This window comes from Calliphora vicina, chromosome 1, assembly GCF_958450345.1.
Source record: "Calliphora vicina chromosome 1, idCalVici1.1, whole genome shotgun sequence".
Lineage (NCBI taxonomy): Eukaryota > Metazoa > Arthropoda > Insecta > Diptera > Calliphoridae > Calliphora > Calliphora vicina.
Window position 1 is genome coordinate 79,932,948 of NC_088780.1, and position 144,179 is coordinate 80,077,126.

Here is a 144,179-nt window from a genome sequence, read left to right on the forward strand (position 1 = left end):
TGTTCTGATAACACTACCTTATAATTAATATACCTTGCCTAGAACCTTATTATTGTTTTTGAAATGTTATCTGGCATCACTGGTACATAGTTGTTTGTAGGGTTCTATAAGTCGATTGTTCGATGATTCGAATAATCGACTATTTCCTGAAAAAAGTCCAAAAGTCGAAATCGACTTTTTGGTCGGAAAAAAGTCGAACAATCGATTATGATATCTCAAAAGTCGATAAAAGTCGAAAATAGTCGATAAAAGTCGAATAGTCGATAAAAGTCGACTTTTTAGATTGTTTAAAAAAAATATTGCACTGGCATTTTTTGTAGTGTATGCTAATATATGTAAATAATAAATAAATGTTTATAAAATAAAGCTTTTTTCTACACAAAATTCTTACAACATTATTCTAAAGCGCACCATACACTATCAAAATACTCATCAAGCACTATGGTAGTATTAGTGAAAATGTGTTTGTATGTGTGACACCGACAACGCTTGATGGAAAATCAAAAACATTTTGATTTTTAGCATGCTTGATGTCACTTTTTGATAGTGTATGGTGTTTTCTCATCAATCACGAAGTCATTTACAAAAATATTTCAAGGCGTGAGGTTGATGAGCGTGTCGGATGAAGAGAATAATTTTTTATATTACATATTTCACTTATTATTTTTGATTTTTTTCTTTATTCTCAACATGTTCTCGTTATTGCAATTAAAGTTACATCCGATATCGACATTTTTAAATACATTTTAGTGCAAATTAAAATTAAATATAATTCCCGCTATTGGTGTTAACACCACAAAATCAAAAATAAAATGCAGATTGACGAGTCATCAATCAAGTGTACATCAAAGCATCAAATTACACGTACACGAAAGTGACATCAAGCATTTTGATAGTGTATGGTGCCCTTAACTATTATCGCCTTGATAAATTTAATTTTTATTGCTAAACATTACAAAAGGCGCATCAATAAATATTGAAACCATGTATTTTTTACAAGAAATGGTAAAAAGTTGAAAATAGTCGGAAAGTCGAAAAATGTCGATTAACTAAAAAGTAGAAAGTTCGAAAAGTCGACTTTTTAAAAAACGGAAAAAGTCGAAAGGTCGACTTTTTGTTTCAGCTATAGAACCGTACAAGGCGTATTTAACAAGGTGACAACAGTGGCGAATTGAAATAAATACAGGCGAATTCACTTTTTTTTATATATAGAGTTTGACATACGGACGTACGGGCGAATATTTTTTATATATGCAGTTTGACATTTGTGCGAGCTATTTCTATAATCAGCTGTGCTGCCGATGGCACCTTATTAAATGCACCTTGGAACCGTAGTTGCAAGGCGTATTTATTAGATTCGCCTTGCCTAGTTGTTTGGCACTTAAAATGAATTCGCCTTGACTAAAAAAAATTTTAGTTAATTGATAATAGAATTTTTGAAATGCAAGTAATTTTTGGTTACCATTCAAACCATTTGTGCAAAATAGATTGATTTTTATAAATATGAGTCGCAGTCATCTTGTTTAGAAAGTTAAAATGAGCACTAACTTATCATCAATAAATGTACGAATACTTTTTTTTGCGAAAACACGTGAACTGTCTGGACTAAACGAAGTTAATTATCATTTAAGTACTCCAAAAATTGTTGCATTCGATTTATTGCGTGAAATTTGTAGAGACTTCAACTTAGAAGTGATAAGAGACACTTTAATTTTAGCTATTAACGAAAACTACTGTGACGACTTGCAGTCAGAACTGCAATTAAAAGAAGGTGACGAAATTGCTATCATACCTCCGATAAGTGGTGGGTAATATATTTATAACTAAGAAGTGAAGTGATTGTAATAGGCTGTCGACATGAATCATTTAATACTTACTCGAGATGCTTTAAATGTTGGCGACATAAGCAACACAGTATCCGCAGAATCTTGTGGAGCGATATCATTGTTTGTTGGCACGACACGTGATTGTTTTGAGGGAAAGAGGGTAGGAAAACGCTTTATTTTTTTAAATGATTTAACATTTTTACTCAATACGTGCACTGCTTACAGGTGTTGTCTTTAGATTATGAAGCCTATGAACCAATGGCAATGAAACAAATTGAACTTATTTGTGAAGAGCTAAGACGTCGATGGCCAGACATTGTTAATATTGCTATTTGTCATCGTTTGGGTTTAGTAGGTGTTCGAGAAGCCAGTGTCGTGATTGCTATTTCATCGCCACATCGTAAAACATCATTGGACGCAGTCGAAGTTGCAATCGATGAACTTAAGAAACGTGTACCGATATGGAAGAAGGAAATTTACATTGGAGATGAGTCTACATGGAAAGAGAACAAGGAATGTCAGTGGCTAAGAAAAGATTCTACCGAATAGTAGAACAAGTCTTTAAATATTTATCATTAGCTATGTAAATATTACTTTGTTAAGTTTGAATACATTTATATACATACAAACATATATATGTATGTACATATACTACATATTAGTTGTTTACTTGTTATTCATTGAATAATATTCAAGCCCAAATTACCTATAACTTAAAGCCCATGTAGTTTTCTTAGCGAAAGCTATGCTCATATTGTACTCATTAATACGTAATAATTGTAGCCTATATTTTTAGGAAGAAATGAAATCGGCATAAATCAAGATCAGCGAAACCGCTTACATTTTTATAATTTTGTTGGGGTTGATTGATAGCTCTCATAATTAGAAGCGCAAAAATGTTAACATTTTTGCCTGCTCTCTCTTAGTTTAAGAGTTATAGGAATTTAAAGTCAATACATATAATAGACATTTCTCATATATTTGGAAAATAATCTGATCGTTATGGGTATCATTAAATAGTGGCTTCATATGATATATAATATGGTACAGTTCAGGATGCACTAAGTAAGGTGAAAACAACAACACAGCTGATTTTTATTTATCTATTTTCAAAGTGCTTGGGTTTTGTCAAACTGAATTTATTTTGAAAAAATAATAAATTTTATTTTCAAAGAAAAAAAATTTTAAATCAAAAAACATAAATGAAAATGGGAATAAAAATATTTCATATAATGAAATTTCGATAAAGCACTGTTAAACCGTTGTTCTTTTTCAAATATAATTTAAATTTAACGGCCGTTTTTTAGTTAATGTGCAAACATAAAAGCTTTGTGTTTACATTGGTAACGGTTTTGTCTAAGATTATTTATTATTGCTAGATCATTAAAATTCACTTCATTTTTCCTCCAATTAATTGCACTTTCTGATTTAGTACATGATACAATAATTGTAGAAGGTAGAATCACTAGGGAGAGTTTTCAATATTTAGCCCTATAACGTCAAATTTATATTTTTTTCGTATTTTTTTATATTTTCTTTTGTTTGATGTTACAAGAATTGTATAATTGAGAATTTATTTTCTACTGAGTGTACCTTATATTGTTGTATCATGATTTAGTACAAATCTGCCGGATAATATTTCTCTTTTTAAATAGCTTAAGAAAATTTTTTGAAAATTCCTGTTAATAAATGAAATAGGTAATTTATTTATGAAAATAATATTGAATTATCTAAAAGATGCCAAATTAAAATTTGTTTATTTTTTATTTGACAAATTCAATTTTGACAAAACCTATGCATTTGTCAGCAAGAAACATTGTGTTTGTTGTCGAAACGCTCTCACCTTGCTCATTACATCATGTATTTATTAATACATTATAATAGTAACAACAGTTTAATTTCATTTTCTGGAACTAATTAAAAAAACAAAATTAACTCTATGTATTAATGTTCGAAACTTAAGCAAAACATTAATTAAAACATTAATTAAAACATTTCGACAAAAAAAATTAAATTTTGGTTGTTTCTGCACATTTGGTACCAATTATTTAGAAGTGCAGCTATGGCCCGTACACGTTTACGCTTTCGAGCTAAAAATTATTGAACTTTTTAATAATGGAAAATCCCAAATTCTTATACATAGCTAACAAATTGGGTATTAATATATCAATAGTTTCGCGATTAATTAAAAAGTATAAAGCTACTGGAACAATAAAGGAACACAATACCGACGGTCGTCATAGGAAAACTTCACTGCGAACATATATGAAAATATTCCGTTTAATTAAATAAAAACCTCAATATTAGTTCCAGCACTGTGAGAAAACGATCATTGAAAAATAACTTGAGAATATTCATGCCGTCTAAGAAACCCATACTGACGAAGAAACATTTAAAAAAATAGGTTTGTCTAAATGATTGCAACATATTCGTTCATTTTCATTACTTTTATGAAATTTTATATTGGATTTTGCAAAAGCTTACATAAATTGGACTGTGGCAATATGGAAAACAGTTTTATTTAGTGACGAGTTTAACTTTAACTTGTTAAATTCAGATGGAGTAAGCCACGTCCGTATACCGAAGGGAAAGCGATTACATCCACGTTATTGCAATGACACAATAAAGCAGGGTGGTGAAAATGTAATGGTGTGGACCTGCATGTCGGGGAGTGGATTTAGCTATTGTCGAAATATAAATAAAAATGGATCGTTTTGTTTACAGGGACATTTTAGCCAACCACATTCTTCAATAAGTCGAATTGAAAATGCCACATCGATGGGTTTTTCAGCATGATAATGACCCCAAACACTTAAAGTTGGTCAAATGGGATTAAAGTTTTGGATTGGACAGCTCAATCTCCAGGCTTGAATCCATACGAGAACCTTTTCGGCATTTTAGTAATACGATGGACCGGATGAATGGCTTAAAATAAGAGTGAGAATCAATACCATCCACAATACAAACAAATCTTATAGAATTTTCGCTAAAACGATGTTCGGAGGTCATAAGAAACGAAGTCCTGAAAGTTGCTTAAGTTTCGAACAGTAATATATTCATGGCTATTCCTGTTCTCACTTTCACCATTCACCATAGCATAATACAACAATATTTATATTAAATAAAGTTTATAAAATTATATAATTAAGGTTAGAACAATCACGTCTAAACATTTATAATTAGAAATGCTGAAGAAATTACATAATATTGTTGTAATTATGCTTCCAAAAATACGGTGAATGGTGAAAGTGAGAACAGGAATAGCCATGATTGAGTTAATTTTGTTTTTGTCTTATTATTGCTTTTCATGAAATCGAATTAAACTTTTGTCCTTCTTATTAAGGCCGTATTCATAAACAAATTTAAAATTTAAACAACGTTTTAAAATCAATTTTTGTATGGAAATTTTGCTTTAAACATTGTTTAAATTTAAAATATTTTCAAGGAGTTAGTGTAAATTAGTTTTAGAATCCGTGTGGCTTATCATGACTTTCAGGAATCTCTTAATTTACTTTTTCACATATTGATATAATATGATTTTAGCTGGAGGTGGTTGCAGTGACAAATTAAATCTGTTTGACGAAAGAATGTGCGATATTGAAGATTCTCATCCCCTACCAAGTCAGTTGCTTCAAATTTCTGCTTGCGAAGATGAAATAAAAAGACGAATCCAATGTTTTGTAGAAAAGAAACGCGATGAAATTGATTTGTGTAATATTATGGATTTTACTGATGTCAAACGACAAAGTCAAGTTAATTCCCATCAAGATAAGATAACAACTCTACAAGAGCTGGTGAATGATAATCACGAGAATGAAACAACGACTTGTGCTAGAGTAAATAGCTCTGTCGTTAAGCAGGAATATTCGAAATGCCATTTGAAAGGTAATTCTATACAATACTTTTTATTTATTACATTATTTTTTTTTGTTTATTACATAATTTTTTTTATTTTTATTTATTTATTTTCAACAACCTATCCTATTGGCCATAACCATAAATTTATACTAAAAATAGTTTACATAAAACATATGTGTAAATATGTATCAAATAAATTATTTATGAAATAATTATTTATATTATTATAAATAAAACATTAATAGAAAATGATCCAAATTGATATCAGCAACTTGATAAGAAAAACTAGTAGTATATCGTCGCTCGGGAGTTTATGTCCTCCATATGCCATTTTGACAATTTTGAGTTGAGGATGCCACCTAAGGATTTCGACACCAATTTTTTGAAACCTACAATCCGTTTTCGGCTATCTCTTCTCGTTTTTGAGGTAAATCGTGGCCATTTTGCTCTATATCTTCCAAAACAGAACTTTTTTGTGCCACATTTTGCTCTATACGTCATTCAATGGCGTATAGAGCAAAATTACAGTACAAAATCATAAAATTGATTACTGCTGGACATTTTGCTCTACGTGCAATTAATATTCAGCCCAATTATGAAAAAAATCCCCGGGAGATTTTGCCCTTTTCTCATTTCTCCTATTCAAATTCTATGTTAATAAAACTGTTAAAAATAACAAATTTTAATTTTTTATACAAAACAATATTAAATCTTTATTGAATGAATAATTTTATTTAAAATATGACAGGCAAATGTTTCAAAGAGAAATTACAATTAGTATTAATTGTTTTTAAAACAGGTAGATATATTTATAACATTCCCTCACACCTATTTAGTTCTACTCTAGATTTTTTTCTAATTCTTTCTGAACGTTTAAGAGTAAATTGTTGTTGGCGTTTTTCAGATCGGCTTCTTACAAACATCTGTTGACGATCAATAGTTTCCTGAACATTTGTTTTTTTTTTTCTTGGACCAGCACTCATGGGATGACCCCTACTCATACAAAGCACTGTGTTGGAACTAGGAAAATAGGTTATATGAGGGAGGATAGAGGGAGTAGTGTTTGTGGACATTTGATTTGAATTTTCCTATATTCAAAGTGACAGGAAAGACTTCAGGAGGAAGCTTGTTCCACATACGGACAGTACGGCTAAAGAACGAATTTTCCCTGTAATGTGTTGTGCGATCCACTGTCCAGTCGAATTGATGTGCCCTTTCCGAAGAACGTGTGTTGCGTAAAAAACTACGGGTTTCGAGAACAAGTTCCCTAATTTCAGCAGAGTACATACCATTGTAGTATCGGTAGAACAGTGAAACACAACCCACATTCCGACGATGTTCCATTGAGTCAATAGAGCTGGATACCCTACTGTCACTGATAAGCATCTTCGCCCTCTCCTGTACGCGGTCGAGTAACTCCAAAAAAAAATCTTCGAAGCACCGGCCCACACATGAGAGTTGTATTCCATTTTAGGTCGGATATAAGTGGTGTAAATAGAGATCAGATGGAGTGAAGTATTTCTTACACCGTTTTAGAAAACCAAGGCACTTGAATGCTTCTTTCGACACTCGAAAAATGTGTTTTGTCCAGCGGACATCGCACTGAATACTCATGCCTAGAACATCAAGAGCTTCTGATTCCTTAATATTTACACCACCCATAAAAACAGATGGAGCAACATGATCTGTTGTGCGTTTGTGAGTTAACATACAACATTGAGTCTGGTAGGAATCTGTATATTTCCTGTTAAATTATAAGGTTGTACAGTGAGATGTTCATTTCCTGAATTGTTGGGACTATTAGCTGATTCATTATTTGGAATTTGTAAATTATTTTTTGGACGTCTTTGTTCTTGTTGCGTCAACTGGTTATTTGGAATTATTATGTCTAAATCGATGTTTCTGGTCCTTGGAAAAGTAAATTGATTCGAATTTTGATCATCGTTCGATTGTTGATTGTGGTTTGTTACATCCAGTCTATTTTCATTTGATTTCGATGTCTTTTTATTACTCCTTGTAATGTGTCTATTAAATACATGAAATTTCCAATATTATCTTTTACCTCACCCTGTACTCAACATTTATTTCCTGAAAAATTTCTTACGTATTCTTTTTGACCAATATTGAATTTTGAACTTGTATTAATATTATTATGTTTATCTGGAAACATTGCTGTTAAAATTGTTCGTGGTTGACGACCGAGCAATAACTCTGCCGGTGATGTGCCTGAAGTCGGATTTGGAGTTGCTCTGTATGTTGTGAGATATTTATATAAAGCCTGTTCTTGTTTCGGTTCTTCTTGACATATTTTATAAAATGACGATTTAAAATTTGGAACAAAACGCTCTGCTAATCCATTCGAGGCTGGGTGAAACGGTGCAGTTGTTAAATGCTCTATTGAGTTCAGTGTTGTAGCTGAAGATACTTGTTTCACATATGGAAATTTGGAATATGAATCCACAACGGAATATAAGCCACATCTTGTTGAAGAAATGACCAGCAAAATCTATGTGTACTCTTTCCCATGGTTGTGTAGCTTTTGGCCACGATGAAAATTCTTGTTTAGGACTTGAACTATTTTCTTGAGATACAGAACATGACTTTGATATTTTTTCGATGTCTTCATCTATTTTTGGAAACCATATATACCTTCTAGCTAGTTGTTTCATTCTGGTTGCACCCCAGAGACCTTCATGTAACATATTTAAAACTTTGGAGCGGAGTGCCATTGGTATAATGTTAATTAAACAACTAAGTTGTTAATTAAACAACTAAGTCAGTGTTGTAGCTGAAGATACTTGTTTCACATATGGAAATTTGGAATATGAATCCACAACGATAAGCCACATCTTGTTGAAGAAATGACCAGCAAAATCTATGTGTACTCTTTCCCATGGTTGTGTAGCTTCTGGCCACGATGAAAATTCTTGTTTAGGACTTGAACTATTTTCTTGAGATACAGAACATGACTTTGATATTTTTTCGATGTCTTCATCTATTTTTGGAAACCATATATACCTTCTAGCTAGTTGTTTCATTCTGGTTGCACCCCAGAGACCTTCATGTAACATATTTAAAACTTTGGAGCGGAGTGCCATTGGAATAATGTTAATTAAACAACTAAGTTGTTTGGTTGGTTTTTAAAAACTGACTTTATTTTTAAATCTTAAAAATAACTTAAAGCTAGGAATTGCAGCTAATCTGCAATTCAGCATAATCTTATGTCTACATTATTATATGTATATGAATGTGTATGTAGAGCATTCCCACAGCACTGATATTGCGACTATCCACAATAACAAAACTATCATGTTGCTCTGACATACAAACAAATAACAAAGTGTATGGTTGTATGTATACAACCAGACAGTCTGTATATTTGGTTATATGTAACTCCTCTACCCTTTGTTAAAAAATTCGCCTGAATTTAATTTTTTATTCTTCTATTTCATATTTTTTTTAAATTTCTTTTATTTTAGGAGAGGGTTCATTTATATTAATTTTTACTTGATTCTTCTTTCGAATTAAGAAATCAAGTAAATTAATTTAATTACTTGATTCTTCTTTCTTTTGATTATCATTGAAAAACTTATTCCATAGCTTATATTTTTATGTAACTTCAATTCTTTTATTTCTTTTAAGTTGTGGAAACTATTTTTTTTTAATCTCTTAAAGTTTAAAAATGTGTCTTCAGTAAAATTGTATGTATCATTATTATCGTATATAAACTTATCAGATAGATTTTTATTTTTGTTTATAAATACATTAGTTGTGTTCGCGTACTTGATAATTTGTAATAATTTGTACAAATTATCACTGGAAGTTACGGGATTCCGTTCGTTTACTTTTAAAAACTTGTAACGAGAGAGCAAGAGAGTGTTAAAAGTGACAGTTAGTAGATAGAGAACATGATATTTTTTACTGCAAATTTTTTGTCCAGTAAAAAATATCAACATAAAAAATATGTTTAAAAGAAATTGTTGCAAATGTAAACAAAACAAAAAATTGAAAATTAACACAATTTACAAGTCTTGCAAAGAAAAGAAGTAAAATAACACAAAACAAAAGTTTTAAATTGATTTATAATAAAATACAACTTATTTTTACAAATTGTTGTTCGCGTACTTTTTGGATATTTTTTTAGAGTGAGAGTAAATGTATTTTTACGCTCTAAATTAAAGTTACTGGATAATTTTTACTGGAAAGTACGCGAACACACTTATTATAATTTATTTCAATATGTCAATCATAAAAAGACAGTAAATAATTATCATTCAACACGATTTCCCTGTCATAACAATTTTGAATAATTTTTTTATTTACCGCGTTTTTCACAACAACGGTTTCTTCATCAACGACTACAATGCCAATCATTATGTCTCAGTTTGCAATTTAAATATAGAGTACAGCTTGAGCTCCTCTCTAGATATTTTAATGATTTATTTTCCTCGTATTTATATGAGACATTATCAATAATTACAAAATATTCTCTATTTGAATCTATTTATAAAAATTTTGAGTTAGGCATACAGTTTGTCAAAAATATCTTTTCACAGTAAACAAATTTTTAAAATTTTATTTTCATTTAAGAATTCCAAGAATAAATTCATTACATTTTTGTTTTTTTCACACACTCCGTTATTGGACCTCTTACGACTATCTGACTCCACCAACATATTTAAAATTGACAAACGCGTTACAACACCAACAACAAAAATATATGTTTTTTCAATATGAATGGTGTCAAAAAAAATCTTTGCATATTGAGTGAAGAAAACAAAAAATTGGTTAACTACAAGTGACTTTATATTTAAATAAAAATAATGGCAGGAAATCGCATTTCGAAAAAGATTATACTTTTTGTATTTTAATTATTATAAAGGAAAATCTGCAAGTGGAAAATGATTATGGGCTAAGAGTATCACATGAAACACTCCGAAATGTGCTACTAAATCACAAATATTCTTCTGGAATGGCTAGGAAAAAACCCCTGCTCTAAATCAAAAATATTGAGAAACGATTAAGATTTTCTATAGAGCACATTTCACTCCCTCCAGAGTGCTGGGACGACTAAATTTTTTCTGATGAGATAAAAATAATGTTGTACTGTCATGATGGAATCCAAAAAGTTTGGCGAAAACCTCTGACAGCTCTAGAAAACAAAAATTTAATTCCTACAGTTAAGTTTGGAAAGCTTTCAGTTATGGTATGGGGCTGTATATCCAGTAAGGGAGTAGGGGTAATCAGGATTTTGGATAAAATATTGACGAAATAAATTTATCTTTATGTTTTAAAAACCGATTTAACCGCTATCATTCTGAAATTCGGTTTTGTTGACCCGGTAAATTCAAACAAGTTTTAATACAAATATTACTAGACAATGATCCCAAACTAACTAACTATAACTGTACAAAAGTTATTGATACCCCTGCCCGAAGTCCTGATATTAACCATATCGAAAATTTGTGGGTACTTTTGAAGAAAAAAGTGAAGAAAAATATCGCCAAAGAATCAAAACGAATAAATTAAAGAAGAGTGGGACAAAATACCCTTGGAATATGATATCCCTAAGCTAATTAACTCAATGGGCAGCCGTAATTGATGCTCAAGTTGGACACACAATATATTAGCAGCTAAAACCCTGGAAATGTATCACAAACTTAATATATTATCGAATGTGCAAACATTTATTTGACAGTATAAAAATTGATTTTTTTGTCCTTTTTTATTATAAATATGAATGGTTTTATTGAAATTGATTTTTTTTGTTATCTATCTTCTATCTATATATATATATGTATATATATAAAAATGGATGTTTGTATGTGGGTTCCACCGATTTTGATGAAATTTTTAGGGAATCTTCAGAATAGCCTGGCGGGTAACACTGTAAAGTCAGATTTTTGATTTTCTGTCTGTGGGCGGAGGGGCGTGGCATTATCAAGTTTCTACGTTATACCGCTAATACCATCTATATATATAAAAAAATTCTGGACCGATTTTGATGAAATTTTCAGGGAATCTTCAAAATAACCCAGCGGGTAACACTGTAAAGTCAGACTTTTGATATTCGGTCTGTGGGCGGAGAGGTGTGTAAAAATCTAATTTTTACATTATACCGTTAATGCCATTATATATAAAAACAGATGTGTGTATGTATGTTCCATATGGACTCAAAAACGGCTGGACCGATTTTGATAAAATTTTCACGGAATCTTCAGAAAAGCATAGCGGGTAACACTGTAAAGTCATATACATAAATACTTTCTTTTTATTTTCAACGTTCAAACAATGACAATTTTCATTCTAAAAATTAATGATTTGGTGTAAGCGAAAAAGGAATACATTCCAACACATCCAACACAACATGTCCGGTAGTATAGAAGTTCTATTATATTATCAATCGATGATAAACAATTTAGTTTACTCTTGCAAATTAGGTGCATGATTAAAAAATTTCCATATGAAATCTGTTAAAAAAATAATATTTAATAAAAAAATAACGGTTAATAAAAAAATAACGGTTTTATTCAAATAAAATTTGTTTTCGAAAGGGCATCTACGTCTAGAGTAGCAGAAACGGGAAGAGAACGAGAATCACGGCTTCAGCAAATGCGTCGCAGTGCATCTTCATAGAGTGCTGCAGAAACACCTCAACAGCATATAGTTGTTCGCTCCCGAATGGCTCGATCAAGAGAAAGAATCGATTTAAAGTTGCCCAGATTTTATTACAATAAGTATGATGACTACAGGAATCACAAGGATGTACTAATTGGCGCAATGAACAAACATTACTTACATTGCAGCATTTTGAAGTTCCCTAAGGAATCCCCGGGAATGTGCTGTTCGAACGGTAAAGCTATTCTGCCATCAGTTATTGAGCCGTCTGAGCTGCTACTAAGTTACATTTCCGGCGCCAATCCTATTTCCAAACACTTCCTTCAAAATATCCAAAAGTACAACACATGCTTTCAGATGACGTCGGCTTCATGCCCACCTTTAAAGTTCAAGGCCAAATGCACCACAGATTTGGATCATTGCCCACGCTTCCCAATGACGATAGGAAAAATTCCAATTGATCCCTCCACAAATGAGATTTCATTTCCGGACTTCTGCCAAATGCAAATGAATATTCAAGACGTTGTCGACAAAGTATTCCCAAGTCTTACAACGAACTAGAACAATTCGGATTGTCTGTGAGAACATGCAATTTTGGCACCAACAAATTATGATGTTAACAAGATCAATAAGCAAATGCAATTGAAACTGCCTGGCAAAACAATAAAATACAAATAGATTGACACAGTAATAAACGAAGAACAAGCCTTTGATTATCCTACTGAATTTTTGAATTCATTGGATCACCGACTTTGTCCGAAACTGTATATTAAAATCGAGATGCAATATAAAACATATGTTTTCTAAGGGCCAACAACGCGGACCGGGTCCGCGTCTAATTTTGTTAATTGAAGTTTATGGAAATCGATAATTTCGTCTGATGTCAATATACTAGGGTGTAGTATGTGATTTTTTGCGGAGGCAATACTATCTTGAATCTGATTCACTCTGTCTTGAACAAATTTAAATTTGAATAGTATGTCAGAATAAAATAGTTGTCTTGCAATTTTACTGTTTTGCGTTTTCAACTCCTGAAAAGCAATTTTAGTCACATTTCTGTCCGATAGAATAGTAGCTTTTAGTAAATTAATGCTGTCCTGAAAATGTTCGTTTATTACAATTTGTTTGTTTAAAACTTCGATAGCATTGTGACCATATGCCGTTATTGTCTCTAGATTATTAAGAATGTCAACTTTATCTTCACTGTCCATTGTCCCAAATAGCCATTTTTGTGCAGAACCCACAATATTTAGTAAACCTCTTTTCTTTCTAAAATTTTTATTAGAAGGAATTATTGATTTAATTCGTGATTTTAGTATTTGGATTTGTTTTTCCATTAAACCGTTCGGGGGAATTTGCATTGTTCTCATATTTGACTCAATATCCGTTATAATATTGGTGAAATCGTTAGGGTTTATCATATGAAGTACGGTTATAGTTTGGTTCGCAATTCTAACAGGTCTTATTTTCATATTAATGAACCCGGTTTCTCTAGTTATTGGGTTCGATAATAGCAGGCTCTCGGCTGGGAATTTTTGTGATATGATCATCAATATTGTTATGAGAATCTGCAAATTTAAAAGGACGTTTGATGTTATTAGTGTGGACATTATTTAGATTTCTTTTTATAAATTTTGGTTGTTCTTTATGCCGAACACTCCCGTAATTTTTAATGTATCCCTCTTGTCTATGTTCTATATAATTTTCGCGGTTCTTATTTTGCTTTTCCAATGACCTATTGATTGAAACTGGACGTTTTTTATTTTTACTCCGAGTTAATTCGTTATTTTAACGTATCTATCGGAAAATAAATATAAATATCACCTGTTTATTATTTACGCGAAAGAACGCTTTTATTTTAATATTATTAAATAAAAAAAAATCAAAACAACAACTAAAAGACAAATAGTAAAGAAAATTCTTTATATTTTGTTGTGCATTGACTATTGAATAAAGATCAAGAGTGTTAACGAAAGTAATTACAAATACTCTTTAATAAGTCTCTTTAACAAAAACAGTGAGCGAAGGTTAAGTGTAAACGGCAGAAATGCATACGTTACAGTTAATGTAGATGAAAAAAATATAAACAAAACAAACAGAAGAATATATGACAACTTGTTTTTAACCGACAAGCCTGTTAACCGTTGACAACAACTAATGATTGTCAAACGAAAGAAAATTCAACAGCTGTTATAGGAGAGTTACCAGAAAATAAAAATATTTTATCTATGCCTGAAAGTATGCTAGCTTCAGATACGAAATCCACCACACTGACTACAAATAAAATTAACCCATTAAGCGGCGCTATACCCAAGATTAGTCAACCATTAAATAAAGATAATAAATCCCAAATACAGGTTGGAATGGACCGGTATATTACAGTATTAAAACGGACACGAAGTTCCAAGTCCTCGAAAGCGGCACCCTTGGCTAAATTATATAAGGATAGTGAACCTGATAGACTAAACAATGAAAATCGTTTTTCTATTCTGGAATGTGAAATAGATGAACCAGTAAATAAAATCCACTCTACAAAACCACCCCCCATTTACTTGAGAGAAAATAATTCGAATCCACTGGTTCAGAGCCTGATCTCATTAATAGGAGATAACTCTTTTTACGTAATCCCAATCAAGAAAGGCACGATTCACGAAACTAAAATACAGGTCAATAGTGAAAACGATTATAGAAAGGTTGTAACATATTTTGAAACTCAAAAGAAAAGTTTTTGAACTTATCAGCTGAAAGGAAGCAAGGGTCTACAAGTTGTAATAAAGGGTATTGACTGTAATGTTGAACCACTCGAAATAAAGCAAAGCTTAGAAGATAAAGGCTTTAAGACAAAAAATGTGATAAATATTAGAAATCGCGAAAAAAAACCCAACCACTCTTCCGTGTTGAATTTGAACCCGGTGACATAAACCTGAAAAAAAAGAAACTCATCCCATATATAAGCTGAAGTACTTATTGCATCGTAAAATTACGGTAGAAGAACGACACAAACGATTTGGCCCCGTCCAATGTATGAATTGCCAAGAATATGGACACACCAAGGCATATTGCAAATTGCCACCAGTATGTGTTATTTGCGGGGAGTTGCATAACACATCCCAATGTAACAAATCCAAAGATGGTCCTAAAATAAAAAAATGCAGCAATTGCGGAGGTAACCACACAGCAAACTACAGGGGTTGTCCTGTCTACTCAATTGTTAAAAAATCACAAAGCCAGAAACCAAAGATTTTCCCCGCTCAGCCATTAAATAACATCAATTTGATGTTATGACATATGACAACAAAGTAACATGTGCAAATGTACTTAGAAACAACCAAACTTAGACGCAAGTCAAGTCAACTCCAAAACGAAAATATGAACCAAGAGGTAAGAGAACAAACGCCAATTTTCAATTTTACCCGACTAGAATCTACAATAGAAACTCTTGTGCAATCGGTAAATAACTTTACAAACTAAATGATTAACATGATGCAAGAAATGCTTAAGATGCAATCAATGTTATTGCAGGCTGTGCTTACCAGACCATGAACTGCATAAGAATATGTTTTTGAAATGAAAACGGCATATGCCTACACAAAACCGAACTCGAATATTTTTTAAGAAACCAACAAATTGATGTAATGCTGGTTTCTGAAACTCATTTGACGTCCAGAAGTTCATTTCGAATAAATGGATATGTAATATATGACACCAAAGATCCCAGAGGTAGAGCATGCGGAGGCTCGGCAATTTTAATAAAAGCTCGAATCAAACACTACTTAATGTGTGATTTTTGCGAAGATTATCTTCAAGTTAATACAATTTGTCTTGAAGATTACTCACCCCCTAGATTTTCAATTACAGAAAGTCAATATAATAGATTTTTTAAATCACTAGGCCCCCGTTACCTGGCTGCTGGCGATTATAATGCTAAGCACACATTCTGGGGATCACGACTGATTACCCCTAAAGGTCGTGTTTTGTTCAATACAATTTCTAAAATGGATTTGAATGTGCTTTCTAGCGGCCAACCTACTTACTGGCCTACTGACCCACGAAAAATAACGGATGTTATTGATTTTAGCGTGATAAAAAATATCCCTAGAGAAATGATTCAAATTGAATCCTCGCTGGAACTATCTTCAGATCACTCACCCACTATTGTTACTTTATTGAGCCCCGACTTGTAATTTAGCGATGGCAGGCACAAGAATAAATTGGCTCAAATATAAAAAATACCTCAGTACACATTGCTCGGAAAGCATACCGCTAAGAACACCAGAAAACATCGATCACTCTCTTATCAATTTCGATAAAAATCTCAAACTGGCTGCTCAACATGCTACCCAAACACCCCGACAAATCAGATATAATAGAATTAATTCTGCAGATGTCGAACGGCTCTTAAATGAAAAAAGAAGATTTCGAAGAGAGTGGCAATTGCACAGATCCGCCAACTAAAATCGAAGCTTAAAGATTGTATAAAAAGACTTTAAAAGCTCTTGGAATTTCGAAAAATGGAATCATTGAATAAATATTTAGAAAGCCTGGACGCAACACCGCAATCGGATTACTCATTATGGCGAGCAACAAAAAGTCTTAAAAGACCCGTCATATGTAAGTCCCCCTTGCGAAATTCAAGTGGTGGTTGGGCAAGAAATGATACTGAAAAAGGGAATCTGTGTGTTAATCATTTAAAGAAAGTATTTACACTGGAGCAGCCGTACCCCTATATTTTGAGATTCGAGAAATCGAAAATGCTATTGTTGATTTAAATCCCAAGAAAGCGCCTGGTATGGACAAGATACCCGGATAGCAATAAAAATAATTCTTTTATTTTTAATGCTATATTACGACTTGAATATTATCCTCCAGAATGGAAGGTTTCACTGGTTACCATGATACCCAAGCCGGAAAAAGATCACACAAAAGTAGAATCATACAGACCCATCAGCCTATTGTCTAATATATCAAAGCTATTTGAGAAGATACTTATGAACAAGTTGTACCCGATGTTAACTGAAAACAATTGTATTCCGAATCAACAATTTGGATTTAGAAGAAAACACAGTACTATCGAACAAACCCATAGACTTGTAAATATGGTGAGAAAAGCGTTTGAAGAAAAGAAATACTGTTCTGCACTCTTCATCGACATCTCTCAAGCGTTTGATAAGGTATGGCATGCTGGATTAATATACAAATTGAGTCAAAATTTACCGGCAAACACACATAAGCTGTTGGAAAGCTATTTAACTGGTCGAACATTTAAGGTTAAAGAGGGAAACTTTTTAAGTACTGCACACCCCATTGAAGCTGGAGTCCCCCAAGGCAGTATCCTGGGACCTTTTTATATTTGATGTATTCGTCAGATATGCCAACTAACAATCGCAGTCATACATCAACATTTGCTGATGATACTGCTATTCTAAGCATTCATGAAAACCCTCAAGAAGCGTCTCGTTACTTACAAAACCACATATTTGAATTAGAAAAATGGTTAAAACAATGGAAAATTAAAGTCAACGAGCAAAAATGTACACACATTACATTTACATTGCGTAGAGAATCATGCCCCCCTATTCATATCAATAACCAAACAATAATTCAACAATCGGAAGTGAAATACCTCGGAATACATCTCGATCGTCGCCTTGCATGGAAAAGTCATATAGTTGACTCAAATGAAATTGAAATCAATTCAAATTAATTGGCTTATTGGCAGAAACTCCACGCTTAGTTTAGATTGTAAACTTCTACTTTATAACATGATCATAAAACCGATATGGTGTTATGGCATACAGTTATGGGGCACGACCTCAGCGTCAAATGTAGAAAAGATCCAAAGACGCCAAAACAAGTTTCTAAGAATGAAATTGTAAAAACTGAAATCTCGAAAAATGTACAAAAATATTTAAAAAAAACTTGAAGTTCACCCAAACCCGCTGGCCCGCAACATATTAGATAACCGTGGCCACACTCGATTAAGAAGGAGGGACACAGCAGACCTAATCTAGAAGGAAGAATGCCAATTTAACCAAAACAACCATGAACACAAAATTTTTTCGTCCGGCACTGGCTGGACTAATTAAATAATAATATTAGATATAAGATTTGAACCACTTATTGTTAGTTCATTAAATAATGAAGTTACAATAAATAAATGATAAAAAAAACAAGTAAGAGAGCTATATTCGGCTGTGCCGAATCTTATATACCCTTATATACCCTTCTGAAAACTGATTTCAACAGACAGACGGACATGGCTTAATCGACTCCGCTATCTATAAGGATCCAGAATATATATACTTTATAGGGTCGGAAATGAAAAATGTAGTAATTACAAACGGAATGATAAACTTATATATACCCTTCTCACGAAGGTGAAGGGTATAAAAAAAAAATTACCTACATTTCATAGCTTCAATTCGCTTTTTTATAGTATTGTGATCAACATGATGTTGTTCAACTTCGAAAGGAGTACATTTAATTGTAGAATGGAAAGTATTGTTGTAAAATTTAATGGCTTTAGCCATTTGGGTAATTATTGGCACTTTTTCTTCGAGGTTTAAGACTTTAATTTTTTCTGAAATTGTATTGTTCAATCTTTCAATATCCGAGTTGCCCGTATGGCTATTGGGCTTTGTGGCATGAAACTCTATGTTTTCTTCATTTAAAAATCTGCGAACATTTACGGTATTAAATTCATTATCAAAAACAAACTTATCTATTTTTCCTTTGATTGCTAAAAATTCTCTTAATTTCTGAATAACAGTTTGATTATTTCTATCAGGAAGGTGAAAGTGTATCGCATACTTGGAGAATTTATCTATAAAGATTACGAACGATTGTCGACTATTAACATATGTATGTATCTACATGAATTATCTTATTTGTAGAAGATGGAGTTTCAGTATAATGAAATTTGGGTTTAATCGGATTTCTGTCATATTTTGCAGATGAACAAAAATCACAATTATTTACAATCCTATGAATTGCCGTTTTTAACTCAGGATTGTAAATTTTGTATTTGATTCCTTCATAAGTCGGAACAATTCCTGAATGACCTGTTTCGTTTTTATGATATAAAGCTATTTGTCTATTCAATTCCTCCTGATCCACTATATCCTTCGCAAAAAGAGAGAATTTTACAAACTTCAAATCAGGCCGGTTTTGAAAAGTTTCCATGATTGCATTATGGAACTGATAATAAGTTCTTTCGTCAACCTCCGAGAAGATTGCTACACTACCCCTTATTGAGTGATTATACAGTATATTACCGATATTTCGAGAATTTAAATCTGCCCTATCTGTATATATTCAGTTTTTACCGAACAATTGTACCGCTTTCCCGAGTCTTATTGTCTGTTATTATTATCTGTGTTTTTTAAATCTATTAACAACTGTGTTCAAAATAGAGAAGTCATCACCCAAGTCCTCCTCTTGAGAGTGTCTTTTCTCTACCGCCAATGAAGAAGAGTCATCATCATGTGACAGATCTTCCCCTGCATAAACGCTTTCGGCGTCCCCAAAATTGTTTTCTTTTCCATTAACATCTATACGACTCAAAAAATCTGCGATATGATTTTCCTTGCCCTTAATGTATTCGATTTTAGCGTCATAATCCATTAAATGGACCAACCAACGCTGTAATCTTGGGCTAATATATTTTCCATTATTCTTAGCTTGTAACCACTTAAGTGGTTGGTGATCTGTATTAAGATCAAATTCTATACCATAAAGGTAGGGTCTAAAGTATTTTACACCCCAGACTATAGCTAATAGTTCCTTTTCTATTTTTCTCATGAATGTTGAGTGTCCTTGAGGCGTAACATATGGGATGTCCATCCTGTGTCATGTGTATTGGGAAGTTTGAGGTTTTGGATAATTTCCACCTTTTTTGGATTGGGTTTGATACCCTCAGGTGTAAGAATGTGACCTAAAAAGTCGGTTTGTCTCTGTAAAAAGTTACATTTATTATTTAGATATCGTCCAGATAAACGATACAAATCTTATTTATGTATTCCTTTAATATTAAATTCATAAGTCTTTGGAATGTAGAGGGGGCATTTTTTAAGCCAAAGGGCATTCGAATGAATTCGTAATGCCCAAATGGGGTTGAAAAGGCCGTTTTCTCCCCGTCCTCTTCTTTTACCAAAATTTTATGAAATCCCTTTGCGAGGTCAAGGGTTGAAAAATATTGGGCTTTTCCCAGTTTATCCAAAATTCCTTCCATATTAGGAATTGGAAATTTATCAGCTCTAGTGAATTCATTAAGCTTCCTATAATCCACATTTTTTAATACCAGAATTATCTATTTTTTCGGTACAATCCAGAGGACACTATTATATGGAGAGTTACTCTCCTGAATTATGTTCTGTTCAAGCATTTCGCTTATTTGTCTTTGTATTTCTTTTTGGTGAACTCGTGGATAACGATATATTTTCGAATATAATGGTCTATTGATAGATGTTGGAATTTCATTCTGTACTTCCCTGGTGGATGTTAATTCATCGCCGTCCTTAAAAAAAACAGGTCTTGAAATTCTTTTAGAATTATTCTCAATCTTAAATCCTCATGGCGGTTTAAGTGATTTAAGTCAAATTGATTTATTTCTACGAATTCAGTATCCTGAATAGTTTGCATTGTATTAATATGATAATGGGACTCTTCTTCGAAAATAATTTTTCTTACGAATATGTCCAAAAACCTATTTCCTAAATCTATCTTTGCTTTAAGCGGAACCAAAAAGTTTTGGCCAATAATAGCGTCGTAGTTGCGTCCCACGATACCAATAACCTTCCAGAAAAGTGTGCCCTGTATATTAAATTAATTGGGTATTGGTGTAATTATGCCCGTTTTTGTTGTATTTGTACCATTTAAAGTACGGAATCTAAAAGGTTTATTTAATACCGTTTCAAAAAATTCGCCTTCAAAAAGGTTAGGCCTTATTATACTAGTTTCCGCCCCGGTATCAATGAGACATTTTACTACTTTGCTCCCTATAGTTATTGCTATTAGGGGTAATCGCGACATGTAGGAGCCCTGAGAAAATTTACTTCCTCATGTTCCGATTCCTTCTCCAAATTTCCAATATCCATAGGAACGGTTGTATCTTTAGACTGTGTTCTTGGGACATATTTAGTTTGAGCACTATTTGTGGAAAATTTATTAAAATTTTGTTTGTTGTTAAAATTGCATGAATTCGGTTTATTGGTAAAATTATTTTGGCTTTCAACACTTTCGTTTCGTTTCCCATTCAATTTTTTATTAGTTTGTATTTTGTTGGTCTTCTTTCTGTGTATAAAGTCTATTACTACGTTTATACGCACGTCTTATTCGCAAATAAAAATATTGCAATTAGACAAATTTGCCGCATAAACAGTGAATTATTTTTTTATTTGCGTATAGCTAACTCACGAAAACAATTCCTGATTAACGACACTATTTGCAAATAACATTTTAGACATTGCCATATGTTTTAATGTTTTTAGTTTATTAAGACGTTTTTTAAATATTTCATTGAATTTTTATATTAATTTTATTACAAGACAAACAAGAAATTTAGATTATTTCATTTTCGCATTTAAAAGAATTAAAAATTTATCATATTTTTACCAATAACTACCAAATTATTGAAGTTTACCATCCGGCATCTCATAAAAACAAGAATTTTCCGTAACCAAAGTGACTTATAAACAGTGAGTTAGTTAATTACAAATAATTTTTATTGGCGAATAGGTTACGTATAAACGTAGTATATTGCTCTGGTGTCATCTAGTAGTTTCAATTGTAAAAATTTATTAAACAATGATTCAATATTAGGAGTTTGTTCCGTGATACAAGTTCTAAATTGTCCGCCGATTTTTGTAATTAGTATTTCAGTTAGATCCCTATCAACATTGTTTGGTGAGTATAATCGGGTTTTTGTTAGTCATTTAATTTCAAATTTAGATTCAATAAATACATTAAAAAGTTCTCTAAGATTACTTATTTTTACATTTCAGCAATTATTAAATACCTCGGGGTAGAATTTTCGTGGAGAGAAGTCCTTCTTGAGTTGTTGTTTTATCTCCGCCCAGCTACTATCATCTGGTAACATAGAGATTGATCTTGCTGCCTTTTCGATTAACTTCTCATTTTTAACTATTGTTATTCCATATTTAATGAGGTCTTGATTTTGGCCGCATAGGCCTAATGCATTTTCCACTGATTTGATAAAGTATGGATAATTGATGGAACTGGTTGAGGACTTGATGTGGGCTTAGTCCTAAAGCATATTGCTGGTTTTGCTCTTGTTGAACCAGTTGCTGAATTTGCTGTTGTGGTTGATATTGATGCTGTTGTTGTTGTATAACTTGTTGGGATCTTTCTTGGATTTGTGACATTTCGGTTTGGAGCAGCTACTGTTGTTGTTGTTGGTCCTGCTCGATACTGTGCTGAATTTGCTCTGGATTCATATTTTTATTTAGGCTCGGTTCACAATATATCTTAAGACATATTGTCCAGTGACTGCGCCAGTAATGTTAATTAAACAACTGAGTTGTTTGGTTGGTTTTTAAAAACTGACTTTATTTTTAAATCTTAAAAATAACTTAAAGCTAAGAATTGCAGCTAATCTGCAATTCAGCATAATCTTATGTCTACATTATTATATGTATACGAATGTGTATATTACGACTATCCACAATAACAAAACTATCAGTACCGCAATTCTGTAACTTTTTATACTTTCCTACCGATGTCGTTAAGTAACGAAAACTATCGGTTGCTTTAACGAATTTAATATTCACTATTTGAAGTTATCGATATCTCTCGGTAATGAATTTTAACGACGAATATAGTTAAAAATATAAATGTCAATATTTTTAAAATTAAAAAATCATAAAAATATTTACTATTTTTTCGTGTTTGCAGATAAATTCGTAGTCGTGTGAATAAATAATCGCATTTTTATATAAAAATCAAGCATCAGCTCACCCAAATATGTTCGCGAAACCTACTGAAAACAAATGAACAAGAGTTTTTTTCTAAAAATAAAAGTAACCTAGTGTAATACATATGTCTATGCCACCACAAGTGATCATTAATTCAGAATTTAGATATGTGTTTATAATCGTATCACATCGCCAAAAATGGAAATTGAATATAGGGATAAACCTATATTCAAATAAAAGTTGCTCTTAAAATTCGAATATTATTTTCTAAAATTAATATAATTGGTCAATTCAGAACGTATCTTATCATGTCATATTGTCCTAATATTTCACAGTGGTTTGTATTGCTTTTCAAAATAAATATAATTGGTCAATTCACAAGGTCTCATAATGTCCTAATATTTCACTGTGGTTTTTATTGCTTTTCAAGCTAAAAAAGTCCTAAAATAATACTACTATGTATGCTATGTTTATTGTGTTATCGTAACCAGCCAGCAGAGACCTGCGCCGAATGCCTAAGAGTCGGTTAAGCCGAGCCACCGAGACGAGATATGTTAGGACATTATGACAATATGACTGATAAGAGACCTTGTGAATTGACCAAATATATGTCCAAATTTATCTTAAAAAGATAATTAAAGCATGTTAATTTTTATATTAAAAACCCAAATCAGTCGGTATCTAACAAACACAAAAAAGTTGACCAACCGTACTTTCAAAAAACAACTTATTTCGAATATTTATGTTACAAAACTAACTCCTAAACAATTATCGTTATGGCTTAACTAGAACATTTTATTTGTCGTTAACCTACCGACAAATTTCGTTATCTATCGACTATTTTTAACGAAAATAATCGGTAAAATTTAATTCGGAATATCTCTTAACGATAAATATTGTTAACTAACGAATTTTGATTACTTAACGACAAAATTTTGTCGTTAAAAAGTTACAGAATTGCGGTACAGGTTGCTCTGACATACAAACAAATAAAGTGTATGGTTGTATATATACAACCAGACTAGAGTTGGGTTTATTAGCTCTGTGAAGTGACCGCTCTTTTCAGCTCAGCTCACTGAAATGAACTAGGTCGCTCTTTTAGCTCATTAGCTCAGTATGTTGTATAATGACCATTTCATTTTGAGAATTGCTTGTAGTGAATTAAATCAATTATTTCTGTTGTTAGTTGTAAAAACACACAGTCTTTTGACAATTAGAGATTTATGCGTGAAATAATTGATTAAAATTTTAAAAATTCAAATTGTATTTTATTTAAACTAATATTTTTGCGGAAAAAAGAGTTAATTTTTTATTATTTCTCATTTCCGATGGTAAGCAAATGTTTAGACAATATTTGTTAAGCAGAACATTCACTAACTATAAGGTATTATTTTACCACAAAATAATAAAATTAACAAAAAACTTAAGATATTAACTGGAATTTGAACAAGTAAGAGTGCTATATTCGGCTGTGCCGAATCTTATATACCCTTCACCAAATTATACTTCAAAATTTTAAATATTTTTAGGTAAACAAAATTTAATTTTTTTTCCAGTTTTTTAAATTTTTTGGAAAAAAAATGTTTTCGATTGTTATTTTAATTTTTTTTTTTTAAATTTAAATTTTTTTTTTTTAAATTTTAAAATTTTTTTTTTAAATTTTAAATTTTTTTTTTTTAAATTTTAAAAATTTTTTTTTTAAAAAAAAAATTCGGGTTAAAATTTTTTTCCCGATTTTGACCCATTGTAGGTCCAACTTACTATGGTCTTATATACGTCGTTGCAAATGTCTTTGAAATATCTATTATTAGATATCCATATTGTCTATATTAATGTCTTAGTAATCCAGATATAGGTAAAAAAAATAGGTAAAAAATCGAGGTTGTCTTGGTTTTTTCCTCATATCTAAGCCATTTGTGGACCGATTTTGCTGATTTTAAATAGCAAAATTCTCGAAAGCATGTCTGACAGAATTATTGAAGATTTGGATCCCGAAGATATCTGGGGTCTTCAGAAAACTGATTTCAACAGACAGACAGACAGAAGGACATGGCTTAATCGACTCCGCTATCTGTAAGGATCCAGAATATATATACTTTATAGGGTCGGAAATGAAAAATGTAGAAATTACAAACGGAATGACAAACTTATATATACCTTCTCACGAAGCTGAAGGGTATAAAAAGGAAAAATATTTTTGATGATCTGATAATTCTGATCCAAAATAAAAATGTGACAATAACTAAACCAAAATTAATATTGTTGCAATTTTTTGGGGGTTTTCCCATTTACATAATGTTAGTTATCAATTGGCAAAATATATATTTTTTACCTGACTTTTACAACTTATATATATGATCAACAAAATTTCTACTAAAAATACGAAAGAAAAATTGTTTTGTATAAAAATATTTTCAACATTAACTTAATTATTTTATGATATAACAATATATATATAAATAGAATTTCTGAATTTAAGGAATAAGATTTTATTGTTTTATGAAATAAAAAATAACGTAAAACTGTCATTCCAAAAAACAGCGAGAAACCCACGATAGGTCGCTCATGGCAGCTGACAAATGTTCTGTTGATGTAGCAGTATAGTAAAAAAGTGCATAAGATATATGTTTTCTAAAAAAAGTGATTGAAATAATATTGCTAATTTAATTAAGAATATCAGTACTTTGTATTTTTTTAATTATGTTTTTTGGTAGATATAATCCCACTAATGTATTTTTGGAATAGTATTTTTTTTTACTAATTATATAATTACAATTATTATTTTAACAATAACAATTATGTATTTCCCTTTTTCATTATTATTTTATGATATATACTTACAAACTGTAGCAATACTCTCTCTTTATTTCATTCTACATCACCATACCATAAATAAATTCACACTCATTCAATAGCACACATATAAAAATTCCTTCATGAAAACAAAAACAATTTGAATAACTCTAATAATTCTTGAAACAATTCATACAAACGTTGTATCATATCAAAGCAAAAATATATTCGCGGCAGCATACGATCATATACATACATAACAAACCTACATTCGAATGATCGTTTTATTCATGGCGTAATGATTATAAGGTGTATGCCATGGCGTAATGATTATAAGGTGTATGCGTTACGGCAACAAATACAACAATACAAAAACAAATAACTTTTATAGTGTCAAAAACAACTGACATAATGTATACAAACTACAGCAAAAAAAAATTTTGACAAGATTGAAGTTGTAAACAAACTCGAGCAAAAAAATAATCAGCTGTTTGATTAATGTCACCTTGTATATCATTACACCATGGTTTTATTTTTATAGGACACAATACTCACTCACTTTTCAATGTCAGTGAGCGAAAGAATGTTACAGAATTGACGAGTAAAGTGAAACATGTGAAACAAGGCGAATTTATACAAGGTGGAGTCAGTCAAACAGCTGATAATTTTTTTTTCGCTTTTTGGTTCTAACAACAGTCAAAGCTTGTTTTTATGTTTAATTATCTACATATTTTAAGCTTATTAACAAAATATTTATTGTTTACATAAATAAGTAAAGTCCTCACTATTCAATTATCTACACTATATTAAGTTTAAATACTTATTTGTTAAATTTTTCATTTTGGTTTTTTGACATTTGTTAAGACCAATCGCTGTTTTTGTAGAACTGACACCACCTTTTATGAATTCGCCTTGATGTGAAACATTCAAGATGACAAATGAATGTGCTTGTGCAGCTCTTTCATGAGAAACATAAGCATAAAACGCTCAGTGCTCAGTTGAAAACGCTCAGTGCTGAGCTGAAAACGCTCAGTATGATGAATGATTCACTTCGCTCAGTTGAGTGAATCATTCAATTGAACTAGGTCATTCATGAGCTACACAACTCTAAACCAGACAGTCTGTATATTTGGTTATATGAAACTCGCGAGAACTATCATTGTGAAGAAGAAGTACACCATTTCATCATTTATTTATTGTATCTTCATTATTTAATGAACTAACAATAAGTGGTTCAAATCTTATATCTAATATTATTATTTAATTAGTCCAGCCAGTGCCGGACGCGTTTTTGATATACCAGGGGGCAACTGTGATCATTCTTAGAAACTTGTTTTGGCGTCTTTGGATCTTTTCTACATTTGACGCTGAGGCCGTGCCCCATAACTGTATGCCATAACACCATATCGGTTTTATGATCATGTTATAAAGTAGAAGTTTACAATCTAAACTAAGCGTGGAGTTTCTGCCAATAAGCCAATTAATTTGAATTGATTTCAATTTCATTTGAGTCAACTTTGCATCTATATGACTTTTCCATGTAAGGCGACGACCGAGATGTATTTCGAGGTATTTCACTTCCGATTGTTGAATTATTGTTTGGTTATTGATATGAATAGGGGGGCATGATTCTCTACGCAATGTAAATGTAATGTGTGTACGTTTTTGCTCGTTGACTTTAATTTTCCATTGTTTTAACCATTTTTCTAATTCAAATATGTGGTTTTGTAAGTAACGAGACGCTTCTTGAGGGTTTTCATGAATGCTTAGAATAGCAGTATCATCAGCAAATGTTGATGTATGAGTGCGATTGTTAGTTGGCATATCAGACGAATACATCAAATATAAAAAGGTCCCAGGATACTGCCTTGGGGGACTCCAGCTTCAATGGGGTGTGCAGTACTTAAAAAGTTTCCCTCTTTAACCTTAAATGTTCGACCAGTTAAATAGCTTTCCAACAGCTTATGTGTGTTTGCCGGTAAATTTTGACTCAATTTGTATATTAATCCAGCATGCCATACCTTATCAAACGCTTGAGAGATGTCGATGAAGAGTGCAGAACAGTATTTCTTTTCTTCAAACGCTTTTCTCACCATATTTACAAGTCTATGGGTTTGTTCGATAGTACTGTATTTTCTTCTAAATCCAAATTGATGATTCGGAATACAATTGTTTTCAGTTAACATCGGCTACAACTTGTTCATAAGTATCTTCTCAAATAGCTTTGATATATTAGACAATAGGCTGATGGGTCTGTATGATTCTACTTTTGTGTGATCTTTTCCCGGCTTGGGTATCATGGTACCCAGTGAAACCTTCCATTCTGGAGGATAATATTCAAGTCGTAATATAGCATTAAAAATAAAAAGAATTATTTTTATTGCTATCCGGGGTAGCTCCATAAGCATCTTGTTGCTGATCTTGTCCATACCAGGCGCTTTCTTGGGATTTAAATCAACAATAGCATTTTCGATCTCTCGAATCTCAAAACGTAGGGGTACGGATGCTCCAAAATGGGGTGCAACAGGTGGCAACTCAATTGCTTCGTTTGATGTGTTCGGTGTAAATACTTTTTTTAAATGATTAACACACAGATTCCCTTTTTCAGTATCATTTCTTGCCCAACCACCACTTGAATTTCGCAAGGGGGACTTACATATAACGGGTCTTTTAAGACTTTTTGTTGCTCGCCATAATGAGTAATCCGATTGCGGGGTTGCGTCCAGGCTTTCTAAATATTTATTCAATGATTCCATTTTTCGAAATTCCAAGAGCTTTTTAAGTCTTTTTATACAATCTTTAAGCTTCGATTTTAGTTGGGGGATCTGTGCAATTGCCACTCTCTTCGAAATCTTCTTTTTTCATTTAAGAGCCGTTCGACATCTGCAGAATTAATTCTATTATATCTGAATTGTCGGGGGGTTTGGGTAGCATGTTGAGCAGCCAGTTTGAGATTTTTATCGAAATTGATAAGAGAGTAATCGATGTTTTCTGTTGTTCTTAGCTGTATGTTTTCCGAGCAATGTGTACTGAGGTATTTTTTATATTTGAGCCAATTTATTCTTGTGCCTGCCATCGCTAAATTACCAGCCGGGGATACAATTTCTAGGGGGCTCAATAAAGTAATAATAGTGGGTGAGTGATCTGAAGATAGTTCCAGCGAGGATTCAATTTGAATCATTTCTCTAGCGATATTTTTCATCACGCTAAAATCAATAACATCCGGTATTTTTCGTGGGTCAGTAGGCCAGTAAGTAGGTTGGCCGCTCGAAAGCACATGCAAACCCATTTTAGAAATTGAGTGGAACCAAACACGACTTTTAGGGGTAATCAGTCGTGATCCCCAGAATGTGTGCTTAGCATTATAATCGCCAGCAGCCAGGAAACGGGGGCCTAGTGATTTAAAAAATCTATTATATTGACGTTCTGTAATTGAGAATCTTGGGGGTGAGTATATCGATGAAATCCCTAAGTTTCGATGAAAATCTTCAAGACAGATTGTAGTAGCTTGAAGATAATCTTCGCAAAAATCACACATTAAGTAGTGTTTTATTTAAGCTTTTATTTAAATTGCCGAGCCTCCGCATGCTCTACCTCTGGGATCTTTGGTGTCATATATTACATATCCATTTATTCGAAAGGAACTTCTGGAAGTCAAATGAGTTTCAGAAACGAGCATTACATCAATTTGTTGGTTTCTTAAAAAATATTCGAGTTCGTTTTTGTGTTGGCGTATGCCGTTTGCATTCCAAAAACATATTCTTAGGCAGTTCATGGTCTGTTAAGCGCAGCCTGCAATAACATTGATTGCATCTTAAGCATTTCTTGCATCATGTTACTCATTGAGTTTGTAAAGTTATTTACCGATTGCACAAGAGTTTCTATTGTAGATTCTAGTAGGGTAAAATTGAAAATTGGCGTTTGCTCTCTTACCTCTGGGTTCATATTTTCGTTTTGGAGTTGACGGACTTGCGGCAGAGTTTTGTTGTTTCTAAGTACATTTGCATATGTTACTTTGTTGTCATATGTCTGTTGCAACGGGGGGTAGTTCAAATTGATGTTATTTAATGGCTGAGCGGGGAAAATCTTTGGTTTCTGGCTTTGTGATTTTTTAACAATTGAGTAGACAGGACAACCCCTGTAGTTTGCTGTGTGGTTACCTCCGCAATTGCTGCATTTTTTTTATTTTAGGATCATCTTTGGATTTGTTACATTGGGATGTGTTATGCAACTCCCCGCAAATAACACATACTGGTGGCAATTTGCAATATGCCTTGGTGTGTCCATATTCTTGGCAATTCATACATTGGACGGGGCCAAATCGTTTGTGTCGTTATTCTACCGTAATTTTACGATGCAATAAGTACTTCAGGTTATATATGGGACGTGTTTCATTTTTTCAGGTTTATGTCACATATGGAAATTGAATGATTTCTAACAAAATATGGATTTATAACATTATCGGATTTGATATGTTCTGGCCAACCATTCATTACGTAATTAGAAACAATTTTTAAAACCTCATCTTCTTTAGAGTATTTGGATATGATACTTGCATCAATGGGACTGTTTGGCATCAATCCAAGTTTTCCAAAATTGTTATAAAAATAAAACAAACAAATTTCAAGTTCTTCTCTTTTTATTGTAAATAAATATTACCTCGTAGAAGGAATATATTTCGGTTTTTTAGTATGATGCCCATAGTGCTTATGTCGAAGACAATTTGACAAGTGTTTTTTAATGCTAAAATAACAATGAAATACTTGTCGAGTTTGCGTAACATTAGTAGAAGTAGAAGGTTGTTGATAAGTCGGTGTCGAGTTAGTGGGTCGAAGAACCTCAGCAGAACTCTGACCGGAAGAAGTCGTAGGCCATTCCACGTTTGAATTTTCTATTGGCTCTTGATGAAGCATAGTATGGTGTCGATTATCGCAAATTAAACAATTATTATTGCTTTTACAATTGTTGACATGATGTGTCCTTGAAAGACAATTAGAACAACAGTTATTTTCGTTCACAGCTAAAATTCGGTCAGTTATTGGAAGACTCTTAAATCGTCGACAAGAGCGTAAAAAGTGAGTTTGGTTAGGACATGAAATACAAGAAATATTCGAAGAAGTAACATCGTCAGAAGGTACAGAATATTTCACGTGATTTGACTTTGATTCCAAAACGTTACCCTTATGATTGTTAAGACAGTCCAATGTCAAAAAATTATTTGATTTTATAATAAAAGGAAAACGTTAAAAATGTAAACCTTTTAACTAAGGATATAAATTACTTATATGCCCATAAGATGAGTTGGCACATTTTTCAAAAAAATTGTTAGTAAGATTATTTATTTTGTCCTTAACTAGTGGGATATTAGATAATGAGTGAAGACGAAGAGTTGAAAAATAGAATGGTAAAAAAAAAGATAATTTTCAGTAATTTATTCTGACAAGTCGCTTAATGTGACAGTCAGAGGTATCGTGCCAGGCAGGTGCAGCGTAGAATAGTATTGCATGAAATATTACTTTCAATATTAAAATTTTATTATTTATACTCAGGTATGATTTTCGATTAATAAAGGGATATAATACTTTAGTCGTGATATTTATCCTGTTAATAATATATCCGATATGATCATTAAATAGCATTTTTTTTATCTAAAATGACGCCTAAGTATTTTACGTTAGTCTTCCAAGGGATTTCTACATTATCAACCTTAATATTATATTGTGGTAAATATCTTTGATTTCTTTTTCTTGTAAAGAAGATAGCTTGGGTTTTACTTGAATTTAATAATATTTTCCATTTTTTTGAAAAAATTTTTAACTGTATCAAGGATCTTTGAAGATTTCTCAAAATGTCATTAGATAATATATTTGAACTTAAAATGGCCGTATCATCGGCAAAAATAGAAGATTCACAACCTGACAGAATGGGAAAGTCTGAGGTGAAAATATTATAGAGAATCGGGGAGAGACAGGATCCTTGTGGACAACCTGCGGGGATATTATATTCCTCGGAAAATTGTTTTCCAATATGTACCCTGAATTTTCGATCCGTAAGGTAACTTTTAATAAGTTTTATCAGGTTCCGATTTAAACCTATATTTATAAGTTTATGTATAAGAGCATCGTGCCAAACCGAATCAAAAGCTGATTTTATATCCAGTAGTACCATGGCAGTGGACTTACCCTGTTCAAAATTGCTTTTAACTATTTTTTTTATTCTCACTAGGGGCTGAGTGGTATTGTGTTCAGTACGGAAACCATATTGTTGAGCTGGAAGTATATTATTATCTTCAATATAATTAACAATTTTATCCTTAACTATTTTCTCTAAAACTTTGCTCATGGTGTTTAATAAGCTAGTTGGTCTATAAGAATTAAGACTAGAACAGTCCTTACCAGATTTGGGAATTGAAATAATTTTAGATTTTTTTCACGATACTGGAAAATTACATAAGTTAATACAGGCATTGAAAAGATGCGTAAGAACCTTGAAACCCTGAGCTGGAAGAGCCTTTAAACATTTGTTTGAAATACCATCCAAACCTGGACTACTTTTATTTTTTAGATTTTTAATAATGTGTTGTATTGCTGTTGTGGTTACGTGGACCTTTGATTTGTAAACTTAAGGACCTTATAGAGTCAGAAACAGTTTGTATAGTAGCGGAATCACTCATGCTTGAAGAAAAATTATGGTTCAAAAGAAATTTTTGAGCTAATATTTCCGACTTCTCGAAATTTGTTGTGTACAAATTGCAATTATGCTTAAACGTTGGAATACATTTCGATTTCTTCCTGATAATTTTGGCTATGTTCCAAAATTTCGGAGAAGACTTATGTAGATTTTATTCCAATTTGTGTTTCTAAACTCTGAAATACTCTTCTGAATCTTATCATTTAAAATTTTTGTTTGATACTTAAATAGCGGAAGTCTGTACCTTATCCACCCTAGAGAAATTTCTTAATTTAATTAATCTTAGAATGTGAGTAGGTAATCGGCTTACATATAAATTAGAGAAGATCCTCTTTGGAACACTCGAATCGATCGCGTTTTGTAATAGTGCAGTAAAGTTTTCAAATAAATGATCAATGTCATTGACATTGTTTAATGGGGATTCCAATAAATTATTCACATTATTGTTAATAATTCTTCTAAATAAGTTCCAGTTGGCAAGTTTATAATCGTATCTCCAGTGTTCCGTATTTATTTTTTTTCAGTATTTTTATCTTTATTGAATCTTTCTTATTAGAAATTTAGAAATAAGTATTCAAATCTTAACATAAACTAAAACTAAAGTTGTTATTGCCGCTGCAATGTCCAACATGAGTGCTCGTTAAATGATTATCTGACCAGATCCAGTGTTTCCAATCGCCTCAGTCGTCTATGACGAGGGGGTTTGGATATCGGTTTTATAATTGTTTTGTACAAAAGCACTTTGTATTCCAAGTCTAGAGCAGACCGTGGGCCAATTAACCAGTACAGTTGGACTGAATCATAGTTGGGGGTAGTGCACTAAATGTTGATTGAAATCAGCATTGCACTATCACTCACTAAAATTGCAAAAAATTTAGTTTGCACTAATTTTTATCAGCTTTAGTGATAGTGCTTATTTCTTAACTAGCACTAAAAAAAATAGTGATAGTGATAATTTTTTAACTATAACTAACCGAAGATTTAGTGCAAAAATCTGCACTACAATTAATTAGTGCAAAATTTTAACCTGCAATCAAAAAAGGCTGCATTAAACATACTTGTTGAATCCAAACTCGAAAAATAAAAATTTTAAATATTTATTGTTATTTTTAATGAAATATTAGTCTTAAGTTTTAAAATAGTGTACAGGAATAAACTTAAACCATTTTGAACTTAAAAATTTAGTGCACAATTTGAAGTTGCACTCAAATTAGTGCATACAAAAAAGTTGCAATAAACTGATGATTGCATTTTTTTAAATCAACTAATTTTATTTTGAGTGCAAAATTTTTTAACTCACTATCACTAATGCTTAGTGAGGCTGCTAATTTTCAACTCATCACTAAATGTGAACAAAATGATTGCACTAATTTTGCACTATCACTAAGTATTAGTACAAACTGCAAAAATAGTGCACTACCCCCATCTATGGACTGAATTTAATTTTATTTGCGTAACATTGGCTTCAATAAACGGCGATCAAGATGGATACCGAGATATCGCACATGGCTCTGTTCTGGGATTTTGATATTATTTATCTGTATGGAAGGGCAACTTTCTCGTCTTAAAGTAAATGTAACGTGAATACATTTTGTGGCATTGACCTTAATTTTCCATTTGTCCAGCCATTTTTCCAAATCGCCGATGTGAGACTGGAGTTGTTCAGAAGCTATTACGGGGTTTTCATGTGCACTTAAAAAAGCGGTATCATCCGCAAATGTAGATGTGTGAGTCAGTGCGCTCGTAGGCATATCTGCAGTATATAAAATATATAGGAACGGCCCTAGAATACTTCCCTGTGGTACACCAGCAGATACGTGTTGAGATCACATCCTTTGATCTGATTTGGAAAGATCTTTCTTGTATGTAGTTTTTAAGCAGTTTATGTACGTTCGCAGGTAGTAATCTAGTAATTTTGTGTCTTAGTCCATCGTGCCAGACTTTATCGAAGGCTTGAGATATGTCAATAAATAATTCGGAACAATACTGCTTGCTCTCGAAGGTTTTCCGAATAAGTGTTGTTATCCGATGTACCTGTTCGATAGTACTATGTTTCCTTCTGAAACCAAATTGATGGTCAGGAATAAGGCAATTTTCGTCAAGGTGCACTATAAGTCTCTCAAGTAACAACTTTTCAAAAAGTTTTGAGAATATTGACAATAGGCTAATGGGACGGTATGATGACACTTGAGTGACATCTTTTCCCGGTTTCGGTATCATAACTATATCAGATATTTTCCACGAGGATGGGAAGTATCCAATACGTAGTATTGAGTTAAATATGAACAAAATAATTCTCAGTGCTGAGTTGGGCAGATTACTTATCATCGTGGTAGTAATTTTATCTATACCAGGTGATTTTCCAGCCTTAAGACCTTTGACCGTCGTCCTCACGGCAGAGAACCGGAATTTTAGTGGGGCTGGCACCACATTATTTATGACATTATCTCTAATATATGAATTTGTATCATTTGGGGTAAATACATTCTCCAAGTGATTGGCAAATGCTTCGATTTTTTCTGAAGTATTTTTTTGCCCATTCTCCGTTCTGAAGGCGTATGGGCGACTCATATACAATAGGGCATTGCTTATTTTTCACAGCTTTCCAGAGACTATATTCTGTGTTCTTAGTAGGGTCTAAGTTTCTAAGATAATTTCTCAGGTTAGATTCTTTATTAATCTTTAAGGCGACGTGAAGTCTTCTTTGGCACTGATTAAGTTTAGCCTTTACGTTCGGAGATCGCGATTGTTGCCATTGACGTCTGAGTTCTTTGATAAGAGACTCAATGTTTTTAGGACATTTTGAATGTCTGTAATTCCCCAGGGTGTTTGTTAAAATGTTTGTAAATATATCGACAGCGGATTGTATCTCATATTCATTTTTCAATGAGATGTTTTGTGGCAAGTGTGAGCTAACATACATTTTATACTTTAACCAGTTCGTTTTCTTGTTAGGGAAACAAGAGTAAGAGTTTTCCAATTTACTTGGAACTGCTAATAACGTTACAACTGTAGGCGAGTGTTCTGACGAGAGGTCCAGCGAAGGGATCACTGAAATAAATTCTCGTTTTATATTCTTGATTACAGCGAAGTCAATTAGATCGGGAATCTTATTGAGGTCTGTAGGTCAATAAGTAGGTTGGCCACTAGATATGGCATCTAGTCTGTTAGACGATATTGCCTCCCTCTAGAAGTAATAAGGCGAGAGCCCCAAAATGTATGTTTTGCATTGTAATCACCAGCTGCTATAAATCTTGGACCTATAGTCCTAAAATATTCGAGAAACTGCTCTCGATTAATATTATACCTAGGAGGACAATATATTGAAGATATTGTAACTCTACCATCAGGTATATTTATAGATGTGTCTTGGATGTGATCCGTTCTATATTCTGGCATTGGGAAATGCCAAATATCCTTTCTCACGAATATAGCTGTTCCACCACAAGCTCTACCACTTGAATGTTTTGTATCATAAGTATAGTATCCGTTAATTCTGAAACAGTTCTTTATGGTAAAGTGTGTTTCAGAAACGAGTAGTACATCAATTTCCTGAAGGTGGAGAAATTGTTGTACTTCATTCTTATGTTGGCTAAGGCCGTTAGCATTCCAAAAACAAATTCTTAGAGAATTCATTTTTTATTTAGCAGGATCTGCATGAGCATGCTTTGATTCTGCATCAATTGTTGAAACATATTTTGCATGTTCGCCATGACACTGTTCATGGTTTGAATTAGATTCTCAATAGAGCTTTGAGAGTTAGTGTCGGGTACTGGTACTCTTTTAATGCATGTGCATATGAAAATAATGGGATATTATTTCCATTGCTTCTTTTCATTTGGGTAACTGAACCCTCATTTTTCGTATTGGCATACGATTTGTTTTGATAATTATCATTTATGATGCCTCTATATTGAGCACTAGAAGCACCAGTGTTTGTTTTCATTTGGGTAACTGAACCCTCATTTGTCGTATGGACATACGATTTGTTTTGATTATTGTTTTTTATGATACTTCTATATTGAGCACTAGAAGCATCAAAATCACACGGTAGTTTGCTGTGTGATTTTGACCACAGTTACTACATTTTCTATATTATCTGTTTTTGAGTGGGGACATTCTTGACTTTTATGAATATCTCCACATCTTACACATACAGAAGGTAATTTGCAGAATGTTTGGGTGTGACCGAACTCTTGGCAATTAAGGCACTGGACCTTTGCGCTTAATTGGTTCTTCTACAATTATTTTACGATTAAGAAGATATCTTAAACCGTATATTGGATGAGTGTACCCTTTTTCTTTAATTGAGAAGAGTTGAAAGTGATTTCAACTCTAAAAATTGGTTGAGGAATTTTATTCTTATTTATTATGTTGTGAATGGACTTCACTTCAAAGCCTTCATACTCTAGCGCCTTTTTAATATCATCAGTTGGCTCAGAACTATCTATACCTTTGATGACTACTGTCAAACCTTTTGCACTTTTCAGTATAAAAAAAATACGACCTGTATTTTTTTTTTTACTTTTTTTTATGATTGACGCCACTGTGAGGTGACTGCTTTACTGACCGGACGGTTACCCTGAGTTCGGAGGATCGATGTGCTACTGGGGTAGCCAACAGAGGACAGAATACACTTGGTTGACACTGACGACAATCACAATAGTGTCCTCCGAGTCTCTTAAAAAGGCGAAAAATATGGACATAAACCGGAGGTCCATGACCATGTAAATTGCGATTAGAGACTAAAAGGACACTAGATGGTTGAAATCAAGAGATCTGGTGACTTTGACTTCAGGGGAATAGTTCTTGATGCGCAAACATACCTGAAACATCCAGAAGTATGAAGCTATAATTAATGCTAAAGTTGTAGAGTTGGTTTGATCAAGTTCAAATAAACCAATCTGTCAAATGAACAGTGTGAAGTGGTTCAGTCTTCTTGTTCTTTATACATAGTTCTTTTATACACTTAATTATTTTTGTTCTCTTGACAATACTGTAGGTATTTGAATATTTTGATAGCATTTTTAAGTGGACAAAAATCTTATTACTATAGTGACTTTGCCAATGTTCATTGTTACTATTACAATTTTCAGAGCGTAGTCTGTAAATGTTTTTTTTACTGATATTTAACAAAAATAAAACAAAAATGTATATTGTTTGGCATTGTAATAAAACCAATTTTGCTAACGCCCCTCTTTGAATTTCTTAAATATCATGGACCTTTTAGTTTGATTTTTTTACTACCATTTGTTCTCCCGTTTGTGGTTTTATTCAGGCACAAGTCTTCTCAATTCCGTTTAATCATCTTGCAAAATATACATAAAATACAAATGCGAAGCATATTCATAAGTCTGCAAATAGCTTGAAGCTATTTTTGTTTTCCTTCTCTTAATATTTTTGGGGTAATTAATTTCATTTGTTTTGCGTTATCCAGGTGGTACCGGTCAGTGGCTTTGTTGGCTTGGTATTATTAGTTGGTTCCCCAAAGAAGAAGTATATTTACAGCAACATAATTAAGATGTTTCAATTAAGTGGAGTCGTGTCTTTTGTGGTTTGGTTTCTGTTTTTTTCTGTTCTTGCTCTTGAGAAAGGGGTTCGCCAAATATTTTTACGCAGATATGTTTTTAAATTTCAACAAACAGAAGTCAAAAGTTCATTTATTGACTTTATTTTTGGTTTCACTTTATTGAGTACAAAAATTGTTTATTTTTTTTAATAGTCGTAAGTTTTTTTTATGAGTTTTTATAATTATGTATTTTTTTATTTGTTTGTTTGTTTCGAAATAATAGGGAAATTCTATATGATGTTTCTTATCCAATTCTAATTGATTTTACTTTTCAATTAAAAAGTAAATAAAATTGTCATACTGCCAATTTTTGTTGTCGCCTGATTTTTTTGTTTTGTTGCAAATGCATAATATGCTTGAGCAGGGATCGGAAAACGAAAATTTAACTAAGTGTTAAAAACATTACGAAAGTATGAAATTGGAATATTCCCAAGGCTAAATGGCGAATTGTTGTCATAAAGTTCAAGTATTTTATGGCTCATTACAAATTTCATGAGCTTTCTTTTGTGTAATATGTTTCAGATATAAACATCATCCACTATTCATCAGTTTTGGAATATAAAATAATCATAGTCATAATCATCTTTTTTACTTTGTTGAGTTAAATCGAAATATTCGAGCTTATTATTATTACTTGTTTTTTTAGAATTATTTTGAGTAGATATGCAATATTTTATTTTTGTATGAAAATTTGTTTGCTTGAATTTCGAGGAGAGCGAGACGGATTGTTGAGACAATTGATATAATAGTTCAGCTTTAAAAATTTAATATTATTAATTATTTAGGCTCAAGTTCATTAAATTTATTTCCTTCGAAATACAATTTATTTTATTAAATTTTCATAATTCTAAAGAATACTAAAAAAGTTCTATTTAGACACACGGCAGATTGAAATGCATTTTCGGTTTTTGAACCCGTCATATCTTGTAAGAAAAATAATTCTGAAAAAATACAATTTTCCCTTGTAAACTAATTTCCATAATTTAGAGCCGATTCGACACGGGATAACATAATCAGATTTTACTAAAATTTTCAGAGTTGAACTAATATATCAAGTGTCAAAACAACCCATATCGCTCTTCCGAATTAAAAGAGTGTCGATTAGTGTCTCTCCCTTGCATGAACAGGCTGATATATTTCTCATAAATAATTTTTCCAAATCCTAACCCTGACTCTTGAAATAAAAATTTAAAAAATCAAATTGGCGCTAAAAAAAAAAACGAAACGTATGCTCATGTCGTCCGTCTACCTTCTACATATTATATACATAGATATATAGACAGATCACCTACATATGTAAGATATTTTTCATTTAGTTAAAAGTGTCAAAGCAATTTGCCATTAATTGATGTCCGTCTAAATGCTGACAATCTAAATCAAACCAAAAGTGCAACCTCTTCATAATATTGAAAATCACACAAAATTCTATAATTCTTTGTATAAACATACATACATATGTATGTATGTATCTCTAAACGAAAAAAACACCCAATAGACAATCTAAATATATTTATGCAGTAGGTATATCAATGCAATCAGATTTTACTTTTAGAATTTCGAAATACTATAAAAATACAGTATAATAGTTTCTTTTCTCGGAATCGAAATTATCAACAATCATTCTGAAATTTTTTTCCGAATAAGTTTGTACCTTTGTCTCTTGAATATTTTCTTCGCCTGTTTTGGATTTGGTTCCAATTTTGATGTCCTAGGACTGGACTTGCGTTTAGTTATAGTGATGTAACGGTCCATTCCTGTTAGGATTTTTCCCGTATTTTTCACTATACTTCGAGTATTTTTTGGTATGGCACCAGTATTTTTTAATGTAGAACTCGATTGATGTTGCTTATCATCACCGGTTTTTATAGAGTTAATATTTTCATTACTACTATTTGTGACATTGGTCACAGTAGCATTACTATTTTCAGCAACCATTTGAGTTGTTGTTTGTTTTTCTATAATTTCTTTTATATTGTCTTCTACACAATTGTTTTGTTTTGGCGCACTAGAGAGTGGAGATCTCTCGTTTGTTGTTGTTCTTACACTTAAATAATTTTTGTGATCTTTTGGATCATATGTATTATTATTGTTGTATGGAGAGCCCACAACAATGTATGCATTATTTCCATTGCTGCTGAGCCTCCTTTCACTTGTTGGAGAGTAAGAGAAACTCATACACAAACACACAAACACTACACTCTTTATTTAGGGCTTTATTTATTTATGTTGTTGTTTTTTTTTTCTGATTGTTAATATTTGCATTAACAAACTGTTTTTTTTATTTTTTTAGCTGTTTAAATCAATATTTAAATATATTTATAAGTATTTAATAAGCGTCCATTCGCTGTTACTTATCGTTGTATATATATATTTTTTTTTGTATTTATCTTCACAATTATTTTATTTATTTATTTGTGAGCTATGTAAAACACGTCTATCCACTGTAAACGGCAGAGAAACTTTAATAAACTTTCGTTATAGTTGGTGTAAACAGGTAAATGGTCTGAACTTAATCTATTAACCGCAACTGCCGCCGAAAGTTTATTGGGAATATTTGTAATAAAGAAATCAATTACTGATGGATTTGCTCTACTAATGCTCGGGATAAAAGTAGGTTCTGATGGATATATAATATCAAAGTTATTTGTAGTTATCAAATCATGAAGTATGTTACCCCAACAATTTGCACGTAGGCACCCCCAGCTCTGGTTTCTGGAGTTGAAATCACCTCCCAAAATATAGTTTTCTCTTAATCTCGAAAATTTTCTAAGATCAGATTTAAATTGTGTTTTTTTGATGCCATTAGGGTCAGAAGAACCACCAGGAAAATAACAACTAAATATGCTAATCTTCAAATCATCTTTTAACTTTACAGTAACTCCTACATTTTCTATCAATTCCGTATTTATAACTGGTAAAAGTTCATGACTAATATTCCTGCGCAATACAATAGCTACACCGCCTCCTCTTGATTGTTCACGATCCTTACGATAACATAAATAATTTGGGTGATACATTGAAATCTTACTGTTCAAACCTGTTTCACTCACTAATCCTATATCAACGTTTTCCCGTATTAAGAAATCGAAAAATTCAATGGTTTTATTACGAATTCCTCTAGCATTCCATACTAAAAGTTTTAAATTATTATTCATGGCAGAAATTTGAAAGCTAACTCTGTAATAACATTAAATTTATCAGATTTAGATTTACAATTTTTTAAATTCTTAATTAATTATAAAGTTAGGGTTTTAAGTTCATCTAAAGAAATTAAATCACACGAAGTATTATTTGCTGGAGAACGGTCGACTCGTATAACATTGGCAAAAGTATTGCAGTTTAGTGCTTTGTTGTGACGTGTTTCTGTATATTTTAATCCACCTACTGGATGATAATTAGTAGGGTATTCATTCGACTAATGATCGTTCGATTAATCGAATAATTTCTTACGAATAATTATTCGAACAATTTAAAAATGGCCATATTCGAATAACGAATAATTCGAACAATTTTATGAAGAATAATCGAATAAAACGATTAAATTTATTAAATTGCTTTAAATTTTTCATAATTTCAATTTAAATAAGTAATAATGACTCACAAAGATTGTATTGTTTCTGAAATTCGACAAATAACTAAAGACAAAGGGACTTTCGATCACTGTAGATGAGTGTTCCGATAGCTCGTTCTAAAAATATTTAAATATTACTGCAAGAAGTTACAATTCTAAAAACAAATCTTTCAAAATTTTAAAAGAATCGCAATTAATAATCAAAATATTAACTTAGATTAAAGTGGAGTTGAATGTGATGGAGAATGTGATTTTGAAACGGTCGTCGAAAGTGATATTGAGGATGACATTTATAATGATTACATTGAAATAGATGAAGGCAATGATCTTAAAATATATGCATATAAGTGATGTTATTAACCGCGTACGTAAGTGTTGCAAAATATTTAATAAATCGAATGATAAACACAAATATTGCAAACTATAGGTTTTGTTGCAAGAAAAACATGGAGTTCGTCTTATACATGATTTTGAAAATCGTTGAACATCTTTGTCTAACATGGTAATAAACTTTTTGCGTATTTGTAAAGGCGTCAATCATGAACTGCCTGACTTCAAATTAGCCACGTTCACTAACATGATATCAAACATTGGACAGATTCCCTTTATTGTGTAATTCCCCAAGACCACTTTATTAAGCAAAGACTCGGCATTGATAGAGCTTGATGTATAATACAATTTGTTATAAATAATTTAGAAATAGTGAATAATAATTAATTTACTAAAGAATTAGTTACTCAATTTAAAACCCGAATTAATGAACGACATAAAAACGTTTATATTGTATTTGAATTCAGGATCATGTCCAACTAGCTCAAATTTTTTAAAGCATATCTCCAAAACTGAAACTCAAGGGTTTGCTAGTCAATTGTTTTGTAGATTGTTCGGGAGTTAATCTGATCAGAATATATCTGTTGAAAATTTAATGATGGAATTTGTTTTCAAATGCGCTTGAATTGTTAACTTTAACGTATTTTTTTTTGTTTTTCTTTAACAATATAATATTAAAAAACCGACATCAAAACTTCATTCTTTACTTTTTTAAACAAATTTAAATTATTCGAATAATTCGATTAATTTTAAACGTGTGATCGAATTATTCGAACAAGTTAAAATCTCTTATTCGAATTATTCGTTTTATTCGAACAAGAGAAAAATCGAATAATTCGAATACCCTAATAATTAGGCTTAGAAAAACGCTTTCTCAAGCCAATAAACGAAGCTCTACTGGGACACATATTATCTGTAGATTTGTGTTCTCCATTGCAGTTTGCACATTGTGGCAGTGCATTCTGACGTTTTGTGTGATCCGGCACATTTAGCACAGAATGTTTTAATATAACAATTATTTGATCCATGGCCAAACATTTGGCAATTGTGGCATTGTGTTACTTTATTAGGCTGCTTAGTTTGGTAGCCCCATTTAACGCGAATATAATTTATGCTATTATGTTTGTTTCTTAAATCCATTAAGCTTATTGAGCCCTTTTTGAGATAAACAACATAAAGAATAATTTCCCGATAATTGTCTGCTTTACGGAACACAGACTTAACATCTAAGCACTGCAAACCCATCTTACCATGCTCCAGTTTTAGCTTAGCGGGATAAATTTTGTCAAGGCCGGATAGAATTACTTTATACGGTCTATTGTGGTAAAATATTCAACTTTGTGGGTTTGGAAATATTTTATAATTGTATCGAAGTCAAATTGCAATTCGCAATACAATTTATTAACTATAGATATTTTTCTAATATACTATTTTAATATGCGATTTTCTTTACAGTATACTTTCTTCTTCTTTTTCATTATCGTTTAATGCCTGAAGTGGATGGCAACATCATTATCAGCTGGTCTTTTCCGATTCGAACTCATATTCGAAAGAGAGAGAAATTTGTGTTATAATTTCTCACCGTGTTGAGTCTCCCAAAACAGCGTAAAACAGAACACAAAAAACAAATAATAACACAGTCTGCTTTAAATAAAGCTATTTATATTGTTGATAAAGACAACAATAATAACAATTTACCGATATTTTATTTAATGTGTAAGTGCGTAATCTTGTCTTGTATTGGCAAACAATCAAGAGAGACTGATATATAAAAATTGATTACAAAAATATAAAAAATTTAACACAAATATATCCCGAAACTATGTTGTAGTCAAACTGACCGACCGTAGGGTGACCAATACAATGTAAGAAGAATATATTATTGTTATTGTAATTTACAGATGTAAATCTCTGTTTATCACTAAGTACGTGGATGACTTGTTTGCGATTATAAGGAAATCGGACGAAGAGAAGATATTGAAGACAATGAACGTTTATCACAATAAAATACAATTTACAATAGAACACGAGAAGAATATGTCAATACCGTATCTGGACATCAATATCATTAAGGATAATGGAAAAATAAGCACAAATTGGTACACAAAACTCACATCTTCAGGTAGAATGGTTAACTTCAACTCTACACAAAAATTGTAAATGAAGATAAATACAGCGACGAACTTCATAAAGAAAGTATTACAAATAAGTGATGTTAACTACAAGAAGACCAATATTACTAGAATAAGGAAAATACTTGCAAAGAATAGTTACCCAACATATATGACGAACAATTTAATCAACAAAGTACTAAAATATGAAAAACAACGGAAAAAACAAAACACGGAGGAGGAAAAAGTTTTTTTACAGTGTACCATATATTCCCAAACTAACAGAGACAAAAACAATGAAGAGAATGATCACGGAAAAAACGGCAACAATAGCTTACAAATCAAATATGACACTGAGGCATCTATTTACGAACAACAAAACAAAAATTGTCAAACTTAAGAATGATAATGTGGTCTATGAGATAAAATGTGACGGTAATGAAAGGGAGAGTTGTAACTTGGTTTACATTGCACTATAGGTCAAATGACCACTTTTTCTGTGCTAAATTAATAACGACTACAAAATCATGTTATTCAAACCAAAACCTGTAAGAATTTCATAAGTAAGAATAATTCTATTAAAAAAATGGAATTTAACCCACTAACGACCAAAAATTAACCCTTTTGCAACCATTAATGCAAACACAATACATTGTATTCAATCATTTATTTTAATTATACTAAAACATTTAGTAATTGCTTAAATCTAATTCATTTTGTAAATTTAAATCAAAGAGGTCCTCTTCACTTTCATTAATTTCATCGTATTGGTGGCTAAGGTGAAATTTTTCCATAGGTTCACTGCAACATAATAATTCAATTACTTCAGGTGGAAGTGTGGAACGTTTCCGCTTTTGTAAGCGCAAATTTAAAAATGATATGGAAATTAATGGATCTGAAGTATCAACAGCTTTATATTAAGTCGGAAAATTCGTCTTATCCGCTTCCATTGCATCTCAACAATTCTTTCAGCAATATGCAGTAAAATAGATTGCATTGTAAAATGCATATTTAAGAATCAACAAAACTTATAAGAATTAAATTCATAAAAAAATTCAATTCCGCATGTAGGCAAAAGTTTGCGTACATAAAAAAAAATATTACTGATTTTTATAAATTAAACTGTATTTTAATAATTATTTGGATAACCCCGACGACCAAGAACATCATGAAGGCGTTTTGTCATTGATGAAACCAGTTTTCGGTGTATTTGGAACTAATATTTCTCCTTTCCTCAGTTAATTCTGTTTGAAGTATTTCCTTTAATGTTATTACATGGTTTCGTATTTTTCACTCCAGCAAATCCCATAAATGTTCTATGGGATTTAGTTTCAATTGTTTTCAATTGTTTTTGTTTTATTAAACAACTACAAAAGCCTTGTGTTGTGTGAAGTATGCTTTGGGTCGTTGTCTTGTAGGAATATATAATCATCTTTAATGCCCAATTTGCTAACACTTTCGGTAAGATTTTTCATTAGAATGTCTAAATAGACCTTATGATCCATTGTCGATGGAATAAATTCTAAATTTCCCACACCTTCACTTGTCATGTACCCCCGTACCATCACTGCACCACCACCATGCTTAACTGATGATTTTAAATTTTTGGGACTAAGCACTGTACAAGGCTTTCTCCAAACAAACTGACGGTCTTTTATACCAAAGATGCAGTACTTGCATTTATCCGTGACCAGAACATTTTTCCAGAACTCTGGGTGCATATTTATGTGTTCTTTAGTGAATGCAATTCGTTTTTGTCTATTAACTATCAAAACTGGCAGCTTTTTCCGTGCTACATGGCTTATATAGTTGGCCTTTTTCAAAATTCTGAGCACAGTGTCTTTGGACACATGTTTATTAAATTGTGAATTTAAGTTTTCAGCCATTTTCGATACAGTAAATCTGGGGTTTTCCTTCACAGATTGCCTTATAACCTCTTTTTCGCGTTCAGTTAATTTTGGTGGACGACCAGAACGAGGCTTTGAGACAAAAATTCCAGTCTTTTTAAAATAGTTTATCACTCTCTGGATGGAGGAGTGAGTACGTTCAACTACTTGATCAATTTCGCGCAAAGTTTTCCCTTGTTTCCGTAAATGTATAATAATTTTACGTTCAGCTACATTAATTAATTTTCTGTTTGCCATTTCTTGAAATTATTCCAATTTGAAACAAAAAATTTTCAAAAATCGCTTTTATGATGAGTTTGAAATAAAAACTGCAGTATTTTAGTATCACACAATAACAAAAACAGTTACAAATTACCTTTAATTTTTATGTACGCATACTTTTGCATACACGAAAAGTTAGCAAACCATTGTTTTTAAGCTGTCAATTATTACCAAACTTTGCAAATGCAAAAAGAAAATACCTATCATAATTTTCAAATGTTTATCTATAAATAAAAACCAATTTCATATGATTACCGTTGTTACTTACGACTAAAATAGCATGTTAAAATATATAAAGTAGTTTGTACGCAAACTTATGCGGCCAAGTGTAACTTCTTCATTGGGAGTATCCTGCTACTATCACCAACGAAATATTCAGCTACACTCTTCTAAACCTGGACGAAGGGGGTAAAGCTCAACCTTGGTGTTTATGGAGTACAAATACCAACTGTAAACCACGCAAAAATGTTGGTGGTTACCTTTAAGTAATATCGTACTTTGAAGTCACCCACCACCCACCACAACAAGATTAGTTCTGGTACAAATAAGGTCGGGATGACCTTCTGCATAGAACAATGGATTTATGAATCAATAGAGTTGAACTAGCACAATTTCATGTCCTTTACCTCGATGCTGAATCCCCAGATTAGAAAATTGTAATCTAAGCTGGTCTTTATATTAAAATTAATACTTAAATACAATTTCGAAACAATTAATACAAAATTCAAACGAAAATTCATGATGATTTCATTAATTTTTTTTATGTATGGAATTTAAAGTTTGATGGTTGACCTATATCTTTATGCAGGAAACCGCAACGCTTAAACATTGTTATTAAAATTAAGAATGATAATGGTACTCCACAAGTTCACGATTTGAGTTTAAAAAATGGTACTCCACCAGTATCGACATAAATTAAAAGACACGCGGTTGGTGCGAACGACGTAGAACAGGAACCGTCATACGAAGCCTTACATCACACACGTGCCAGAGTGAGACGCAAAATTGTCGAAGGCAAAAACTTAAAAATAATTACAATGATGCGCGAGTTGTTAATCAACCCAGACTTAGCGACTGATTTGATATGTATGAAGTTTGACATTCGCGAAGTATGACAGTGACGAATAATTTTTTTTAGCAGTATACAAATTCATCTTGTTTTAAATTATTTTTCTGATTAAGTGATCATTAATAAACAAAAATATTTTCAAATTAAGAGAGGATTTTTTATTGATTTGGCATTTAATATTCACTGAACTAAAATGTTTTCATGGCATTTGACCTCCAACCTAAAGTACATTATTTATATGTCATTTTAAAAGGATCGGCACAAAGTTTGTTGTGATTACATTTTTATTGACATCCACTTGAAATGTAATAATTATAATTTTATTTTTGGTTTGATTTTGTTTACAGTAAGACGGGTGGAAAACAATATTGGACCTCAAATGCGGCCAGACTATTTAAATGCACTTGATAAACTTATGGCTCCTCTTGAAAGAGAAAATATGGAATCACAAAAGGATTATAAAAGAGTTTGCTCTAATAAAGAAGAATCTATAATGTTAAAATATCCGTCAATCATGGAGAGATTAGAAAACATTGAAGAACACATTAATGTGCCACAATCAAACATCAAAAGATTATATCATCGTCTAAAGATTATAGAAGATCGGATACTCTATTTGGAGTCAATATCACCTGAGTATCGACACTTTTTGGTATGTAATTTTTTAATAGGATTTATTTATCTATTTTGACAAAATTTATCTACATATATATGGGGGATTTCATGTCAAGTGAACCAACTTTTGAAATCGATGTCTTCCGATCTGGATGAAATTTTACTTAACATTGCATATTTATATGCATATTATGCAAATTTTTAATAAAAATATGAATTATTTCTTGCCGTTAATGAGCAATACGTCGTTTCGTCATAAAAAAAAATTAGTCGAAATTGTTATAGAAATAGCATCAAATGTTGTCCAATAACTGTGAGTAAGTATTTTTCATTTCTCTGTCATCAATTGAAAATTATCATTTCAAAACATTTTGCTTCATACATATTCAACATATTGTATTATAAATCATCATTATTAGATAATGATTCTTTAATTAATGTCAGTTAATTAGCAACTTGATAAGAAAAACTAGTTTCCACCAGTAAAAAAGAAATTTGATAAAGTATATGTGTAACAGAAGTCATCAACAAAGTATTTTTCCTATTCAAATTCTATGTTAAAAAAACAAAAAAAAAACTACCGGGGAATTTTTTTTCATAATTGGGCTGATTAATTTTATCAAAAACATTTCGATTTATAACTTTTAATTACCGAAAGATTCTGTAACTTCACAAACATAGCTAGCGCTCTTCACAGTTTACGAGATAAGAACAAGTAAGAAAGTATGGTCGGTCAAGGCCGACCTATAATACCCTACACCAAGTAAATGAGTAAAAATATTTTTCTTTTAAAATATCAATAATTTATATTCGTGAGTGATTTTCGGAAGTGGGCCTTATATGGGAGCTATGACCAATTATGGACCGATCACCATAATATTATGTCGTGTGATTTATGTCTATATGAAAGTTATTTGTGTTGAATTTTGTGTGTATACCAACATTTTTAAGTGATTTAAGCACGTTAAAGTGATTTTCGGAAGCGGGTTTATATGGGAGCTATGACTAATTATGGACCGATCGTAACAAGATTTGGTGACATGAATTTTGTATATATAAAACTTATTTGGAGCGAAATTTGTGTAGATACATAGTATATAAATTAAACATTTATGACCGATAAAGTCCAATTTCGAGAGGACATTTGTATGGGGGCTTGGTGAAATAATGGACCGATTTCAGCCAGTTTCAATAGGCTTCGTCCAAGGTTTACATGCGCACAAGGTTTACATGGACAGCCAGCCAACCAACCAACCAACCAATCAGCCAGACGGACATCGTTTAATCGACACAGAAAGTGATTCTAAGTCGATCGGTATACTTTAAGGTGGGTGTTAGACCAATATTTTTGGGAGTTACACACATCTGCACAAACGCATAATACCCTCCCCACTATGGTGGTGTAGGGTATAACAAGTCAGAGAGCTATATTCGGCTGTGCCGAATCTTATATACCCTTCACCAAATTATACTTCAAAATACAAATTATAAATATTTTTAGGTAAACAAAATTCGGGTTAAAATTTTTTCCGATTTTGACCCATTGTAGGTCCAACTTACTATGGTCTTATATACGTCGTTGCAACGGGGGGTTAGTAATTACTTGTAAGTAATGAATACGTATTGTCATCGAAAAACACCGAAAAACCACAAAATTTTTTGTGTCAATATTATAAAATTACTGAAAAAAAATGTATCGTTAATTTTTTTTAAATTAATTAAATTTATTTTTAAAAATATCATTAATATGTGTTGTTGTATATTTGTGTTTTATTTTTTTAAATTACTGAAAAAAATATTTTCGTTAATTATACCCTTCACCATGAGTGGCAAGGGTATATATAAGTTTGTCATTCCGTTTGTAATTTCTACATTTTTCATTTGCGACCCCACAAAGTATATACATATATATTCTGAATCGTTATAGATAGCGGAGTCGATATAGCCATGTCCGTCTGTCCGTCTGTGTGTTGAAATCAACTTTCTGAAGCCCCCAAATAACTTACATACACGAATGATACATCAATATCTCCGAAATTCTTCCGGCTCGGTTGCTATTTAGAAAAAATCGGTCCACAAATGGCTGAGATATAAGGAAAAAACCAGGACAACCTCAATTTTTGACCTATTTTTGACCCATTTCTGGATTACTAAATCATTAATATAGATGTAACGGTCGCAATGGATCGTACCACTTCGGAGAATATGCTACCTATAAACCAGCCGTGCTACCTATAAACCAGCTCAGTGAAAGTGGGAGTGTTCTTCTCTCCTTATAGGTAGACCAAACCAGTTACAAAATGATTTAAGATAAGGTAGCAAATTTATATAATATGGTCGATTAATGAAATTAAGAATAAACAAGAAACAAAAATTTAAAAGTTAACAGGTGAAGGAGACCACTTTGAGGATTTAGATGTTATTAACCCTCTATCTTTACCCGCCCTAACCTTACTATCTGTGCTCATATTACCAGATAGCCCAATAATACCGACTAAAACATACCTAAACTTTTCGTGGATCAATACTAATAAATCTAATTAGTCATCTTGCAAAAGCAATTATTTAAATTAAAAGTAAAATAGTTTTCGTTGAAATCATAGCAAACATCGATTTTTTTTATTTTAAATCTAATATATAAAAATCTCGTGTCACAATGTTAGTGTTTGAACTCCTCCGAAACGGCTCAACCGATTTTTATGAAATTTTGTATGTATGTTTGGTAGGTATGAGAATAGGTCGTAAAGTATATTTCATACCGCTAGGCCATTAGGGTGACCCTATCCAAAATATATTTTTACAATTTTTTGACCAAAAGTTTTTTTTCGCATTTTATTTATTTGACATTAAAAAATACCTATAACCTCAAGTTTTCTTCTACCGACCCTCACCCACCCGTTTCTTAGCCGATATTTAAGTATTTTGTATGAGCAATATCCAAATTTACCTATTTTTATGAAATTTTGTACATATTTTTGGTAGGTACGAGAATATTATATTTCATACCGCTAGGACATTAGGATGTCCCTATCCACCCATTTTTTAAATATTTTTCGCAAAAAAATGTTGTTTGTATTATTTCTCTTCATTTGGCATCAAAAATACCTATAATGCCAAATTCACTTAGAATACATTCGTTATTTTTTATTTAACAACCAAAATATTCACTAGAAATAATTTGTATGGCAGAACAACGTTTGCCGGATCAATATTTACCTATTTTTATGAAATTTTGTACATATTTTTGGTAGGTACGAGAATATTATATTTCATACCGCTAGGACATTAGGATGTCCCTATCCACCCATTTTTTAAATATTTTTCGCAAAAAAATTTTGTTTGTATTATTTCTCTTCATTTGGCATCAAAAATACCTATAATGCCAAATTCACTTAGAATACATTCGTTATTTTTTATTTAACAACCAAAATATTCACTAGAAATAATTTGTATGGCAGAACAACGTTTGCCGGATCAGCTAGTTGAAATTATAAAAAATGATGAGAAAACTATTTTTACGTTAATTAGATATTAAGTTAGTTAATTTAGAAAACAAATTTAAGTAAAAAGTTTAAAGATTAATTTTAGGCTTTGTTTTTAAGATTAAAATTATGACATATACGAAGTTAGTTAGATTGTTAAAGTCAAATTAGGTATGCATCTAGCAATTTATCACAATTTGGTGGTTTAATTTTTCGTCCGCTGTTGTCTTCTTATGTTCTTTGCCAAAATATCCAAAATGATGGCAAACTTGGGATGACAAATTAAATTGACGATTTACTTGTAAAGCTGTTTATTATCAAGCTGGGAATTGAGATTATATACAACAAAATTGGTCTTTGTGGGATTTTTGTGGGCAAATTATGTACTGAAGGATGGTCCCTTTTCCTGAATAGAAAAATATACCAATAATCAAAATATAGTCCTAACAATAATTAAGAAAATTCATTTACCTTCCGTAACTTTTTATTTGAATAAAGAACTGCTCCTTTCACAAGAGAAAATGTTGCCACTAAATTCTTCCCTAGAAATTTTTTTTTTTTAACTCAATTTTTCTTTTCAAATTTGAAACATAATAATTTTCAAATGAAATTTTTGTTCGACAAGCATACTGAATTTTGTTTCAAATAAAAAATTGATGTAAATAATTTATTTTAAACAAGTAGAAAAATTTTAAGTGAATATTATTGAATATGCGACCTCACAAAACAGTATATATATAACAAGGGACTGGAACTGGAAAAGGTCGAAGGAAAATGCAAAACCATATTTCCGCTAAGTCCATATATCCTTTGCGTGATATACGCCTGTATTGTCACTATCAACATCCTTCAATTCGTAGTTAACTTGTCCAATTCGTTTTAAAACAATAGCTTTAATTCCTATAGGTGCAAGCTTCGAGTTAAAATTTTCTACTTTAGAACTCTGGGAGAAATTTCGACGAATTACTTGTTGCCCTACTTCAAATTCCTTATTTCGAGATCTAAGGTTATATAATCTAGCATTCCTTTCATATGATTTCCTCATAAGCTCTGTTATACCATATCGAATCAAAACAAATTCGTCCTGCCTATTTAAAGTTATGTCCGAATCTGACAAAAGTCCTAAATTTGATAGTAGCTTGTAGTCTTGTCCGTGTGTCAGCATAGTTTGCCCAAAGACTACCTGGTATGGCGTCTTACCAATCGATTGATGAATACTGTTTCTTAGAGCACAATTTATGCTGCTGATGTACTTGTCCCATTCCCTTTGATCCTTCCTAACATAAGATCGCAACGCTTCATTGATTGAGCGGTTCACGCGTTTGCTTGTGGACTGTATACTGCAGTCAATGAATGTTGTATACACTTTTCATTAAGAAATTTCTTAAAATCTTTGCATCGAATCTGTGGCCCGTTATCAGACACAATAACCTGAGGCACTCCGTAACAAGGAAAAATCTCATCTTTGAGGTAATCGATTATGTGTTTAGAAAGACATTTCTTTAACGGTTTCAAAAATGTAAATTTTGAGAAGTGATCTAAAATGATTAAAATTGCGACATTTCCTGATTTTGTCCTAGGCAATGGTCCTATGATGTCTATGTATAATCTTTGAAATGGTCGGTCCGTACTAGTTATCTTTCCTAAAGGTGGTCTTAAAATATGAGTTGGTGTCCTAGTTGTTCTGCACAAATCACACCTACCGATGTAGTCACGAACGTCTTTTACGAGCCCTGGCCAATAAAATTAACGTCTTACCCTTTCGATTGTTTTTGCAATCCCGCCATGGGCCGAAATTGGTGTGTCATGACAAGAATAAATAATGCCACATCTAAGTTCCTTCGGTACAAACAACTTCCACAAATCCGATTCATCAGACTTCCCAAGAGAAAAATCTGTCCTTTTGTAAATGTATTTATCCGCTATTTTGAAATCAGGTAGTTCAGTCACTGTTATATGTCTTCGTAATTCCATATATTCTTCACTATCAAATGCCTCTGAATTCAAATCGATCATCGGCAGACTATCGGATTCCAGAGATTCCACAACATTCTCACCCTCATGAGCTCTCGACAGCGTATCGGGAACAATATTATCTCGGCCTTTACGATGTTCAATTATGAAGTTGAAACCCTGGAGTTTCAACGACCATCTCGCTAATCTCCCCGATAAATCTCTTTGATTCATAAGCCACTTCAGGCTTGCATGGTCCGTTACTACCTTAAATGCTTGTCCCTCTATATATGACCTAAATTTCTTTACAGCCATAACAACAGCAAGGCACTCTAGCTCTGTTATTGTGTAATTCCTCTGTGCCTTATTTAACTTATGAGACATGTAAGCTATGGGTCTCTCTATACCATCTTTATCTAGTTGCGCAAGAACTGCACCAACACCGCAAGTGCTAGCATCGTATTGTAAAATGAATGGTTCCGAATAATTTGGGTGAACAAGTAGAGGAGCAGATGTTAATATGTCTTTTAATTCATTAAACGATTTTTGAGCTTCTTCTGTCCATTTAAAAGATTTCTTCTTCGTCAAAAGTTCTGTCAGATTAAAAGTTACTGATGAATAGTCCTTAATAAACCTTCTGTACCACCCAGTCATTCCTAAAAATCTACGTAAATGTCTTACAGTCTTTGGTTCGGGAAATTCACGAATAGCTTGAACCTTGTCATTGTCTACTTGCAACGTTCCGTTACCCACAATGTATCCAAGATACTTGACTTTGTTCAATGCAAAACTACTTTTGTTAATGTTAATCGTTAAACCAGCTTTCCTAAGTTGCGTTGCAACTTCCAATAAATGTGTCAAATGTTCGTTAAAATCTTGAGAAACAATCAGGTCTTCCAAATAAACAAATACGTGTGTTTTCAGTTTGTACGGAATAACTATGTCCATCAGTCTGAACAACGTCTGTGGTGCATTACACAGTCCAAACTGCATTCTTGCAAATTGATACAAAGGCCGATTAGGAACTGTGAAAGCTGTCTCTTGTTTTGAACCTTCCTCCAATTTAATTTGCCAAAAGGCATCTTTTAAGTCTTTCTTTGAAATACAATAAACTGGAGGAAGTCTCGCAATCAGTCCGTCAATGTTTGATATAGGGTAAGCGTCCTTTACGGTTACGGAATTTAATTTTCTGCTGTCCACGCACATCCTTACTTTACCTGGTTTAACGATAACAACTGCAGGTGATGACCACGGAGAGCTAGGCGCTTCCTCAATTACTCCAAGAGACAGCATTCTATCTATTTCCCCACATAGATGCTTCTCTATTGCCGGCGAAATCGGATAATACCTCTGTTTTACTGGTTTTGCATCGCCAGTATCTATACAATGTTCTATAAGAGTTGTACAACCTAAGCCCTCAATTTCCGAATTAGGAAACGCTGCAATGACTCTATCCAATCTTTGTTTCTGTTCCATCGTAAGTATAAGTTTGTCTGGGTTTGTCTCTGTACAATCAATTTCACCAATCCAAGAAATACCAAGTCCAAAAGATGTCCAGAAGTCAAACCCACAAATAATTTCTTGTTGTATCGTCGGAACTACCAAGAACTCAAACAATTTCGTCCGTCCTTGAAAAACTCCAAAGTAACAGTTCCCAAAATGTTTTGCCTTTGTCCGTCTGCAGTTCTAACATTACCATGACATTTTCGAAATCCGTCAGACTCTTGAACCTTATTAGCCAATACTCCACCAATCACACTCTTATTGGCACCGCTATCTAACAACGCTAAATGTGTTTAACCCATAACCTTCAAACTAATGTAAGGCCTACTGTCTAAATTCTGGCTAATTATCGGAGGATAAAAATGTTCAAATAATATATATCTAAATGAAGATTAACCTACACGAAAATAAATATTATTTGTTTTTACTGCGAAAAATGCATTATACCAACTTTTCTTTAAGGTCAGTATACGTTTGAATTCATTAGTTACATTTAATATGTAAGTATACACATTTTGCATGCAATATATGAAAAAACGTTAAAATTTTTCAAAGGTTTGTGGAGCTTCTGAGTAGTAGATATATGCTTTTTATATAAGTATTTGATATTGGTAAAAACCTTAGGACTTGTAGATTCATATTTTAATAAAATTAAATAATTTAATTAATTTTTTGAACGTCATTTACCTTAAAAACTAAAAAAATTATAATATGGTGATTTTCCATGAAGAAAAATATAAAATTTGATTTAATGTAAAATTTTAACGGTTAAAGATATCATAACAAAATTGGGAACTAATTTAGATCCAAATGTCCTTAAATTAATGACATTATAATTTTTGACATTTTTTATTTTCAAATACCGAAATTCCTAAAACGGGGAAAATGTGTTCCAAAAACTGAGTTTTTTTAGAAAAGTGCCTACTGTGACGCTATTTACCGTGTGATAGTAAAACAACTTTCTAAGTATTTAAACAACATATAGGGTTATACAAATACGGAACTTTTTCGAGGATCGGTGCTTTGCCTTTTTAGAATTTTTTACTGAAACCTAAATATTTTTTTTCAAATTGTCCAAGTTTGGATAGGTCTGGGGGATACTGTGTCCGCTTAAGTGAGCCCAATTTTACTTTACATGCTTTTGCATTAAGTTTTCTTTCCGGAACATATAAAAATTGTATATAGTCCCAAAGAAAATTTGTTTCTACAAAAGAAAAAATATAGGGACTTTTTTAGGAAAAATCGTAAAAAATTAGGCCCATTTTACATGTTCCAACTTTGGATGCGTGTAACTTTTTACACGGACGAGATAACTGTTACCAAGTTTTTTTATTTTATTTAGAATTTTATTGCCAATATAGCTGATATTTTGAAAAAATATTCGACCCTCCGTAGGGCCGCCATATCTAAAAAACAAAAAAAAATCGAGCAAAACACATGTAAGCGTATTTTTTGTAGATCTTCTCAAGGACTATTTATATTTTAAATTTCAGCTCATTCGGATCATAAATGAATTTTTGGGGATTTTTTTAAAAATTTTGAGACCCGAGGTGACCAACTTTGAGGGGGCACAAACTGGCCCGTATTACCCCTAGGAAGCTGAACAAATGTAATTCAACTGAAAAACACCTCAGCTCTAACCATGTGAAATTTTGTAATAATATCTCCAATAGTTCCCGAGATACCGAATTATTTCCAAAAAAAAAGTTTCTAAACCACATTGTAAAATGAAATACATATTAGAATTAAAGAACAAGACAAAATCGAATAAAATGTTGTTATCGTACTTGCATCTGAATTGGATGGCTATGTAATGTTTTGTTGTTTGTTTTGGTTCAGCCGTTGTCCCGTTATTTATTTTCTGTTGTTTCTTAGTTTTTTCTATTTCAAAGTAAAATTTCATATTGTAAAGTGTTTTTGAAAGTACAAGTGGTTTAACCGTGATTGTGGCATTAAAAATAAATAAGTACAAATTAAAAATAGTAAGTGTTGTTTGTTGTGTGTTTTTTATATTAAAAGAAATGTTCTGCTTCAGTAAAAGAAATTTAAGACGATTAAAAAAAGTCAGTGGAGTTGGACTCATCCGACCTTCGCTTACAATGTAGGTGGAGTTGGACCCATCCGACTTTCGCTTACATTGTCGGTAGAGTTGGACCCATATGACGGCCTAGGCCATCGCTGTGTAAATGTAAGTGGAAACTGAATACAGACTTTGGATTAGTCGCATCTACATTGTCATTGGTCTCAGTTGGAAGATGTATGGGGAAAAAAATCCGCTGGGAAGAAACATGAGCATTAAACAAAACCGCTCAGTTGTAAACGCTCAGTGCTGAGCGGAAACCGCTCAGTATGATGAATGATTCACTTCGCTCAGTTGAGTGAATAGTTCAATTGAACTAGATCATTCATGAGCTACACAACTCTAACAGCTATTGTCTTTTAAATTTGCTCCTTTAACATCAGTTGATGTCGAAAGAACATTTTCTATGTATAAAAATGTTTTCAGATCCAATAGACAACGATTTTTATTTGAAAATTTAAGTCAATATTTAGTAATTTATTGCAATAATATCCTTAATTGAAGAATTGACTTTATATTTATATAAAATATCATCAAAAAATACCTGTGTTTATTTTTTTAAATAAAAGTTTTCATTTTTTGGTTAAAAATGATGTAAAAGTTTGTTTTTTTAAGAGCATATTTTTTAAATTTTAAGAGCATATTTTAAAGTTTTTACTGCATATTTAAAGCGCTTAAAACACCTTTTTTAGAGCATATTTCCGGTTTCCCTGATAATAATGAATAAAATATATCTAATATATTCTGCACATCAGCAAATTTCTTTTACATATTAAATTTAACTTTTGACATATAAAATATATATCATCAACTATCAACTAAATAAGAAAAATTTTATTATTTTCTTTATTTAACTAAAAAATCTGTTGGATAAGCATAGTACCAACATGATAACAATTGGTGAATTCACAAGGTCTCTTATCAGTCATATTGTCATAATGTCCTAATATATCACGACTCGGCTTAACCGACTCTTAGGCATTCGGCGCAGGTCTCTGCTGGTTGGTTACGATAACACAATAAACATAGCATACAGAGTATTATTTTAGGACATTTTTAGCTTGAAAAACAATAAAAACCATTGTGAAATAGTAGGACATTATGACATGATAAGAGACCTTGTGAATTGACCAAATATATATATTTTTTTTTTTAATTTACGAAAAATATTTTATTTTTGTTTCATCGCGGTGTAACGTGTAGTAGGTTTTTCAAAAAACAGAAGTCCACATAAGTATATTTCAAGTGTTTACTTCCACATTGCAGTACCAAAAATGTCACCCCAAGATTTTAGTTTTGGCCATAAATTGTGTATTTCTAGACCTACATACATTGGTTGAAAAAAAACTAAAATTGATATTTTATTTTTGGTAACTTTTTTAAAAACAAATTTCAATTCAAACAACAAGAATAAGGAAAAAAAACTTGTTTACTTTCAAAAAGTACCGTTAAGTTGTCTCTCATTAAAAAAGTTAAATTTTGCTTTTAGATGAGAACAACAAAGATATAAAAAAAATACAGAAACAAATTAAGTGCGTTTATAGGAATATGCACCAGTGTAGCTATCAAAACTATTTGGGACACATTTTGCTAAGAATAGGTTACATGGATGAGAAAAAACACATGCTTGGCCAAAATGTCAAATTTTGACCCCCTCTAACTCAGAGAGTTCTCGACCGATCTTGTTGAAAAGTTGTGTCTGAGTTACAATCCAATAGAACCAACTTTAGTGGAAAGTTGGTTCACTTGACATGAAATGCCCCATATATATATGAACTTAAGCCTAATTAAAAATTTACTTTCAAATTATATAAAAATAAAATAAGTTCAAATAATTACCAAAAAATCTCTAAAATAATAGTTTTTTGTAAAAAGAAAAAAGCGGCTGAAACTGCTTTTATTTGCCTGTCTTCCCAGCTTTATTTTAAATTTGTCTTGCCTTTTACGGTTTTTTTAAAAAAATTTGTTCTATCAGGTCTGTTCTGCAATCCACGTATTTTTCGGTGTGATTTTAAATTTTCGAAAGCACAAGAACACAGCTTATTCGTTTATTTTAAATGTTTTGTTTTGCAAATAATTTTGTAGAAATATTAAAATGAAAATAAAAAATGCCTGCAGCTTCTGTTATATATTTAATGGAATTAAAAAGAATGGAATTACAATTTATAAAAATTTTGCAAAAACTATGGCGCAAGCCAAGGCGTATCTAATAAGGTGACGTCGAAAAGCCAGCTGACTATTTTTTGCTCGATTTGTTTTTTCACTTCTAGCTGTCAAAGTTTGTTTACATTTCTTTATTATTTTAAATTAACGATTTTGTTTCTTTTAATATAAAATAGTATAAAAGTGAATAATTGATAATATAAGAGTGAATGGAGTACTTATTGAAAGTAAATTTCACGTATTTATTTATTTTCACCCCTGTTTTTGATTTTTGCAGTCTGCTGTTGTTTAGCTGTTTGACAGCTAGCAAATAATTTTACAAAAACAAAGTATATGTTGTTTTTGGTAAAGTTGTATTTGTTGTAGAATTGGGTATACCCAAGGCGAATTTATACAAGGTGGAGTCAGTCAAACAGCTGATAACTTTTTTTCGCTTTTTGGTTCTAACAATTGCCAAATCTTGTTTTTATATTTAAATATCTACATATTCTAAGCTTATTAACAAAATATTTATTTTTTACATAAATAAGTATAGCCCTCACTATTCAATTACACTATGAACGAAATTGACACTTTTTTTTCTGTCAAGAGGGGCACCCAGTGGCTTAAACTAATTCGGGTACGCTGAATTCAATTGTGCTAACCATTCTTTTAGGTTAGCTCGTATTTTCGAGATATACCGTTATTTCGAAAATGGAGGAGGTTGCACAACATATATTCGCGTAACTCAAAAACAGTTTAGTTTATTGAATAAACTGAAAAAAACTAAATTCCGCTTAACATGTTTATAATCTTCGCAGTCGTTTTAAAAATATAAATTTGGCAAAAAAAAATAATTTTTTAGAAAAATTTCGAAATTCAGGTATGTTCTGTAATCCAAGTGATTTCAAATCACATACCGTTTTAAAATCACACGTGTGATTTGTGCCTGTTCTGTAAATCACACTGTTATTATATTTTTCGGTGTGATTTTAAATTTTCGAAAGCACAAGAAAACAGCTGATTCGTTTATTTTAAATGTTTTGTTTTGCTAATAATTTTGTAGAAATATTAAAGTGAAAATAAAAAAATGCCTGGAGCTTCTGTTATATCTTTAATGGAATTAAAAAGAATGGAACTACATTTTATAAAAATTTTGCAAAAACTATGGCGCAAGCTCAACCACTATGTCAAAAAGAAAACAAAACAGTAAAGCTGCCACAGTACACAATTGCTTTTGGTTACCACTTGCTTCAACTTTGTTGCATTTTTTTTCCAATTTGCGCAAAAAACTTAACGCATATTGATAACTTATAATATAATCTAACAAATATTATAAATTTTATGACGAATTCTATAATTAATTTAAAGATATTGAACATATTTTAGACAACCATTAAAAAATATTAGTCTGGCAAGCTTCCATGCATTTTCGAAAATCAGCGAAATCGGTGCAGTGGAACCAAAGTTATGAATTAAAATGTGGGACTACCTCAAAAAAAAATTGATAATTTTCACATATTTTTGGTCATTGGTGTAAATATATTGCAGCGAATATCATAAAATTTTGCACTCGTTACTTTTATGACAAAATGAGTAACTCTGGTGAAAATTATAAGAATCGGTCCATGATTTCTCCTAGCCCCCATACAAATTTCTTCCCGAAATATGGTTTTATGGTCTATAAATGCCTACAGAATAGCACTATCCATAGAAAATTCAGCAAAAATAAGTTTCGTGGTAAAAAAAATTATATTACAAAATTTTTCGTGGATCGGCCCATATTTGACCATAGCCCTCATACAAAGTACACTTCCGAAAATCTCTTAAATAAGCATAAATGTCTTATAAATGTCGCTATCAAGTTAAAATTCGACATAAATAATCCCCATATATACCAAAATCGCTGTACCTAATTTTATGAAGATCGGCCGATAATTGGTTATAGCTCCCATATAAGGACCACTTCCGAAAAACACAATAACCTACATAAATATCTAAAAAATATCAATATCAAAACAAAATTTCACACACATCCGTAGTTTATATTTAGAAATCATACTACTGGATTTTGTGAATATCGGTCCATATTTGACCATAGCTCCCATATAAGGTCCACTTCCAAAAATCAGTTAAGTACTCATAAATCTCTTATAAATACATTTATCATGCTAAAATTCGACAAAAATTATACTCATATATATAGATATCACTGTACCAAATTTTATAAAGATTGGCCGATAATTGGTCATAGCTCCCGTATAAGGCCCATTTACAAAAAAAAGATATTAACCTTAAAAAATATTAAAAACATATCGATATCAAAATGAAATTAGGCACAGATCAGTAATTTGTATCCAGAAATCATACTTCTGGATTTTGTGAATATCGGTCCATATTTAACCATAGCACAGTGTGGTAGATCGCAAATCTAACTGGACAAAATTAATAAATCACGTTTGGGAGTTTTTACCCATTCTTCAAAAATTTTCTTTCGTGAAAAAGTAGAAGTCATACTGGAAAAGTGAAAAAATTTATGGCGGTCGCAAGAATGCGCAAGATGTTTTTGATTTACCTTGAAGTGAACACTTGAAAGATTAACTCAAATATAGTTTTGCACCGGAACTATCCGGAATAAACAGCTTTAACTCTACTTGAAAAAAGGAAATATTTTATTTTTTCTTTGTGTAGGTCATACTGGAAAAGTGAAAAAAAATGTATGGCGGTCGCAAAAATGCGCAAGATGTTTTTGATTTACCTTAAAGTGAACACTTGGCAGATTAACCCAAATATAGTTTATAGCGGAACTATGCGGAATAAACAGCTTTAACTCTACTTGAAAAAAGGAAATATTTTATTTTTTCCAATTTCTGATCTTCTCACAAAAAATAGTTTTTTTAATAGTTACAATGGAAATAATTAAATGAAAATTGTTGCATATTTCCTTGAAATGGAGCTTAATAATAATATAAAAAAAATTATGACAATAAAATCACCGTAGCCTTTTTAATCATAAACCAAAGTCACACACAAAATACCCTTCCCTTTGATGTACCTGTTGACAACAACTGACTTTAAAGCTTAGTTTTTCCTAATCGGAGCTAAAAACCAAAAAAACAAAACATGAACTACAGTTCCCTATTGTATTGAGAAACTCATTAAATGATCAGAAGGAATGTTGCCAGACATTTATTTTTTAATTTTGTCCAGCTAGATTTGGGATTTACCACAGTGTGCATAGCTCCCATATAAGGTCCACTCCCGAAAATCACTAAAATCCTCATAAAATTCTTACAAATATAGTTATCAGGTTGAAATTCAAAACAAATTTATTCAATTGGTCAATTCACAAGGTCTCTTATCAGTCATATTGTCATAATGCCCTAATATATCACGACTCGGCGGCCCTGCTTAACCGACTCTTAGGCATTCGGCACAGGTCTCTGCTGGTTGGTTACGATAACACAGTAAACATAGCATACAGAGTAGTATTATTTTAGGACATTTTTTGCTTGAAAAGCAATCAAAACCATGATAAGAGACCTTGTGAATTGACCAAATATATACAAAAATCGATGTACCAAATTTTATGATGATAAGCCCATAATTGGTCATAACCTCCATATAAGAACCACTTCAGGAAAACACATTAACCTGCACAAATATCCAAAAAAATCTATACTGAACCAAAATTTTACACCGATCAGTAATTTGTATCTAAGAATCGTACTACAAGATTTTTTAAATATTGGTCCATAATTCTGCATAGCTCCCATATAATAAGGTCCACTCATGTTAATAACGTTGCTTATATGAAATTCTACAAAAATAGCCCTTAAAAACTTAAGACCATATAAAAATAGTACACAGATCAGTAATTTGTATTCAAAAATCATAATACTGAATTTTGTGAATATTGGTCCATAATTGGCCACAGCTCTCATATAAATACATAAAAATCACGTAAAAATATTTTATGACAATCGAATCATAATAGGTCATAGCTCCCACAACCAAATATTTTGAAGTTTGTCTAAATATATTATTTGTATACCCTTTTTTATACTCTGTTCTTCACTTGAGGTTAAAAGGGAAAAATGTTGATCCAAACGTATTAACTAATTATTCACCCTTATCGTGGTTGGCGTAAACGTCATACGCCTACGACAGTTTCGTACTAGATTAAAGATAAAATGCAAACTTGTTCTTTAATCTAGTACGAAACTGTCGTAGGCGTAAGACGTTTACGCCAACCACGATAAGGGTGATTAAGAATATAAATTGTTAAATTTCATACGTTCTAATAGGAATTTCAGTCATAAATTGCTGAATTAGATAAAATTGTTTACACATTTGAAATAAAATATCACCTGAGTAAACTAGTCTTTCTAACAATTGTAATATTCAGCCTAATTATGAATAAAAAATTCCACCGGAGTTGAATTTGAATAGAAAAAATGAGAAAAGGGAAAAAACTCCCGGGGAATTTTTATTCATAATTGGGCTGATTATTTCAGTTTTTATACCATATATTTAGGTGGTGGGTATTTAAGATTCGGCACGGCCGAATATAGTACTCTTACTTTTTATTCGTAATAATATTTAAAGCTACTCTAGGCCAATTAATGTATATATACCAATATGTGATTTATATTTTTGTGATAAAAATAAATGGGTGTGTTCGTAAATTCAGTATGATTGCATCACTGCAGCAAATTAAAAGTTTAGCGTTCGAAAAAGCATATTTGCGATTATTGCTTTACGTCAAACGTTTTTTAATGCAAATTGTTGGCAGTGATGCCGCAAATTTGTGCAACCAATGCATCATTAAGTTATATGTTGCAAAAGTTTGTCGTGGCATCAGTGATGCACAAATTTACTGCATTTACGAACACACCCAATCACTCAAAATAACAGTTATAAAAATATTTTTATTTACATGGTTTGTATGACCTTTATCAGATTTTGTTGTTTTTAATGCTTTGTTGAGACATAAACAATTCAATTGTTCTCAATCGTAATAACGGGCCTTTTCGGAAATGCATCATTTTTGCGCATCATATGTTTCACTGTTGCTTTTTAGAACTCATGACATTTGCAGTGTTGGCAACTTTTGCATTTTAGAATGTACTGCGCATCAGATGCAGCGCAGTGATGCATTTCCGAAAAGGCCCAACCGTTCTTTCTCTTTTATTTACGTAGCACATATTTTTAGTAATTTTTAACAAATTATAGAAATAATATGATGAATATGATGTAATGCAGTCTCAGTAACAGAATTGAGAATTTAATTTTTAAATTGTAGTATAAACGTGTTGATAATTTTTTGTAAAATTGGTGAATTTTTTAAAAATTTGTGAATTTTAAAAAAATATTCAAAATTGCATATTTTTTTTACAAATTAGTGATTTTTTTTAAAAATTAAAAAAAATTATAAATTTTGGATTTTTTAATAAATCACTCTCTCAGTGATATAACACAAAAAAAATATTTTTAAATGGCTTCGAATGTGAATTTACCATTGAAATGAAAGTGAACCCGTTATTTTCGGTCTCTGATATATACTTATTACACAGCAGTAATCCTGAATACAAATATGTAAATAATTATAATCACCCTTATCGTGGTTGGCGTAAACGTCTTACGGCTACGACTGTTTCGTACTAGATTAATGATAAAATGCAAACTGTTTCTTTAATCTAGTACGAAACTGTCGTAGGCGTATGACGTTTACGCCAACCACGATAAGGGTGAATATAATATTAAAACATTTTTGACCTTTGACCTTTTGACGATTTAAGGGTTAACGTTTTCCGATTTTAGTAATACTTTTAGACTATATTTAGAATTACCTATAATATTCTGAATAGCATTTAAATAAAAATCATAACAGTAAGGAAATTCGGCCAAAATATGGCCAAAAAATTATTTTTTCTCAAAAATCGCAAAATTTAAATCGCAGGTACGGAAAAACTATAGGAGGTATTGTCATACTTTTTTCATATTTTTATTCCCTATTATGTTCCAAATAAATCCCAAGGTGATGACAAAAAATTCTGAAATTTGTTTAACAAAATTTTTAAAAATTATATATTAGAGTTTTGAAAATACCGTTAAAAAATTTTAATTTTGTTTGGTCATACCTGAGATAGGTTAACGGTATCCTACGAAGACAAAAACTCTTAAGTAGAAATTTATAACCGATTATGGCCAATAAGGCTAGGTTGTTGAAAATAAATAAATATAAAAACTCATATACAAGTAAATATGGATATATTTTAAGTAAAAATAAGCTTTTATTTTAATATTTCTCAAATTTTTTTAATAACTTTAACATTTTTTAACCAATTTTTGTCTTTTGTATCTTATTGGAACAACAATTACGTAAACATTTCGATTCTTTTAAATTAATTTGCAAAATTAATTATTTAATGGCAAAATTTTTACAAAAACTGGAAAAATTGCATTTTATCCCCTTGTAAATGCCCCTCAAAACTTCAGCCTCGTTGCCCCACCAGTTAACGTTATCCTATCATCCTAATCAGGCCTGTCACAGAATTCCATTCCGATCGAAAGTGGAATTATTTCCGTATTTTGCTTCTTCAGAAAAAGTAAAACGAAAATTTCTTTCGGAATGAAACCACTTTCAGTTTTCAAAGTGGAATTGATATTTCTTTGTAATTATTGGTTTTTCTAAAATTTTTAATCAATTTCTATACCAAAAGCTTCCCTTTGGTTTTAATATAAAAATTTAAATCAGAAATATAGAATTATTAAATATTTTTGGAATTAATAAATTACACGGAATCTGAAGAACCTAAAACGAAATCGATCGGAATAAAAACTATGGAATTGAAACAGTTCCGAACAAAATGTGTGACAGGCCTGAATATTTTACACAACGTATTTCTACAATATATAGAACAATTGTAGTGGGGGGGACGGCCTGTACCTAGAAAATTGGTTTCGTCCGTACAATCTTGGAGCACTCTAATGTATAGTTATGTATATTTTTTAATATATAAGGCAATATTTTTTTAAAGTATATATTATGTAACTTAATTAATTAATATGGTTTTTCTTGTTTTTATTTTATAGATTGAAAAGTCTCAAATTAGAGATCCATGCAATACTTTTGAAACTTTTAATCATATACCGACGACTGGATTATCGGCATATGAACGGAAAATGTATTCCGTTAATGAAATAGATTCTATCATACAGGGCTTCGAGAGACGCGATCGGGATCATCAGAATTCTACCATATTGGATAATATACAATAATAAAAATGTTCTTTAGAATTTTTAACTATTTGAAATAGTTTTTTTTTATTTATAATTAAAAAATAAAAGAGGCAATTCCACGAAAGGACCTCAATTCTTTCCAAAAAGATTTGTAATTAAGGGTAAAATAGAAGTTTTATGTTTTTTTATATCCAATATACAAATATATATTAATTAATGATAGTATTATGTAGTAATTAAAACTTCATTAAAAATAAACAATTTATTACTTGTTTTCTTGCTTATAACTTAAGTAGCGTTAATCAAAACCATGCACATTGTGAGATGAATCACTCAACAGTTCGTGTATCCGTCCACTTTATTCAAATTAAGTTCTAAGGACACAATATTAGAGATTTGATGCGCCATCATACGCTGATTCTTTGGATGCTGGCGCTTTTGTGTTTTTTTATTTACTCATGTTTCGATTAGGCACTCATTCTATCTTATTTCAAACGTTAATTGAACTTAATTCAATTTTGATTACAACTAATTTCATTTGTGTTTTGAAAAAAAATTTATATATATATTTTATATAATAAAAATAACCATTAAAAATTAACAAATTTATGTTTTCCTCTTAATCATCATTTTGACCTCCATATAATTACGTATGTATATGTTAGTATGAGTAAAAAAAGAAAATGTTTAATTAAATGATCGAATTTTGTTGCTGGTTGTGTAGTAAGTGGTTATGAGAGTGGCAATGAGGAGACAACTGTGCAATTAAAATGCTGAATTTATATCATCTTTTGTTTACAAGCTGACTTGTATTTGTTTATTTGCCAGCAAGAACTTATTCAAGTTGTTGAATGTTTAACTCAAAGTAGGGAATTGACGTTCATCGTCAACTTTAAGAGCGTTTGGAGTAGAGCGCTTCTGTTGTCTTTCACCAAAGTTACGCTGCTGTCTGGGCTGTCTGTCACCATCGGGACGAGGTCCTTTATTATCACCTCCAGGGCGGGGACCACGACCGCGTCCTCTGCCAAAACCACCACCACCTCGACGACCATCGTTGAAATTGAATTGTATGTCGACGATACGTTGCAAGCGTCCAACACGTTGAGGATACATAGATGGATCATACTCATATTCTTCTTCGCTTTCTCCGTCCTTCTTTTTGGTTAGCACAACCATTTTCTTCCATTGAGAAGTATCCTCACCTTCATTTGCCTTGCGAATATTATATTGCGGCTTAGAGCGTTCTCCACGCAATGCCTTCCATTCATCGAGTGTTAATTCTTTTACTTCTTCTTCTTCTGGTACAGCAGATTGTTCTGGCGTTTGTTCATTTGACGATTCCTCCTTGTCAGTTAAAGTAACATCGGCATCAGTCGTTGATTTATTAATGTCATCGATTTCTTGTTTAACAGAACCCCAGTTATGAGCACCAGCACCATCACGTTTGTCAACGGATTTAACACCTTAACAAATAAAAATAAAATAATTAAAATATTTTTATTCCAAAAATCAAAACATTTTGTGTTAAAAAAGTAGTAGGGAATGTAAGATTGATTATGTTGGTGTTTTCTCAAAGCTTGATGTCTTGATTTGTTTAATATACATACATATTTAGATTGGTTGGCATAAGCAATCAGTGAAATGCTCATATGAACTACCCAGCAAAAACTTCGCTTACAAAGCTACAAGTAATGTCTTTTTTAATAACTTACTTTTTAAGTATACTGTTTTTGTCTTTTAGACTTTACCATGATACAACCATTAGAAGGTAGAATCACTAGGGAGAGAGTTTAAAATGCTATGCCTTGTTACGTCAAATAATAGAAAAATAAAAGACAGAAATCCAAAAATAAGAATAATAACAAATGAAAATTGAGAAATATTTTGTTTATATTTGAAATACAGTTCAATATAATCGGAGTCATTGAAATGATGCATGCAATTCCGTTAGTGTTTCTTCAGCTCAACACCGCAGGCTGCACTCCATTCATTAATTTTATTTTCAGGACATTTTATAAATCTTACGACATTTTGTTCAAATGAACATTTAAATTGAATTTAAAAAAAAAATTCAATTTAGTTAATTTTTAATGTTTTTTTTTCAATTGTACTTTTATTTTTTATTTTATATTAGTCTGACAATTCAAGGCATGTAGAATTGAGAACATATTTTGTAGTGGTTCTACCTTTTATTGTTATATTATGGACTTTACTATAAAATAAACAAACAAAACAAAAATACTGTTACTTTTTTCAAGTTGCCCATTTTTTTATTGAATGTATATTTTTAGAAAAACAGAAAAGAATATTGCATTACTGTGTGAAAACCATTATTTGACGCACAATAAAATAACTAAGCAGTGGTGTAGTGAGTACAACAACAGATTAGCAAACGGATAGTTGATGGTTCGACTCGTGGCTGCGACTTATTTTTTTTTTATTTTTTGTTTGCAAATACAAAATTCTATAAATAACTCTACTAACAAAACAAACTTATTTCCGGCCAAAAAATATAGCTTACTTTTGGGACATCGCGAACAAAAATAAGTACTTATTCCGCCGAAAAATAAGTAGTCTAATCGTCAAATTCCCCTTATTTTTCGGCTTATTTGTAAGCAAAGTTTTTGCTGGGTAGCCTATTCCCCACAATAAACTTCAGTGATTTATCCTACAATATTTATACTGTGAATAATGAATGCATGTTAATCAACTAGAACTAATTATATTAAATTTTGTATTCCCATCTATCACCCCTATTATGTAAATTGTTGCAGACACAAAAACAAGTCGACGGCAAAAAAAACGGTCGTTTTCTCGTTATCTGTGGATGTACGAGAGAAGTCCCAAAGGAAAAACTTAGAAAATCAGAGTGCTTTAACGATATACACTCATAACCTTAAGGGTTTGTTCTTGCACTTCGAATAACTGTATGCCACTCACTAGGAGCCCATACAGTTCGGTTTGAGTAAATAATTCTATTGTGCTGTGAATTGAATCAACAGGCATCATGGTAAGACCTGGTAGTAAGTAATTTTAATAGATTTAATGAATTTGGATGATATAATGAAATAAGCTATCATGGTTAACATGGCTTTATTATGATTATGCAGGCACAGCTATCGCAAAACAAACTTAAATCGTTCACAGTTTTCCGTTCATCTAAAATAATGAGATATTTTTACATTGTAGTACAAATTTCATTACAACATCGTTTGCCGTCTTTTTCACCCCATAAAAAACACAATCCATAAACACTATATTTATACCCTACACCACCATAGTGGGGAGGGTATTATGCGTTTGTGCAGATGTTTGTAACGCCCAAAAATATAACACCCACCTTAAAGTATACCGATAGTATACCGGTCGATTCAGAATCACTTTCTGAGTCTATTAAACGATGTCCGTCCGTGTGGCTGGCTGTCCATTTTGTGCATATAATTTTTAGAGTAGGGTATTATATGGTCGGGCTTGACCAACCATACTTTCTTACTTGTTTTACTATGAGGCATATTCAAAACTTTTTGAAGGTCGAAACTAGCACATAAAAACAAAACATTTTCCCTCCTTTGTTTTTGTTCCTTCAAAAAAATTCTTAAACTTAAATTCTTCTGTTTGGATGTGACTGCTGTCTAAATTTTTTCCTTGATCACATTTAGCACATCTTTTTGTATTTCAATTTCTTTTGATTTTCTCTCTAGTTCTTCAGCTACTCTTACTTTCATTTACGCCCCTTTTTGCTTTTATGTCGTTTACGTTATTTTTGCGGTAAAGCAAAAATGTGAGTGTCGCTTACGATATAATTGAAATTGCGATATCTGTGTATATATAAACACTTAATTTTCATTATTTCGGGTGTTGATGCGCACGAAAGTTTTCTATCGATTTTCATTAAAAAGTCAATTTTGAAAAAATGGCGCTTACGTTATTTTTGCGGTTAGGGCTCGATATCTTAGATTTTTTATAATAAAGCTAACTTTTGAAAACGCACCGTTTACACTAATCTGCTCCTTCTTACGAATATTAAATTCTGAGAAATCACACAGAAACAAATAAACTTACTTGGAGTTGTTGATTTGTTTTTGAAAAAACAACTTTATTCGTAAATTATTTTAAAATTCTATAAATTTTTAAATAAAATATAAAAAAAAACTTGGCAAAACATCTTATTTCTACCTAGGTGGCAAGGAGAATTTATATACGAGGTGGTGTCGATTATACAACAAGTACAACATTTACAAAAACCACTTGCAATTTGTTTTTGTTTATGTGGTTTAAGCTGTCAAAGTTTGCCTGTTGTTTTTTGTTACTTTTACGTTTGTTTTAGCATTCGCCGCAACAAACACAAGATAATTGAAAGCTCAAACATCTAAACAACATTAATCAGCTGTGCTATCAACACCACCTGTACTGCGATTCACTAACTTTTACAACGATAATCGTATCGTTAAAATAAATATAACGAACATTTATCGAATTTGCTATTCAGTAACATTTTTAACGACATTCGCTGTCGGTTGAAGTCAGCTGTTACTTTATGCAGTTTTTCTTTCGTTATGTTAGCGACAATAATTTAAGTTGTGTTTATTTAATCGATAAAATGTATTTGCAATTTTTTCTTCGTCATCTTCATCTTTTGTAGCTGGAACTATCGTAAAAATAATGGAAACACATTTTTGTTTACTTAACTTATTAATATTTACAATAAAATATAAAAAATATGGGAATTTGACGATTATAGTACTACTAATTATTCAAGTACTTATTTTTGTTCGCGATGTCCCAAAAGTAATCCTTTACATTTTGGCAGGAAATAAGTTGTTTTGTTAGTAGAATTATTTATAAAATTATGTATTTACTAAAAAAAAATAAATAAAAAAATGCAAGTCGCAGCCAAGTGTCGAACCAACAACCTTCCGATTGCTAGTCAACGTTGTACTCACTACACCACTGGTTAATTATTTCATTATGTGTCAAATAATGGTTTTTTACTTTTCGCTTATTTTGATATTTTGTAGACAGAGATGTTATATCTTCAACAATCGTTAAAAATAAATTACTGAATCACACTATCGTTACTGCAAGCGATTATTTATGTCGATAAACATTACGATTGTCGGTTCGTTAAAAGTTAGTGAATCGCACTACTGTAGTGAGTACAACGTTGACTAGCAATCGGAAGGTTGTTGGTTCGACACTTGGCTGCGACTTACTTTTTTTTATTTATTTTTTTTAGTAAATACATAATTTTATAAATAATTCTACTAGCAAAATAACTTATTTCAGTCCAAAATGTAAAGGATTACTTTTGGGACATCGGGAACAAAAATAAGTACTTCTTCCAGGTGAATAATTAGTAGTATAATCTTCAAATTTCCCTATTTTTCAGCTTATTTTTTATATTTTATTGTAAATATTAATAAGTTAAGTAAATAAAATTGTGTTTCCATTATTTTTACGATAGTTCCAGCTACAAAAGATGAAGATGACGAAGAAAAAATTGCAAATACACTTTATCGATTAAATAAACACAACTTAAATTATTGTCGCTAACATAACGAAAAAAAAAACTGCTTTAAGTAACAGCTGACTTCAACCGACAGCGAATGTCGATAAAAATGTTACTGAATAGCTTATTCGATAAATTTTCGCTATATTTATTTTAACGATACGATTATCGTTATAAAAGTTAGTGAATCGCACTACTGAATCACACTATCGTTACTGCAAGCGATTATTTATGTCGATAAACATTACGATTGTCGGTTCGTTAAAAGTTAGTGAATCGCACTACTGGTATATAAATTCGCCTTGTTAGGTGGGTAGGGTTTTTTATAATTTAAGATTATTTTTCATAGTAGTAAACTTAGGTTTTGGACATTGACAAATAACCTCATGTTTATATAAGTGCTTTTGTCTAAATTAAAAATAGAAGTACTAGTTTTTATTTCCACAAAAAAAAATAATTTATTGGAGGAAATCGACATACACTGCAGGAGAAATTAAGTCTTAACTATGGCAAATAATGTATCAGCTATGAAAGAAAGCATTTTGAACGTGAAGATGAACTAATATCACTAATACAGAGCACGCTCGGTATTACCTACCGATTACTCATTATCGTCACCACTTAATTTTTAACATTACATGTCTATAGCGACAGTTCAAGAAAAACGGGTTCTATTTTCGCGAATTTTTATACCCTTCACCTTCGTGAGAAGGGTATATATAAGTTTGTCATTCTGTTTGTAATTTCTACATTTTTCATTTCCGACCCTATAAAGTATATATATTCTGGATCCTTATAGATAGCGGAGTCGATTAAGCCATGTCCGTCTGTCTGTCTGTCCGTCTGTTGAAATCAATTTTCTGAGACCCCAGATATCTTCGGGATCCAAATCTTCAATAATTCTGTCAGACATGCATTCGAGAAGTTTGCTATTTAAAATCTGCAAAATCGGTCCATAAATAACGGAGATATGAGCAAAAAACCGGGACAAACTCGATTTTTGACCTATTTTTGATCTATATCTGGATTACTAAGTCATTAATATAGACAATATGGATATCTAATGATAGATATTTCAAAGTCCATTGCAACGATGTAGATAAGGCTATATTAAGTTGGACCTACAATGGGTCAAAATCGGGAAAAATATTTTTTAACCCGATTTTTTTTTTCATCAAAAAATTTTTTTTTCATACATTTTTTTTAAAAAAAAAAAAAATTTGGAAAAAACTTTTTTAAAAAAAATTAAAAAACAATTTAAAAAAAAAATTGAAAAACAATTAAAAAAAATTAATTTTGTTTACCTAAAAATATTTAAAAAAAATTATTTTAAAGTATAATTTGGTGAAGGGTATATAAGATTCGAATATAGCTCTCTTACTTGTTTTTTATATATTTGATTACAGTCTATAACCAAAAAACGGGAAATCCCCGTCTTTTGATATTAACCTTTTTGGATGATTTTGATCTTCTATTTTGTCGTGTCATTTGTTGTGTAAATACATCTCTTAATATGGGAAAAGTTTAACATATTTTAAAGCCAACGATTTCTCAAAAATTAGAGATTTTAAAAACAATTTAAATGTGGAGATTCCATAAATTCAATTTGCGTGAATTAGAAGATTCGTCTTCGGTTTATAGCATTTCAAAGCAGGAAAAATCATTAAAATGTTCGTACTTACAAACGTTGCACCTTAAATAAAGGTGAGTACCCAAGAATGGAAAAATGCTTTGTAAGTGGTTTGTAAAATAAAGGGAAAATAATATTCCAATATCAGCAACGATTTTACGATCAAAAGCCAGTCATTTGTATTCCAACATTTATCAAACCAATTCAGGTTTCAATGCCAGTGAAGGATGGTTGAAGAAATTTAAACGTCGACATGGAATTAGATTTTTAAAAATTACAGGCGAGAAATTGTCTCCGAAACCTCATCTTATTGATCAATTTGTCGAATCCGGATTATATCAGAGTACGGAAATAAACAAATCGAAGCGTTTGCTATCGTTTTGTTTTGTTCTTTGCAGTGAATAAAACAAAAACCAAACAAAAACAATGAGAATTATTGTCCCATTTTGTTTTGTATTGTTTTTGCTCATGAGCGCAAACTGTACATTAATATAAACGTACGCAGCTATAAAAGAAAAGAGTAAGAACAATATTGAAACATTCTGATAAAAAACGTTTAACAAACGTTTGGTAATTGATTTACTCATTATAATAGAGAACGCAGTACAATAAAAAACAAAACGAATAAAAAATACGTTTCTCTATCTGTTTTGTACTCAAATGTACGATTGTAACGGTAAATTAAATAATGAAGATGAGTGAAAAGCTAATCGTTTCGTTTCCTCTCTTTGTCACTTGAAAAGTTTTTGTTTTGTTTTTGCTCATGTACAATACAATATAAAAATTTTGATTTGTTTTGTACATTTTGCAAACGTTTGCGAAATGTTTTGTTTGTTTTCATACTCTGGTTTATATTATAGGATGGTTCCAAATCACACTCTTGTCACAGGTAATGAGAAATTGGCTCCCGGAAGAAAAATATGTAAAGAGCGAATGTTGACATAAACAACTGGATACAAGAAGATTTTCATGTGGAAAGTAATGAGGAACAAATGGAAATATCAGATACGGAATCAGAAGATTTATACGATAGTATAAATCCTGTGATTCATGAAGAAAACTAAGGCCCTAATTTTGTAAATCACGTCACCAAAGTGGTGTTTATGTGCAAAGCAAAAACAACATTTCACACATTTTAAAAATTTGTTTTTGTTTTGTGTACACAATTTTCAAATTATGAAAGGCAAATCAACGCTTGAATTTTTGTGCGTTTGTTTGGTTCAGAATCTGTACATAAAACAAAAACAAATTTTTGAAATGTGTGAATTGTTGTTTTTGCTTTGCACATAAATATCACTTGGTGACGTGATTTACAAAATTAGGGCCTAAATTAAAGTGGTCGATTGTATAACATCGATAAACATATGCATACAATTGTTGGAAAATGATAAGCCAACAACAGCACTATATGAATTACCCAGCAAAAACTTTACTTACAAATAAACCGAAAAATAAGGGGAATTTGACGTTTTGACTACTTATTTTTCTACTGAAAGAAGTCATTATTTTTGTTCGCGATGTCCCAAAAGTAATCCTTTATATTTTGGCCGGAAATAAGTTGTTTTGTTAGTAGAGTTATTTATAGAATTTTGTATTTGCAGACAAGAAATAAAAAAAAATTAAGTCGCAGCCACGAGTCGTTCGTTTGCTAGTCTGTTGTTGTACTCACTACACCACTGCTTAGTTATTTCATTGTGCGTCAAATAATGGTTTTCACACAGTAATGCAATATTCTTTTGTTTTTTTTAAATAAACATGCAATAAAAAAAATGGGCAAATTGAAAAAAAGTAAGTTTTTTTTGTTTTGTTTGTTTATTTTGTTTTTTTAGACTTTACTACTTAAAAAGTAAGTTATTAAAAAAGACATTACTTGTAGCATTGTAAGCGAAGTTTTTGCTGGGTACTTGATTCAGTTGTTATTTAAAAAAATAATTTGCAAAAAATAACTCAAAATATCCAATTTCTTTAAAAAAAATTTAAAATGTAAATACATATATCAATAAAAACAATTCTGATTTTAAAAATTACATAAAATATTTCAATAAAATGTTGGGTTCTGAATTTTCGCGACAGGTCTGGTTTTTAATTAGTCGCGAAAACCGAGCTCGCACTGAATTACGCTTTAATTCAGTATCTTTCTCCAATGAAAAGGAAACTTTAATTCAAGTCGAACATTACAGTGTTTATACAGTTGAGTTTAATTTACTTATTTTTCTAATTAATCTCAAATTTTTTTGGATTCTATTTATTTTGCAAAAAACAAAACATGTTTTAAATACAGTGACACAAAGCTTATTTGTTGCATGTAAAATTATTTTAGAAAATCGAAAATTAGTCAATGTTCATTCAATTTATCAAACAAATTTTATATAAAATGTAATGATATATGGGCAATTCCATATCATCGTACGTGACATTTGTACGCCTATAGAGTGGAATAGATTTTGCAAAAATAAGAGTATCTGAAAAATATTTTGGTCTTTATGTTCCATTCAGAGGGTACTATATTTTAAAATAATAAAAAGTTCTTTCGAAATATTGTTGTCCAAAATATTGAGCGAAATAAGAGTATATCGTACGTTACATAAAACGGAACTCATTTTGAGGTACATGTATAAATATGTGAAAATATTCGAATCTTGAGAGGCGTTATGTTTTCTTTTAATCACTAAACGAAATATTTTTCCTTTACAATCCGTCATATTTAAATAAAAACTATCTTTGGATAATCTTTCAATAAATAAAATTTAATATCGTACGTGACAGATTTTTCTGTTGTAATAAAACAATATACAGTATCGGTCATAACTAAAGCACCCCCTCAGTGAATTTTTTTCATATTATATTTTCTTTTATAAAAGCAAAGTTTTAAATTTCGATTATGTGTAATTTTCATTTGTTAATATGTTTATTATTGATAAACAAATACTTTTAAAGTTAATCTTTCCATAAGTGGTAACATAAAATCAAAAAATATTTTAAGGTAGAAAATTAAACGGACAAAACTAAAGCACCCCTTGATGGATATAATATAACACTAATTTTAATTACTATTTTGTTGCATAGAAAATATTAAGTTCTTGCAATATTCCTTCCCAGGCTATTTTAACGGCTTGGAATAAATCGTAAAAATTTCCGATCCTTATTTCGACAATTTTCACGTTTTATTTTTTTTTATTTTGATTTTTTATTCACAATTTATGTAATATAAGCCTTTAAAGATCCTAAAATTATATTACAAAGTAACAATTCCTGAGTATGTATAACATAAAATTAAAATGAAATAAAGAAAATTTAAATTGAGAAAAAAAAAATACAACAATATGTATTTTAAATGGCTCCCCAGCCGCAATATAAGTTTACAATGAAAAATAAAAAATAGCAGTAAAATAGATAACAAACAGTCCATTAATCAATTTGCAAGAAATAAAAGTAAAAATGGATAAGTAGTTAAATATTTAGTAAACAGTAAAAGGTAAAAATTATTTAAGAAGCATTCTTTTGAAAATTTTCCAGCAATTTAAGCCTATAGGTATTATTACAGTGAGAAAAAATACGCAATTCACACGGCAACATATTTCAGCAACGAGCAATTTTTACAACAAAAGATCTTTCATAGAATGAATTTGAGATTCTATGAATTAAAATTTGAGGATTTCTAGTGGAACGACAAAAAGTAAAAATTCTATATAGTGGCAACGGTTTGCACGTTCTTATAATTTTATAAAATAGAAATAAGGAGCGAACTTTTACAAAGTTAGAAAAAGAGCTGCCCAAAAAAGTTGAAACATAATTTGAAATATGTTGACGTCTTTTAATATTATAGACGAATCGTACAATCATGTTTACAATTAGTTTTAACTTATTAAGACTAGAAGCAAGTGTGCAAGAAAAAACCTCAAGACCATAAACAATTTGAGGCATTAGAAGAGAATAAGCTAGCTTATATCTGATATGAAGAGGCAAATATAGATTTGTAGAATATATCTTACGCAATGTCATTAAAACTTTACAGAATATCAAATCAATATGACCATCAAATTCCAATTTGTTATCTAATGAAATACCTAAACATTTAAGTTGGTTCACAAAATCAATTCTAACACCGTCGAAAAAAATATTAAGGTTAACAAAAAAAACGAGTTGAAGCGCCAAATGTTATGGCTTTTGTTTTTGAAGTATTGATTGATAAACAATTATCTCTAGTCCAATCAGAGATAGACCGGAGACCAAAATGTATGTTATTATCCAATACTTCTGCAAATTCACGAGCACAAGAAAAGAGCAAAACAACATCATCCGCAAATATAAATGATTTGCACAAATTAGAGTTAACTTTAGAAGGAAGATCATTGACATAGATATGCTGTTGTCTAAGCAGATGCTCCAGTACTTTGGAGAGTGCAAGCAAAATTGAAATAGGGCGAAGATCATCCGGTCCATTGATTACTTTAGATTTTGGGATGGGAACAACACGTGCAACCTTCCACATTGCAGGAAACTGGGATCGCATAAATATGATATTAAACAAATGTGTCAAAAATGCTGAAATATGAGGAAACATAATCTTAATAAATTTAATAGAGATACTATCAGTACCAACGGAAGATGTCTTTATTTTATTTAAAGCCTCTAATACCTCAATTTCACTTACACTAAGAAAAGACACGGCATTTTCAGAAAAAGTTGAAGCACCAAAATCAAAAGGTTCAGAATATCCCTCAAGTTCTCAATAGGATTGATATTGGGAGATTGAGGAGTCCAATGAATAACTTGAATTTTATTGCTCTGTAGCCAAGTCTTACAAATTTTGGAGGTGTGCTTAGGATCTTTATCCTGTTGGAAGCTCCCTTTAAGTGGCTTCTCTTTACTGACATAAGGCAACATTACATCTTTCATTATATCGCGGTACATGAAATGATCCATAATCCCATTATTTATTTATTTATTTACATGATATTAAACTTATATAAATACAAGATTAATATATAAAATAGTAGCACTGGCTACCTAGGCCATCAGCTATTATTGAAAATAGAATTACATTACTTTTTTAAATTTTAATTTTTAATATTGAAATAAAGTTAGCTATGGTATTTATGTTGATTATTGTTGGATCTTTAAGTAGGTTTGTTCCATTGTTATTCAAATATTTAGCATACTGAGTTCTCAAATTCGGACAGGAAGAGAGAATATGGTGTACATTGTTGATTAATCCGCAACGAATGCAGGTATTGGAAAAATTGTTATTCAAGAGGTGTATATGTGTATTGATAGTATGTCCCATTCGTAATCTTGAATAAATTTTGATGTTGTTTTTACCAACATTTGTTGGGTAAATTGGTGGTTTATAGTTTGGGTTTATTTGGGAATAGTGAGTGTGGTGATAATCTCTCAGTTTGTTATTTTTTTGAATTTTTAGCTCATTTATAATTAAATTTTTTAGGTCAACTTTTTCTACTAGATGATTTTTTATGATTGGTGCTAAGCATCCTTCTTTTGCAGCTAAGTCAGCAAAGTTATTACCACTTATGCCTGCATGTCCTGGGATCCATGCTATTTTTATTTTTTATTGAAGTTATTACCAGGGCAACCAAAAGTATGCAATATCATATTTTTTGCTGTGCGTCGTATAAACATATGAGTTAGTTATTTATCCGTTTCAGACAATTTTAAGAATTTTGCCATCGATTTGTTAGTGCATATTTTTGCATATTTTGCTCTTTACAGCATATTTTATCATATTTTGCTTTTTATAGCATATTTTGGCATATTTAGCTCATAACTGCATATTTTTGTTGCATATTTTCTTTTTTTTTATTTTATTATTTTGTTTTCTTAATATAATTTTGTTGTTTGTATATTTGTGGTTTTTAAATCTACATGTAGAATAGAAACATTTAGAGAAATTTATGCATAATATCCTCTCCCTACTGATCCTATACATATTTTGGCACATGAATTCAGAAAGTCAAATATTATCCTAGTAATTACTAAACAAATTTGAAGTATTAGACAGTTTAAAATTGAATTGATCAATTGATTATGATTGTCTAAGAAACTCTATGGAAATCTAAAACAAAGATTCAATTTGCAAATTTGAAAACTTAAGTAAATACATAGTCACCCCTATCGGCAATAACATGTGAAATTTTGTTCCCATGAAATATCCATTTCCCTCGAAGGGAAAATTGCTATCGTGATATTCCCCTGAACTTTTCATTCACAATAGTTAATTTTGTTCGTAGAAGCTGTTTATTGTTTACAAAATTCCATCCAAAAATTTCAAAACAATGGGAATTTTTTCATGTGAACAAAGTTGATGAACGAAAAAAGGAAAAGGGAAAATATTTCATGTGGAATATTGATTCGCGATAGTGAGTAATTTATTGCAATAATAAAATGAAATGAATCAGATTATTTTTATGTATAATAACCAAATTTAATTTATGAGCTCAATATTTTTTTTACTTTATATTTATTTGTTTAATAAAACTTTGAAATTCAACAAAAAACAACTATTTTTAAGTGCATATTTTTTTATATTTTAAGAGCATATTTTTCGTTTTTAAGTGCATATTTTATGCGCATAAAACACTTTTTATAGAGCATATTTTTGGTTGCCCTGGTTATTACAGATAGGCTATCGGAAAATATTATAGTTCTTTTTTTGGATTCACTTGCTATATAGATTGCTTGAAGTATTCCAGCTGATTCAGCAGTAAAGATAGAGGAAAAACTATTTAATGATTTGATACTAAGGGTATTGCCATTTTGATCAACAACAGCATATGCCACATTATGGTTGTCTTTTGATGCATCTGTGAAAAGGTATTGGTAATTGGTTCCACCAAATGTTGTTTTAAGTTCTTGGTATAGCTGTAAATACATTTCATTTGATGTATTTTGTTTTTTGAAAGATGAGAGTGAAATATCACAAGAATTGTCATCAAACAGCCATACAGGATGTTTTATATTGAATGTTGAAAGCTTGTCTCTATAGTTGATTATGTTGTTGTTGATAATTCTATATATTGATGATTGAACTTTTGAATTTTTTTTAGATCGCATAATTGAAGTAACATCAGAGTCTATAACGGAATTGTTGTACGAAAGAATTTTAGGAAGAAGTCTGTTAAATGATTCAACAATTTTTTGTTCCAACGATGGAAGTCCAGATTCAATTAATAATATTTGTATAGGTGTTGTTCTAAATGCGTATGTACCAGCTCTAATAGTTTGATGATATATCGTTTTTATACTATTCAATTTTGATTTCGAGCAATTACCGAAGAGAAAAATACCATAATCAATTTTGCTTAATATAAGTGTTTTAACTAGAAAATAAGTGTATTCATATGTGTAAAGCTTCTGGTAGCAATATATCTTAAGAAGTTAGCTTTGGGAATGAGAGATTTTTTAAGTATATTAATTTGTTCATGCCAGCGATAATTTTTTTCGAACATAATGCCCAGTATTTTTTGCCTTGCTACATTTGGTATTGTAATATTGTTAATTGTCAGATTAACTGGATAACAGTTGTGTTTCCTACACACGTGGAGAATTGATGATTTTTCAAGAGAAATTTTTGCTCCTGAGATTTTAGTCCAAGCTTCGATATCGATAACTACATTCTTAAGCATGTCATTGATTTTTTTGGTATCATTATTTTTGCATAAAATATAAAGGTCATCGGCATATAGACAATGATCAATATATTTGTGCTTTTTGATTATGTTACTGATTTGATTGAACGCTATTTGAAAAAGAACGACAGATAGTGGTGAGCCTTGCGGAATTCCGTTTTTTAATGGATATTTTTTAGATATATGTTGATTAATTATAACTTTAATTGTTCTCCCAGTTAAGAATGATTTAACGTAATTAAATATATTAGGACCGATACCCCATTTCCTCAATGTGTCTAACACTATGTGTATTCCTACGCGGTCGAATGCTTTTTCGAAATCTATTCCTAGAATTGATGTGTGGTTTCGTGATGAAAGTGACTTTGAAACACAAAAGTCAATGTGTAACAAAGCATCTGCACAGCCTCTATGTCGTTCCCACGACAATTGGATCTCCGTTCCGGAACGACCCGAATCATATTCGGCCAAAGATTGTCAACTCAGCGACAGCTGTACAAACCGAAACAGCCTCTATTTTGTTTAAAAGCAACTTGGTTTACAGCGACAAGTCTTTTTTTCTCAACATACCATTTAATTCTGTTAGCAATAATGCTTTCCATAATTTTAGATAGGCATGGAAGTAAAGAGATTGGCCTATATCCAGAAAATGTTGTATAGTTTGAGTAAAAATTGTTTGCTGAGGTTTGTTAGTTCCTTAATCATCTGATAAGGTATGCGATCATGTCCAGGGCTTGTTCCCTTAACATTGCTAAGGACTTTTGTTAGTTCACTTATAGTGAGTCTTGATTCTATATTGGAAGCATCTGAATTTTGTGCTTGTATATTTAGTTGTTTTAGGGAATTGTTTTTGGCTGTGTTAAATTCTGCTGAAAAACTCTCATCAAAGGAATATTCTGACCACTTTTTTCCAAAAAAATTAGCTATGGCTTTTGCGTCGGTGATGGTTTCATTGTCTGTGCGGATTACTGTCACTGGTTTAAAAGTTTTGTGGCTCGAAATCATGTTAATTTTTTTCCATATATATGATAACGGGGAGTCCCTTGATATGGTTTTACTAAAGTTTTCAAAGCATATAGCTTTGGCTTTTTTGGATTCTAATCGGAATTTTGAGTTTGCTTTTTTATATAGAATTAGATTCTCTTTTAATGGATGTTTTTTAAAAAATTGCCATTTTTTATTTTGTCTAGACGAAGTTGTGATAATGTTTTGTTCCACCAGGGTACGAAACGTTTTTGAATAGGAGAAGTTTGAGGAATGTGATGATTAGCAGAATCTCTTATAGCTTTGGTTATAGTTGCATTATCCTTGTTTGGGTTACCTGATATTTGTTTATGTTCCAATTTGTTATCAACCATTAATCTAAATTGTTGCAAATTTGCTTTTTTAAGGTTGAATTTACGTATCGGTGGTTTATAATGCATATCTCCATTTGTTACAAGTGTTGTTTTGATTGGAAAATGATCACTATGATGTAGATCATCAAGTGTGTGACAAGTTATTAATGATAGTAAAGAAGGCGAGCAACCGGTAATATCTATGTGGGTAAAAGTGTTGTGTGTTGAAAAATGTGTGGGATTTCCGTCGTTTATAATACATATATTATTTTGGTTGAGAGAATGTTCAATAATAGATCCGCGGTTATTATTTGTGTGTGATCCCCATATTACATTCCAGCTGTTTACATCTCCTACTAAAATTATTGGAGTTTGTATGTTGTTAAAGATATCATTAAAATCCTGTAGAGAAAAGGTTTCATTAGGTGGTATGTATAAAGATATTATTGTAACTTTTATATTTAATGTAATTTATATTGAGTAATTTTGATGTATTGGTAATGCGTTTATGTGGAATATGATCACGGATTAGAACTCCTAGTCCGCTTTTAGCCGTAATATTTGATGCATCATTTTGGAAATAGCAACAAAAATTTTTTGGAGGAATTGGGGTTGTGCTTACTGAACAGTGGGTTTCTTGTAATGAGACAAAAAGTGGATTATGCTCATTTAAAATAAGCTGTAAATCTATGTAGTTATTAAAGTATCCTTTAATATTCCATTGTATAATGTTTAATTTTGACATATTTGTAATAAGGGTGCAACTACAATAAGCTTATTCTTCCATTCCGTCTCTTCCATCTATAGTGTAACGTCTGTTAGTAATTCTTACAGGCGTATCTTGAGATAAAGTGTTTATTTCTCTTGAGTGTGTTGAGATATTTGAATCTCTTGAGGTATTTATGCTATTTGGCGTTGTTATTTTGTTTGAGTTTGTTGATAAATTTAGGTTTGAGTTGTCGGTATGATTGTTTGTTGTAGTTAATTTATTTGTGGTATTGTTGTTTAAAGTTTGATCTTTAGATGGTTTATGGTTTGATGTTGTGAGGGTATTATTTGTTGTTGTGTTATTGGTAGTAGTTTGGTTGTTAATATTGTTATTTTTTGCATATTTGTTCTTTTTTTTCTTTCTTCAATTGCTTTATCGAGATCTTCTGATGGAATTTCAAGTGTGGTTATTGGTGGTATTTTTGTTGTCGCTTCATTATAAGTGCATTTATTTATTGTTTTATATTTTAAAATATTTTGACGATGTTGAAAAACGGGACATTTCTTGTTGTTGGATCGGTGTGGATGCTTGCAATTAACACATTGCACTTTAGTGCATAGTTCAGGGTCGTGAATAGATGACGAGCAGACTTCGCATATCGAATTGCTTTTGCAATGTTTTTTAGTATGTCCTAACTTAAAACAATTTTTGCATTGAATAAATGGTTCCACTTTAAATATTAGAAATCCAATTTTTATTTCTTTTGGTAGACAATATTGATTGAAATGTAGTATGTGAAGAGGTGTGTTTAATATTTTTCCTTCTTTAAATTTGGTGATCTTCCTGCAATCAACAACTCCTTGGTTTTTTAATCCGTCTTTAATTTCTTGTTCTGATAAGTCTCTTTGGGATGGAGCAAATACAACACCTTTTATAGTATTTAATGAGGGATGTAAAAAGCTTTCAACGGCACATAATCCGGGCAAATACACAGTTTTTAAAAATTTATTAGCTTGCATTTCATTTTTAGTGAGTATTAATAGATTTCCATCTCTAGTGAAACTAATATTTTGTACAGGATCTGTTGTTACCGATTCCAAGGCTTTGGATACCAAAAATATATTAAAGTTTTGAATTGGTTTGTCAGCTATTTTACTTTTTATAACTATATATTTTGGGCATTGTTTTTTGCTATTTAGTTTATCACCGATTTTAGGAAAATCAAATGTATTGTTTACATTATAATTAGTATTGTTTTTTTTGCGTTTGGGTGGTGGATCCGGATCTAAGATCGAGTAAAAGTTTCCTCCCGAGGAAGATTCCATTGTTTAAACGATTGTCGGTTTTTTACTATAGGAACTTTTCAAAAAGAAATTAAAAGTAAAAAAAAAGCGCGGCGAAAAAAAGAAAAACGGAGTGCTCAAAGTATGTTTTAAGTAAACACGTCTGCATACAATGAGAACTTGTGTTAGGATCGTTATCCAGTTGGAAGCTCCCTATAATTGGCATCTCTTCACTGGCATAAGGCAACATTGCAGCTTTCAATACATGAACCGATCCATAATCCATAATCCCATAAATTTTATGAATTGGCCCAATTCCTTGACCAGAAAAGACACCCCAGACCATTACATTGCCTCCTCCATGTTTAGTTGTTCCTTTGCAATACTTAGGATTCAGTCTTTCTCCTTTTGGTCTGCGTACACGCCTTATTCCATCGGAATTGTATTTACTTAGCTGATATAATGGGTTTTTTTGCTGGTCGACTTCTACTGCTCTTCAACGGATTGTTCTTTCGCTAACGCATAATCTTAAACTTTTTAATACTTGACTAGATTATGCTATAGGATATTTTTGAATTGCTCTTTTGATCAAGGAATCATAATATCGTGTTTTTTCGCGGACGTCCTCCAGAATGCACCGTTGATATGCGACCAGTCTGCAAAAACATTGATATGAGCCTGAAAAAAACTGATCTGTAAATTGAAAATTATTTATTCAATTCATGTCGTGATAAACCCGTCTTCCAGTCTTCAATAACTTCAATTTTAAATTCACTGGAGTACTTTTTCCATGCCATTGTTTTTATTACAATAAACTGTATAAAACTTAAATTATACACACTACGCCTTCCTTTATTTTTATCTTCTGGAATTTTTAAATCCATTCGTTGTCAGTCCCGTCAATTCACAATACAAATATACAGTAACGTAGTCAAATTTTTAAACATCTTATAAGGGGGTGCTTTTGTTTTGTCCGTTGCATTTTGTGTTTTTATATGATTTATCATTTTAAATTAATTGTTCATAAAATTATCTTTTACTAAATGAATGTTATAACAATATAAGTTAATAAAATATATACAAATCAGAATTCCAAAAAGCATTTTTTATCAAAAAAATTATGTTTTGAAAAAATCTATTGAAGGGGTGCTTTAGTTTTGGCCAATTACAGAATATAGTAAATATATGTATACAAAAACTAAAAACATTAATAGAAAATGTAAATTCGGTTTCAATAAACAATTTAACAATAGCAAAAAAAACAATCAGAGTCAAATTCATTTCATACTACAAGCTAATTGGGAGGGAGCCTAGTTTTCGTCGCAATTTTAGCCTTAAACATACCTAAACATTAAAAAATTAAATATATTCAGTTTAAACTATTATTTTTGTCTTTAAAATGTTGTAATATGATCTAAATACTTTCACATAGCAACATTTTATTATTTTTATCTATCCAAATCATCTTGAAAAAAGTTTCTAGGGTTTTTGTGTTTTCAGTCGTGGTAGCGATTATCGTGGAATTTCCCATATGTCCTGTTATAATGCTGAGGAAAAAAAATAACAAATACCAATCTAGTTGAAGAAATATTAATGAAACAAATAATTATCTCGTTAAAATATGCTCACAGCTTAAATGATGCAGTGTATTTTATACTTTCTCTGATAATGAAATAACGGTGCAATGCATTTTTTTCTGTTCAGGCACTAAGCTGTTATAGAAGACGAAGAATTGAGTTTTGTCGACAACATTTGAACAAAGACATTTCATTCTGGAAGTCAGTTATTTTTGCAGATGAAAGCAAATATAACCTTTTAAGTAGATGGTAAAACTCGGAAATTTTATGTTTTGAATATATTGCCTCCTTTGCACTTCTAATTTTTTTAAATATGAGACAATTTTAGGAAAACTCAAAGAACTGAATTTTACTGTCTCATTTTTCTTAATAAGAGACATTTTTTGGAGAAACTTGAAGAACTAACATTATATTCATTTATACGATAGGGGTAGCGAAGCGCACCGGGTAAGCTAGTAATAAAATATAGGTATTTCTGGATAATTTTTACTCCAAAGTACACGAAGACACACCTGTCAGGATTGGCAAACATGGTACAATTGTACTTTTTTGGAATATTGTAGACTCAGTTGGTACCGTAGTACTACCACGACTCATTTATACAATTTCAAAATATTCCAATTTTCTATTCATATGGCATTTGCAACTTCGTTAGTGTTCTCTTTTTTATTTTAATTTTAAATACCTATACCGTTTCATTTAAAGGATACAATGGTACATAAATTTTGATTTCTGTTGTAAAATTAGTGCCATAATAATGGAATCAGTAAATGGAGCGCAAACTACATTTAAGAATTTATTCCCTCATTTGTATAAATTGTATAGGAATACTAAATTCTCGTCGGCTACATAAAATGTAGATCAATTTATAAGGGATTAAAATTACCATTTTTGGAATCAGTTTTAGAATTGATATCCATATCTATAAGATGGTTATCGCGACAAGGAGTCAAAACGAAAGTTTAACATTTCTTTCTTCAAAAAACGGTTTTAGAAGTTAATAGCGGGTTTCACTCTTGGTAGTAAAGTACCCTTGTAGGTTTGTTAAGTATGGTAGGTGTACATATTATAAATAATACTATTTACATCAACGCAACATCAAAATGTTTTTATTTTAAATTTACATCTCTGTACTTCAACTACCATGAAAAAGGTCTAGTATATAAGCTTAATAGATTTACCAAAAAAATAAACAGCTGATTGATTGCCTTTACCGCCAAAATAATTTATATTTAATTTTTCATAAATTGTGTGCTAAATATTTAAAAATAAAAATGTGTGAAAATACAAATACTAAAATCAAAAGAAAACGTGGCAAAACAAATAATAAAAGATGGACTGATGCCGAAATTAAGCAGTTATTGGAATACCTACAGGAACAACAAGATTTTGAAGTAAGTTGTAAATAATTTGTATTTTTATTATCTGAAAATATTTTAGAAGCCTACAGCTCAAATCTTTTACAGAAAATTTTTGGAAACAACAGCATTAGATGCATCTTGGGATATTGTCCGTTGGAAAGTTAAAAATCTTAAAGCAAATTATAACAATGCTGAGAATTGGAGAAAGTCTACAGGTGCTGGCTTGCTTGAAGCCACGATGGCGTCACATCTAGACAAGGTGGGTGGGTAATAGTTTTTAATGTTTATATTTATCGTTAATTAGAATATTATTCCATTTCAGATAAACATTTTTGTTACTAACACATATTTAGACTTAGGTACTTTTTCACTAACACATGTTTAGAGTTAGGTACTGCTGTCAAAGAGTTGGACTACTTGTTATACTTAGCTACATACATTCTTCATAGTCCATAATGTCTGTAAAATCCATTTCATCAATAGCATTTTTCACCAAAAAGTTTATTATTTTATCTTTTTCAGATTTTTTTTTATTTTCAATTTGGTGGAATAACAAAAATCAGCCGTTTAAATTAATTTACAATAGGCACAAAAAAGCTGTTTACGCTTTGCCGTCAAAATAAGTAGTAAATATAAAAGTGTGTTAAATATACAATCAAGAGTGAAAACCGCTACTGTTTATATTTCCTCAATACGTTCTTACAATAATACTATTGGGAGCTTAAAGGCAAGTTGTAATAATGGCCTTAAATCTAGTAAATTTGGAAAAACAATCAGAGGATGCACAAATACATATACTTTTACCAGGGTGTACTTAAAAGAGAGTCAGGTTTTCCGTATTTATCATTATTACTAGGGTATTCAATCGGTTAACGGTTAATCGGTTAACCGATTAAATTTGGCCGGTTAACTGTTCGAATAATTCAAAATTACCGATTTTCGAATAACAAATAAACCGATTAATTTGTGTCGATTAACCGATTAACCGAAATTTATTTTTTTTTGCACTTTAACATATTTTTTTTGTATTTATTTTTCCATTTTAATTCAAATACAACATTACATATTTTTTCGAACATCCAAGAAACATGTTCAGTGAGTATAACAACTGACATATTTAATTTACATCGATGGCTTAATATAGAAAGGTCATATCTCAACTTTTAGTTACTTTACAGGAGAAGGAAAAAACTCAATAAAATCTGAAAGTGAAAATGAAAACCAAAAACTAACAACTAAAAATTTTAATATATCAAAAAATACTTTTAGAAAAGTTGTTTGTTTTAATATAAACCAAAAAATATGCATTCAACATTAAATGAGTTAGGGGTTTTTCTTTCAAACTACCAGAATATGTAAAAAAAACAGATTTAGAAAAAAACGAGATACGACCTTTCTATATTAAGCCATCAACATGTATTTATCGAATGAGAACATGATAATAAACGAAACTGGAAACACTACTGAAATGAGGTTTTATGAGAACTTATCGAAATAATTAAAAGTATTTAAAATCCAAAAAGGACCTCAATGGTATAATGGAAGATTTTATATGCTTAGAATAAAACTAAAAAAATAACTCAGACATTGGATATTCTTTATCATGCTTTACTTTCGTTTTTTCTAAGTCGAGTTTTATTAAAACTAAAGAAAATTATTTACTTTTTGGTTGAATTGTTATGTTTCGTTTATTTTTTATGTTTTTGTTCATTTTATTAATAAAATACTTAAATAAGTACAGAAAATTCGTGGTTTTATTTTCACTTTAAAATTTAAATAGAAATTATTCGGTTAATCGAATAATTTAAAATTAATCAAGTCTATACCCCGATTATTTAATTGCTCGATTAACCGATTAAACCAGAAAACCGATTAATTGAATACCCAAATTATTACTGAATAAAAATAAATAAATTATTGTCACTAACCCACAAAGATATGTTTTTAAAAAGAAACTAATACAAAAATCTTGCTGATTAACTTCAAGAAAACAGTAATATTAAACAAAATAAATGAAACCCACTTACTAGTTATTTAATTTAATTTTATTTGACCTTTTAATTTATTTCTGAAATAACTTTAAATGATTTCAATCAATATATTAAATTTACAATAGAGAAAGAGTGTGGTGATTCAAAACTTCCATATTTAGATACCTTATAGATTAGGAAGAACAATAATTTAGTAATGGATTGGTATCAAAAACCTACGGCTTCTGGAAGAATCATTAACTACTATTCAAAACACAATAAACGAATCATTATAAATACAGCTAAAAATTTAATAAATAGAATATAAACGATAAGTGACAAAGAATTTCACAAAAGGAATAAAGAAAAGATTAAAAATATATTAAGTGACAATAATTTTCCAATTCCTCTAATTAATAAATTAATAGGACAATACAAAGATAAAAATATTAATAATACAAATAACATATTAGAGCCAAAAATTTACAAATCATTAACTTATGTAGGTACCAGAAATTTCAGAAAGATTAGAAAAATCAAAATTATTCGATACGAATAAATATAGAATGGCATATAAAACGTATAATACATTAAATAAATTATTCAGTAGGACAAAAGATAAAATGCTAAAATGGGATATGTCGAATATAGTATACAAAATACCTTGTGATGGAAATGATACAGAAAATTGTAATAAAGTTTATGTAGGTACAACGAAAAATAAACTAAAAATAATAACAATAATTCACAAAAAACTGCATTATATTCTCATTGTGCAAAATTTAATCACTATCCAAACTTTGAAAATGTATCAGTATTAAACACAGAAAATAACTATAAACGTCGTTATATGTTAGAAATGTTACAAATAATTAATATACCAACAACACAGAGAATTAACTTTAAAGCAGACACCGAAAATGTAGCTCAAATTTACAGACATTTAATACATAAGAAATAACACAACTATTATAAATACAATTGGTGGATTCAAACGGTCTGCTATTAGCTCGTATTGTCATAATGTCCTAAAATATTTTTTTTAGTTTAAACAAATTCTTGTTGTGCTGCAAATAAAGTGTTATTTGATGACAAACCAGTAAACATAGTTCAAAAAGTCTTATTAGTTTATAACTTTTTTGTTTGAAACGCAACAAAAATTTGTTTGAACTAAAAAAATATTTTAAGACATTATGACAATACGACTAATAGGAGACCGTTTGAAAACCCCAAATATTTTTGTTTGTTATATTCATTTAAAACTAATTTTAACCTCACGCTTAAATAATTATTATATTAAAGTAAATATAAAAGATTGATTGTTAATATCTCGAAATAATCGAGCTGAAATGTTAACATTATTCAAAAGGTCTTAATTTTCAGAAAATTTCTAAAACAAAATAAAGGAACTAAAAATTTGTATACCATCAGCCTAAGAATCTGAAACTTTTTATGGTTAAACAAATTTAAGATTGTAAATTTACCCCTTTTAAAAGGTGTATTTACGTTTTTTGTAGAGTTGGGTTGTTCATGAACGAACAAGTTCAATTGAACAATACAGTCAAATGAACAATGAGAAGTTGTTCAATCATCTGGTTCTTTATTGTTCTTTTTATTCACTTTATTCTTTTTGGTCGTCTGACATTACTGTAGATGTTTGAAGCCTATATTTTGAAAACGCGTCTCAATGGAATTTATGTTGTTTAAATTTTATATAATTCCTTCTTCTTTACTTTATTATTAAAATCATGTTATAATATGCCAAATTCTTTTTTCAAAAGTGACCTGTTCGTTTTGTTCACTGCAAAAACATTAAGCGAGCAATTGTTCATTCACTTAGTTCAGTCAAACATCACAGTATAGAAGTGAACAACTGAACAAAAAGAACGAACTTGTTCATTTATTTGTTCTGAACAAAAGCGACCAATCAGTAAAAAGAACTATTATGCCCAACTCTAGTTTTTTGCTGGCCTTTGTAATTTTAAATAGCGATATTTAATTTAATTATTTGTTTAATTTGTAATCTGGTACTGTTCAAATTATAATCATCAAATTATGGCATCAAGTGTGCAATAAGATTGTGGCTACTTAGTTTCATTATTATGATATTTAAATATTTCGGCATGTATTCATAATGAAAATTTGTATGCTGATTAGTAGTGCAAAAACGCGAAATAAAAATGGCGCTTTATTCCGTTATCTAAATAATACCTTAATACACAAGTGGTTTTATTTCTTTACTTGCCTGTCTTATCGGAACCAGATTGGCGGTCAAACTCTCGTTTACCACCACGGAAGCCTCCTTCGCGATTACGTTGAGGACCTCTATTGTCGCGATCTCTATATTGGCGTGGTTCACGCTGCTCATTTCCAAATTCTCCACCTTGAGGGGCACCTTCGCGGAAGTTTCGCCGATTGTTTCTTTGTTCACGAACTTCATTGTTTTGCGACTTAAAAGCAACCTTGCGTGGTTCTCCGTCAACGGTACGGTTTTTGTCTAGCGCAGTTCCAGGTGCTCCGATTTTAGGCTTACTTTGACCGGAGACCGACTTTTTATTACCGGCATCATTTTTGTTAAGTGCACCAGATTTATTTTCTTTCTCAACATTGGGAGTTTTCTTTGCATTTCCCTCTGTCGATTTTTTAGTTGTTGGAGCTGCAGCGGTCGGCGGCTTCTTTTTAGCAATAGCAGAATCGGCCTGTGCCGGTGAAGCGGCAGAGTCATCATCCATAAATAATAATTCATACCGATTGTTTCCTGAGATATCCATTATTGAGTGTTGCTTTAAAAATTTATTTTAGTATGAAGATGCCTTGCAAATTTGCGGATTAATTTTCGGTTTTAAGTTTGCGAGTACTACAACAGCGAAGAAAACCAATATAAAATCAAGAAAACATGCGAATTATTTCCACCATAAACGGTCGGTATATGCAATGTTGTAAATTAAAGGAGTATTCGGTATTTAGCATGCATCTGTATAGAATAAGAAGTTACCAGACTAAAAAGAATACACTGATAAAATGGAGTTGACATTACACATCTTTCGGAGTGTTAACCATGTAACGCATTCGTATTCGAAATAAATTTCGAATGCTTATTAGAATTCGATTAAAAACTGTAATGTGCTGTTTTTCTATAGCGAACGAGTACTTTCAGTGGAGATTTAACATGTTTTGTTATTGTAACAAAAACAAAATACAAATACCGCAACTGTCAAAATTTGTGTTTACGTTTGATAACATTGTAAAGTGATAAAATGTAAAAGAGATTAAAAAGAAAAAATAATGCAAAATTTCAAACATGCGTCAAAAATTTGATGAAATACATAATTTGTATGAATACACATATCACGAGTATTTGTTATTTTTGAATTCTTTCATAATTTTTGAAATTTGGGGTTTTTAACAAAACAAAATACCTGTTGTATTTGTTGAAGGGACGAGTATACCCAAGGCGTATTAAACAAGGTGACAGCAGTGGCGAATAAATACAGGCGAATTCACTTAATTTTTATATATAGAGTTTGACATACGGGCGTACGGGCGAATATTTTTTATATATGTAGTTTGACATTTGTGCGTGCTATTTCTATAATCAGCTGTGCTGCCGATGGCACCTTATTAAATGCACCTTGAGTATATACAAGGTGGTGTCCAAGGCGTATTTAACAAGGTGACAGCAGTGGCGAATTGAAATAAATACAGGCGAATTCAATTATTTTTTATATATAGAGTTTGACATACGGACGTACGGGCGAATATTTTTTATATATGTAGTTTGACATTTGTGCGTGCTATTTCTATAATCAGCTGTGCTGCCGATGGCACCTTATTAAATGCACCTTGGTGGTGTCCAAGGTGCATTTAATAAGGTGCCATTTTTAATAAACCGTAATCACAAAGTATACAGAGGCGACACGGCAAAAAAATATATTTGTCTCTTTCGCTCGAAACAATTTTAACTGGTTTGGTTTTGTGCTTATTTTTATAGATGTTTGTTTTAACGCACTGTCTGTATTAAACCGCAAATTTGTTTTCTCTTTCTATCGAAACAATTTCAAAAAAATCTGATTTTAGTGTTTTCGAACTGTCAAATTTGACGCCTCTGTATACTTTGTGCCGTAATAAAGAGGAAAATATTTCCAATCTCCTCTTTCATCTACAATAGCAAGACCAGCGCAAGTAAACTTGACGTGTGCGAACCAGCAACACAAAGTATACAGAGATGTCAAATTTGACGTTTCAAAAATTCAAAAACAGATGATAGGGCAGTTCTCTTAAAAAGGAATAGCAAATATTTTGTACAACAATATCAGTGATGTGCTATACACAAAACGCTATACACAACGCGGATATGGCAGACAAAGTAATGTAATCAAAACAAACAAATAAACAAAACGATGAAAAGGGTAGTTTATAAAGAAAGAGACAAATAGAAAACGTGATTATTTTCTGTCTCGTGACGCCTTTTTTACACACATCAAGTTTGTGTATACACAGCAATTCTGTGTTCAAATTAGTGAAAATGATAAAACAAAAGAGAATTGGAGAGACTTGTAAGTACAATCAAGTGTTACACCCATGATAAAAATATAGAAGGTAGTTTCAATCAAAATTTTTTTTTTAAAATAAGGTTTTTTGAAGTTTCCTTTTTTTGTGAGCATTATAAAAAGCGTTGCCACATTCCAAAAAATGATTATGATTTTCGAGAATTTTTTTACAAAAAATGTGTAATTTAATTTATTATTTAAATAAAAATGTATTATGTTGTGTTTTGAGTTATTGATTCAATTCCTAACGTTCGATTACTTATTAAAACACGTTGACTATTTTTATATGTATGCATTTTCTTCATTTTTTTATTACTATGTAAATATTTTATATCTTTTAAATTGAGGTTTAATTATAAGAGACAAGTAGCACACGGAAGAATGTATTTTCAAGATCTAGCCGAGCACTCTCAGAAAATATAAAAAGTCTTTGAAATCGGATGGAAAACAAAAAATGGCACGCGTTTAACAAATTTACATGTCGAAGGTGCCCTACTTTGGGTCCCATATCGCCGCCATTGAAGTATTTGTGGGGTTCATTTTCAAATCTTAAACTCGAATATTCCTTGGGTACGCCGTTTAGAAATACGAGATTTATTTTCAAATAATTTCGATTCTACTCCAGTGTGCATAGTTAATGGATTATGATCGGTAATAATCGGTGATATATATCCCAAAATATGTTTACATAATAAATAGTATATTGAAGTTACCTTGTGTTCATTGGGACAGCATTCATATCCAATCTCACACGCTTTGTTTTAACTGAAATATTACTTTTAACTAAATGGTCGGAGCACACCATTGGCTGTTTTGGCAAATCTTCTTCGCAAACTTTACATATATCCATAAACTGTTGTTGTTGTTGGGTAAATATTTTTTCTATTTTTTTTAATAATTTTCAAATTAATGAAAATTATGTATTCCCAAAGGGAAAATTTGAAATTGATATGGCATTACTATTTTAACGAAAACGTCAAAATCCTTATGCATGTCAGACGTAGAATTTTAAAAAATAAAGAGAGAATGAAACTACCTTCTATTTTTCTACTATGGTTACACCTCTTCTTTCTTCTTGCCTCTCTCTCCTATAAACTCAGACTTACGGCAAGAAAATTTGCCCTGTGTAAACGCAGACATACTTTGTGCCAGCAATAAGTATTCGCTCGTATACAAGGCGTATTTAACAAGGTGACAGCAGTGGCCAAGGCGTATTTAACAAGGTGACAGCAGTGGCGAATTGAAATAAATACAGGCGAATTCACTTATTTTTTATATATAGAGTTTGACATACGGACGTACGGGCGAATATTTTTTATATATGTAGTTTGACATTTGTGCGTGCTATTTCTATAAACAGCTGTGCTGCCGATGGCACCTTATTAAATGCACCTTGGCAGTGGCGAATTGAAATAAATACAGGCGAATTCACTTATTTTTTATATATAGAGTTTGACATACGGACGTACGGGCGAATATTTTTTATATATGTAGTTTGACATTTCTGCGTGCTATTTCTATAATCAGCTGTGCTGCCGAAGGCACCTTATTAAATGCACCTTGCTCGTATACTAATACGATAATTGGCATGGAACTTTAACGCATATGAACTAGGGACGAAGGCGAGAATTTGACTTTTTAGAAATAAGTACTTCCTCACAAATCAGTGCAAAAGTGGTGTAACCTCAAACTATTTATTTAGTGGTATTTTCAACTTACACCACTTTTGCTACATTACTTTTGTTATATTATGCTCTGTGCAAAAACGATTTTTTCAGCTCCAAGTGCTAGCTTACCCCACTTTTGCATTTATATTGGTAATGTAAGGACTGGAACAGCAATCAAAAAGGGGGTGTGTAATTACATTTTAAATGCCATTAATTTGTAATTTACTTACTAACCCGGTGCGCTTTGCTACCCATATTTAAGAAAAATAAATATGAAAGGATTTTATTAAAAACTAAATTAATTTAATAACGAAATGTTGTTGTAGTAGCTTTTAAAAATAATAAAAATTAAAAAAAAAGTTCTCAAAATTGTAAACTTTCAATAATTTGGTGTCATAAGAGGGATGCAAGATGTCTATTCCAGAGAATGTTATGGAATCCCTTACACCATGTCTACCAAGGCGTATTAACTTATTAATTAATACGCCTTGATGTCTACAATAGACATGAAAACATGATGTTTTGATTGTCAGCAAAGCAAATTCTAAAAAATCGTGTGTGTGTTTTATTTCTTTGTGATGTGTATAGTGTATGTAGTGTAAATGAAAAAAGCAACAAAATGACTGCTGTCAAAGCTTAAATGTAATTTCATGTTATAAAAGAGTTAAAAAACATGGTGTAACAACCGTGTTAAAACATGAGAAACACGTTAACCTAATGTGTATATACCTAACTCTAGCATCATGTTAGTGTTAATGTTAAGCATTTATATCAGTTGTAGACACAGCGTTACTGAAATGTACATCAGCTTTAGGATTTATAAAAATCGACTTTTCGACTCTTACATCTTTGGTAACTTATGAAAAGTCGACATTCGTACTTTGACCTTTTTTATTTAAGTCGACCTTTTTCGATTTCCCGCTATTTTCGAAATTTTTTTAACTTTCTACAATACCTTGAAAAATACATACATAGTTTTTACAATTATTGATGCGCCTTTTTTTGTTTAATAATAAAAACTAGGTTCGCCATGTTGTCGAAATATACCTCTTTTAAAAAGCTTTTTATCACTTTTTTGGAAAGAATTAGGAATTTTTTTATATTGGGCGTGTGTGAAATGATAGTAAAGTACTATGGTCAAAAATATTTCTATGTGCGGAAAATGTTCATGTTTCTGCTGTGTGAAATGAACTTTTTTGAAAATAGCAAATTTTGACGTTTGTGAAAAATTATTACTAAAAAATACATATATATCGACTATTTCCTGAAAAAAGTCGAAATCGACTTTTTGGTCGGAAAAAAGTCGAACAATCGATTATGTTGTCTCAAAAGTCGAATAGTCGATAAAAGTCGACTTTTTAGATTGTTAAAAAAAATATTGCACTTGCATTTTTTGTAGTGTAAGTAAATAATAAATAAATGTTTATAAAATAAAGCTTTTTTCTACACAAAATTCTTACAACATTATTCTAACTATTATCGCCTTGATAAATTTCATTTTTATTGCTAGACTTTACAAAAGGCGCATCAATAAATGTAGAAACCATGGCCCATAATCATAGTCAGAAATAAAGAATACTTTAAGAGAATTAAACTCGACTTTACTCTAGAGTGGACTTTAGGTGTATCATAGACAAGTTAAAGTATACTTCTGACGTTGAAGTCGACTTTAAATATAAAACTAGCTGACGCTGTTATTAACTCGTTTAACAACAGCATCAGCTGTTCTTCACCAAGTAAAAAAGTTCGGCAGAAAGTAAAAAATGTTTAAGTTACAAGATATTGGTAGAGATTTTGCAATTATTGAACAGTTATCAATAAAATGAGTACCAAAATATTCTAATTATGATATTCATCTTATATATTTTATTTTTCCGCAACAAACTACTTTTTTTCTTTAGTTGTCCCGGCTACTTTTATTGTTTTCTTTTTAATTTTGTATGTCAGCTGTTCAGCGTTGCCACTTGTCTGTATTTTGTATGAAAACATTTTCTACATTTAAAGTCGGTTCAATTTAAAACATAATTTAATTTTGACTATAGTTGCAAAATAATTAAAAGCAGGTTTTTATTTTAACGTTGTTTCTAAAAAGAACCGACTTTAGTGTTTGACTATGATTATGGGCCCATGTATTTTTTACAAGAAATGGTAAAAAGTTGAAAAAAGTCGAAAATAGTCGAAAAGTCGAAAAAAGTCGATTAACTAAAAAGTCGAAAAGTCGACTTTTCATAAACTACCAACTATCGAAGGTTCAAAAAGTCGACTTTTTAAAAAACGGAAAAGTCGACTATTTGTTTCAGCTATAGAACCCTAGTTCCGTGCCGTTCTAAATGCTGTTATATTGTAGTTAGTTTTTCCGTAAGATCGTTGTTTTTAAAATAACCATAGGGTAACTTAGAGACGAGACGGAATTGTCAAAAACCTAAGTTTGTTGTCAAAAACCTATCTCTTGCAACAACAAAATACATGCTAGACAATGTATTTTGTTGTTGTATCAGAAATATTATTTGTTGTATTTTTGTTTGACAAATCGGAGTGTCTCGTCTCTATGTGTAATTCTCTATGATAATAACCAAAAAAACAACTTGGTGATTTTGTTACTATTTTTAGTGTTTTTGTATTTAGACCGTCAACATATTATTGTCACAAAGTACTTTGTGTTATTGTGAACATTTTTATAAATACATACATATCGTCACCTAAAATCCAAAATAACGTAACATCACTTTTCATAAGATTATAGGAGAAGCAAAAAACGATATAAAATGAAAACTACTTGAGATATTGAAACAAAATTTTCAAATTTGAATTACAATTACTCTAGAAATATATTTTATGAAAAAAAAAATAAGTTTTTCAAAGCACACTTTAAGTCCCCTTTTACAATGCAGAAATTGAAAGGTAGACAGACGAAGTTTGTAGGCGAGGGGTTGAAGAGGCAGAGCAAGGCGAATTTATACAAGGTGGAGTCAGTGAAACAGCTGATAATTTTTTTTTCGCTTTTTGGTTCTAACAACTGTCAAAGCTTGTTTTTATATTTAAATATCTACATATTCTAAGCATATTAACAAAATGTTTTTTGTTTACATAAATAAGTAAAGCCCTAACTATTGAATTATCTACATTATATTAAGTTTAAATACTTATTTGTTTAATTTTTCATTTTGGTTTTTTGACATTTGTTAAGACCAATCGATGTTTTTGTAGAACTGACACCACCTTGTATGAATTCGCCTTGAGGCAGAGTGTGTAGTACACGACCATCTGTACCAAAGTAAATTAATAAAGTAGCGACAGTACTACAACATTTACAAAAACCACAAGCAATTTTGTTTTTGGTTTAAGGTCTGAGCTGTCAAAGTTGCCTGTTGTTGTTTTTGCTTTTGAGCTTGTTGTATTTTTCGCCACAACAACCACAAGTGAATTGACAGTTCAGACCAAAGTAAAAAAAATAGTCAGCTGTTCTACTGAGTCTACTTTATTAATTTACTTTGGCAAGATCCATCACAAACTTCAGATAGTGAGTACAAAAGAGCTAATAATTTAGTTCTCCCTAAATTTTGGACTCAAAATCCAGACCAGTGGTTTATAACTGCTGAAGAAAAATTCAAAAAATTTTCAATAATTTCCGACAATATTAAATATTCGAAAGTTCTAGATTCCCTAGATTTAATGATAATAGAAACAATTTCTAGCATCATAAAACATCCTCCATATGTTGAAAAATATAATAGTTTGAAACTGAAACTTATTAATTTATTTGGTGAGTCTCAAGAATCAAAGATAAACCGGTTATTCGAGGAACTTTATCTAGGAAATAAGAAACCCAGTTGTCTTTTCAATGAAATGAAAGAATTGGCTCAAGGCGAATTTACTTTACAGGTGGCGTTAACAGCACAGCTGATCTACTTTTTTTTCTTCGACTTTGGGGTCGACTTGTCAAAAATTGTATACAGGCGAATTTATTTTATGTCAAAAGTTGTTTATTTATTTTATTTTTATTTATTTTATTACTCATAATATTAATTCTATTAACATTTGACTTATAATAGTAAAGAGTTTAGGAACAACGTTCCTTTTCTACTTAAATATAAATTTTTAAATTATAAAATCTATGTACAGAAAATATATACAAGGAAGGGAAAAATTTACAAAAACCTATGTGAAGTAGGGGTATAAGATAAAAGGAAGCTAAACTAAGGTAAATTAAGATAAAATTATGATGAGATCAGTTCATTAATATGTTGATACTGTGATGATAAGCATCTTCTATTGAAGTTAAGAGTCAATTTTTCGATTATATCATTTACGAGTTCGAAACCAGCTAGAACGTGTAGGCGACGAGTAGAATAGTGCCAAGGTAGTTTGAATATCATTTTAAGTAGCTTATTTTGTGCTACTTGGATTTTACATAAATGACATTTTGCAGACGTAGACCAAACTGGAGCACAGTAAAACATTACGGGTTGAAATATGGATTTAATGATAATTTTTTTGTTTTCTATGTTAAGCTGCGACTTTCTGCTTATGATTGGGTACATCATTCGAATTATTTTGTTTATTTTATCAATTATATATGGAATGTGATTATTGAAGTTAAGTTTGGTATCAAGCATAACACCTAAGTATTTTACTTTATTTTCCCAAGGGATGTCATGGTTCATAAATCGAAGCGAAGTTTGAGGAGTGTAACAATTCCTACGCCTTCTTGTAAAATATATAACCTGAGTCTTCTCAGGGTTGATTAAGATTTTCCATTTATTAAAATATTTGTTCAAACCAGTAAGAGCTAACTGTAAGTTTGTAATAATATCTGCTGAATATATATCCGAAGAAAGAATTGACGTATCATCTGCAAATATAGATGTGATGCAGTTTGAAAATGTGGGGATATCTGCAGTAAATACGTTATATAATATTGGAGAAAGGCATGAGCCTTGAGGACAGCCGGCAGAAATATTGATTTGTTGCGAATAAATTGTACCTAAGTAAACATTAAACGATCGATTTTGCAGAAAATTTTGAATAATTTTTATGAGTTCAATTGGGAAATTAAACTTTTTCATTTTAAAAATTAATCCGTTATGCCAGACAGAATCGAATGCAGCTTTGATATCAAGTAAAACCATTCCTGTTGATTTGCCAATTGTAAAATTATTTTTAACTAAATTTCTAATTTTTAGAAGCGGTTGTGCGGTGTTATGTTCATTTCTGAACCCAAACTGTTGCGGTGGAAGTATGCTATTTGCATCAATAAAATTAGTCAGCTTTTCCTTAATAATTTTTTCTAAAATTTTACTAATAGACGAGAGCAGACTTATTGGTCTATATGAGAGTGGAGAGTCTGTTGGCTTACTTGGCTTAAGTATCGGGATAGTTTTAGCGATTTTCCATGCACAGGGAAAATAGCTTAATTTTAAACATGCATTAAATATGTTTGTGAGATATTTAATACCTTTTTTCGGTAGGTTTTTTAAACATTTGTTATTAATACCGTCCAGACCTGGAGTTTTTTTTATTTTTTAGCTTTTTTATAATTACAGCGACTTTATCACATGAAATGAGGTAGTTGTTGTGAGGACTTGTGTTTGTAAATCGGACATGGTTTGCAACACTATCGACTTCTGTTATCGTAGTATAATCACTAAGACTTGCTGAAATAGAGTAGTTTAAATTAAAGCTGTGAGCCAACATTTCAGCCTTCTCTTGCTGGGTATAACCTAATACATTGTTGTGTTTTAATGTTGGTATATTGACGGATTTTTTCCTTAAAATTTTTGAAATTTTCCAAAAAGGGGAAGAAGATTTGTCTAAATTGGACAGCATGTGGTTCCATGAATTGTTTCTGAAGATGTTAATTTCCTTTGTTATATTTTTATTTAAACGCGTCATTTCTCGGTGGTCATTATCATCTCTGAAACGCTTCCAGTTTCTTCTGAATACATTTCTTAATTGTATCATAATTATAATGTTATTTGGCAATGGTTTGGTCGTTGGTACTACATTACGTTTTGGTACACATTCATCAATTCCCATTTTAATTGTGTTATTGAAATCATTTATCATATTATCGATTTGATTTGTATTGGTTATTGTATCAGAATCGTTTGGTGTGGGAAGATTTCTATTAATAAATTTTGCGAACCGAGGCCAGTTTGCTTTATTAAAAGCGTAACACAAATTATCTACCTTGTCGTAACTGAGGTTTACAACACTCATAATTGGTAGGTGATCGGAACTTAGATCGTTTATTACTTTGACCGCTGACATATTTTGCGACACATTAGTTAAAAAGAAGTCGAATGTGGACGGCTGCTTACTGGGATCTGCCGGAATATATGTAATATCATGAGGAAATTTTATTTGAGTTTCATTGAGCTGTAGTTTATCATGTAATATGTAACCCCAGCAATTACTTCTGAGGCATCCCCAATAGCCATGCCTACAATTAAAGTCTCCTCCTAAAATGTAGTTGTTGCTAGTGCTTATAAGTTTCCGAAGATCCGAACTAAATGTTTGTTTTCGGGTAGGATCCCTACTTATCGATCCGCCCGGGTAATAGCACGATAATATATCTATGAAATCATTACCTGATTTTACTCTGACACCAATATTTTCAACAAGTATTGTGTTCTTTGGAGCTAATAGTTGATGCTGTATGTTCTTTTTTATTAGCATAGCTACTCCACCTCCTCCACTATGTTGACGATCGTATCGATAGCAGTAAAAATTTTGGTGTTTTATTGAAATTTTGTCATTCAGCCAGGTTTCACATAGTAGGCATATGTCAATATTAGTTTTTTCCAAAAAGTGGAATAATTCGTCTTTTTTGTTACGAATGCTACGAGCATTCCATTGTAATAACTTTATATTGTTATTCATTGGTAAAGAAACTTACAAGCGAGGTTGGTAACAACCTCAAATTGCTCTTCACGAGTCTTACATTTCCTTAAATTAGAAATTAAATCAAACGTAAGATTTTTTAATTCTTCAAATGAAAAAAGGTTATTGTTGTTGGTATTGTTAAAGTTTTGTGAATATGGTAAACTATTGCCAATTCTTGAAGTGTTTGGTGTTTCGCTCTGGTTTAGAACATTTGGAAAATTAACGTTATAATTTGATCTATTGTTAAATTGTTGGTTTCTTTGACCACTACTCCTTGGTTGAGCACGTTGCCGAATTTTTAAAAATGTTTCTCTATTAGGGCAGTCAGGGAACATAGCCTTGTGTGGGCCCTTACAATTTGCGCATTTAACAATGGTTTCCTTACAATCCACCGTTTTATGGTTTCCTGCGCAATTTGCACAAAAAGTTTTTACCATGCATCTACTGGATCCGTGTCCAAACATTTGGCAATTATAACATTGTGTTAGTTTCGATCTGTTAGGTTTCTGATATTCCCACCTAACTTTGATGTAATTTATAGCAAAGTACTTCTGTCGTAATTCATTTAATGTAATCGATTTTCTTTCGAAGTATACGATATATATGATGTGTTCATTGTTACTGTCTCTGGCTCTAGTGACCATTTTAACATCCATACATTTAAGACCTAGATTTATGAGGCGGGCCTTAATAATAGATGGATCAGTTTTATCTAATCCTAACAGCACAACTTTATAAGGCTTTTCATTTTTGGAAGTATATGTAAAATACTCAAGCTGGAACTTTTTAGTGAGAGCATCACAAACTTTATTGAAATCTTCTTTATTTGTGCAAAACAATTTCAAACCAATAGATATTTTTCGAATTGAGTAATCTTTTACTGCTAAAATTCTACATACTTCATGTACCTGTTCAATTTTACATTTTAAAATTGTTATCGGGGGAATGTTTTCTCTAACAGCTGGTTCTAAGATAGTTTCATCGTTATCGTCGTCATCGATTGTTTGCAGAGGTGCAAAAAAATTGGAGTTGACAGTTCTCCGAGAACTGTTTGTTGCTGGTTTTTTACTCATGTTATACCCAGAGCAGGTATCAACATTTTCCTCTCTCAAACGTTTAATTGTGTATGTGTTTTTTTTTTATTTTGTAGTATGAAGTTGGAAAAAAATAACAACTTAATAAAACAAAAAACAAAAAGAAAAATGATAATAAACCGTAACTTTTACAACAGTCAAAGAAACAGTGAAAAATATGACTTTACACATCAAGTGATAGTGCAAGACTGAAGTTGTTTTATTTACTTTTTCAATTTCAAAAAAAGTTATTTTAAAAATTTATTTCAAATTATTTTAAATTAGTTTTTGTGTAAATAAGATGAAAAATTGCTGCATATGCAAAAAAACAAAGACCGAGAAACGGTAGATTCTTTCACGTACCAAGCTTAAGTGCAGCAAAATTTACAGTCTGCACTTCTCCCGACAAACCCTAGTTTTCTCGGACCACTTTGCGCCATCAAATATGTTGAAAATGTAAGTAAATAAATTAGTCAGCCCAATTATGAATAAAAAATTTCGCGGGAGTTTGTTCCCCGGGAGTTTTTTCCCATTGAATTTGAGTAAGAAAAATAAGAAAAGGGAAAAAACTCCCGGGGAATTTTTATTCATAATTGGACTGAATGTGTACCCATCTTTCAACTTGTACCGCTAATAGCATCCATGTTCTCTTTTTTAGATGCCAAATACTACTACCCATGATAATCAATTGCCCTTTTCAGGGCTTTCCAAATAATTTATAAAAGAGATAAAAGTGTAAATTTCAAAAAAAAAAAATAATAACCGATGTGGTCAACTGAAAGTCCAAAATCGTTTTATTATTTTATTCTAGTGAATAAATTATAAAATATAATGAGTTACAATATATTGATTAATACCATTCTTGTAATACTTGTAATAAAAAACCTTATTTAATACAAACTATTGTCTAAAACATAATGGGTCATTACAACATGCACAAATTGTAATTAATACATTTTCTTGCCCCTTCACTCTTGTAGTGGGGATCTAAAATAAGGAATTTCACTTCACCCGATTGTACTCAATTAGCAATGGGTTAATGGTATGAGCCAAAACACCGCCACCAGGTATATGTTCTGCAAACGTCTACAGACACAGCCCCAGCCTATTTACTGTACAGTAAATTTGTCTTAAATTACGCTTAAACCAAAGTGACGATGTAAACGTTTACGTTTATCTTACATGTAAGGATTGTCATCAGCTAGTCCATACAAGTAGCCACAGGATATAAAGTGGCCAAATTCCTTTATAAACCAAGAATTGTTAATACATATTTTTTATGAAATATAAAAATTAACATCAAGCAACTCACATCATACGACTCACTCAAACGCAAAGCACGGCAGATACTCCACATTTGGAGTTCTCTTGTTTTGCACAGCAAAACATTTTAAAAATGCGAATAACAACCATTAATTTATTTTTTATTAAATTATTTTTTTTGTTTCTATTTACAAATTTTTGATTTTTATTTTATTTGTTTGACAAATTTTTGTTTTGTTTTAATCTGCTGCTTTTGACACATTGCCACCCAAGCAACAATAAAATACAATGTTGTTTTTGCAATGTTGTACTTGTTGTAATATCAACGCCACCTGTACAGTAAATTCGCCTTGAATTGGCTTTTAATCAAATTACAGATGAGGTACTCTTTTCACTTTGGTTAAAGAAGCTCCCAAACGATGTAGAACAATCTATAAGGGGGTTAAGTAAAATAACATCGTTAGATAAATTATTAGAAATATCTGATAATATAATAGGATGCCAAAGAAACAATATTTCTAAGGTCAGCAATGAAGAAAGTGATGGCAAAACCTTTACTAATATAGAAAATAAATTGGATAAACTTATTCAATTGTTTTAACACCTGCAACATTACCAAATACAACAAGAGTTCGAAGTCGATCTCGAAGCACAGATAGAAAAACCAAACAAATTTGTTTCTACCAAAGTAAATTAATAAAGTAGACTCAGTAGAACAGCTGACTATTTTTTTTACTTTGGTCTGAACTGTCAATTCACTTGTGGTTGTTGTGGCGAAAAATACAACAAGCCCAAAAGCAAAAACAACAACAGGCAACTTTGACAGCTCAGACCTTAAACCAAAAACAAAATTGCTTGTGGTTTTTGTAAATGTTGTATTTGTTGTAGTACTGTCGCTACTTTATTAATTTACTTTGGTTTCTACCACCGTCGGTTTAAAGAAAAAGCAACTCGTTGTATTTCTCTATGCAGAATAACTCGGGAAACTAGGCAGCCGATCACTAAAGACGACGATTGATATAGGTGCAATTGAAATAAGTCGTCGATTATTTATTAAAGATCCCGTTTCAGAATTCAACTTTTTAATAGACTCTGGAGCTGATGTGTCTGTCATACCTAACAACTACAAAACGGCTATTCCATCGGATCGAATTTTATATGCTGCAAATGGTTCAAAGATAAATACATTTGGTGAAAAAGTGTTGCAATTCACTTTAAACTTAAATAGAATATTAGAATGGAAATTTATTATTGCGGATGTAGATGTACCTATTTTAGGGAACGATTTCATTGAGCATTTTGGATTATTAATAGATATCAAAAATAGAAAATTAATAGATATTTATAATAACCATTCCACAAGTGATTTTGTTAAGAATTCGCATGTTAAATCAGTTAGAACGTTTAATAATGAAAACAACTACAGCAAAATTTTAAATGAATTTCCAACCATAACAAGATATTTCAACACAAAACTTGTTGAACAAACAAGAGTTAAACATCAAATCATTACAAACTGTCATCCACTCTCTTTTGCAAAGTTCGACGCTTAGATCCAGTGAAATTACAGCAAGCAAAAGAAGAATTTGATCGTCTACAATATTTAGGTACCAAAATGTGAGAACTGAACTATAGGTACTTTTTTATTCATCTAATGGTACTTTTTGAAATTTTTTCACCAATGAACCCAGAAACATGAAATAAAGCTTACATGGGCCCAAGGCGAATTAATACAAGGTGGTGTTAGTTCTACAAAAACAACGATTGGTCTTAACAAATGTCAAAAAACCAAAATGAAAAATTTAACAAATAAGTATTTAAACTTAATATAGTGCAGATAATTGAATAGTGAGGGCTTTACTTATTTATGTAAACAATAAATATTTTGTTAATAAGCTTAGAATATGTAGATATTTAAATATAAAAACAAGATTTGACAATTGTTAGAACCAAAAAGCGAAAAAAAAAATTATCAGCTGTTTGACTGACTCCACCTTGTATAAATTCGCCTTGCATGGGCCCGAGTGAGTGGGAATCCACAAGTGGTTGCTTTTTGGTACTTTTTCTATATTCTAATGGTACTTTTTGAATGTTCTGTAATAATGGACATAAAAATATGAAATTAAGCGTAAATGGTGAGGGAGAATTATAGGGAGAGACTTTTTGGTAATTTTTTTATTTCTAATGGTACTTTTTTGAGTTTTCTATAACAATAGACTTTTTGGTACTTTTTCTTTATTCAAATTTGTAATTTCATCACCAATGAACGTAAAGCCATGAAATTAATCTTATATGGACCCGAGTGAGGGGAAACCACAAGTGGGGGATTTTTGGTACTTTTTATATATTCTAATGGTACTTTATTAATTTTTTGTAATAATGGACATAGAAATATGAAATTAGGCGTATATGGTCCCAAGTGAGTGAAAATTCAAGGGCATACTTCGTGGTATTTTTTCTTTATTCTCATGGGTACTTTTTTGAATTTCCTATAATAATGGACCTAGAGTTTCCAAAAAAATCGAAGAATTTCAAATCCGCGGTTTCGTTTTTCTGATAATTTATTAAATATACGTATTATAGAAACAAAATTAGTTGATAATATAGGAAATGATATACAAATCTAAAATTCAAACTTGACGGGTTATGGTTTAGTGAATGCCTTATTGCAATGGTACTTTTTGAATATTTTATAATAATAAACCTAAAAATTTTAAATTGGGAACAAATTTAGCATTTTCTATAATAATGGACCCAGAAATATGAAATTAGACATTTTCAATTAGATTCACAAAGTGAGACTTGATAGTACTATTTCTTTCTTCTAATTGGGGTGGCGAAGCGCACCGGGTCAGCTAGTTATTAATACATAAAACAAAATCTTTAAATCTGACTAGTACTGGAACAGATCAAAAGATAGAGATGGACAGACATTCCACATAGTAACATTTACATTCATAAGGTTAGATATTAATTGTATCCAAAATCAATTTTATTTGTAATGTTTTACTCCATTAAGTTTTCATTTTATCAATAAATAAAGATAAATTAAATAAAAAATCAATTTCATTGTCATAGCATAGAAAAAATAGTTAATTTAACTAAACAGATATTTTTTACATAGATAATTTACCAAAACTAAAAATATAAATTAGCTTTGCTATCATTTGTAATTTTGAAAAGTTTAACAAAAATTTTTGTTGATTTTTCGAACAAGGAAATCAACAAAAATTTTAGGCATATTTACTAAATAACTTTGGATGTAAATGCCATTCTACCCTTGCTCTTAGTTAAATTTATACTATATTTTTAGGCAATATAACCTATAGAATTTTTTGTGTGTATAATTGTGGAAGTCTTAAAATTTTTGCCCTAATATCACCCTTATGCATTGAACACATTGAAGACAGCAGGCTACACGAACACAAATTCTGCTGGCTGGAGTTGTAGTCGTGTGGCAGCTACTGAATTATTTTAAAGACGACAGCTTCAAAGTAAACAGCTGATTTATAATTCAGTGGTGCCACTTCAATAAAAAATAACCGTACAAAATTCCAAAGTAATAATGATTTAAACAATTATTTTGAGTAAAAATATATATATGGTTATAATTAATTATGTACCTGTTATTAATTTACATCAATATGGTTATCAAAAACTTCTCTTAATTAAGTAAAAAAAAAATATTTTTTAAGCACTAATATGATTTACATGTTTTATTATATTAGCAACACTATTTTTGTTTTGTAGTTGACAAAAATAGAAATTAGCCTAATTCGGCTGCAGCGGCAAAAACAATCATGTGGCCGTGTAGCTGTGCTGTCGTCAAAAGAATCGTCTTCCTATAAACGTGTGTATTCTAATTTTGACAGATTGTAGTTGGTAGTCTGCTGTCTTCAATGTGTTCAATGCATTACTATTCTACATTTTTGGGTGAAAATGTTATTGTGTTAGTGGGCGTGGCATCTCACATACAAAGTAAATAGTTAATTTCGAATATCTGGAGTACTATAATTGTAATGTATTTAAACTTTGTATGAATCAAATTCTTATCACTGTACAGTGTTTAGCTAAAATGGTCTAGATCTAGATTTTTTTATTTTACTACGTAGGAGTAACGAAGCGCAGCGGGTTATTTAATAAAGTTTACCTGTTTCAGTCCATAATTTAAAATTTATATTTTTAATCGCTTTTATCAGCTTTTTTATTATTATTTGAAGTAATAAATTCAACAAACTCCGTCCATTTCAATGGACCAACAACTCACCTTTAACTAAAGGTACAGGCATCCTAGAGCGAGTATCGTGCCATTTATTTTTCATGAAAGTTAAATAATGTTAATAATGAGTTTATTGAAACTCATAGAAGTTAATGCACTAAGTACCTATGTATATTGTTAAATAGTGATATTCAGTTTTTAGAAAATACTATATTTCAGAAAATAAAGCATCCTTATCTATCGGTATATCCAATTTTTTATTTTTTTATATTTTTTGTCGTAATTAATGAAAAAGTTATGTTTTTTTTAAACGGGACAAATGGCGTCCCGTTCAGAGTATAGCCGGGACACGGGACATTCGACTCTAAAACTGGTCTGTCCCGACGAAAACGGGATGGTTGGCAAGTCTAGTGGCCCGGTATTAACAAAGATATACAGATATGGACCAAAAATTGTGTAGACTGTCAAAGATCTAAAATTACGAAACACTGCAAGAGCCCAATTGGTAGTTATGTTTGCCCAGATTCTCGCTTTGAACATATCAACATTGACATTGCCACTTCCCCCATCTAACGCTGCGTTTACACATGCAAGTAGATTGATGAAAGTTGATAATACGTATTATTATCGAAAATGTCGAAAATACATCGAAATGTCTACAAGTTGCTTGAGCGTTTACACATGCAAGTAAAAGTTCATTTTGTAAATGTTAGCGAAGGAGAATGATGTCTTCAAAATGCCACAAATATAAGAATATTACAGCTAATTCGATAAATAAACCTTTTATATATCAGCATTTGTTATTTTTAAGTCCATTTGCGGCTTGAAACCAAATTTTATTATTTTTATTCATAACAATAAAGTGTTACCATGATATTCAAATATAAAAATTTCTGGGGAAAATGTTAGGTTAACAATTTTTATAGATATTAGTAACAATTTTATTTATTAAAACTAATGAAATTGCTATTTTTACGAAAACGATAAGCATTAGTGGTCATTTGTACTATTTTCTTTTACAAAAATACATAAAATAAGTTAAAAATATAATTATTATTTTACCACCTTCTGATAAATTTTTTAAAAGCTATTTATTGGCAACTCTATTTGTCATCACTTGTATGAAAGTGTCGAAAATCACTGTCCACCTAAATTCAGTAGGCAGTGAGCTGCAAGTGGCTGCATGTGTGATTGTGTTAGTGCAAAAGTATGTATGTATTGTGTTTTTCGAACTGTTACTTGCATGTGTAAACGCTAGGTAATGGATTCCAATATTGTTTAACGTGCATATATAGGTTTAGCAGATGGCCTTAAGTAATTTTTTTAAAAAACATTACAGCCGAAACTGTAGCTAAAGCATTCTATGAGCAATGGATATGTAGATTTGGTGTACCTTTAAGGATAACAACTGATCAAGGACGGCAGTTTGAGTCAGAGTTATTTAATGAATTATCAAAATTCCTTAGAGCAAAACACATCAGAACTACAGCTTATCACCCTAGCTCAAATGGCTTAATTGAGAGATTTCACAGAACACTTAAGTCTGCTATAAAATGTCACAAAAATGAAAATTGGACTGATGCAATTCCAACTATACTGCTAGGATTAAGATCGTCAATTAAAGAGGACATTGGTTTTTGTAGCGCAGAGTCAGTATATGGAACTCCAATTCGTTTACCGGCTGAAATATTTATCAGAACACACACATTAACAAGTCATTCAGATTTTATTAAAAAACTTCAACAAATTTTTTTAAATATAAAGGCTGTTCCTGGGACAAATCACAGCAGTGATTAAACTTTTATATATAAAGACTTGAAAACTTGTATACATGTATTTAGAAAAGTTGATGATGTTAAAGCTCCTCTTCAAGTCCCTTATTCTGGTCCGTTTGAAGTCCTTGAAAAAATAGAAAGTTCTACAAGATTAATATAAATGGAAAAGCAAAAAATATTTCTATAGATAGAATTAAACCCGCTTTTTTGGCAAATGAAAATATCAATATTAAAAGAGTTCGTTTTCAAACTGATGTTTGAACTTAGGAAGGGGTATTCTGGTGAACCACATTAATATTGACTTTAATTTTATAATTATTATGTATTTTAACTTTGTTAACTTTGATTTAATTGTTAAAATAATTTTCCAATTTGAAAAAATAAAAATCAATTAAATTTTTCTTTTTATATAAAACACATAATAGGCGCATATTCATAAACGATCACCAAGTGTTAACTTTTTTAAGTACCTATTTAAGTTATTCACAATTGGTTACTTTCAGCACAATTAGTTAGGACTTAATCGTGGGTACAGTTGTAACTAAATGCCAACTAACTAATACATTAAAAAACAGCTGATTGATTTCATTTTAATACATCCCCAATAAGCATTTTTACTGGAATTCAAGTTGAAAGCAAGTGTAATTCAAGCCTTGAATTATAGTCAAGCAATTGAATTACAGTTGTATTACACTTTATTTCAATAGCATTCTCCAGTAAAAAGGAAACATAAATTCAAGCCATATGTTTTTTGTTTGAAAAATAAATAAATTTTCAAATATTTTTCATGTCTAAAGTATAATTACATTTGCATTCAAGTCAAATTCCAACAAAATGTTCAAGTGCTTGAATTTTTGGGGCTTTGGTGCTTACTGGATCCATACAAAAAGAAAATAATCTACACACAAAAAAATAATCGAGGCTATATTAACTAAGCTTCCATAGTTAATTTCTTTTTATATGAAATTGAAAAACTAAGTTTTATTATCTATGCCGATAGGTAATTCAAACAATACACTTTTCCTAAAAACTATGTTAATATAACTATTGGAATTAGTAACAACTTCGAATTTATTTGTACGAAGTTTTTTTTTTATTTAATTGTCAATTGAAAATATTTTTGGTGCAAAAGGGTATGTATGTATATATGTATTAAATTAACTTTAAAAAATATAAAAATTTAAATAAATTCTATTTTTTTCGGCTACACCGGCTTAACCGTGATCGAGATAAATATAACTCGTCATCTTTAAATGAAGTAGAAGAGCAGCCCTCAAGTTTCCAAATGACACAAACAAAAGCAAGAACTTTTTAAAACGTCCAAAAGTATTTAGCAAACTTAACTCTGACGGCAGAAAATTAAAGACATACTTTTTATCACCCACAAAAAACTGTGGGTTTTGAGCCGTCGCAACAGCAAATGAAGAGATTAGTCAGGAAAGACCTCAGCTTTTGAATTCACCAATAAAATCAAAAGAAAAACAAACAGATAATGATGATTTAGTTGGTGTCTATCATCAGCAGCATGAGTTTTGTAATCTGCCAACTATTATTATCCAATTTCATTTCCAATCAATTCATTTTGTAAATAAATTTGTTTAAATAAAAACTTTTTTAAATATAATATATGTATAATTTGTAAATAAATTAATTATACCCTTCACCTTCGTGAGAAGGGTATATATAAGTTTGTCATTCCGTTTGTAATTTCTACATTTTTCATTTCCGACCCTATAAAGTATATATATTCTGGATCCTTATAGATAGCGGAGTCGATTAAGCCATGTCCGTCTGTCTGTCTGTCTGTCTGTCCGTCTGTCTGTCTGTTGAAATCAGTTTTCTGAAGACCCCAGATATCTTCGGGATCCAAATCTTCAATAATTCTGTCAGACATGCTTTCGAGAATTTTGCTATTTAAAATCAGCAAAATCGGTCCACAAATGGCTGAGATATGAGGAAAAAACCAAGACAACCTCGATTTTTGACCTATTTTTTTTACCTATATCTGGATTACTAAGACATTAATATAGACAATATGGATATCTAATGATAGATATTTCAAAGACATTTGCAACGACGTATATAAGACCATAGAAAGTTGGACCTACAATGGGTCAAAATCGGGAAAAAAAAAATTTTGAACCAGATTTTTTTTTTTAAAAAAAAAAAATTAAAAAACAAAAAAAAAATTTTAAATTTAAAAAAAAAAAATTTTTAAAATTAAAAAAAAAAATTTTAAATTTAAAATTTAAAAAAAAAAATTAAAATAACAATCGAAAAATTTTTTTTTTCCAAAAAATTCAAAAAACAACTGGAAAAAAAATTAAATTTTGTTTACCTAAAAATATTTAAAATTTTGAAGTATAATTTGGTGAAGGGTATTTAAGATTCGGCACAGCCGAATATAGCACTCTTACTTGTTTTTTGTTACAATTGTTACATAGTTAAATTATCAAAAATTAAAGTATAAATTTACTTTCATTGGCAAATTATATAAATTTATAAGGAATTTTAACAAACTATTTTAGTTGATTTTTCGAACATTAAAATTATCTAAAATTTTTGTTGTACTAACTAAGAAACTTTGTAAATGCCATTCTACCCTTGCACTTAGTTAAATTTATACTAGCGGAGTTCAGTATTAAGTGCGAATGGTATTGCATCATTGCAAATGCAAAATTGTAAATGTTTTTGTGTGTATTTTGTTATTGGATTTTAATTCGCCTTGATTTTGACATTTAACGTACATTTTAACAAAAACAAATTGCCTGTTGTTTTTGCATTGTTGTATTTGTTGCCGGGACGCACTCACCTTGTTAATACGCCTTGTATATAAGTGTGCCCTGATTTCGTGTGGAAAAATAAGGTTGCCAGATGTATTTCACATGTTTTCCACAATAAAAACAGAGTACTGCTCAAGGCAGTACTTGGTAATGCTTTTGCGAAATTATTTCGCATATATTTCATTCCAACTATTTTATATGTAGTTTGACAGCATTTCGCACGAAATTTTGAACAGAGTACCTAGCTTTTCTCGAAAAACTTTCCGCATGAAACGATTGAATTGCAACAAAAAGAGTGTAAAATGAAACAAAATATGTTTTTTCTCGCACAAGTGTTTCTATATCTTGAGTTTGCGAGAAGTATCTGTCATTTAAATAATTTTCCAGCAATTATTGGAAGGATGTGAGAAAAAGTGTTTCTGTAACAATATTTTGCGAAAAGTTTCTCACAAGAACTGTCAAAACAAGTCACATTTGAAATTGGTGTGAGAAAAACTAAATTTTAAAAAATATAGTTATTTTTAACTTCGTATGTATAAATATGGAACCCAAATCAGCCCAAAATGTAAGTAGCACAGAGTTTGAATATAATAATTATGTATACACAGGTTAGTACACAAAAATGTTTTCAAAATTATTTTTTTAAATTCAGCAGTTATAAGCGCCCCCTCTGTACTTTTTGTTTTATATTTAAATGATGGCAATCAATAAAACACAATTGTTATATTTTGGCATTTTAATTTTTTTAGCCTTTCACTGTTGGTTTTATTATAATTTCTTTCTTTCGTTGACGTTTGTCTTGAATGCTGTTCTGTCCTGGAAATATTCCAGTAAGAACAGCATTCAAATACAGAAACATTTTTTCTCGCATATCGAGAAACGATGGAATTTTTTTTTCACACTTCATGTGAGAAGTTTTCCGATGCGAGAAATACAGAAACGAGCTACTGATTCGTAATTCAACTCTGGGTGGAGAAAGAACTCGCGCGTCATTGTCTTGTCGCTAAGGGCAATCAGGCCGTCCTTTTTTCGCTTCCTTCGAGGAATTGCGTTTCACTCGCATTGGTTGATGTGTGGCGTCGTCTAACTGTACCGCGTTACGGTTCTTCGAGGTGTATATTAACCACATGCAATCGACTTTGGTTTTATAACCTAAAATAATTTGATATATGGTGGAGAACCAAACAAAACTAGTATTGGGAATTGGTGGAGACCATAAAACTTAGGAGCTGAGTTCGAGAATTCCGGCTTCCTATACGAAGGTATAGGACGATTGGCGTTTCCTGGACGAGGCTCTTTCTAGGCGTATGCCGTAATTGGTGATGGCGTTATGTATTTTATACAGGCCAAATAATTCTTAGCTGCGATAGCTAAGACAAAGATGTTAACATCTTCCCATAAGAATTACACAGGGCTGAGTGCCAACATCTTTCTACATCTTTAAAAAATGTTCTACCTCATTTCGTTCCACCTAACATCTTTCGATTATTTTAGTGTCACCACTAATAAAATGGCATTTATATTAAAAAAAATGTAAACAAATATTTGTATAATAATGAGGGGACATTTTATTTGTTTGAAATGTGCTTGTGAAATTATTTTCTTATTTAATTTTATAGTATAAAAAAGAAAACCAGTCTCAATTCATTTTGTTTTCATAAAAACATTATGATCTTTAATATTTTTGCAATTTTACTGATGTTTCAAGTGTGAACAAATCTTTCAAGTTTTCAACATCTTCCATACGTTTCGCCAAAATGTAAGTAAGTGTAAAAAACCTATTACAATACCAAAGGTAAACACAAGGCGAATTTATATACAAGGTGGTGTCGGTGGCGAATTCAGGCAAATACGAGCGAATTCATGCATTTTTTATATATGGAGTTTGACATTCGAAACAATGAGAGAGTGGTTTTGAATGTCAAACTCCATATATAAAAAATTAATACGAAGAACCGTAACGCGGTACAGTTAGACGACGCCACACATCAACCAATGCGAGTGAAACGCAATTCCTCGAAGGAAGCGAAAAAAGGACGGCCTGATTGCCCTTAGCGACAAGACAATGACGCGCGAGTTCTTTCTCCACCCAGAGTTGAATTACGAATCAGTAGCTCGTTTCTGTATTTCTCGCATCGGAAAACTTCTCACATGAAGTGTGAAAAAAAAATTCCATCGTTTCTCGATATGCGAGAAAAAATGTTTCTGTATTTGAATGCTGTTCTTACTGGAATATTTCCAGGACAGAACAGCATTCAAGACAAACGTCAACGAAAGAAAGAAATTATAATAAAACCAACAGTGAAAGGCTAAAAAAATTAAAATGCCAAAATATAACAATTGTGTTTTATTGATTGCCATCATTTAAATATAAAACAAAAAGTACAGAGGGGGCGCTTATAACTGCTGAATTTAAAAAAATAATTTTGAAACACATTTTTGTGTACTAACCTGTGTATACATAATTATTATATTCAAACTCTGTGCTACTTACATTTTGGGCTGATTTGGGTTCCATATTTATACATACGAAGTTAAAAATAACTATATTTTTTAAAATTTAGTTTTTCTCACACCAATTTCAAATGTGACTTGTTTTGACAGTTCTTGTGAGAAACTTTTCGCAAAATATTGTTACAGAAACACTTTTTCTCACATCCTTCCAATAATTGCTGGAAAATTATTTAAATGACAGATACTTCTCGCAAACTCAAGATATAGAAACACTTGTGCGAGAAAAAACATATTTTGTTTCATTTTACACTCTTTTTGTTGCAATTCAATCGTTTCATGCGGAAAGTTTTTCGAGAAAAGCTAGGTACTCTGTTCAAAATTTCGTGCGAAATGCTGTCAAACTACATATAAAATAGTTGGAATGAAATATATGCGAAATAATTTCGCAAAAGCATTACCAAGTACTGCCTTGAGCAGTACTCTGTTTTTATTGTGGAAAACATGTGAAATACATCTGGCAACCTTATTTTTCCACACGAAATCAGGGCACACTTATATACAAGGCGTATTAACAAGGTGAGTGCGTCCCGGCAACAAATACAACAATGCAAAAACAACAGGCAATTTGTTTTTGTTAAAATGTACGTTAAATGTCAAAATCAAGGCGAATTAAAATATTACTATGTTATTTACAATAACAAATGTAAACATAAACAATGTTTGACATATAGTGTACATAAAACCACAGCGAATTAAGAAACAGCTGATTTTATGCACTCACCTTGTTAATACGCCTTGCTTATATAGGTGACTGCGATGAAACAGCTGATTACTTTTTTTTATTCAGTTTGAACCAAGGTGCATTTAATAAGGTGCCATCGGCAGCACAGCTGATTATAGAAATAGCACGCACAAATGTCAAACTACATATATAAAAAATATTCGCCCGTACGTCCGTATGTCAAACTCTATATATAAAAAATAAGTGAATTCGCCTGTATTTATTTCAATTCGCCACTTGTTAAATACGCCTTGGTTTGAACTATCAATTCACTTGTGGTTGTTGTGGCGAAAAATACAACAAACCCAAAAGCAAAAACAACAACAGGCAACTTTGACAGTTCACCTACCTTTTAACAAGAACAAAGTACCTGTTGTTTATGTATTGTTGTATTTGTTGTACAACAACAACATACGCTGCACTTCTTTCGCACGAACAGCTAGCTGTCAAACAGCATGTAAAATTTTTCGCATGAAAAAACCATAATTTTTCGCAAATATGAACAGAGTACTAAGCTAAATACAGAAACGGGCTACAGTTAACATCTTTGAAAATTGATGGTAAATGTTAGATGTGTGCTAGCGTGAAAACCCTATTACGTTTCTTCGTGACCAAGGTGCATTTAATAAGGTGCCATCGGCAGCACAGCTGATTATAGAAATAGCACGCACAAATGTCAAACTACATATATAAAAAATATTCGCCCGTACGCCCGTATGTCAAACTCTATATATAAAAAATAAGTGAATTCGCCTGTATTTATTACAATTCGCCACTGCTGTCACCTTGTTAAATACGCCTTGTTCGTGACATTTACTAACGGTGTTGTCAACTTGTTGATTTTAAAAGTCTTGTATAAAAAATACTTATGCTCAGAACGCTTTACAATATTTTTAATGTTCTAAAAATGTTTTAAATATTTCAATAATACAAATATAAAAAACAAAATGTAAGAAAAGATAAACTTGCCAGTGGCGCATATTCATAAATCATAACTAAAGTCGGAACTAGTAAAACAGAATCTAAAAAATAGTTCATAGATAGTTGTAGATCTTATTCACAATTCTTAACTAAATTAGTTACTGCTTTGACATGTAGAGAAAACAAAATGTCGATAATATTTTGATCGATATATATTGTAATTAATTAAAAGGCTTATAAAGCTATTAAAAACTATTTTTGTTCTCTAAAAAGTACATACAAAATAAGGGCATATAAAATTTAATTTTTCAATAGAATGTTGTTGACAAAAAAAAAACATCTCTAGATTATTTTCTTTTTGTATAGATGTATTAAAATTAAATCAATCAGCTGTTTTTTGAATGTATTAGTTAGTTGGCATTTAGTTACAACTTTACCCATGATTAAGTGCTAACTAATTGTGCTGAAAGTAACCAATTGTGAATAACTTAAATAGGTACTTAAAAAAGTTAACACTTGGTGATCGTTTATGAATATGCGCCTATTATGTGTTTTATATAAAAAGAAAAATTTAATTGATTTTTATTTTTTCAAATTGGAAAATTATTTTAACAATTAAATCAAAGTTAACAAAGTTAAAATACATAATAATTATAAAATTAAAGTCAATATTAATGTGGTTCACCAGAATACCCCTTCCTAAGTTCAAACATCAGTTTGAAAACGAACTCTTTTAATATTGATATTTTCATTTGCCAAAAAAGTTTTCAACATCTTCCATACGTTTCGCCAAAATGTAAGTAAGTGTAAAAAACCTATTACAATACCAAAGGTAAACACAAGGCGAATTTATATACAAGGTGGTGTCGGTGGCGAATTCAGGAAAATACGAGCGAATTCATTAATTTTTTATATATGGAGTTTGACATTCAAAACCACTCTCTCATTGTTTCGAATGTCAAACTCCATATATAAAAAATGCATGAATTCGCTCGTATTTGCCTGAATTCGCCACTGACACCACCTTGTATATAAATTCGCCTTGGGTAAACATAAACATTGTTTGACAGAAGATGTAGAAACTTTTTTTTTTGGAAATAATTCGGTATCTCGAGAACTATTGGAGATATTATTACAAAATTTCACATGGTTAGAGCTGAGGTGTTTTTGAGTTGAATTACATTTGTTCAGCTTCCTAGGGGTAATACGGGCCAGTTTGTGCCCCCTCAAAGTTGGTCACCTCGGGTCTCAAAATTTTTAAAAAAATCCCCAAAAATTCATTTATGATCCGAATGAACTGAATACGGGCAATACGGGCCAGTTTGTGCCCCCTCAAAGTTGGTCACCTCGGGTCTCAAAATTTTTAAAAAAAATCCCCAAAAATTCATTTATGATCCGAATGAACTGAAATTTAAAATATAAATAGTTCTTGAGAAGATCTACAAAAATACGCTTACATGTGTAGGTTATCTCCTTCAGTTGAAGAGATATTTAGGTTTATTTATTTTTTTTTTTTTTAATTTTGCTCGATTTTTTTTTGTTTTTTAGATATGGCGGCCCTACGGAGGGTCGAATTTTTTTTTCAAAATATCAGCTATATTGGCAATAAAATTCTAAATAAAATAAAAAAAACTTGGTAACAGTTATCTTGTCCGTGTAAAAAGTTACACGCATCCAAAGTTGGAACATGTAAAATGGGCCTAATTTTTTACGATTTTTCCTAAAAAAGTCCCTATATTTTTTCTTTTGTAGAAACAAATTTTCTTTGGGACTATATACAATTTTTATATGTTCCGGAAAGAAAACTTAATGCAAAAGCATGTAAAGTAAAATTGGGCTCACTTAAGCGGACACAGTATCCCCCAGACCTATCCAAACTTGGACAATTTAAAAAAAAATATTTAGGTTTCAGTAAAAAATTCTAAAAAGGCAAAGCACCGATCCTCGAAAAAGTTCCGTATTTGTATAACCCTATATGTTGTTTAAATACTTAAAAAGTTGTTTTACTACCACATGGTAAATAGCGTCACAGTAGGCACTTTTCTAAAAAAACTCAGTTTTTGGAACACATTTTCCCCGTTTTAGGAATTTCGGTATTTGAAAATAAAAAATGTCAAAAATTATAATGTCATTAATTTAAGGACATTTGGATCTAAATTAGTTCCCAATTTTGTTATGATATCTTTAACCGTTAAAATTTTACATTAAATCAAATTTTATATTTTTATTCGTGGAAAATCACCATATGAAAGTTTTTTTAGTCCACCATATGAAAGTTTTTTTAGTTTTTAATTTTACTAAAATATCAATCCTCAGGTCATAATGTTTTCAACAGTATCAAATGCTTATATAAAAAGCCTTTATTTACTCCTCAGAAGTTCCACAAACCTTGCCCCAAGGTGCATATAATAAGGTGCCATCGGCAGCACAGCTGATTATACAAATAGCACGCACAAATGTCAAACTACATATATACGAAATATTCGCCCGTACGTCCGTATGTCAAACTCTATATATAAAAAATAAGTGAATTCGCCTGTATTTATTTCAATTCGCCACTGCTGTCACCTTGTTAAATACGCCTTGCCTTGCCCGCTTTGACAAATTTGTAAATTTTTTCATATAATGCGTACAAAATGTTATTAACATATCAAATGTAAATTTTGAATTCAAACACATACTGACTTAACAGAAATTTTAGTGTAACAGATTTTTGCACGCATTATATGAAAAAACAAGCCCAAAAGCAAGGTGCATTTAATAAGGTGCCATCGGCAGCACAGCTGATTATAGAAATAGCACGCACAAATGTCAAACTACATATATAAAAAATATTCGCCCATAAGTCCGTATGTCAAACTCTATATATAAAAAATTAGTGAATTCGCCTGTATTTATTTCAATTCGCCACTGCTGTCACCTTGTTAAATACGCCTTGCCCAAAAGCAAAAACAACAACAGTCAACTTTGACAGCTCAGACCTTAAACCAAAAACAAAATTGCTTGTGGTTTTTGTAAATGTTGTATTTGTTGTAGTACTGTCGGTACTTTATTAATTTACTTTGGTGGTGTCGGTGGCGAATTCAGGCAAATACGAGCGAATTAATACATTTTGTATATATGGAGTCAAGGTATATTAATTATAAGGTAGTGTTATCAGACCAGCTGATCGTTTTTTGCTACTATGTTCATTTTTTGCCGTAGTGCATTATAAATGTCAAACTTTGTTTACATTTTGTAAATGTCAAACTTTGTTTTGCTGTTAAATTCGTTTATGTTTTAAATCCAATAATAATACTACACGAAATTAGTTTTATTTTTAAAAACATCAAATTAAATTACAAGCAGATTCAAATTTATAAACATTTTTTGTTTAACAAAAATTCGTTTTGATTTATTTGAGAGCTGTTTTTGACATTTTTCCCTGCCAGCCAATTCGCCTTGAAATGCAGGCACAATGTCAAACTACATATAAAAAAAATATAACCAATTCGCTCGGTATTCTGAATTCGCCGATGACACTACCCAAAGTAAATTAATAAAGTAGCGACAGTACTACAACAAATACAACATTTACAAAAACCACAAGCAATTTTGTTTTTGGTTTAAGGTCTGAGCTGTCAAAGTTGCCTGTTGTTGTTTTTGCTTTTGGGCTTGTTGTATTTTTCGCCACAACAACCACAAGTGAATTGACAGTTCAGACCAAAGTAAAAAAAATAGTCAGCTGTTCTACTGAGTCTACTTTATTAATTTACTTTGACACTACCTTATAATTAATATACCTTGTATGGAGTTTGACATTCAAAACCACTCTCTCATTGTTTCGAATTCGCTCGCATTTGCCTGAATTCGCCACCGACACCACTTTGCAAGGTATATTACAAGGTGCATTTAATAAGATGCCATCGGCAGCACAGCTGATTATAGAAATAGCACGCACAAATGTCAAACTACATATATAAAAAATATTCGCCCGTACGTCCGTATGTCAAACTCTATATATAAAAAATAACTGAATTCGCCTGTATTTATTTCAATTCGCCACTGCTGTCACCTTGTTAAATACGCCTTGGTATATTAATTATAAGGTAGTGTCATCGGCGAATTCAGAATACCGAGCGTATTGGTTATATTTTTTTTATATGTAGTTTGACATTGTGCCTGTATTTCAAGGCGAATTGGCTGGCAGGAAAAAATGTCAAAAACAGCTCTCAAATAAATCAAAGCGAATTTTTGTTAAACAAAAAATGTTTATAAATTTGAATCTGCTTGTAATTTAATTTGATGTTTTTAAAAATAAAACTAATTTCGTGTAGTATTATTATTGGATTTAAAACATAAACGAATTTAACAGCAAAACAAAGTTTGACATTTACAAAATGTAAACAAAGTTTGACATTTATAATGCACTACGGCGAAAAATGAACATAGTAGCAAAAAACGATCAGCTGGTCTGATAACACTACCTTATATTTAATATACCAAGGTGCATTTAATAAGGTGCCATCGGCAGCACAGCTGATTATAGAAATAGCACGCACAAATGTCAAACTACATATATAAAAAATATGCGCCCGTACGTCCGTATGTCAAACTCTATATATAAAAAATAAGTGAATTCGCCTGTATTTATTTCAATTCGCCACTGCTGTCACCTTTTTAAACACGCCTTGTAATATACCTTGCCACCTTGTACATAAATTCGCCTTGATGGTGTTGTTATCTTTACACACGCAGAGACGCAAAGTAAATTAATAAAGTAGACTCCAAAGTAAATTAATAAAGTAGTACAAAAACCACAAGCAATTTTGTTTTTGGTTTACTTGGGGGTTACACGATCAAGTTTTAATACACTCACACTTTTTTACTAATACACTCACACTTTTAAGAATTGAAACGAACTTGCATTCAATTTCACATTCAAGTTGGTGTTCAATTTTTCATTCAAGAAAACAGCTGATTACATTTTTATGTCCAATTTGTACTAAAATTGTTTTCAAGTTGCGTGCTGCCTACGTCACCGCTTTCAATTTTTATAAATTTTGACAAACAGTATACAAGGCAAGGTGCATTTAATAAGGTGCCATCGGCAGCACAGCTGATTATAGAAATAGCACGCACAAATGTCAAACTACATATATAAAAAATATTCGCCCGTACGCCCGTATGTCAAACTCTATATATAAAAAATAAGTGAATTCGCCTGTATTTATTACAATTCGCCACTGCTGTCACCTTGTTAAATACGCCTTGATACAAGGCGTGCTATTTCTATAATCAGCTGTGCTGCCGATGGCACCTTATTATATGCACCTTGACAGTATATGTAAAAGACTATCAAGAAAAACTTGATCGTGTGGCTGCAGTGTTAAGGTCTGAGCTGTCAAAGTTGCCTGTTGTTGTTTTTGCTTTTGGGCTTGTTGTATTTTTCGCCACAACAACCACAAGTGAATTGACAGTTCAGACCAAAGTAAAAAAAATAGTCAGCTGTTCTACTGAGTCTACTTTATTAATTTACTTTGGTAGACTCAGTAGAACAGCTGACTATTTTTTTTACTTTGGTCTGAACTGTCAATTCACTTGTGGTTGTTGTGGCGAAAAATACAACAAGCCCAAAAGCAAAAACAACAACAGGCAACTTTGACAGCTCAGACCTTAAACCAAAAACAAAATTGCTTGTGGTTTTTGTAAATGTTGTATTTGTTGTAGTACTGTCGCTACTTTATTAATTTACTTTGATTATTCCAAAGAATTTGTAATGCGTGTCGCTTAAGATTTTTGTTAAAATAAAGTGGACGAATTAACATTTATATTTGTTTTATAAAAAGTTGTAGTTGAAAATCATAAAGAAATGAAGTTACGCTTTAATTCTTTTGATATTGTATGTGGGGTTACGGAACTACAGTCGTAAGTTGGATAAAAATATAACATGTATTATATATAAAAATACCTACGCATTAATGTACTTTTATCACAGATTAGTCGGACTGCGAGTTAACCAGATCTATGATATTGACAATAAAACTTACCTTATTCGCCTCCAAGGCGGAGGAGAAACGAAAAAAATGCTTCTTATTGAGTCCGGAATACGTTTTCATACAACAGCTTTTGAATGGCCAAAAAATATGTCTCCTTCAGGATTTAGCATGAAATTGCGAAAACACTTGAAAAATAAACGCCTCGAGAAGCTGCAACAACTGGGTGTTGATCGAATTGTGAGCTTGCAATTTGGAATTGGTGAAGCAGCTTATCATGTTATTATTGAGTTATATGATCGTGGTAACATAATTCTAACAGACCACGAAATGACAATTCTTTATATACTTCGGCCTCATCATGAAGGTGAAGATATTCGCTTCGCTGTCCGTGAAAAATATCCAGAGGAACGTGCAAAAAAGGAATTGGCATTGCCAAGTGAAGATGAACTGCGGAATATTATATTAACAGCTAAGCCCGGTGATAATTTGAGACGTTTAATAATGCCAATGGTGGATTGTGGTCCCTCAGTAATCGAGCACGTACTTACAAAGCACAAACTCGATAATTGCATTTTTTCAGCAGGAAATTCTTTGGAGAGTACTAATAACAGTGTTCTGGTTGAAAATGAGACCAAGAAAACTTCTAAAAAGAATAAAAATAAACGAGATCACCACAAGCAGTTAAATACTCGAGAATTTAACAAGGAAAATGATTTAAAGACTTTGATGCTAGCATTAGAGGTATGTAAAAAAAAACAATTTGTAACAACGCCTTCATATATTTAATAATTGGGATGTATAGCACATACTTATAGGATACATAAATTGTATGTGTTCTGTGGCGTTTCTGTTCGGTTCTGCTTCTTTTGCTTTAAAGTTTGTTGGTGGAGTAAAAAATTGACATGTTATCCCACGTCGATTCAAATATCTTCATATAGGAAGCTGCAACGCTTAAACCTTGTATCAGAATATTAGATTATAAAAAGCAAAAATCGATTGCTCGCTTTATTTTGATTTTCTTGCGAAAACAATAAATCAAATTGTTTTATTTTTGTTTTTTCTTTACTTACACACTACAGTTTGTGTCGGCAAGAAACCTACCAATTGTAGTAAGGAAATGTAAGAAAAGACAAAATCACTGTTTATTGTTGGTGTTTTGTTTAAGCTTTGATATTTATACAAATAAAGCTTGAGTGTCTGTAATTCTCAATTACTCTATGGTTTTATTTGTATAATATCTTTAGTTTTTCTAAAGCCTTTTTGGAAAAGGTTTCCTGATGATAAGCAACCAGTGAAATGCGCATAGGAACTAGCTATCCCCCAACAACAAATTTCAGTGAATTTATCAATAAAATTGGGAATTTAGCATAAAAACAATTTCACTAAAATATTACTTTTTTATTCCCGAATAACCTTTTAACAGTAATTTGAGGACTTTTATTTTCCCGTCAAAAAATAAAACTCCTTTCGTTTATTTTCTACTTTTTTCGGTATCTTTATTTTTATTTATTTTATTTATTCAATGTTGTTGTTGTTGTAGCAGCAGTGATTGCTGAGTTGACAGCCCTTGGCCGAGTGAACTCGGGTCATTCCGGTGCGTAGAACCGGCTGTCGAGGGAATGATTTATTCAATTTTAATATATTGTTACGTTTTAACCTTTTCTAAACGTTGGTTTATTTCTTTTAAATAAACCGGATACTTTTGATTGCAAATAAAAGCCGTTTAGTAGTTTAAAAATTGTAACAACTCTTTATTTATTTAAAATGTACAACAACAGAATTAAATAGTCACTCAATGTTTTTATACCCTTCACCATGAGTGGCAAGGGTATATATAAGTTTGTCATTCCGTTTGTAATTTCTACATTTTTCATTTGCGATCCCATAAAGTATATATATTCTGGATCGTTATAGATAGCGGAGTCGATATAGCCATGTCCGTCTGTGTGTTGAAATCAACTTTCCAATTCCCCTAAATAACTTACAAACATGATTGATACATCAAAATCTCCGGTATTCTTCCACCTCGGTTGCTATTTAAAATCGAGAAAATTGGTCCACAAATGGCCGAGATATAAGCAAAAAACCCATGTATTTTGTTAGTGTTTCATGAAATCATGTACATATATCGAGCCCTTAGTGCCAAAATATCGTAAGCGACAAAACACAAATTTTACAGGAGATGGTTTTTTTTTTATTATTTTGAAATTTATACATAGAATTAAAAATGTTTTGATGAGATATATTATAATTTCGTTCAAGCTATTTATTGGCAGCAAAAAAATTATAGTTTGTTCACATTGTGCATTAATTATGGCGTTTACGATATATTTTTTTATATTAGGCTACTTTTATGGAAAAAACTTGTCGCTTACGATATTTATATTTTTCTTGTTTATTTTGATTTAAAGCGATAATAAGTTTAATTCTATATACAGTGGTGGCCAGGAATTTAAGACAAAAATTGTTTGCTAAATTCCATGTAATTGTCAATTATTTTTTCAAATATTTCCATAAATATGTATGCATGAGGACTGTTTTAACACACAAGTGTGTTTTATTCGACTGTGTCAATTCATACATATTCACCACGAACACATACAATTTTTCTACAACTTGACCAAAAAAAATCTTTTTTAAATAAACATATTTTCTCACATTTATATCATTATATTTTTATTATTATAAAATATTCGGACCAAATTTCGTATTTTTAGTTCCATTAGTTTCGCTCATATCATGTTATTAACAGCGGATGTTCGCTGAGGTTGGTCAACGTATTTCCACATATCATTCTCCATATATGTTTTACCGATTTTTCCAAACATTTTTCAGAAACTAGAAACATTAATAATAAATTTCATACCCTTAGAGGTCCCTTTATTTTGGCTCTATCGCACTTAAAATTCAGTTGATGAAAAAAATTCAAGTATGTGTCTTAAATTGGTGGCCACCACTGTATATGTATGTATTTATGTTTTGAATTTATTTAAATTAAATATTAATGAATTCAAAAAAATATAAATTATTAAGTTAAAAATAGTTACATGTAGTAAGTAGATACATTAGAAGAGTTAAAATACATTTATCAAATTGCAGTGTCTATCAGCATCTTTGTAGCTTTATGCAAGCGTGTCCTCAATTTTATCATCACTTTTCATATTAATATGCTCCTGATAATATCTTTGAGGGATTACTTCTGTTTCACACAAATTCCTTAAGTCTCTAAATTTTTGAATATGAATGAAAATAGCAGTGCAAATTCTCTGCGAGATATTAAGTTTTCCCTAATTAAATTGCCACGTAAAAAACAAGATAGACATGTTATATATCAGTGGATAGGGGATTTTTTCTATTTTTCAAAAATGTTTTCAGCTTTTGAAATTGAAAAATGAATGGAATACTTTTTTGAAAAATATGACAAAAAACAACAAAGATACAAAATTTAAAAATTGAAATTTCCAGATAATCTGGGGCAGTTCAGCGACGAACATGGCGAACGTTTTCACCAAGAAATGGTCACAATAGAAAAACATTTCGAAGGAAAAACATAAGGAAACTATTTTCCGAATATTGCTGGTCACTTTTACGGCAAACTGATGATAACGAGTTAAAAAGAAATCGGTTAAGCAAACAGTTCTAAATAAAATGCCTAGAAATGATATTTTTCCAAAAATTTTGTTTTAGTACAATCTTTAATAACTTTGTCAATTTCCGTTTAAATCCTCTAAAGTGTTTAACCCTCTAGTAAGCGTAAATAGCAATAATAGTACATCGAGGGGTGCTATACCAAAAATTGTAGGCGAGAAGGTATAAATAAAAGTAATTTAAGCCCTCAAAAGGTGGAAAGTTCATTAAAGAAGCAAAAGATGAACCACAATCCTTTCTTAAAAAATCGTTATGCGCTCTTAAGTGAAGATAAAAACAAGTAAGAGAGCTATATTCGGCTGTGCCGAATCTTATATACCCTTCACCAAATTATACTTAAAAATATTTTTTTTTAAATAAAAAATGTAAAAAAGTTTTTTCAAAATTTTTTTTTTTAAATTTCTTTAATTAATTTTTTTTCAAAAATGTTTTTAGCTTTTGAAATTGAAAAATGCATGGAATACTTTTTTGAAAAATATGAAACAAAACAACAAAAATACAAAATTTTAAAATTGAAATTAAATTTTTATTTATGAATATTATTTTATGAAATTTTACAGTTATATAGATTTTTGTTTTGAAAATGGAAAATTAAAACCAATTTCTAAATTTGTTATCGTGAATCCCGCAATTCCTAAAAAAGTTTTGAAAATCCCAAAAATGAGATTTTTTTAGTTTTTTGTCTATAATTATTTATAAAATAATTAAGAACATATTGGGCCATCTAAAATGGGTTATTATATTTTGATATCGACTATGCGATTTGAGAATTTTTGCCCTAAATTTGAATTTTACATAAAAAATAGGCGTTTTTTGGATGGACCTGGTCCTCTCGGTATCAAACATTTTCAAATTTTTTTCATTGGAAATATTTGATCAAAAAGTATAATTTCCTTATACATCTTCTTAGAAAATTTTTAAATAATTAAAAAAAAAATATTTAAAAATTAAATTCAAACTAGGCCAGTATATTTAAACAATTTTTTTTATTTGACACTTACATTTCTTGATAGTCCAACAAAGGAAAATTAATGAAAATCTGGAAATATTTGGATCCGTTATTATCAAACAACTGGAGTAGAGTGGGTGAAAATGTTAAAATTTAATTTTCAAATGCGAATTGATAGGTACGACGAGGTTTTTTGTATTGAGTGACGAGGAGATTCTACATGTGTAATTTTTTAGAAATCGGAACACAAACGAAGAAATGCGATCGTTTTAAAAATTTAACATACCCGAAGTGTGCTACTTTGGGGACCCCTGTCCGCGCACCTGGTTGGCCCATGTGGCCCTTATTCAAAATTCCTCTTTGCGCATGTGAAATTTCATTCAAACCGGACTAACCATATAGAAGTTACAGATTTATTTCTCACTTTTTTATATACCACTGTGTGTCGCTTACGATAAAATCCGTTTACTGTAAAATGTAAATATTGACTTACGATAAAATCCTACCCCCTATATTTTTGAAGTTATCAATTTTGATATTCTGAGAACACTAAAACATCAGTCGGTCCATAAAATTTTAATTTCTGTAATAAAAAAAATATTTAGAAATTGTCGCTTACGATAATTTGGCGCAAGGGCTCGATATAATAGCATAATAAAAAGAAAACAAAAGTTTAGTTGTGTGTATATATGCATGTATGTAGATGTGTGTAATACACATTGAGTATATTCACCAATTCTATTTTGTTTCTTTGTAAATCTTATTCTCTAACAAAATAGAGAGAGTTGTTTATAATGAGTTCTCATATGAACAGTGTTGCCACTTCATGTGTAATTACACATATTGTGTGTAATTTAAACTTGGATGTGTAGCCCATGTGTAATTGAATGAATGTGTAATTCATGTGTAATTTTAAATTCCAATTATATCCAAAATAAGTATATTGTCAATGTATGTCTTCAATCATTTTTAGTATTGTTCAGATTTCAAAACCGACTGAAAATAAATATGTACGTTTATATGAAGGAAAGTAGCTATATCCTCTATTTTAGTTGATAAATAAATTGACAAATCTAGTATCGCTAAATGTATTCATATTTATTATATTTTACTATAATTTATATATATGTATATCATTTAATTATATGTATGAAGATATGAATCAAGTTTGAACTAAATTAACATTAAGGTTTGCATAAAAATACGATAAATAATTTGGAGATTATTGCTATGTTGTTCGCAATATTTTAAAAATATAAACGTTACAAAAATTATACATTTCTTTACCTACAAGATTTTACCGGTAAAGTGTTCATTTACTTTTTTCTATATTTCTCTCTCGCTATAATTTATAACAAATAGTAAAAAATATTTAACTTTCACCCATGTTCTGGAAAACACAGCGTTTTCAAATCGCTTATGGTTTAAAAAACGCAAAACGCATTTCACCATGTTCTGAAAACCGTGCGATTTGTTATTGGTTTCAGTATACACTAGCAGTTTCAAAAATAATTTTAAATTTTTTATATAAAACAAAAACAAATTTTTTAAATTTTGTTTTTGCTATCCATATAAATATCACTTAGGTGACGTGATTTACAAAATTAGGTGCTTAATATAAATTAGGAATAAATTCAAATTCGAAGGCAAACAGTGTGCTATTTTTTTAAATATTGTTAAATTTTTAATAGAAATGTAACAATCTTCGAATGAACATTGGTTAATATCTATTTGTTAAAATCGTATTTGTGATTGACATATTTGACTGATCTCAAGAATTCATTAAATTAGAAAAGTTCACTAAAAAATAAGTAAGAGAGCTATATTCGGCTGTGCCGAATCTTATATCTTATCACCTAATTATACTTAAAAATATTTTTTTTAAATTAGTTTTTTAATTTTTTTAAAAAAAGTTTTTCCCATTTTTTTTCAAAAAAGAATTTGCGACAAAAAAAAATTTGTTTGATGAAAAAAAAATCGGATTAAAAATATTTTTCCCGATTTTGACCCATTGTAGGTCCAACTTACTATAGCCTTATATACATCGTTGCAATGACTTTGAAATATCTATTATTAGATATCCATATTGTCTATATTAGTGACTCAGTTATCCAGATATAGATAAAAAATAGGTCAAAAATCGAGGTTTTCCCAGTTTTTTCCTAGTATCTCAGCCATTCATGGCGAAAGGTATAAAAAGAGATTGCTGACTTTGCTTTAATAATTTCATATATCCAATGGCGGAAATTACTGCCATTAAACGCGCATCCAACTGGCTGAGGTATTATCGAATATCTGGTGATATACATACATATGTATATTTACTGACAGCAAGGCTGCCGTTAACGGAATAGCGGGTGTCTTTACGACATCAAGGTTAACCGAGGAATGCCGGGTATCTCTAGATGAGATAGCAAGACATTCTAGGATAACGCTTATATGGGTCCCTGGACACGATGGAAATCAGGGTAATTGTATAGCAGATGATCTGGCCAAAAGGGGTGCGATGTTGAGTGAGGAGGCGATCGACCCTTTTTCTGGTATTTCCCTTGTTAAATGCAAGATGGCTGCTCAGCAGAAATTGTATGAGACTGCACAAAACAGGTGGACTAATGAACCTTCCTGTGCTACAGCGAGGTCGACTTGGCCCGTATATGATGCCAACAGGACGAATCTACTTGTAGAATACCGTCGTGAGCAAATAAGGCTAATTGTCTCCTTTATTACAGGGTACTGTTTAATCGGGACACATGCTAGAAGATTGGGCCTACGGTACAATGATTACTGTAGAAGCTGTCATAATGAAGAAGAGGAGGAGACTGTATATCACCTTTTCTGCCAATGCCCGGCTCTTACAAACCTGAGGGAACGCATCCTTGGATTTCCATTCCTATCATGCTTGGACGAGCTATCGAGGATGAATCTTAGACGAATCTACTCCTTCATCCGGGAATCTGGCTGGTTTAATTGGGTATCACAATGGGATCAGATTTAAATGGACCCAAGTGAGCTGCTTGAGGAGCAGCAGCCCATGGAACCTAACCTAATTCCTGGATAAATTAAAATCTGCGCAAGTGAAAATTGTCCATAATTGACACTAAGTGATCGTATTTGGTCCAAACATCTCATAGTCCAAACCTTTTGTATTCATGTACGTTTTAAAAATCTTGTATTCACAATATGACCCACCTTTAGACAATTTCTACTATTGCAATCACAAAAATTACATGTGTAATTTTTTCTCGTATGTGTAATTTAGGAATAAGGCATGTGTAGTTTATAATTTTATTGGTGGCAACACTGCATATGAACAGCTCTATCATGGTGTAATGATATACAAGGTGACATTAATCAAACAGCTGATTATTTTTTTGCTCGAGTTCGTTTACAACTTTAATCTTGTCAAAATTGTTTTTGCTGTAGTTTGTATACATTATGTCAGTTGTTTTTGACACTATAAAAGTTATTTGTTTTTGTATTGTTGTATTTGTTGCCGTAACGCATACACCTTATAATCATTATGCCATGAACTCTATCATACGTAAACAGAACACACCCAACAACAACATTCTACATTGTAGAATGTTGTTGTTGGGTAGAATCTACAATGTGGAATGAAATGAGAATTACAAATCAAACACACGCGTGCATAATTTGTATGTATTTGAGTGCGTTTGGTTTATTTTTTTTTATTTTTGTTATTTTTTTTTCAACATACAATTAAGGTATACTTTGGTGAAGGGTATATAAGTTTCGGCACAGCCGACTATAGCTCTGTTACTTGTTTTATACACGTTTATAAATTCGCAGAAATACAGACACACTTTATAATGTACACGAATTCACTTGAAAAACACAGCACTGTTGATGTTTATTCGAAAAGCGTCTCCGATAAACTCACTAACGACTGCAACCTCTGCCACTATTTATAACACTGCCATCTGCACTGCCATCTGCACACAAGTGGCAACGCTGAACAGCTGACATAAAAAATTAAAAAAAACAAGTAACAGCTATATTCGGCTGTGCCAAATCTTATATACCCTTCACCAAAGTATACCTTAATATAAATACTAAATACAGTGATGAAGGTTTGTGTATTGAAAAACAACCACAACAACCAAATGTATTTATAAATATATATGTACATTAGAGTGCTCCAAAAAAATAAAATTGCGAATTTTGACCGTCCCCCCCTCTAGAATTGTTCTATGTATTGTAGAAACACATTGTGTAAAATATTAGGATGATAGGATAACGTTTACTGGTGGCGCAACGACGCTGAAGTTTTGAGGTGCATTTACAAGGGGTAAATATGCAATTTTTTCAGTTTTTGTAAAAATTTTGCCATTAAATAATGACTTTTACAATTTAATTTAAAAGAATCGAAATGTGTACGTAATTGTCGTTATAATAAGATATAAAAGACAAAAATTGGTGAAAAAATGTTAAAGTTATTAAATAATCGCCAGGCCATTAACGGGTCTCAGGCCACTAGAACAAGAAATTTATGAACAAAATTAACATATTTTGAGAAATATTAAAATAAAAGCTTATTTTTACTTAAAATATATCCATATTTACTTGTATATGAGTTTTTGTCCTCGTAGGATACCGTTAACCTATTCGCAGGTATGACCAAAAAAATTAAATTTTTTTAACGGCAGTTTCAAAACTCCAATTTCAAATTTTTAAAAATTTTGTTAAACAAATTTCAGAATTTTTTGATCATCACATGGGGATTTATTGACAACATAATAGGGAATAAAAATGTGAAAAAAGTATGTCAATACCTCCTATAGTTTGTCCGTACCTGCGATATAAATTTTGCGATTTTCGAGAAAAACTAATTTTTTGGCCATATTTTGGGGAATGACCAGAATTTCCTTACTGTAATGATTTTTAAGTAAAAGCTATTTAGAATAATATAGTCCAGGTAATTTTAAATATAGTCTGAAAGTTTTACTAAAATCGGAAAACTTTAACCCTTAAATCGTGAAGGTCAAAGGTCAATTTTTTCAATATTTGGAATTTCTCATGGAAAGATAGCGAAATATTATATATTTTTGGGCCGATTTTGATGAAACTTAAGAAAAATATAAAATGATGTCTAGTATTCACAAATAACAGTACAAAAATGGAAATTAACCCTTAATACCACTTGGGGTCCAAATGACCCTCAACTTTTAAAATCAAGAAAAACACATTCATTTTGACCCCAAGTACTGTTAAGGGTTAATTTCCATTTTTGTACTGTTATTTGTGAATACTAGACTTCATTTTATATTTTTCTTAAGTTTCATCAAAATCGGCCCAAAAATATATAATATTTCGCTATCTTTCCATGAGAAATTCCAAATATTGAAAAAATTGACCTTTGACCTTCACGATTTAAGGGTTAAAGTGTTCCGATTTTAGTAAAACTTTCAGACTATATTTAAAATTACCTGGACTATATTATTCTAAATAGCTTTTACTTAAAAATCATTACAGTAAGGAAATTCTGGTCATTCCCCAAAATATGGCCAAAAAATTAGTTTTTCTCGAAAATCGCAAAATTTATATCGCAGGTACCGACAAACTATAGGAGGTATTGACATACTTTTTTCACATTTTTATTCCCTATTATGTTGTCAATAAATCCCCATGTGATGATCAAAAAATTCTGAAATTTGTTTAACAAAATTTTTAAAAATTTGAAATTGGAGTTTTGAAACTGCCGTTAAAAAAATTTAATTTTTTTGGTCATACCTGCGAATAGGTTAACGGTATCCTACGAGGACGAAAACTCATATACAAGTAAATATGGATATATTTTAAGTAAAAATAAGCTTTTATTTTAATATTTCTCAAAATATGTTAATTTTGTTCATAAATTTCTTGTTCTAGTGGCCTGAGACCCGTTAATGGCCTGGCGATTTTTTAATAACTTTAACATTTTTTCACCAATTTTTGTCTTTTATATCTTATTATAACGACAATTACGTACACATTTCGATTCTTTTAAATTAAATTGTAAAAGTCATTATTTAATGGCAAAATTTTTACAAAAACTGAAAAAATTGCATATTTACCCCTTGTAAATGCACCTCAAAACTTCAGCGTCGTTGCGCCACCAGTTAACGTTATCCTATCATCCTAATATTTTACACAACGTGTTTCTACAATACATAGAACAATTCTAGAGGGGGGGACGGCCTGTACCTTGAAAGTTTTTTTCGTCCATACAATCTTGGAGCACTCTAATGTACATCTTTACTCATGCAAAACTAAACAAATAAACAAAACAAGACTTGTATAAAAGTATACCTTAATTGTATGTTGGAAAAAAATAACAACTAAAATAAAAACAAGTAAAAGTGCTATATTCGGCTATGCCGAATCTTATATACCCTTCACCTTTGTTGTGGATGCATTATTATTTCTTATAATTAGTATATAGGTATGTACATTGCCCACTTTCAGCGTACAGCATCCTAAATTTATCAAGAACACAACAAATAACAACAACGCCAAACGAAACAAAACACCAAAAGAAAAAACAAAAACAAAATACACAAGCCAATGAAACCAACACACATCCAAACATACGTTTAATTGTATAAAAAACAACAACGCCAAAAGAAACAAAACACAAAAGAAAAACTAAATACGCAACGCATGCACATCCAAACATACGATTTGTTGCTTTTTTGTAAAAAAACCAACACACAACCAAACAAACGTTTAGTTGTATAAAAAACAACAACAACGCCAAAAGAAACAAAACACAAAAAAAAAACAAAATACACAAAACTTGCACATCCAAACATACGTTTTGTTGTTTTTTTGTCAAAGCATGCAATACATTGTGTTTTTTGATGAAATTTTCAGAGGTTGTCTCGGATTTTTGCTCATATCTCCGTTATTTATGGACGGATTTTGCTGATTTTAAATAGCAAAATTCTCGAAAGTATGTCTGACAGAATTGTTGAAGATTTGGATCCCGGAGATATCTGGGGCCTTCAGAAAATTGATTTCAACAGACAGACAGACAGACAGACAGACGGACAGACAGACAGACAGACAGACAGACAGACAGACGGACATGGCTTAATCGACTCCGCTATCTATAAGGATCCAGAATATATATACTTTATAGGGTCGGAAATGAAAAATGTAGAAATTACAAACGGAATGACAAACTTATATATACCCTTCTCACGAAGCTGAAGGGTATAAAAAAATAAACCAAACGCACTCAAATACATACAAATTATGCACGCGTGTGTTTGATCAGGGCTGTCAGATGTGGCGATTTCTCGCCTTTGGCGATCAAAATTTCCAATTGGCGACATGGCGATTTACAGACTAGTTGGCGATTTATTTGGCGATTTTTTAACAAATTATTTGTTTTTCTTGAACTATTTTTGTTGATATTTATTAACCCAATAGTTAATAAAACTAATCATTTATAATATGATAATATGGATGCATGTAGCATACATGAGAAAATAGTTTCAACAATATTAATTTTTTCTTCTAAAATGTTTAAGCCGTCATTTTTAAGTAATAATGGAAATATTGATAACTTAATATGCTCATTAAAATTGACTATTGGTTCGACGGATTCGATTCCAATATCGATTTTGGCACAGAATTTGAAATGGAATTACAAAATATAAAAATGCTGTTTACGTATGATAGAGTTGCTCATTTGAGAACTCATAAACAACTCTCTCTATTTTGTTAGAGAATAAGATTTACAAAGAAACAAAATAGAATTGGTGAATATACTCAATGTGTATTACACATCTACATACATATATACACACAACTAAACTTTTGTTTTCTTTTTATTATGCTATTATATATGTACATGATTTCATGAAACACTAACAAAATACATGGGTTTTGGGTTTTTTGCTTATACATATCTCGGTCATTTGTGGACCAATTTTCTCGATTTTAAATAGCAACCGAGCTGGAAGAATTCCGGAGATTTTGATGTATCAATCATGTTTGTAAGTTATTTAGGGGATTTGGAAAGTTGATTTCAACACACAGATGGACAGGCGGACTATGGCTATATCGACTCCGCTATCTATAACGATCCAGAATATATATAATTTATGGGGTCGCAAATGAAAAATGTAGAAATTACAAACGGAATGACAAACTTATATACCCTTGCCACTCATGGTGAAGGGTATAAAAAATCAAAAAAACGTAAACAATAAAAGTAACCTGGACATCTAAAGAAAGAAAGTTGTTTGTTGTGGAAAAATGGAAAAGAAAGATTAATCATAATTACGATATTTTGGTACTAATTTTATTGATAACTGTTCAATAATTGCAAAATCTCTACCAATATCTTGTAACTTAAACATTTTTTACTTTGTGACGAACTTTTTTACTCGGCGAAGAACAGCTGATGCTGTTGTTAAACGAGTTAAAAACAACTTTAGCTAGTTTTATATTTAGAGTCCACTTTAGCGTCAGAAGTCCACTCTTAATTAAAGTCAAGTTTAATTCTCTTAAAATGTACTTTATTTTTGACTATGATTATGGGCCCATGTTTTTAACATTTTTTTTAAAATATGAACGGAAGTATGAAATTTTTTTTTTAATACATTTTACACAGGTTTTTATATTTCAAGATTTCAACATTTAGAATATTATGAAAATAAATTCTTAATAGCAAAATATTCTGAAAAATCGACAGAAATAATTTTTAATTAAATTTCATGCCTTTTTTGATATTTTTTTTATTTTACACAATTATTTAATTTTAATTTTTTTTTAAATATACTTTATTTTGTCTAACCTCTACATGAAATACCTGACTTAAATATATCTTTTCAAATAGTGGCATAGATTTTCAAATACATATTACACTTTTGCTGTGTTTTTGCTGAACATTTTTCATTTTACTTATCTTATTTGCGTTACTGGCTACAGCAAGAAATCTATTTTATCATTTTTATAAAATAAATTTTTAATGAAATTTTTAATAAATAAAACGAATTGAATTGAAATATGAAATTGAAATATGTAAATACAGTTTCATACAGATGTCTGTATGCATACGACATTGGTAGTTTTAATTAGAGTATTTTTAATGAAATCTAAACCAATAGCAAAGGTTGAACCTAGCTAAATATAAAAAAATAAACATTCTTGTTTAGAATTTTCGGAATACAACATTTTATTTATCCTCAATAAAGCTAAAACGAAACATCCATCAGAATTATTATACTAAAAATAATCATATGTTTACGTAGACCAGTTTAATGGTAAAAAATTTCATATTCTATGCTGTTTTACCCAAAATTTAGAAGAAAAACTCCAAAAAATAGGGTATGTAATGTGCATATGAAATAAAAAAAATCGATATTTCGAAAACGCGAGCTGACTGAAAAATACAAGTGTAACATACTGCTGTGAGTTCATCAACTCGTACAAAATGTAGTTGAAATTTCCGGCACCAAAATATCTGTTCCGCTGGTGTAATTAAACCAATATTGGGAAATCATTTACTTACATCCCTAAATCACAAAAATCGTAAATATCGTTTAAAACAATTACTCTTACTCAAATCTTTTGGCTTCAATTGCCAATCACGATAGATATAATTTGTTTATGAAAACTCTCATGTAAAATTATACACCTACAACAAGGATTAACACAAACCGATGTCGAAACATTTTTTTTAGAGTACACCACCATTAGTCTTAATTATACGATCTCGTTAGGATCGGATATTTGTGAGTTATATCTGGTTTTCATTTGGTCATTTGTCATTTTAATTCGTCTCCGGATGAGTTCATGCATTTCTTTTTCTGCTGAAGTACCTTCACCCATCTTGGAACCTGGCCTGATGATCTTTTCTCTGCGGGCCAGACCAAGCACTCCAACAGGAACCATTCCGTCGTTGCACTGTTCAATGAGGGGCTCCATTGTTACATGGCCACTTTTCACATCTGCTTGTTCCAACACCAACAAATCTTTGTATATACAATCCTCCACTTCCTCACGGGCCCATACCAAATCCTCTGATTGCTGTGGCAACCTTTTGTGCTCAACAAAAACTAACTTTCTTACTTGAGACTTGCTCTCATATCCGACGTCAAGCGGTATTTTAACATTTCGCGAATTCATGAATTTTTGTCCCATATCCAAAGTAATGCTGTGACTAATCATGAAGTCTGCACCAATGATTACTTCGTCCACAATATCGGCAACAACAAAGACATGATTTACGCTAATACCACCAATAGTTAGTTTTTTTTTATTAATTCTTCATTTACATAACCGAGCCCTTAAGGGCCTTATATGGTTAATAAAAGCTACTAGCTATATATAAAAACTACAATACAGTTTCACATTAACTTTACCATGGACAGCGACAGGCTCTGCAGTAGCGGTGCGTATGTATGTATGTATGTATGTATGTATGTATGTATGTATGTATGTATGTATGTATGTATGTATGTATGTATGTATGTATGTATGTATGTATGTATGTATGTATGTATGTATGTATGTATGTATGTATGTATGTATGTATGTATGTATGTATGTATGTATGTATGTATGTATGTATGTATGTATGTATGTATGTATGTATGTATGTATGTATGTATGTATGTATGTATGTATGTATGTATGTATGTATGTATGTATGTATGTATGTATGTATGTATGTATGTATGTATGTATGTATGTATGTATGTATGTATGTATGTATGTATGTATGTATGTATGTATGTATGTATGTATGTATGTATGTATGTATGTATGTATGTATGTATGTATGTATGTATGTATGTATGTATGTATGTATGTATGTATGTATGTATGTATGTATGTATGTATGTATGTATGTATGTATGTATGTATGTATGTATGTATGTATGTATGTATGTATGTATGTATGTATGTATGTATGTATGTATGTATGTATGTATGTATGTATGTATGTATGTATGTATGTATGTATGTATGTATGTATGTATGTATGTATGTATGTATGTATGTATGTATGTATGTATGTATGTATGTATGTATGTATGTATGTATGTATGTATGTATGTATGTATGTATGTATGTATGTATGTATGTATGTATGTATGTATGTATGTATGTATGTATGTATGTATGTATGTATGTATGTATGTATGTATGTATGTATGTATGTATGTATGTATGTATGTATGTATGTATGTATGTATGTATGTATGTATGTATGTATGTATGTATGTATGTATGTATGTATGTATGTATGTATGTATGTATGTATGTATGTATGTATGTATGTATGTATGTATGTATGTATGTATGTATGTATGTATGTATGTATGTATGTATGTATGTATGTATGTATGTATGTATGTATGTATGTATGTATGTATGTATGTATGTATGTATGTATGTATGTATGTATGTATGTATGTATGTATGTATGTATGTATGTATGTATGTATGTATGTATGTATGTATGTATGTATGTATGTATGTATGTATGTATGTATGTATGTATGTATGTATGTATGTATGTATGTATGTATGTATGTATGTATGTATGTATGTATGTATGTATGTATGTATGTATGTATGTATGTATGTATGTATGTATGTATGTATGTATGTATGTATGTATGTATGTATGTATGTATGTATGTATGTATGTATGTATGTATGTATGTATGTATGTATGTATGTATGTATGTATGTATGTATGTATGTATGTATGTATGTATGTATGTATGTATGTATGTATGTATGTATGTATGTATGTATGTATGTATGTATGTATGTATGTATGTATGTATGTATGTATGTATGTATGTATGTATGTATGTATGTATGTATGTATGTATGTATGTATGTATGTATGTATGTATGTATGTATGTATGTATGTATGTATGTATGTATGTATGTATGTATGTATGTATGTATGTATGTATGTATGTATGTATGTATGTATGTATGTATGTATGTATGTATGTATGTATGTATGTATGTATGTATGTATGTATGTATGTATGTATGTATGTATGTATGTATGTATGTATGTATGTATGTATGTATGTATGTATGTATGTATGTATGTATGTATGTATGTATGTATGTATGTATGTATGTATGTATGTATGTATGTATGTATGTATGTATGTATGTATGTATGTATGTATGTATGTATGTATGTATGTATGTATGTATGTATGTATGTATGTATGTATGTATGTATGTATGTATGTATGTATGTATGTATGTATGTATGTATGTATGTATGTATGTATGTATGTATGTATGTATGTATGTATGTATGTATGTATGTATGTATGTATGTATGTATGTATGTATGTATGTATGTATGTATGTATGTATGTATGTATGTATGTATGTATGTATGTATGTATGTATGTATGTATGTATGTATGTATGTATGTATGTATGTATGTATGTATGTATGTATGTATGTATGTATGTATGTATGTATGTATGTATGTATGTATGTATGTATGTATGTATGTATGTATGTATGTATGTATGTATGTATGTATGTATGTATGTATGTATGTATGTATGTATGTATGTATGTATGTATGTATGTATGTATGTATGTATGTATGTATGTATGTATGTATGTATGTATGTATGTATGTATGTATGTATGTATGTATGTATGTATGTATGTATGTATGTATGTATGTATGTATGTATGTATGTATGTATGTATGTATGTATGTATGTATGTATGTATGTATGTATGTATGTATGTATGTATGTATGTATGTATGTATGTATGTATGTATGTATGTATGTATGTATGTATGTATGTATGTATGTATGTATGTATGTATGTATGTATGTATGTATGTATGTATGTATGTATGTATGTATGTATGTATGTATGTATGTATGTATGTATGTATGTATGTATGTATGTATGTATGTATGTATGTATGTATGTATGTATGTATGTATGTATGTATGTATGTATGTATGTATGTATGTATGTATGTATGTATGTATGTATGTATGTATGTATGTATGTATGTATGTATGTATGTATGTATGTATGTATGTATGTATGTATGTATGTATGTATGTATGTATGTATGTATGTATGTATGTATGTATGTATGTATGTATGTATGTATGTATGTATGTATGTATGTATGTATGTATGTATGTATGTATGTATGTATGTATGTATGTATGTATGTATGTATGTATGTATGTATGTATGTATGTATGTATGTATGTATGTATGTATGTATGTATGTATGTATGTATGTATGTATGTATGTATGTATGTATGTATGTATGTATGTATGTATGTATGTATGTATGTATGTATGTATGTATGTATGTATGTATGTATGTATGTATGTATGTATGTATGTATGTATGTATGTATGTATGTATGTATGTATGTATGTATGTATGTATGTATGTATGTATGTATGTATGTATGTATGTATGTATGTATGTATGTATGTATGTATGTATGTATGTATGTATGTATGTATGTATGTATGTATGTATGTATGTATGTATGTATGTATGTATGTATGTATGTATGTATGTATGTATGTATGTATGTATGTATGTATGTATGTATGTATGTATGTATGTATGTATGTATGTATGTATGTATGTATGTATGTATGTATGTATGTATGTATGTATGTATGTATGTATGTATGTATGTATGTATGTATGTATGTATGTATGTATGTATGTATGTATGTATGTATGTATGTATGTATGTATGTATGTATGTATGTATGTATGTATGTATGTATGTATGTATGTATGTATGTATGTATGTATGTATGTATGTATGTATGTATGTATGTATGTATGTATGTATGTATGTATGTATGTATGTATGTATGTATGTATGTATGTATGTATGTATGTATGTATGTATGTATGTATGTATGTATGTATGTATGTATGTATGTATGTATGTATGTATGTATGTATGTATGTATGTATGTATGTATGTATGTATGTATGTATGTATGTATGTATGTATGTATGTATGTATGTATGTATGTATGTATGTATGTATGTATGTATGTATGTATGTATGTATGTATGTATGTATGTATGTATGTATGTATGTATGTATGTATGTATGTATGTATGTATGTATGTATGTATGTATGTATGTATGTATGTATGTATGTATGTATGTATGTATGTATGTATGTATGTATGTATGTATGTATGTATGTATGTATGTATGTATGTATGTATGTATGTATGTATGTATGTATGTATGTATGTATGTATGTATGTATGTATGTATGTATGTATGTATGTATGTATGTATGTATGTATGTATGTATGTATGTATGTATGTATGTATGTATGTATGTATGTATGTATGTATGTATGTATGTATGTATGTATGTATGTATGTATGTATGTATGTATGTATGTATGTATGTATGTATGTATGTATGTATGTATGTATGTATGTATGTATGTATGTATGTATGTATGTATGTATGTATGTATGTATGTATGTATGTATGTATGTATGTATGTATGTATGTATGTATGTATGTATGTATGTATGTATGTATGTATGTATGTATGTATGTATGTATGTATGTATGTATGTATGTATGTATGTATGTATGTATGTATGTATGTATGTATGTATGTATGTATGTATGTATGTATGTATGTATGTATGTATGTATGTATGTATGTATGTATGTATGTATGTATGTATGTATGTATGTATGTATGTATGTATGTATGTATGTATGTATGTATGTATGTATGTATGTATGTATGTATGTATGTATGTATGTATGTATGTATGTATGTATGTATGTATGTATGTATGTATGTATGTATGTATGTATGTATGTATGTATGTATGTATGTATGTATGTATGTATGTATGTATGTATGTATGTATGTATGTATGTATGTATGTATGTATGTATGTATGTATGTATGTATGTATGTATGTATGTATGTATGTATGTATGTATGTATGTATGTATGTATGTATGTATGTATGTATGTATGTATGTATGTATGTATGTATGTATGTATGTATGTATGTATGTATGTATGTATGTATGTATGTATGTATGTATGTATGTATGTATGTATGTATGTATGTATGTATGTATGTATGTATGTATGTATGTATGTATGTATGTATGTATGTATGTATGTATGTATGTATGTATGTATGTATGTATGTATGTATGTATGTATGTATGTATGTATGTATGTATGTATGTATGTATGTATGTATGTATGTATGTATGTATGTATGTATGTATGTATGTATGTATGTATGTATGTATGTATGTATGTATGTATGTATGTATGTATGTATGTATGTATGTATGTATGTATGTATGTATGTATGTATGTATGTATGTATGTATGTATGTATGTATGTATGTATGTATGTATGTATGTATGTATGTATGTATGTATGTATGTATGTATGTATGTATGTATGTATGTATGTATGTATGTATGTATGTATGTATGTATGTATGTATGTATGTATGTATGTATGTATGTATGTATGTATGTATGTATGTATGTATGTATGTATGTATGTATGTATGTATGTATGTATGTATGTATGTATGTATGTATGTATGTATGTATGTATGTAT

At 30.8% G+C, this 144,179-nt stretch overlaps 4 protein-coding genes and 1 long non-coding RNA gene across 5 annotated transcripts in view; 3 read left to right on the top strand and 2 right to left on the bottom strand.

Moving 5' to 3' along the window:
- The first annotated feature begins 1,380 nt into the window (after window positions 1-1,380).
- On the top strand, window positions 1,381-1,812 carry Mocs2A (Molybdenum cofactor synthesis 2A). Its single transcript, XM_065514996.1, has one exon. The coding sequence runs from the start codon at window positions 1,537-1,539 to the stop codon at window positions 1,810-1,812; it is 276 nt and encodes a 91-aa protein (XP_065371068.1). The 5' UTR covers window positions 1,381-1,536.
- Window positions 1,813-1,852: 40 nt separating this feature from the next.
- On the top strand, window positions 1,853-66,819 carry Mocs2B (Molybdenum cofactor synthesis 2B). Its single transcript, XM_065514994.1, has 5 exons — window positions 1,853-1,986; window positions 2,052-2,343; window positions 5,370-5,711; window positions 47,882-48,186; window positions 66,408-66,819. Exons 1-5 carry the CDS (start codon window positions 1,858-1,860, stop codon window positions 66,591-66,593), a joined length of 1,254 nt encoding a protein of 417 aa, XP_065371066.1. The 5' UTR covers window positions 1,853-1,857; the 3' UTR covers window positions 66,594-66,819.
- Window positions 66,602-92,520, bottom strand: vig2. Its single transcript, XM_065514995.1, has 2 exons — window positions 91,822-92,520; window positions 66,602-68,017 (listed from the first exon to the last, which is right to left on the bottom strand). Exons 1-2 carry the CDS (start codon window positions 92,345-92,347, stop codon window positions 67,410-67,412), a joined length of 1,134 nt encoding a protein of 377 aa, XP_065371067.1. The 5' UTR covers window positions 92,348-92,520; the 3' UTR covers window positions 66,602-67,409.
- Window positions 92,521-104,527: 12,007 nt separating this feature from the next.
- LOC135949500 (uncharacterized) lies at window positions 104,528-105,990 on the bottom strand. The gene is made up of 3 exons (XR_010575874.1): window positions 105,631-105,990; window positions 105,064-105,445; window positions 104,528-104,995 (listed from the first exon to the last, which is right to left on the bottom strand). It is a non-coding gene; the product is annotated as an uncharacterized LOC135949500 (long non-coding RNA).
- A 17,688-nt stretch (window positions 105,991-123,678) lies between these two features.
- The window catches only part of Clbn (Nuclear export mediator factor NEMF homolog Clbn), a 58,587-nt gene continuing 38,086 nt past the window's right edge, over window positions 123,679-144,179 (top strand). Inside the window, exons 1-2 of the mRNA XM_065514997.1 lie at window positions 123,679-123,854; window positions 123,925-124,666. Of these exons, the coding sequence (XP_065371069.1) occupies window positions 123,799-123,854; window positions 123,925-124,666 (798 nt within the window). The 5' untranslated portion in view covers window positions 123,679-123,798. The remainder of the gene's footprint in view (window positions 123,855-123,924; window positions 124,667-144,179) is intronic.

What these genes read in the sequence shown, in the direction of transcription:
- Mocs2A (XM_065514996.1), top strand. Translation starts at nt 1,537, where the DNA reads ATGAGCACTAACTTATCATCAATAAATGTACGAATACTTTTTTTTGCG.
- Mocs2B (XM_065514994.1), top strand. Translation starts at nt 1,858, where the DNA reads ATGAATCATTTAATACTTACTCGAGATGCTTTAAATGTTGGCGACATA. An exon ending in ATTGTTTTGAGGGAAAGAGG is followed by an intron (nt 1,987 to 2,051) that starts GTAGGAAAACGC and finishes CACTGCTTACAG; the next exon opens with GTGTTGTCTTTAGATTATGA. An exon ending in TTCGAAATGCCATTTGAAAG is followed by an intron (nt 5,712 to 47,881) that starts GTAATTCTATAC and finishes TTTTGTTTACAG; the next exon opens with TAAGACGGGTGGAAAACAAT.
- vig2 (XM_065514995.1), bottom strand. Translation starts at nt 92,347, where the DNA reads ATGGATATCTCAGGAAACAATCGGTATGAATTATTATTTATGGATGAT. An exon ending in ATCTGGTTCCGATAAGACAG is followed by an intron (nt 68,018 to 91,821) that starts GCAAGTAAAGAA and finishes TTATTTGTTAAG; the next exon opens with GTGTTAAATCCGTTGACAAA.